At 39.6% G+C, this 144,179-nt stretch overlaps 2 protein-coding genes and 1 pseudogene across 5 annotated transcripts in view; 1 reads left to right on the forward strand and 2 right to left on the reverse strand.

The window, feature by feature from the left end:
- Positions 1–5,255: 5,255 nt before the first annotated feature.
- Positions 5,256–69,702, reverse strand: PPP1R21 (protein phosphatase 1 regulatory subunit 21). Of its 3 annotated transcripts, XM_039245927.1 has the most exons (23): positions 69,610–69,649; positions 57,840–58,002; positions 57,633–57,701; positions 54,251–54,397; positions 51,371–51,472; positions 50,064–50,228; positions 49,825–49,883; positions 48,728–48,822; positions 44,808–44,860; positions 44,186–44,335; positions 40,376–40,477; positions 40,198–40,286; positions 37,905–38,041; positions 34,539–34,631; positions 29,979–30,106; positions 27,067–27,219; positions 22,503–22,595; positions 18,550–18,792; positions 13,593–13,625; positions 12,328–12,444; positions 9,715–9,813; positions 8,605–8,733; positions 5,256–5,930 (listed from the first exon to the last, which is right to left on the reverse strand). In XM_039245927.1, exons 2-23 carry the CDS (start codon positions 57,864–57,866, stop codon positions 5,901–5,903), a joined length of 2,313 nt encoding a protein of 770 aa, XP_039101858.1. In that variant the 5' UTR covers positions 57,867–58,002; positions 69,610–69,649; the 3' UTR covers positions 5,256–5,900. The 3 variants fall into 3 exon arrangements, with proteins under 3 accessions (XP_039101858.1, XP_039101857.1, XP_039101859.1); XM_039245926.1 differs by lacking the exon at positions 57,840–58,002 and having other exon boundaries at positions 69,610–69,702; XM_039245928.1 differs by lacking the exons at positions 27,067–27,219; positions 57,840–58,002 and having other exon boundaries at positions 69,610–69,702.
- Positions 69,703–96,100: 26,398 nt separating this feature from the next.
- On the forward strand, positions 96,101–106,281 carry LOC120241009 (annotated as a pseudogene).
- A 20,630-nt stretch (positions 106,282–126,911) lies between these two features.
- Positions 126,912–144,179, reverse strand: part of FOXN2 (forkhead box N2) — a 60,058-nt gene continuing 42,790 nt past the window's right edge. For both annotated transcript variants that reach the window (XM_039245943.1, XM_039245944.1), the window contains exons 4-6: positions 142,229–142,293; positions 133,434–133,502; positions 126,912–130,929 (exon numbers count right to left, since the gene is read on the reverse strand). In XM_039245943.1, coding sequence (XP_039101874.1) covers positions 130,406–130,929; positions 133,434–133,502; positions 142,229–142,293 — 658 coding nt within the window. In that variant the 3' untranslated portion in view covers positions 126,912–130,405. The remainder of the gene's footprint in view (positions 130,930–133,433; positions 133,503–142,228; positions 142,294–144,179) is intronic.

The raw sequence follows: 144,179 nt of genomic DNA on the forward strand, positions 1-144,179 counted from the left end.
TCCCCCCAAGAGAGGCTAGGGGGTGACTTCTGGTCCCTACTCCATCACCTGCTAGGATTTGACTCCAGGCAAGTCATTCTGCTTCTCAGCCTCTTTTGCAAGTAGGGCTGACCGCTGGAAGCCAGTAAGAATTGAAAGATCTGCCTGTGCCTTTTATCCTACAGGGATACCCAACCCCAGGATGGGAGGTTTGGTAGGTGTTTGAACAGACTCAGAGCGGAGAAAAGTGGACATTCCAAGGCCCTGGGTCTAGTGTTTTGGAGACTGGCAAGACTGGAAGCTTAGAGGTGGAAAATGATGGATGGGAAGGTGAAACATAAAGCATGAAACAGGAAACACATGAGTGTTTTTAAGCAAAGGACTATTTCGCTCCAGGTGGTGTCCTATTCACTTTGGGATTACCACGGCCTAGCATAAGTAGGTACTAGTAAACCCCTGTGGACTCAAAAGGGCAACTGAAGAATTTTGACTTAGTCTGAAAGATGACCTACCTAGGAAGGGAGAGCTTGGGCCCAGGGAGAAAATTTAGGGGGCCCTATTGAACATGTCAACTTGAAGTGCTATGCCTGAATGGTAGAAAGGAAATAAGGGAATTCCCTTGATACATCCTTGCCTTTGCACAGCAATGTGATTCTCCTTTACTTTTTAATTATTTTTTATTTATTTCTGAGAGAGAGAAATGAGCACGGGAGGGTCAGAGAGAGAGGGAGATAAAGAATCTGAAACAGGCTCCAGGCTCTGAGCTGGCTGTCAGCACAGAGCCTGACGCGGGGCTTGAACCCACAAACCATGAGATCATGACCTGAGCCGAAGTCGGATGCTTAACCCCGACTGAGCCACCCAGGTGCCCAATGTGATTCTCTTTTAAATGCTCTTTCAAGTGTAGGCTTGTTTTTGACCTTGGACTTCTGGTTGAAATAAAAGATACTCAGGATCCTATTCAACCACCAGCCTGAAACTACATTCAGAGAGGACACAGACATGTCAGGATTTATTTAGGACACTTTTATTCTCAGATGAACTTTCTAGTGGTTGTTATGCTTAAAATACTCTCAACAAATAGAAAAAAGGGACCAGGTCCTCCTCTTCTCCCTATTTTCTCCAGCTACCATCCCAGTGATGATCAAGAGTTGAATAAGGTCAAGAGAGAGCGTAGGGAACAGGAAGTCAACTGATATGCAACTTTTCAGAGACTCTTCTCTGGAACCAGACAGGTAATGGCCCCAAGTCAGCCTTCTGGTAAGGAGATGAGAGAGGTGCAGAGCAAGAACAAAGGAAGAGGGAAGCAGAGGAAGGGAAGAAAAGGATGTCTTGACCTGGGCATTCTGGCTGAAGCTCCAAATTGAACCTCCTATGTCCCGTGAATAAGCCAATAGGCCTTGGGGGGGTGGGGGGCAGCCCATCTCAGAAAATACCACAGGTATCTTGAGAAATGGCTCATAAAAGAAACAACAATGCACTTGACAAATGGCAATCATGATTGCATTTAAATAGTTTTGAGTGCACTTTTTAAATTCTATCATCTTTGAATAAGTAGTATGGCCTTCAATAGTAGGTTGCCCACCTGTTGAAAGAAATCTCTTTGGAAACTTTAACACTATAGGCCCATAATTTTCTAAAGACCAAATATAGTTGGTTGAAAACCATTTATATTTTACAAGGGACTGTCCCTCCGCTTTCTGTGTGACTCAGCATTGCCCCAAAGGTTGCCACTTTCATGAATGCACATTTATTTCTTGTAATACCACCACATATTTCCAAAGAATCCTTTCTGGCAGTTCCCCTTTGTATCAAAATCTGATGTTAAACAGCTCAGCCTAGCCTCAATAGCTAACCTACCAGAGCCTTCTATCACCAGCTGTTACCCCATTTTACTCCACTTCCTGTTCTTTTCCTCGCTCTACAATAAGTAGACCCTCAGACTATCTCATTCTCCTTTTTATTAAGTTTTTTTTTTTTCCTAGCAGCCTTTTCACAGAAATCATTTAAAGCTTCCAAGAGCTGTTTAACAAAGGGTCCCCAAAGTGTCTGTACATATGACCTAGTAGATTAACTTGGAATTCCTCAAAACTCAAATCAGCTGAAGCGGTCAGAATCAATTAATATAAACTCAAACCACTTTGCAAAAATTTCCAAAGCGGACATGCCTGGGAAAAGTGAGGACTTCAGATTTAGGACAAACTTATCCCTAAATGCATGATAAAAACATTCTTCTCTAAAAACTTTACAAGTCTCTATTTATATTACAACATTCATTCAAGATGGAGAGCTTTTGAAATACTATATTCAAAAAATACATATTACCTAGTGGATGGTTTCATAAAAAAAACCACCATTTTACCTATGTGATTGCATTCAAGCCTGATGTTTGAAGAACACACTATTTTTAAATAACTTTCTCCATGAGGAAAACTGAATACTCTTTGGATAGAAATTTCCAGAGAGAAACACATTTTCACTGAAAATGTCAAAATCAATGATAGTTACGGGGATGATCACTTATTTCAGAATGGCCTGAGATTGGCTATGGGACACTCTTAGGTGTGGCTTGAACTACAGTTGGCCAGTCCCTTGGCCGCCTTCCTAAAACGTATCCAATTAGCATTTATTGACCACATGCTACAAAACACTGGGGGTAGGCATGAACGGTTCCTGCCTCACAGCATCTGTAGCTGCTCAGGCAGACAGCACACACGATGATGAATAGCTAGTTTCACCCAACAGAAGAGGTGTCCTGAAGAAATTACAGAAAGTTGAAGAGAGGGAGAATATTCCTCAGCATCTGAGCAAGATGTTAAGTGACATTTTGTGCTTTGTGGGTTAACTGAACTGTGGAGTTTCTAAGACCTATGGTATGTCACCACTCGGCTATTCCACTGGTGTTTAGGGAGCAGTGGGGTTGAGTTCTGATTAAAGCTCCTGGTAAAACAATCACAAAGGTTCGAAGTGGGGGAGGGGCCTTTTGAGACTCCTGCGCCCACCAATGAGACAATAGCCCCCAGCCTGTTTCCACCAGGAGTCAATTCTTCTAATCCTCTCCTTATGAAAGGTTACTCTGATGCTCCAGAGCCTTTTCTTTCAAAGATCTGGGAGAGTTATACTGGGTTTTCCTTTCTAATGCTTTGATTGCCAGTTAATTTCCTAATTTGGAGCTAATTACTAAACTGCTTAAAAATTTAAGGCACAGGCAACCATCTACTGACAAGCTTTCCATTTATCACCATGGTGTCTGAGGATATGGCTCTTAGCAGAGAAAAGCAGCTTCCTTTTCTATCACAGAACAGATACTTCCTTGTCAGTGTGGCTCTCCCAGATTAGATTGTTTAGTAGCCATCACTAATCAAGTTGCTCTCTTCATATGTTAAAGTTACAGAGGAGTTTGAAGCCTTTTAGGAGCTAGAAGCAACTCCCAGATTTAATGCATAAAACAAAACTAAACATTGCACTTTTTTTCTGTCTTAGGGATTATAAAGAAGGCTTTCATTCATAGACATTCATTAAGAATTTTTTTGCTCCCCGTTTTGGTGGCGCTCTCAGCTAACTGGTTCCTTATTTTATTTTTTTCCCACATTTCTGTTCAGAAATAGTGTGGCTGAGTTTTTGTTTTGTTTTGCTTTGTTTAAGCAGATAATGAGTTTTGAAAGTGGTCATGTTATTAAAAAGTTTCTGTTAGTTTAACTGATAGTTTCTTACCAAAAGCAGAATCCAGTGGAGTCTTATCAGTTTTATCCAATTTTATCAGCTTGAAAGGTGAACAGTGTTGCTTCCATCATGATGAGTGGTGGTGTTCAAAATGATACAACAAGGCACATGCCATTTATCAGTTTCTCCAGCTGTGCCTGGTGGGTCTTCCAGCTCAGGGCTGCTCACGCGGAGTGCCCCCTTGAGTTACGGGGCTAACCAATCACCAGTCCCTTCCTGTTGAAAAAACTTTTTCTCTTCATTTTGAAATTCTAAGGATCAATTTTGATTAAAAACATCCATTTTTACATATACATGGAACAAAAAGCAGGAACAAACAAAAATGTTAATAGCTGAATCTCTACCGATGCGCTCTTGATACTCTTCCTTGCTTCCAAATTTTCAACAGTGAGCATGTGGTGCATAATCGGGAGAAAGTAGGACACGTCATTTCAGCAAGTTCTGAGAACTCCATCTTACCCAGGAAGCGGTGCATGATTAAAGCCTTTTTTTTTTCCTTTTCTTTTTTCTTTTCAGTTTCACTCCTGCATGGACTTCGGGTAACCATCTAAGTCCCGATTCTGTGCCTAAACTAGAATTACCTCTCACTTTGCACTTCCCATGCCCTAAGAAGCCCAGGCAGAAGAGACAAGTCCTCTGAGAGCTGGGCCACAGTGGTGAGCAGAGGGATAAGGCAGTCCCTGCAAGGACTTCTCTATCCCAAACCGTCCACAGGATAAATAGATATAGACTAGAAAAGTCACAAGGACTGTCACAGAGCACTGAAGGCCTGGCAGGAGCTGGAAAGCCTAAGTTTATGAGGGAGCTAATCAGAATGGTTATTTGATTTCTTCCCCACAATGCTTGGGGGCCTAGGCGCAGGTGCAGTGAAAATAGCTGGCTTATCTGTTAGAGACCTGGAAATGAACAGGTCACAGAAAACAGACAGGGCTCCGGGGCCAGGGCCAGGCAGAATGAGATTAAGCTGATTCACTCAGAGGTTCCCACGACAGGATCCAAACACTGTCATTACTGTAAGAAATGGGTCTCTCTCTATAGCAGGAAGCAGAGGCTGTGGAGCAGAGGCCACGAGTTGGCCTTTGTGCTGAGTACAGAAGGAAGCTGGTGATGAACTCCTCAGCTCAACCAAAATAAGGCATTTTGGAAGGTGGCTAGAGAGGAGGCCCAAAGGAGATGCAGCTGGCAGGGAGGTGGGGAGGAGGGGAGGAGGGGCTTCAAGAACACCTGAGCTAACCTGAGAGACTTGGACATGGGGTGGAGTGGGTCTGAGCAAGCAGCTCAGGTGAAAGGAGAGTATATTTAGGGAGCACTGGAGACACATCAGAGGTTTACACTGCAATGATACAGTTGATGAAATAAACCAAAGAGAGCCTGAAGTATGGTTACAGGAACTGTTAAGGTAAAACTCAAAGCATTAATAAAGGATAAACCAGACAATTGTTCCAATTTGGGGAATTAGAAAGGTTATATCTAAGTCAGGATTTTGTAAATTTTGAAAAACATACTTTCATAGGTTTCCATTTCCTTTATCAAATTTTCATAGTCTGAAAGTCTGATGTAAGTACGAATTTATTGACATCAATTTCCTTAAGCTATTATTCCAACACAGAGAAGGTACTGAAGAGCTGTAGACAATGATTATAAACCCACAAGATCTGAAGTTTGCAAGACCCACTCCCTCTGAGAGAGAGGGAGAGAGAGAGAGAGAGAGAGAGAGAGAATATGAATAAGTCTTCAAAAAGAATCTGGAGACTGCTTTCAATTATAGCAAGAAGGAATGACGTTTGACAATTTAAGCATTTTATCCAGAAACACAGGTCTATTCCATAGATACCAAATCGATTACCATATAATTGAGTCTGAAAATATACAAAATATTTGTTGTTCTTACATACTGAAATTAAAACCTAATTGTAAAAAGTGCACAGTAAAAACAGCGTAAGGAAACCTACAATATCCATGGTACATGTATTGTTGTCCATTTTACTGTCAACATCAAATTCTGTATCTGCCTTACTAGTTACAAATATACTTTAAGTGTTTCAAGGCCATTTACAAACTGACTAGTTTACTAGGTCCAACAGCAGCCCGGCTCCTGCAGGCGGCCGGCACTGGGCCCTGGACGAGCGGTCTGGGTCCTGCAGCTCCGTGTAACAGCAGCAGCTTTGGAAAGAAGTCACCAGCCATCTATGTGTAAACTATCGGCTCTTGTTCTTCTTAGAATTTCCCTGCACAAAGAAAAATATCAAGAATAAGAATGCAGACTTCTAGAAAAATAATCCAGGGTTTATTGGCCAAGCTGTCTGAAAGGCCATAGTTCACTTTGGAAAACTTTAGCTTCCACGAGGGAGTACAGCTGGTAACCTTGCATTGCTAACTTTTATTCAGTAATCACAAAGCAGTTTGTCACCTTTACCTCCCCTACTCGCGATCTCTACGAACCATATCTGCCCAAGGGCTGAAGATTGGCGATAGAGAAAACAGAGCTATCTTGGATTTACCAAACTTCAAATATTCATTTTGATCCAAAGACAAGGGAGTTTATGATTTCAGACACTGAATAAAAACTTTTAGCCTAAAGACGTGTCTTTGTTGCCTAATAAATACCTTTTAAAGGTCTTAATAGATATTAATTTTGAGTATGTGTCAACTAACATCCCAGTGGAAATGATCATCTGAAAAAGGAAGCTCAGATATGGACTGAAAACTCAGGGGCAGACGTCTTACCTTATTCCCTATCTCCTCACATGTGGAGATTTAGATTTCCCAGTTTTATGTAACATCTTTCTGGAGAAAAACATTCTAACTAAATTCCTATACCTAACCATTAGTTACAAATACATTTTTGTCACGTATGTGGGAAATGCCTGCAGAACACAAACATTAATAATAAGATGATAGCAAACGAAATAGTTCCAAGATGTTTACTTGGTATCCAATGGAGACCCTGTCAACTCAGCAGTAAGATGATCCTATAGCAATCTTAACTACTGATAAACAGCAGGGGAGGGGGGCAACATACAGGGATCACAGAACGATCAAAAAAAGGTTAACAAAATAAACTACAAAGTGAGGAAGGATCATACACGTGGCATTTCATTAAGGACATATTTTAGGGACTAGATTAAATAGTTCAGAGAGAACTTGAAAATTCCCTAACTGCTAAAGTAGCTACAATGCAGTTACCTTTGCAACAATGAACTTGGCTGTAGTCAACATTCATCTCTTCCAATTCAGATAAAATGTCTTCTGCGGCTCTGGAGTCTGCCACTTCTTTCCAGATGTTGGGTGCTAAAACAGGCTTTCTCCTAATACTCATACTAATGTACGTGCTTTCTATCATTACCAGGAAAATAACCTGTGAGCTAGCCCTTGCCCTCCCAACACCAGGAAAGAGGCCAAAGGAGTTATGGGAAGCATTACTCAAGAGGACCAAGCCCAACCCATCACCTCTGAGCTTGTTTCCTGAAGTGAAAGTAACTGGATGGGGTGCCTGGGTGGCTCAGTCGGTTAAGTGGCCACCTTCGGCTCAGGTCATGATCTCACACAGTTTGTGGGTTTAAGCCCCACATCAGGCTCTGTGCTGACAGCTCAGAGCCTGGAGCCTGCTTCAGATTTCTGTGTTTCCCTCTCTGTCTGACCCTCCACCACTCATACTCTGTGTCTCTCTCAAAAATAAATAACCATTAAAAAAAAAAAGGAAAAAGAAAGTAACTGAAGAACCGTAATCAAACCCACACAGTCTGGTTACCATCATCACAAGATGTCCCAGAAAAGTTATCACAGATGCTCTCTTGCCAATCAATAACATGAGGCTACACTGAGAAACGGTATATAATGCAGATTCCAATGCACTAACATGATATATTTTCCAAGGAGATATCAACTGAGCAGAATGCTGCCCTCACCACCTCTAGCTGATGCTAAAATAAAGCTAGAGTTTGTTCATCTCTATTTCCTCCCCAGTGCTAGCAAGTAGAAGAAATTCAATAAATGGCTGCTAAGTCAGTAAGAGGCAACAGCAGATTTCAAAGAGCACAGGTCAGAGAGTGAATCCCAGGTGGCAGTGGTATAGTACTGTCTGAGTTACAAAACATGCCAAGTATCTGAGATGCTTCCGGAGGCCTACCTTTCATGGTAAAAGAATATATACATTATGTGACAACAACAGAGATATAATATGTAGATATATACTTCAATAAAAAGATAGTACCAGTATCTGTTGACCTCAGCCTGGACAAACAGTGGCTTTATGGAAATGAAAGCAAAAGAAAATTTTGGAAAAGGACAAGACATTCCTAACTTACATGGATGTGTATGAAAATAAATCTGCTAAAAAGGTCACTCTTCAACAGCACCATTTTAGATACATGGGTGGCTCAGTCAGTTAAACGTCTGACTTTGGCTCAGGTCATAATCTCACAGTTCATGGGTTCAAGCCCTGCATCAGGCTCTCTGGTGTCAGCTCAGAGCCCATATCAGATCCTCTGTCCTCGTCTCTCTGCCCTGTGCGCTCTCACTCTGCTCCGCCCCTGCACACTCGCCCTCCCTCTCTCTCAAAATAATAAACACTAAAAAAAAAAATTTTTTTAAAGTCTGTATCATAACGTCTCTAAAGAATCCCCTTAAATGATAAAACAGTAGAAGAAATGCCAAAAATGCCCCAAATCAAAGGACACAGTATTATTAAAGGCCTTAGAGGTCAGACCTCTTCTCAACTTATAATTCAGTCAAAGAAACTGAATCTTACTTTTGGATAAGAGGACAAATGATATGAAGAATAATTATTTAAAAACACTTCAAATCTCTTAACCTTTGCTCCTGAAGTGCACAGCAATGCAATACTTTATATTACACAGGAAGTATGGTATTTGAGAGAGACCTCCTCCTTCCCCTCCCTACCTTACTGGACATCTTCAGCGTGTCAATCTCTTCTCTCTGTTTAGACAAGGTCTCGTTCATGCTGCACAGGTGGTCACTCATCATACTTAACTGATCCTCGTAACTCCTCTTAGTAGTTGTCAGCTCATCCTAAATGGCAAAGGAACAGGGGAAAATCAAACTCCCCACAGCCACACCACGCCAAAGCCTTTTTAATTTATGAGAGAAATTTGAGAAAAGCTACCTGTCAAGATGACCTATGTAATCAATTAACATGAAGGACAAGCCACAGGCCTTAACAAAATTAAAACAAACGGGGGAACAAGTTTTTCTTCTTTTCAGCATTTTTTTTTTTTCTTTTCAGCCTTTAAATGGGTTTTTCATTTCTTTGCAAAAAGACTTTCCTTCTACATCAGGTATAAAATTGTCACAAAGAACAAGAGGGCTACATTATCTTTCCAGCTCCCCTCAGGTTTTCCAGAGCTTCAAGGCCCTCAGCCTTCAGGGCAGGACCCTCCCTGGAGGCAGCACCTTTGTCTGCCCAGCTCTCTGCTCTCTCCAGCCCCTTAAAATCTGATCCTGTGCTTCTAGCTAATCTGATTAGCTAATCTGAAACTCAGGAGGGGGCAGGTGTTGCTGAGCTAATGTGTTTTTACTCTGCCCGTATCATGTTTATACTTAAGAGAGGCTTTCTGGAAATAAGGCTTTTAAAACAAACCAGTGAGTAAGAAGGAATATTTTGCAGCCCCACCTTTCAGTTTAGGTCAGTTTTATGAAACGGTAAATAGAAAGATCAGAGTCACGTGAACAGAGCAAGTGTACAGCCCGCCATGACAGAGATTAGCATGGGGAAGGAGGAGGGAGGGCTGGGGGTACATAAGTATCATTTAAGGAAATGCTGACTATAAAGCTATTCAAAAAAAAATCAGGTCAGAGAAACAAGCAATACACAACTTTTTGCCTGATGTAAGTAAGATACTACTTTAAAATGAGTTAGAACTAAATTGGTTAGAAAAATGCATGTCTCTAGGCCGAACGCCACTACTTTCAAAAGGAAACACTGACTTTGCTGCCCAAGAACTTCCAGCGGAAACCATATTAACATCGTGCAGGTAACACTTCTGAACTCACCTGAAGTCTGCTGATGTTCTGACCAGATACTTTCATCTCTTCAGTCAGTGCCTCTTTAGACTTTTCGGCCAAGGCCAGTCTCTTAGAGAGTGCTCGACACTGTTAAATCAGAAAACATCCCATTATCTCAGGGGGCATTTCCCCAAACCAAGTTCACTTCAGGACTGTACCACTCCCTGGAATACACAGAAGATGAGGTCCCTTCTCACCACTCTAATAAGGAAAAACATCCACTAACCCAAGCTCATCAAGGTTTTCCTAGCTCTAGCATGACGACCAGTGGTGACAAAAAACTTTAGAAGTTGGGGGGGGGTGTTTGTTTAAGAATTTATTTATTTTTAAATGTTTATGTATTTATTTGAGGGGAGAGAGAGAGAGGGTGCAGGCATGCACATGAGCAGGGGAGGGGCAGAAAAAGACAGAGAGAGAAAATCCTAAGCAGGCTCTGTGCTGACAGCACAGAGCCAGACGGGGGACTGGATCTCATCACCCAGCTCATCATGACCTGAGCTGAAATCAACAGTCGGACACTTAACCGACTGAGTCACTCAGATGCCCCTAAGAATTTATTTTTAAGTAATCTCTACACCCAACATGGGGCTCGAACTCACAACCCCAAAATCAAGAGTCCCATACTCTAGTAAGTGAGCCAGCCAAGTGCCCCTTAAAAAGTTTTTTACATGTATCCAGGATTCATTTGTACTCAAACTGGATGAGAATGGAAGAGGTTATTTCAAAAGTTATCCATGGCATCTGACCTTGCAATATGAATCCTAAGCCATTTTCTAGTGTTTTAAGTCCTCTATTATAGAGACCACATTATAGAAACAATAAAAGCTTTACAGTCCCAGGCTACAGATTAGGCTCGATCTACAGGGAATATGAAGTGAGTGCAGGCATTTGAAGATCCCAGCTGCTTTCTCTGAGGTTCTGCCAGAGCTAGGCTATCCAGAGACAGAGCTGAACAAGAAGAATAAAGAAAAATTCTGTTTCTCACTATTGTTTAAAGACAGTGTGCCAGCAAAAGGATCACCAAACTTTCTGATAAGGCCACGGGACTGACAAGGAGGATCTGTTGAGACACATCTGAATCTGTGTCGACATCAGTCAGACTAACCATTCCAGTAAAGCCATGCGGAGGGCTCACCACTTCCTGTTTACAGACAAGGAAAAACTAGGACAATGTAAAAACTGTTGTATCACATTGTGCTGAAAACATTTACCAAGATAAGCAAATCTCTTGGAAGTGAAACAGCCTCCAACACTCCCTGGCTTCTCATTTCATTCCTCACAAGAGAATTTCACCAAATCAACCACCATTTATTAACCAAACATCTACTCTGTGCTCAGCACCAAACCTGAGAAAGAGGGAGAGATCTGCAAGGCATGGGCCCTCAAAGAGAGGACAATCAAGTCTGGGACACTAACTCCGAAGGCAGTCGGGGATCCAAACAAGGACACGACTGCAGGGCTCAGAAGCTCGGCGCCACAGCAGCTTCACTGCAGGTCAGCCAGTTCGCTATGCTCCCCAACAAGCTGTCACTCAACAACAGCTCAAAGAGATAGGGAATGGTGGCTTGTGAACAACGTGGCATCATTTCTTGCAGCAGGAGAAAAAGAACCAAAGCCCCTCTCCACATCTAGAAACTGGCTTCCTGTCATAGCCTCTATCTCCGTAATACAGGAGAAAATCACAAAGTCAGGTCCCAATAATGGGTGTTGTCTTTTCTTTCTCAATTTCTTTAACAATTTATTTATTTTTTTAAGTAGGCTTCACACCCAGAGTGGAGCCCAACGTGGGGCTTGAACTCATGACCCTGAGGTCAAGACCTGAGCTGAGAGCAATGGTCGGATGCTTACCTGACTGAGCCACCCAGGAGCCCCCTCAATTTCTTTAACAACTTAAAAGCATTATAATTCTGTCTGACGTCTATAACTGACCTTTTAATGTAAAGTTTTAAATGAGAGACCTTACAGGTATTCTTATATGTTGAGCAACAGGCATCGATGGATGTACTTTCTGTACTTTCTCACTTCATTTTCTCCCTTCTAATTAATGAACTGGTGTACAATGTTACGGAATATTTTGCATAGGGTTTTTCTAATTCTCCCAAGAAAATGAGTTATTTGGCTAGGAAGGAAGAAGATGTAACAAAAAGATTATATATCAAAGGTTACATTTTTCATTTTATCATTTATAGGAACTCATTCCTACAGCTTGTCACTTAGGAAAAAAAGAGCCAGTCATATTTCTTTTTTTAATTTCTTTGCATGAAAATTCCTTGACTTGTGAATGTCTACCTGCCTCTAAGTCTCTAAACCAAATAATCTCTGACAATAATGATCCAAATATATGTTATGCGACCATAGAAAAGGGGACCAATAAGCCTCTCAACTGTCTTTCAGTAACTTGGAAATGACAAATCCGTCCCTACTTACTGAAATGAAGATTTGGGGTTGAATGCAGCCCAATCAATAAGAACTCCAACCAACTTCATATGGATGCACAGACAGGGACTTCTCTCTTCGAGTGAATAGCAGGGGACCAGACTGTGACCTCATTTCCGACGGGGTCAGGAAAAAGCCCCCAAATCTAATTACCTCTCTACTCACCTCAGCGTAAAAATGCACTGACTTGCTGTCAGCCAGCTGTAGTTGAGATGTCAGCTCCACTATCCTTGCCATGTAGTGACTTTTAATTAAGTCTTCACGAGACTCCACATCTGGAACCTAAACAGAGCACACATAACTAAGTGCCAGTGAGATGAAGCAGCTCTAGAAAAGATTACCAGCCACTCCAGAAGACAAAAGAAAAAGACAACATTTTGTACATTTTCATTGGAAATCTGATAGGGAATCCTAATTTTCCTACCCCTCAAAGAAACTTCAGACAAAACGGGTAAATGTGTATTCCAAATACCTCTTATTCAGCATTCCTGCCTATCTCACAACAAGGGCATGGCTTCAAAAGAAGAGAGGAGAAATGAAGTGCCGGGAGGCCCACTACCTGTGGGGCCATGTCCTTCCATCCAGCTTTAAGAAGCCACAGACCTGACTGTCTGACACCCACATCCTTCTCTAACTGGAAGAAGGCAGGGGAAAGGGAGCATTATTGGAACCCCTAAAATCTGAACATTCTTTTTTCCCCTCAAATTATCTTAAGACAGTTTTCATGCTCTTAAACACACTAACCAATGAAACCATTTCTATTTGGAACAGTTTATGGGCCTTGTCCCAGACCAGTATTTCTAGTTACTCTAGCAATGGTACATTACTGAGTTTAGTTTAAAAATACACAGAAAAGTTCAAGATTACTAAAGTAAAAGACCAATGGGGAAATCGAATTTACCAACCTACTTGAACTATATTTACCAACTTGCCATACTGAGTAGAAAGCTGAATAACTTCAGTGTTCCTTGAATGGTTATTTATAAAGCTACATTTTACAGTATTTAAAAATTCAAAAGCCAATCTGACCTGGGTTCACTCCCTTGAGGGCTGGAAAGAACTGGCAAGGACACTGTTGGTCGAGACCCTGAAAGCCCTCTCCCCAGCCTGCCCACTGGGAGAGCTAATGCCTCCAGCCTCCCGCAGGACCCCAGCAAACCAATGGCCAAGCTCGCACCACACCTTGTCAAACTGCCAAGCCAAGTCATTCAATGAGGCAATTACAGAAACAGGCTGTAATTTGTTGGTGACAGTGAAAATAGAACCAGAAAGAAAAGCAACATGGATCCATGGATGGAGGGGAAAAACACTGGCTCCACAATTTCTAGAATGGTCAGAAAACAATTAGAGAAAGCTGACTTTTGCAGGACTTTGTGAACAAACATACAGTCAAATATTTACTAACAAACACGATGCCAAGCACACATTACCTCATTGTCAGATGTCCTGGTTAAAATCCCAATCTAGAATATAAGGGGAAAAAATCTTTAGAAAAGACTGTTTTTACTTCAAATGCAATGGTTGAAACAGTTGTAATATTTTCTCTTCTCAGTTCACACTGTTTGTAAGAGCACTGGGAGTGCAGTCCTAGATCACCCTGTGTGGTAGTTTACTCCACGGAAGCTGTACCTACAGAGAGTTAACTGCACTCACTATTTCCGTCAGGAAGCAGTAATGGATAATGATCATCACTATTTCCTCTATCATTTTCACTGAAACCCACCAAACTGCTTGGGAAGAGAGAAAGAAGAAGAGCTTTGACTCAACATTTCTGTGCCTATTTCCAAAACAGTAGCCAAGGAGAGGTAAAGACAGTTTTATGGTGACCATAATAACTAAACATTCCAAACAGAAAATACAAATAACAAACATTCTGCTAGAAGTTCAAAAGGAGAAAGAAGAAATATACTTCTGATACAATGTTATGACCTTAATAAATATTAATTTCAGGTTTAAATTAATGAAAAAGAAAATGTAATTTCAGACACATTAAAGCACTGCCAGGTTTTTTAAAGGTTACTTTTGTGGATTAAGATTTCAAAAAAAGATAGTCATGAATACTGATTTCAGGTTATTATTCAAAGCGGAAAGGCATGTGCTTGGGCACAGTAACTTAAGGAAATGTGGAAATTCAGTTTCAGTGGATTCTGATACTCACATATCACACCCAATAAACAGTTTTCACAGATTCTAAATAATTTCCTCCAGAATATTACTGCGAACAGTGAACAGCATATCAACTGAGTGTATGCTAATGAATGTCATGCCCACCTAAGTGTAAAAGAATCTTTTATACTCCCTTTTTTTAATAGAACCATAATTTTCTACTCACTGAAGCAGGAGTAGCAATTAGCCTTTCTTTTTTAGTTAAAAACTGTTTATGTTAACACGTCAATCATTTAATTTTATATATTCAAATATGACTACATTTGGCAAAAGAAACTATGAGTTTGCATCTATACTCTGCCTCCCCACCCCTATCCCATGACTCCCTGGTTACCGTCTTAGAATGTGTTACAAAACACAGGCCCACAAAGAAATGGCAGGAGATAAATGGAAGGAAAAATTAACATACATAATTTAAACATGTTCTCATATGATACTAATGACTGTAAACGGATATGGCTCTTTTAGAAAATAATTTGGCAATAAAGGTCAAGAAACTTGAAAACATTCATGCCTTTTGACCTAATAGTTCTAACCCTGAGACTGTATCCCGAAGACATGATCTGAGATGCAGAAAGAACTTTATGCATAAAAGGAAATGCTATTTAAAATAGTACAAACTGTAACTAGAGCCCAATCATAGGTTAACTAAGATGTATTCTACATAGAATACTATGCAATCAACAGCTAAGTTTATACAGATTTCTAATAATAGAATAAATGTTTATGTAAAAACATTACCCTAAAAGATTTGAAATTTTATATAGCACAGTATCAACCAGGCATAAAATTTTGCAGGAAAATGTTAAAGGTAGTTGCTTGAGTATTCAAGAGAATGTCAACTTTTTTCTTCTTAACATTTCTGTAGTTTTTAATTATCTACAATGTACATGTATTCTCTTTATACATAAAACATATACATTTAAAATTCTATTAATGATCTTTAACTCCAGCAAGCAGCAGAAATTTGTATTCTTCTGTGCTCTTTCTTTCTTGAGGTTACTGCCATCTTTGATTACAATGAATTGATAAGTGGCTGAATGCTCGAATCACACTATTAGGTATTTTAATAACAAATAATATTCCTTCAACTACTGAGGTGTCATAGGGTTAGAAATAATGTTTCTTTCTGATGTAACTTTTTCAGCCCCAAGGTGCTTAAACCAAAATAATCTTCTGGAGACTTGTAAGATGAGCTTCCTTAGTCAATCAATTAACTTTAAAATGGGCACAGACTTGCTCCTGACACCCAGAAGGAACATGACAGAAAGGACACACAGAGCTGCATGCTTAGTCAGTGAAGTTCATTAGGCACGGAAAGAAAGGGGAACAAAAAGAAAGGCTGAAAAGGAGAAATGTCAAGGGAAGCAAAAACACCATCACTCTTCCATCTCTGTGCTCTCCAGGCTGGTTCTGGCAGGACTTCGCCAAAGGAGAGTTACGAGGGGAGACCCTGCCCCTGGCGTGAAATGCCTCCTCCTGCCTTGGACTCCTATTCACCTCTGAAACCCATCCATGTTACCTCTTCTGTGACATTCTCCCCGAGCCCTCCAGCAGCTTTCTCTGTGACCCCACAGCGCTCCACAGATGCCTATCCACTCTCGTATTCCATTAGAGTGAAAGCCACAAAGACTGACTGTGAAAAACGAAAGGAGGCCAGTCACATCTTGGTTCTCTAATCCTGACCATCAGAGACAACACCCACAACTGGAGTGCGCGGACGAAGTGGCACCTCAACCGTACCTGAAATCATGGGCAGGACTGTGAATTCAAGAAAGTCAAGGAGAAGGAAAGACGAGTTGAAAGGCAAAGAGTATGTGAGTATAGAGGTGGTGGGTGTTACGGACACACAGATATCAAAAGAAACAGCTTGAACAAAGACAAGGAAGCAAAAATGCCAAGAATGTTATCAGGGAAGAGCTGAGTTTGGCTTTGTACAAGGAAATGTAGACGACAGGGCTAGAAAGGTAGTCTGGAAAAGGTATCCACATACCTTGAATGGCAAACAAATGAGTGGGTTATATTCCATAGATAACAGAGCTACCAGAAGTCTAAAGCAAGAGAGTACATAATCAGTAATATACTCTAGGAAAACTACTCTGATAGCACCTTATAAGGTGGGTGGGAGGAAAGAGACCCTTTTAAGAGATGCAGACAGAAATCTGAGAACAAAAGAAATCAAGGCCACAGATGCTAACGGGACAGACTACTTAAAAAAACTGACTTCCAATCTCAAGCACAAATAAAGTCATCATCACTCATGCCCCAAGAGTACTAAAGGTTTCCCATGTCCCTGGCAAGTCCTTCTCACATATGGAAGAATCAAATAAAAAGACAGTCCTCAACTTTCAGCAACTGACATTAATAACTCAAATATACCAGCGTTGTCAACTCCCAGCACTTTAGAAAGGCAAGCAGTAAACAAATGAATTGATGTCAGCTGATCTGTTTTCTGACACCGATCAGACCACAAGGCTATGGCCCCAGATAGTTTGGGTTCGTTCCATCCAAGTTCCATCATGTACCAAATGTGTGACTTCAGCTGACTTATTTCACCTCTCTGCCCCCGTCTCATCTACAAAACAGAGATACGGTAGTACCTACAATCTCATAGTATCTGTATGAGGACTGACAGAGTCAACATACTCAAAGTCCTCAGCACGGTGGCCAGCCCATGATCACTGCAATCACTACTGCTGTATCAGCACCCTTTCTGGTCTACTCCGGTCCAGCAGTTACTCACTCCACCACCAACTCTACTGTTAGTTCAAGTGAGAAATGAGCAAAGGAACAAGTATAGGAAGCAGAAAGAGACAGGGGAGAAAGAAGAAATCAGACCAAGAGAGAGAACAGTGTGACCAGATCAATGAGACAAACTCTGAAGGGAAATCCGAAGATGGGGGGGGGGGTCCCCAAGTGGTCCCTGAACAGATGTCAACGTTCTGCTATGTGTGTTAAATGTCCCCTCCAAGCAGGCAGCTTCTCCTAGCCAGAGGCAATGTGCAGGACTCGTGTCTGGGACTCAGACCGGTGATCAAGAGGGTCACTACAGGCACATCCTGTGAGCATGGTGTCCACACAAGTCAAAATTCTGAGAAGTGTGGTTTTATGTGTTTTTGCTTTTCTAAAAATTTTAATCCTTTTTTGCTCCTCATATTTTATTATGAAAATTTTCAAACACAGGAAGTTGGTGGTAAAAAGTTTAAGAAATGTCTGTATATCCACCATCCACATTTAATAATTAACATTTTGCTACATTTGCTTTATTTACCTATATATTTACCTATATAGGTATATATATATATATATATATTTTTTTTTTCCTGAACAATCTGAGAGTAAATTGCATATACTAGGATACCTCACCTAAGTACTTTGGCATTTATCTCCAAAAATTAAGATAGTCTCCTAAATAATCATAATACCAGTATCCCATCTAGGAAAATTTAAACTGAGTTTCTAACACTGTTAAAATGAAATGGGGAGAGGTCTATATACATCTTGAAAATAAAAGTAACTCCAATATAGATATTTCTTCACCTTCTAAATCACTGCAGTTAAATATAAGGCAAGAAATAATGAGGTTGTAAGATAACCTGGCAGTATATACTGCCTTATGGAATGTAACTAACCTGATGAGTTTCTGTATTATATGTACATTGTAAAGCTTTATACCGTCTAGGAACCATAAATTGGTTTAAAATGGTATTTGTGGGGACCTAGGTAGCTCAGTCAGGTAAGTGTCTGACTTCAGCTCAGGTCACCATCTCACAGCTTGTGAGTTTGAGCCCCTCATCAGGCTCTGAGTGCCTGGAGTCTATTTCCCTCTCTCTCTGTCCCTCACTCACTTGTGCTCTCTCTCTAGTAAATAAATAAACACTAAAAAAATTTTTTAACAGTATTTACAGTCATTTCTATGGAAAATTAGATATTCAAGCCCTTGGTCAGAAATATAACCTATAGAAAAAAAGAATCACCTTAAATTTGACTTACTTGATTTTTTCCAGGAATATAGCCCTCATCATGGGGAAGTCTCATGCAAAATCAAAAGAAACTTAATGGAAGAGCTTTTTCAAGGAGGCATCCTGACTACCACTTGCTTTTTCTAGAACACATGGGTTATACCTATTTTACACGGACATGTAATTAGATGGTTAACACCAAAGACTAGGTTAAGGCCTTACCAATTATCATTAAAAAAAAGAAGACGACGACACTTACCAGACTGGTGCTGTGAACAGGCTCCATCACAGCCTTGGCTGAGGCTTCTTCCTGGCCCCCTGCATTCACCCCAGTGGGATTTTCCTGGGCCGGCCCGACCCCTTGCCCGCTGCTTGTACTCTTCAGCTTATCTGCAATTCGCTGGTTTTCTTTCTCCAGCTTGATTTTGGCTAACTGTGCTTCCAACATCCAATGCTCTTTTTCCTGTTCCAGTTTAGAAATCTTTTCCAGACTCTGCTGAACCTTGAAAAGCAATAGAGTTCTGCACCTTAGAGGATGATGCAGATAAAACTTAGTGGCTAAAGAAAGGCTTCATAGGACATCAACCCAAACTGCCTCCCAGAAGTAAAATCAAAAAAGCCTGAATGTTAAATAGGGAAAAGGAAATATTATTAAACAAGATTCACAAAGCACAACCAGAAACTGAGAAACTGGACAACAGTAAAATTAAAAATCTCTATTCATCAAAAGATATCATTAAGAGAATGAAAAGGAAAGTCACAAAATAAAAGACATCTGCAAAGTGTGTATCCAACAGAAGGCTAACATCTAGAATATACAAAGAACTTCTACAAATTAGTAAGAAAATGATAGTCAACCCATAAGAAAAACAGGGGGAAAAAAGACTTGAATAGGCATTGAACAAAACAAAAAACAAAAAAAAGAAGGTATTCAGTGTCACTATTTATCAAAGAAAAGCAATGTAAAACCACCCAAATGACAAAAATTAAGACAGAAATTACAGGGGTGCCTATTAAGCATCTGACTTCAGCTCAGGTCATGATCTCATGGTCCATGAGTTGAAGCCCCACATCAGGCTCTGTGCTGAAAGCTCAGAGCCTGGAGCCTGCTTCAGATTCTGTCTTTCTCTCTCTCTGCCCTTCCTCCGCCTGTACTCTGTCTCTCTCTCAAATATAAATAAAACATTTTTAAAAGTTAAAAAAAAAAGAAAATACAAATGTGGGCATGTTTGTGGAGCAAATGAAACTGCCAGATAGTGCTAGCAGGACTGGAATATGGGACAAACACTTTGAAAAACTGTTTGGCTGGATCTTTAAAGCTGAAGACATCATATCCTATAGGACCCAGCAATTCTACTTGTACATAGGTACGCAAAAGAAAAGCGTACATGTTTACCAGAAGACGTGTGTAAGGATGTTCACAATAGCACTATGAGAGCCAAACATCTGAAACTACCCAAATATTCATAGGCAATAAAAAAGAATAATCCATGTTCACACAGAATACTAAACAACAATGAAAATGGACAGGTTACAATTACATATAACACAGATGAATATTACAAATATAATGTTGAATGAAAGAAGGCAGACCTGAAAAAATATATATTATATAATCTCACTGAATGGAAAGCTCATTTACTGAACTTTTCACTAATCTGTGTGTTAGAACACAGGATGATTGATGGTTTTCTTTAGGGGCAAGGAGACTAATAACTGGAAAGCAGCTAAGGAAGGCTACTGCTGTCCTAGCATGTTTTTTTTTAAGGTATACCTCGCACAAAGAAGTGTTCTTTTGGGGCGCCTGGGTGGCTCAGTCAATTGCATGTCCGACTTGGGCTCAGGTTATGACCTCACGGTTCGTGGGTTTGAGCCCTGCGTCAGGCTCTGTGCTGACAGCTAGCTCAGAGCCTGGAGCCTGTTTCACATTCTGTATCTCCCTCTCTCTCTGCCGTCCTCTGCTCTCTCTCACTTAGAAATAAATAAAACATTTATAAAAAAAAAAAAAAAGTGTTCTTTTGAAAAACTGTTACCAAGGTGCTAGTTACATCAGTATGTTTCCTTATGAAAATTCACTGGGATATACAGTTGACCCTTGAACAGCAGTTTGAATTATGTGGATCAACTTATACATGGATTTTTTCAATAAATATGTACAATATTGTAAATGTATTTTCTCTTTCTTATGATTTTAATAACATCTTTTCTCTAGCTTAATTGTAAGAATACAGTATATAATACATATAATATGGAAAATATGTGTTAATGGGCTGTTTATGTTATCAGTAAGGCTTCCAGTCAACAGTAGGTTATTAGTAGTTAAGTTTTGGGGGAGTCAAAAGTTACAAATGGATTTTCAACAGTGTGAGGGGGTCAATGCCACTAACCCCTTTGTTGTTCAAAGGTCAACTATATGTTAATAATTTGTATAATTTTTTTAAGTATATTATACTCCATTCAATAAGAAGTTTAAATACACTAATTCTCAGGGCAAATGAAAGCTTGAGAGGTACATGAAAATAAAAGCAATCTTACAGTGAATTCCAAATGCTTTACTGGCTATCATGGTTGAGCAATTACCATGCAGCCGACACTGTTCACGGTACTTCCCTGCCAGGATCCCACTGACACCTCACAGTCCTTCGATTCTCTCTTCCCAAAGAGGAGAACTAAGGCTCCCAGCAGCTGAACCACCTGCAAAGCTAGCGAATGGCAGAGCCGAGATTTGGATCCCCTGTGTCTGGCTCACAAGTCTGATTCTTTTCACTATATCACACTGCCTCTCATTGGCTCAATTAATCCTTACAAGGCCCTGGAAGGCAGATCTTAGACTTACTTCAGAGAGGCAGGAAGGGACACCCAGAGTGCTTATCAGAATAGCCTACAGCTGATCAATGGCAGAGTGGGGGAGGGGGGTGGAAAGCAATAGCTCTGAAGCCAGTTCTCCTACTTACTAGCCACTTTGAGCAAAAGCTGTTTAATTTCTTTAAGCCTTACTTTCCTTACATAAAGTAAGAAGAAAGTTGAAAATCAATTTTTAAAAAAATTTTTTTAATGTTTTTATTTATTTCTAGGAGAGAGAGAGAGACAGAGTGAGCAGGGAAGGTCAGAGAGAGAGGGAGTCACAGACTCTGAAACAGGCTCCAGGCTCTGGGCTGGCAGTCAGCACAGAGCCCGACACAGGGCTCGAACCCATGAACCGTGAGATCATGACCTAAGCGAAAGTTGGACGCTTCACCGACTAAGCCACCCAGGCGCCCCGAAAATCAATTTTTAAAGTATTCCACATTTTATTTTTTGTCTCAAGAATTTTTTTTTTTTTTTTTTTTAGGAATTGCTCTCTGGATTAAATATTTAGTTCCAACATCCTAGCACATGTAATGTCAAAAAGATAAGTGATATGTGCCAGCAGACAAAAAGAAGTCTCAAGTGAATCTATCTGCTCTCTCTTTAAAATAAGTATTTCCAGAGGTGCCTGCGTGGCTCAGTTGGTTAAGCATCCAACTTGAGCTCAGGTCATGATCTCATGGTTCGTGAGTTTGAGCCCCTCATGAGGCTCTGAGCTGACAGTTCAGGGCCTGGCCCGCTTCAGATTCTATGTCTCCCTCTCTCTCTGCCCCTCCCCACTCATGTTCTGTCTCTCTCTCTCTCTCTCAAAAGTAAATAAACATTTAAAAAATAGTAAAACATATATAAATAAAAAAAATAAAAATTTCCAAAACTTAAAGCGAGCCTGCTGTTGAAGTTAAGTCTCCGACAAAAGCTAAGCCAGTGTCAATGTGCACCAACTTCCCTCCCACCTCCATCTAGCCCCCAAAGTCAATTGACCAACTAACTGAATATTGGACATTTTTTGTTCCTGATCGTTTATGAAATAAAAATAACTCAGTCTCTAGCTCCTCTCCCTTTTCTGCCTTTTTATTTCAGATTTTTAAATCTAGTGCCTAAAGAAAGAAAGACCCACCATGGCCAAAGTGTGTTGGTATTACCTGAGTGGCAATTGTAACACCAACTGAATCAAGATGACTTATTTAGAGTACCAACAAACGGTCTTCAATGAATTATGCTCATGGTGTGTTTTTACAAATGTTAAACAATTAATTTTAGACATTCACTTATATAGCCTTTTAAATTGTTCTGTTAAAAGCCTTCTCCAGGGGATTTAACACTTATGCTCCTTTAACAAGTAGCATGATTTACAAGGTGTCATACCTGTTGTGCAAGGCCTTCTCGACTTTCAGTAGAGCTGAGAAGGACCCGGCGGTTTGCCAGAGCTTCTTCGTAAGGCACAGACTCCAAGAGGGGCTGTGGAAAAGGCAGAAGGAGAAATAAAAGATCATATCATTCCCATATCTTACGTACACAAAAAGAATATGGGGTTCAACAAGAAATTCAGACATGTCAACATTCACTATTTCCTTTTAATAATGTGACAGAGACCATTTTTAAAGAAAAATAATGAAGAGGGACCTGTCATTCCAATTATAATCTATACTAACTAAAACCATATGGACTTGTACCAAATACCACATGATTTCACTTCTGTGTGATATCTAAAACACAAAACAAATTAAAGTAAAACAAAACAAAACAGAATCAGACTCAGATACAGAGAACAATGAGACAATCAGGAGTGGGGTGAGAGGATGGGCAAAATAGAGAAACGGGATCAAAAGATACAATCTTTTAGTTATAAAATAAATAAGACACAGGACAGGATCCACAGCATAGGAATATAAATAGTAACAACTTTGTATGGTGACAGATGGTAGCTACACTTATCTTGGTGATCACTCTGTGGAATCATTATGTTGTACACCTGCAACTAATATAATATGATATGACAATGACATTTCAATTTTTTTTTTAAAGCAGACTATTAGAGATGTGGCAGAGAGGCAGGAATAAAGATCACTAAGGGGCACTGTCTTGACTGATTTTAAGGGTGTAAACACATGTCAAAACCTATCAAGTTGTATGTTTCAAATATATGCAGTTTTTTATGTCAATTAAACCTCCAATAAAACTTTCCAAAACAAACAAAAAAAAAATAAAGGGAGAGGACAATCTAGAAAGAGACAAAAGCATACACAAAAACATATTATGTAACAAATGGTGCTTTTTTCTTTTTTTTAAGTCAGTGGAGAAAGGACAGACTGGATAAATGCCACAGGGATAACCAGGTAATAATCTAGAAAAATAACTATTTAGATCCCTTTTTCACACCTCTATCAGAATGAATGAATCCAAGATGAATTAAAGAATTCAATCTAAAATTTTAGACTATGAAAATAATGGAAGAAAACGTAGGTGAACATTTCTGTAATCCTGAAAAGTACCCCTGGCCGAGAATCACCAAAATAAAGAAAAAGATTGGTTTAATGACATAAACATTCAAACTTCTATTTTGAAAAAAATACTACAGCAAATTGGAGGAAAAATACTTCCAACACAGGCACAGGATTACAATTCTTACCGTATAGGGAACTCTTTCAGCCCTAATCAGTAACAGTTATCTAAAAATAGGTCAACGATGAACAGAGAATTGACAGAATAAATACAAACAATAACTTTATGAAAAGACATGCCACTCCAATAAGCAAATAAATGCAAATTAAAATAATAAGAAACTTCTTGTCTCTCTGATTGACAAATTATTAAATTCATGGGTTAAATTTATACTTCTACTGCAGGTAAACTATAAATAGGTAACCTTCCTAAAGTGCAGTCTGGAAAAATGTGTCAATATTTAAAAGATTCACAGACTTTGAACCAGCAATTCCATTTTGGGAAATTAAAGACATAATTAAAATAATTAGACAAACATAGAGATTGGTAGCCTTATACAATGCTAGAAACATAAAACAGTACAGCTATTCTTAAGGGTAATTTGCAATAAATATTCCACTACTCAATATTCCACACATGTGCCCAAGGAGCCATTTACAAAGCTATCAGTTGCAGTATTATCATAACAATAAAAAACTGGAATGAACCTACATGCCCACAAATAAGGAATACCTAAATGAGCAACAAAACATCCATATTATAGAATTCTGTGCTATATTTGAAAGAAACATAGTAGTCACCATATGTAATGGTACAGACAGATCTCTAAAATTTTTTTTAATTTTTTTTTTTTTTTTAATTTTTTTAAAGTATAGTTGACACGGGTGCCTGAGTGGCTCAGTCTGTTAAGTGTCCAACTTTGGCTCAGGTCATGACCTCACGGGTCTGTGAGTGAGAGCCCCACATCCAGCTCTGTGCTGACAGCTCAGAGCCTGGAGCCTGCTTCGGATTCTGTGTCTCCCTCTCTTTCCACCTCCTTCTCTCATGATCTGTCTCTCTCTCTCTCAAAAACAAATAACATTTAAAAAAATTGTTAAACAGACAGTTGAAGAACAATGTTAGTTTCAGGTGTACAACATAGTGATTCGCCAATAAAACATTTTTTAACTTTTTAAAATAATCTCTACATACAACATGGGGCTCAAACTCATGACCCTGAGACTAAGAGCCTCACTCTCTTCCAAGTGAGCCAGCCAGGCACATCTAAGACACTTTAAAAAAATCAAGGTACCTGGGTGGTTCAGTTGGTTAAGTGTCCAATTCTTGATTTTGGCTCAAGTCACGATCTCATGGTTCAGTTTGTGAGATTGAGCCCCACAATGGGCTCTGCTCTGACAGTGCAGAGCCTGATTGGGATTTTCTCTCTTTCTCTCTGTCTCTCCCTCCCTCACCCACTCATGCTCTTTCTCAAAATAAATATATAAGTCATTTAAAATAAATAAATAAACTTAAAAAGTTAAAAAAAAGAAAAATCAAGTTGCACAATGAAACATGCATTTAGGTTGAAAAAAGAATGAAAATTCTATATATTGTATAGTTTTGTAAGTTTATGTAGATGCATATCCAAGATTCTGGAAGATTATACACCAACTGATAACTATAGTGACCTCTGGAGAGAGAGTGGAATTAGGGGCTATACCTGTAATGTTCTAATGTAATATAAGAATATGTTTAGCCATTATTTGTAACTAAAAGTTAAAAAAAATAAGGAGGAGAAAGGTAAAAAATGCACACAGTTGCATGTGCAAGAATACCTACTGTATCTCTGCATGTAACAATGAAAAATAGGTAACAACCTAAATATCCACAAGCAATGGATTGGTTAATTAAATTATTACACACAGAATGAAAATACTATAGATTTAATACTATAGAAGCATTAAAATAACAATTTATATTTATAGACATGTATTATTTGATGTATTAAAATCACAATTTTTATATCCATAATTCACTAAGAGGAAAAACCATATTCTAAAACAGAGTATGTAGGGGCGCTTGGGTCACTGAGTCGGTTAAGCGTCCTACTTCAGCTCAGGTCATAATCTCATGTTTTGTGAGTTCGAGCCCCAAGTCGGGCTTTTCGCTGACAGCTCAAAGCCTAGAGCCTGCTTTGGATTCTGTGTCTCCCTCTCTCCTGCCTCTCTGCTGCTCATGCTCTCTCTCAAAAATAAACATTAAAAAATTTAAAAATTAAAAGTAAATAAAAAAATAAAACAGTGTATGTATGTCAATGGACTCAGCCAACAAAAAGAATGAAATCTTGCCATTTGCAACATTGTGGATGGAGCAAGAATATATTATGCTAAGCAAAATAAACCAGTGAAAGACAAATACCATATGATTTCACTCATATGTGAAATTTAAGAAACAAAACAGATGAACATAGGAGAAGGGGGGAAAAAGAGAGAAGGAGGGAGGCAAACTATAAGAGACTCTTTAACTACAGGGAACAAACTAAGAAGTAATGAAGGGGAGGTGGGCAGGGGATGGGCTAAATGGGTGATGGAAATTAAGGAGAGCACTTGTGATGAGCACTGGTATTAAATATAAATGAAGAATCACTACATTCTATACCTGAAACCAATTTTACCATATATATAAAATTTAGAAATACAAAATAAAATAAAAGTGTATGTATCCAGATACACTTTGCTTTTTATAGCACATACATGTGTGTGTCTTCCTGTGTGCACACATACACTAAAATTTTTTGGATATAGATATAGTCTAACAAAATTAAGGGTAGCTACATTGGGAGGGGATGGGAATTGGTGCATAATTTTCTTCTTCTTCATGCACTGTTATATCTTCTGATTTCTTTTTACACTGACCTTGTATTCTTATATTCAGGAAAAAATTTTAAGTGTATTTTAATTTTTTTCTATTTCTACAAGTTTGAGATTTCTTTTTAATTTTTTTAATGTTTTATTTATTTCTGAGAGAGAAAGAGAGAGAGACAGAGACAGCTGAGCAGGGAGGGGGTCAGAGAAAGAGGGAGATACAGAATTTGAAGCAGGCTCCAGGCACTGAGCTAGCTGTCAGCACAGAGCCCGACACAGGGCTCAAACCCACGAACTGTGAGATTGTGACCTGAGCCGAAGTCGGACGCTTAACCAACTGAGCCACCCAGGTACCCCACAAGTTTGAGATTTCTAAAGTTTGGTATTTATTGGCTTCCTGGCTGCTTCATTCTAGACACTTAGGGACATGAGTCCAACATGGCCTATGCATTGATCATATATTAACTGAGGTCTGGGTCTCTGTCACCTTCTCCTCCCCAAAGATCTCTCCCAATACTCACCAACCACCTGTACCCCCAAATTGTATAAAATCTAAATAATACGAAATGTGGAAAAACTCTTGCCATTCTCTGGAATGATTCCTGATTTTTCCTCCGATGAAAATTTAACAACAGCTCACAAACCTTTCTCAGGGCCTTCATGTAGGCAGCAGCTTTTTTCTTGTACTGCAGCATGCACTCAGCTGAAAGAGGACTAATGAAGCCACTCGCTGCCTTAGGCCCATAGCTCAGAGAAGCAATGAAGTAGTCCACGTTGTTGCTGAAGAAAGACGCAATCTAAATCAAGTGTGACAAGAAGATAGATTTTGTTTTCCAATAATGTGTCTAAAATATATATCTAATAGTTTTCGAAGCAGTTAAAGGTGCTAGATGGAAATGAAATGTCACACCTGCCCAAAAGCCCATATTTATGTATTTGAGGAGAATTCCTAGGGCAATAATTTGTAAGAGAAAGACAATACCAGTACATAAAGATTGAGACCAGATTTCTGACGTTGTCTTTACCTAGACAATTTCTATTCTTTCTGAAAACTAAGATTGATTAGGGTTTATTCTGGGGATGATGATCATGAACTATTTACCTCATTAATTTCTAACCACGAGTCTCGAAATATGTATGTTTGGATTTACATATTCTATGTGTGTTTTAACTTTGAATGTTTCACATTCCAACATGAGACATGACACAGCATCTTGAATATGATAACTCTATTTAAATTTAATTCTGTAAACCTCAATTTGTGATTTACAAATATATTAAAGACTAGAAATTTAGTAGACCCTGTCACAGATTTAACAAATGTTAAATCTGTGTTAAGTAGCCACAAAGATCCATGGATGAGCCATGACTTTGAAAATTAAAGTGCTGGATATATTAAAGAATATCCTATTTTGATAAAAAAGAAGTGACTTATGGAACAAAGTATCCTACACCTTGGCAAAAATTGCTCAAAAAGTAAGCAAGCAATCATTAACGGTCTGAAAGTTTTCATTTTTCATTTATATTTTACTATGTCAAATGAAATTCTATACTAGGTAGTATTCAAGAAAACAAAGGATTCTAAAAGTCTTGGGTTTTATATTCCTTGTAAACAACATGGATAATTATACACCCAGGGTTTGCATTTTAGGTCATGGCAGTATATGGTGAGGTTTATACTCTTTCCTCATTCTAGTACTTCTACATTTTCTAACTGTTCTTCAATATGCATATGTTACATTTTCCTACTGGGCTTTTAAAAATTATATGCCATAAAATTTAGTTTAATCAAATCACATTAGCTAAATATTAAGCTGCCACAACTAACATTAGTTCAGATACTTACTTCAGTTAAAAACCCTTTTAGGGGCACCTGGGTGGCTCAGTTGGCTAAGCATCTGACTCTTGATTTTGGCTCAGGTTATCTCCTCATGGTTTTTGAGTTCGAGCCCTGCATTGGGCTCTACACTGACAGTGCGGGACCTGCTTGGGATCCTCTCTCTCTCCCTGTGTATCTCTCTTTCCCTCTCTCTCCCAAAATAAATAAACTTTAAAAAAATTCATAAAATTTCACAATGAAGATTGGATATCTTTCCTTGAGACAACATTTTTAGGTTTCAGGTAAAGCATATCTAAAATGAGCTAAAGGTATTTAATATTTCAGAATTTTCATAAAAGTTGGAAAATGCAGAGATGCCTCTAAAGTGCTAACAATCTCTTTTCCAGAATGTTCCTTAATTAAATCAAGGTTAGAATCATCTTCAGAAAGCTTCGGCATGCCCGTAGATGCAAGCGATCGAGCGCAGGCAGTGAGGATAGTCCCTGGGTGAGGAACCCTGTAGGCACGGATCTGTGTGCTGATAGAACCTAAAGATAACAACTCCTAATTATGGCCCCAAGCACTGCAAAGTGTCACTAAGACCAGTCTGAGTCGGGAAAGAAGAGAAAGATAACACTTAATGTAATATGATCAGAGATTACTTCTGGTTAACTTAATTACCTAAAAAAAAAAAGGTATTCCTGTTATGGGCATCCTGTCAAAAAATGATATATAAGCACAGAAAGAGATGACCATTTCCTTGAGAAATTAGGTTGCATCCGCTGAAATAAATGGGCTAAGATAGTTCTGAATACAGTCCTTTTGTTACACACATATGGGTAGTTCCCAGAGAAATCTGAATCAGTAAGGTGCTGATGACCGTCACATGAACACATACTGACAATGTGACAGGTGCTGAAACCAGAATATCCAAGACAGAATTTTTAGAGAAAATGTATTTTGGCCAGTTTATCATAATAATTAAAGCTTAATGATCCAAATAATCATTATCTAAATTAATGGTTCAATGAAAAGACATATGTTGAAAGTCACCTTAAAAGTTCTATTTAAGAAACAAAACACAAAGGTGGTAGCATTATGACAAGTGGTATCAAAAAACAAAAAACCAGGAGGGAAAAAAACCAAATTATTAATGAAGATTTTATTGGTTCTTTTTTCTTTTAATGTATTTTCCTAATTTCTATAAAGCGGACATTCGGTATACACAATGATGTATACTGATCATCAAATATCTCACTAAAAAATAAACTGTGAGTGATCTACTTACTCATTACAAATGCTAAAGAGTCACTCTCCTATTGCTTTAAATATTGGGTAGGGAGAAGGAAAAGGGAGACAACTTTATTTTACGAAAAAGCCTGATATTCCAAACTCCTTTTACAGATTAATTTTCCTATATCTTTCATGGGGAAAAAAAAAGAAGCTTACTTAAGAATTAAATTTAATGGGGCGCCTGGGTGGCTTAGTCGGTTAGGCGTCCGACTTTCGCTTAGGTCATGATCTCGCGGTTCGTGGGTTAGGGCCCCGCATCGGGCTCTGTGCCGACTGCCAGCTCGGAGCCTGGAGCCTGTTTCAGTCTGTGACTCCCTCTCTCTCTGACCCTCCCCTGCTCACGCTGTCTCTCTCTCTCTCTCTCATAGAAATAAATAAAAAAATAAAAAAATATATATATATTAAGAATTAAATTTAATGTAATATAAAGCAGAGAAAACTCACCTTTCCTGCTCCATTTGTTAATGCTACTACTGATGCCAGGATACAGTCATTAGTTGTAATGAGCTTCTGTGTTGCTGTTGGAAGTTCATGCTCTATTGTAGCTTTCTGATTGTAATGTTTAGAAATATCTATAAAAGCAATGAAATGAAAACTATTACTATCCACATACAAGTTGCATACAGATAACCAGCTGTTACTCTCATATTTGCTTAGAGATTTACACAGTAAATTTGATCAGAAAATGGTCCCAAATATATCAGGATTGTCCTGAATATCAATTACGTCACAAATCCATGTGGAAAGAAGAGAGACAGGTGAGGGTCTCTCAACACCATCCTGGTGTCTCTAGTACAGCCACCAGCTTGTGGGTCTAATTCTCCCTCTTTTGAATGTTTACCCTTATTCTAGTGTTGAGTAAATGATCCTGACCAGTATTTACCAGTTAAAAACACAGTTTTAATGGTCTGGCAGGCACAAATGAAAATTTATCCTGTACTTATATAAGTGAACCATGAGGCTGGAAGAGAATGAGCAGCACAGGCACAATGTCCACAATCCTTACTGGACCTCAGTCAGTCTTCCCCTGCACACCCTCACCAACACTGACAAGGGTCTGCACAGCCAAACTGGGACTGAACCCTCCAGCATCTGGCTTCACATGCTACTGCCTCCAGTCCCAGAATATTACAACAAAGGCCTGGGGTTAGAAAACTGCGGGAGAGACTTGAATATAAAAAGCATTAAGAGAAACTGCAGTAGGTGAAACCAGTCAAACAACTTAAGGTTGGGGTTTTCTAGATCTGAGAAAGAGTGATTTTGTCTTGGAAATAAGAGATAATGGCAGAATCTTAAGACAACACTGATTTATAAGGAAAGGTAATTATATTTGTAAATAATAAAGTGTTTACAATTCATTCTCCTCTGAATTTTTCAGAATACTTCAAGTACAAGCGGGGCACCTGGGTGGCTCAGTCGGTTAAGCGTCTGACTTCGGCTCAGGTCATGATCCCACAGTTCGTGGGTTCAAGCCCCGTGTCGGGCTCTGTGCTGACAACTAGCTCAGGGCCTGGAGCCTGTTTCAGATTCTGTACCTCCCTCTCTCTCTGACCCTCCCCTGCTCACGCTGTCTCTCTCTCTCAGAAATAAATAAAACACTAAAAAATTTAAAAAAAAAAAAGAATACTTCAGGTACAAGAGCACTAATTATCCCTACCAACAAAGCTAAAAATAAATCACAAAATATGAAAATTATTTTTATAACAGGTGTGTATGCAGAGGATTGCATTTATTCAGAATCAAGAAGTCTACTTGATTCTAGACTATGGATAATTTTTAAAAAATGACTAGGTAGAAAGAAATGGTTTTTGAGACTTAACCTGGTATGTTCATGGTATTTTAACACAAAATCACTGTTTTATGAATAGAATTATTTCTACTAAAGTTTTTAAGCTGGGGAATTATTTTATATATTTAATATACATATATACACATACATGTAACCTTTAAGATAGTTTTAGATTCACAGAAAAGTTACAGAGACTTTTCCATATACCCTTTAGCCAGTTTTCCCTGTTGTTAACACCTTATGTTAGTATGGTACAGTTGTCACAGCAAAAGAACCAACTAATTAGTACACTACTATTATGTTTACATTGTCAAAAATAAATGATTGTCCTCTATATATTCATAAGACACCAAGTGGATAAAAATTCGATTGGGGGCACCTGGGTGGCTTAAGTCAATTGGGCATCCAACTTCAGTTCAGGTCATGATCTCACAGTTCATGAGTTGGGGCCACGTGTCAGGCTCTGTAATGACAGCTTGGGGCCTGAAGCCTGTTTCGGATTCTGTGTCTCCCTCTCTCTCTGCTCCTCTCCCCACTCATGCGCGCTCTCTCTCAAAAATAAATACGTAAACATTAAAAAAATTTTGGCTGGAACACTGAACACTTTTATATACTGAACTTGCTAGCCCCTAACACAGACATTTTCTTTCTATACACCACAGTAAGTTTTAGTCACAATTTTACTGGAAGCACACAAAGCTATAATACAACTTGGTTGGCAGTAATCTTGGGTGATCGGTTGGTGATTGAGATACTTATGAAAGTCATATAATACCATGAATACTTACATGGCTTCTACTGGACCTGTGTGCCACTGCAGTTCGACAACAGTAATTTTCCTAATCACGTTGTGTACTCTTTATTAAATCCAAATATTTCAATTATGTAGGGTGTTCCTTAACATTAAATTTTAAATCCAAAAAGAATGAAGAAATCATGCGACCTAGGCCCAGAGATTTCTTTTTCTCTTATGTTTCCTATGAGTCTACCTGCTTGAGACCTGAGACTAAAAATCAACACTTCTCAGGGAGTGTATGTTGCTTAGTCAGTTAAGCATCCATGTCTTGATTTCAGCTCAGGTCATGATCTCAAAGTTCATGAGTTCAAGCCCCACATCAGGCTCTGCGCTAACAGTGCAGAGCCTGCTTGAGATACTCTCTCACCCCTCTCTCTCTCTGCCCATCTTGTGCTTGCACTCTGTCTCAAAAAATAAACAAACAAGCTTTAAAAAAAATCAATGATTCTCACTTAGAATCCCCTTGTTAAAAGAATTCACTCCTATTTTAAATCCACATAGGATAGACATTTTAATAAATCTCTAGCTCTGTTTTTACAATGACACCTGCCTGTCTGCCTTCAAGCAATTATTCAAGGCAAAGCAGGAAGGGAAGAGGTTTGAAATGAGAGTTCTCTGAAACATAAAGCTTCTTCTGTTAATGCCAGCTCTGATGTTCACTCTGAATTTCCATGAGAGATACCCACCAGTCTTGCAAGCTAAGTAAAAAGACAGATTTGAACTTTAAACCTAGCAACAGGACCCCATAATCTTGCCAAACCATCCTTATGTTTCCCAATATTCTCTCTTTACATTATATTTTCAAGGACAGAAATAAGTGGAGGCACTAAGGGGGTTCAGGGCAGAGGTGGGGGAGACCTCTGATCCTCCCAAAAGTTCTATTACCTCATGTTCCAAATAACAACAGTAACATTCTTAGACCACTGGTGTCATCTTAATCTTATGTTAATGTTTGAATAAAAGCATCTGAACAGGGGTGTCTGGCTGGCTCAGTTGATGGAGCGCATGTGACTCCTGATCTTGGGGTTGTAGGTTCGAGCCCCATGTTGGGTCTAGAGATTACTTTTAAACATCCTAAAAATAAGAAAGCATCTGTAAAAAACTCTGTATACTATAGATTAATTAAAATAGAAATATAAATAAAATCAAGATTTTTTTTAATGTAAAGGAAGCTTTAAGACCCCTCTTATTGGAGGGGCGCCTGGGTGGCTTAGTCGGTTAACTGTCTGACTTTCACTTAGGTCATGATCTCACAGTTCGTGGGTTCGAGCCCCGCATCGGGCTCTGTGCTGACTGCCAGCTCAGGGCCTGGAGCCTGTTTCAGAGTCTGTGTCTCCCTCTCTCTCTGACCNGACTGCTACTGGTTGAAAAGGTTTTTTGTTTGTCTTGTCGTAATTCAGATTTCAACTGGTGGCTGTAAAAAGTTTTAATTACAAAGAAACACACAGTTTTCCTTTCTTTGTCAACAATTTCTTTTCTGTAAAACACTACCAAAAGAGGGGCGCCTGGGTGGCTTAGTCGGTTAAGCGTCCGACTTTCGCTTAGGTCATGATCTCGCGGTTCGTGGGTTCGAGCCCCGCGTCGGGCTCTGTGCTGACTGCCAGCTCAGGGCCTGGAGCCTGTTTCAGAGTCTGTGTCTCCCTCTCTCTCTGACCCTTCCCTGCTCACACTGTCTCTCTCTCTCGCCTAGAAATAAAATAAAACATTAAAAAAAAAAAAAAGACCCCCCTTATTGGATAGCTACCCTCCACTGCTCTCGCCTTCTTTATAGGAATGCTGGAGAAACCACTAGCAAGAACAGATCATAATATCAGCATCACAAAATTTAGAAACTAAAACCAAAAACTGTAGCAACAGTAACCTATGGTTTCAATGGCCTAGCTCTGGGTTAACTCAAGTCCTGGAAGAGAGGACTTCCATAACTAGGTTTGAACTCCCCAAACCAAAAGCTACACAGGAGGGGGGAGAGAGAGAGAGGAGGGAATTAAAATGGGTAATTTAAACTTAAAAACGCACAGGATGGTGGAAAGTGAATACATTCTTTCTTGGAACTTTAAACCCCGGTTTCCTCAATTCCTTCATGCCTGGGCTCTAACAAGTGCAAAGTATTTTGCTAAATGCCTCCGAATAGCATGTCTGGCTAGATAAAACTCACACACCTGCCTTAAATCAGTGCATCGTATTTTTGGCCAAAGTACTGTGCACAAGGGTTTCTCTTCAGCACTGTGTTTACCTTCCAAAAGGAAGCAGATGGAAAAAACAGAAGGCAGTGTGCTGCACACTTCAACATAAGCCAAATGCTACTAAGCCTTTTCTGGGGTCTATTAGCCATGGCAGTATTGGTTCAAATCTCATTTGGGCAGATCTGAGAAAATGAGATGAATGTTTTCAGCTTATTTATATTCTTTCCAAGCCTCACCTTTCATGACATCATGAAATCCATGCAGAGCAGCACCAACATTTGTTAAGACAGAACTGTAGTTCGTCCGAAGGAGTCCATCCGGCTCTGTACCTAGGAAGTCAAAATCACAAGCCTAAGCATTTTCCCAGAAGACTGCCTAAAAACCTGACAGCCACCCTCTTCCTCTACTCTTGGGAAGAGAGAAAATAAAGATTGCTTGTGATATGTTGAAAATAATGGCTCTTGAAGTCTTTGCAAACACATTCAGATATAAAAATGATAAATACACATCCAACTCATCTGCATTATCCACATCCACAAATATTTTTAATGGTTAACAATCAAATTACATTGTTAAGTAGGATTATATATTTTATGATTCTCCTTGAAATCAAAGTTTGTAAATTTTCACCTCGTTACTTCGAGAGACATTTCTCAATTTCTTCTTTCCCTATATATTATTATTGGTTTAACATCACTAAAAACACCACTATTCAAATATCAGAGCTCCATCTCAGGCATGACAGCATGGGTAGTTCCATAGTCCCTCCGAGCTCCCAGTGTGGAGCCTGCTTGGGGTTCTCCCTACCTCTTTCTCTGCCCCTCCCGTGTGCACAGATGCGGGTGCACACGCGCGCTCTCTCTTCTCTCATACAAAATAAACTTAAAAGGAAAAAAAAAGCCCAAATTTAACTGGATCATCTGTGGAGCAATTTATGCCCCATTGTTGAAAACAAGACAGAGCAGTCAGTCAGCAACCAGTGGAGTTGATACTCTGTGTGATTAAGAAACAAAACAAGAGGGGCTCCTGGGTGGCTCAGTGGGTTAAGCATCAGACTCTTGATTTGGGCTCAAGTCATGATATCATGGTTCCTGCGTTGGAGCCCCACTACGGGGAGGCCCGCTTAGGATTTTCTCCTCCTCTCTTGGCTCCTCCCCAACTTGTGCTCTCTCTTTCAAAATAAATTAAAAGAAAAAAAAAACTTATAAAGAAACAAAATAGGAAAAGGGCCCTGACAAAACCACTGTTACTCCCAGGTGGCTGAGTGCCCTGAGAAACAACATTAGGGTGCTTACCCTAAACACCTACTAAGTAAAATTAAAGAGGGTCTATCTAGATGCAAAAATATAGCAAGTTCATGGACCAGAAAAGTTAACATCGTTAAGATGGCAATACTCCCTGTGTTAGTTTCCTAAGCCTGCCGTAACAAAGTGCTACAAAGGGGGTGGTTTAAAACAACAGAAAACACAGCTCTCTTACAATTCTGGAAGCCAGAAGTCTGAAATCAAAGCTGAGCTAACAGGGCCACACTTCCTCCGAAGGCTCCAGTGAATACTTCTTTACCTCTCCCATCTTCTGTCAGCCACACATGTTCCTTAGCTTATGGCAGGATTAACTCCAATCCCTGTCTTGGTCTTCATATGGCCGCCCTGAGTCTCTCCTGTGTCTCTATCTGTCTCTAAATCTCTCTTATAAGGATGGCAGTCACTGGAGTGACAGGGCTCTCCCTAAACTAGTAGGAACTCATCTTATCTTGATTACATCTGTAGAGATCCTATTTCCAAATAAAGTCACATACACAGGTACCAGGGTAGAATTTCACGTATCTTTTGAGGAGACAATTCAACCCACAAAACTTCCCAAACCGATCTACAGATTCAGTGCAATCTCTATCAGAATCTCAGCTGACAGTTTTTTGTAGAAACTGACAAGCTGATTCTAAAATTCACATGGAATTGCAAGGGAACAAGAATAGTCAAACAGGGGCACCTGGGTGGCTCAGTTAAGCATCGACTTCAGCCTGGGTCATTATCTTGCAGTTTCTGAGTTTAAGCTCCATTTAGGGCTCTGTGCTGATAGTTCAGAGCCTGGAGCCTGCTTGGGATTCTGTGCCTTCCTCTCTGTCCCTCCCCAGCTCTCTCTCTCTCTCAACCTCTCTCAAAAATAAACATTTAAAAAGATTTTTTAAATTAAAAAAATAAAAATAAAATAATACTTACAACTCAATAATAAAAAGACAACCCAATTGAAAAATGGAGAAAGGGTCTGAACAAATCTATTTCCAAAGTAGATACACAAATGGCCAATAAGGACATGAAACAATGCTTGGCATCATTAGACATCAGGGAAGTACAAATCAAAAGTGCAATGAGACACCACTTCAGAAAGTCAGATAGTAACACTACGGTGGCTAAATCAAAAGCCACATAATAGCAAGTACTGATGAGGATGTGGAGAAATCAGAACCCTGCTGGTGGGAAGCCACCTTGCAAAACAGTCTGACAGCTCTTCCAGCAGTTAAACATAGTTACTATATGACCCAGCAATTACACTCCTAGGTATATACCCAACAGAAATGAAAGATATGCCCACTCAAACACTGTTCACAAATATCTACAGCATCATTATTCATAACAGCCAAAAGGAGGAAACAATACAAACTGTCCATCAACTGGTAGGTGATAAAGTGTGGTATATCTCTACAATGGGATGTTAATCTGTAATAAAAAGGAATGGATTATTGATATATGCTTCCAGTAGGGTGACTCTTGAGAACATTATGCTAAGTGGGAAAAAAAAGTCACAAAAGACCATATGTTATATATGATTCCATTATACAAAATGTTCAGAATAGGCAAGTGTATAGGCAGAAAATACATTAGTAGTTGCTTAAAAAGCTAGGGAGGGGTGGAAGCGGGGAAAAGGAAGGTGGAAGGCTAAAGTATACTGGGTTTCTTCTTGAAGTGATGAAAATATTTTAAAATTAACTTTGATATATGATGATGCATACATCTGTGAATATACTAAAAACCACTGAATGTTAAACTTTAAATGGGTAAACTGTATGGTATGTAAATTATATCATATTAAAGCTGTTACAAAAAGCAAATCACAGTACCAGAAAAATCATGGCATTCTTAAGACATCATTTAAACTGAGATCCATTCAATTATCTGAAAATACTCTCTTCAAGTTAGACAAAAGGGAAACAAATGATATTTTTACTTCTAAATCTCCCTCCCCTGTTCCACTTGTTGGAAAGTTGCTACAAATACTTATGCTTTGCCCTTCTCCATTTAAAAAAGAGGATGGTGAGAAAGGAAATAAATATTAAATGCATGTCTCCAATGTGATTCTGCACATTCATAATTTTACTTAAAAATCATTTTACCTCCATTTTATAAATGGGAAGACAGGTACAGAGAGGTAAAGTGAGTTGCCCAAGATCATAATGTATAAGGGGCTGGAAGACTTGAGTTCAAGTTTTTCTGACTCTAGATCCTACATTCTTCCTGCTCAAACAAACTAAACATCTCTTTTCCCAGCTTCTTATACACTGAGTTCTTCAGGTTGAAGCATGAGCAACAAACAAACAAACATACTTGGCAGGGCGAGAAGACTGATGTAAGTCTGCAGCTTCTCAAACACAGCTGTCAACTTTCTCATGTCCTGAGACAGCTCTAGATTCCTGGCCCTCAGCGCAGATGTGCAAAGAGAAGATTCACATTCTTCTTCTAAACTAGGAATGAACAGATTTTCAAATGTGAGCATCCTAATGATTTTCAGATAGCTAAAATAAATCCTCTGAATTCTCAAACAACCAGATCTAAAGAGAAAACTTTGCAAAAAAGAAATAAAAATTGATCTCATTTATAAGGTTCCATTTTTTAAACCATGATACACATACTTGTATCATACCTACAAATGTCAAAGGAGTAACAGAGGACTAAATGGGAAAAAAAAAAAAAAAAGAAAGGCAGGTGCCCATTGTTTTTCCACTCTGAGACCAGCACAAAATTATTTCTCTTAAAAATATTTTGAGGAAAAAAAATATTTTGAAGAGGGGGTGCCTGGCTGGCTCAGGCGGTAGAGCATGTGATTTTTTATCTTGGGGTCATGAGTTCAAGCTGCACACCAGGCACAGAGCTGAAAGGAAAAGGAAAAGGAAGGGAAAGGAAGGGAGAAGAGAAGAGTGAAAAGAAAAGAAAAGAGAAAAGAAAAGAAGAGAAAAGAAAAATACAAAAATATTTTGAAGAGAAAAATATCTCAGACTTCCTAAAGAGAAGTGAACATGAACCAGCAGACAGAATCATTAAGAAACCTTTACAGTATATGTATTTGTAAGGTTTAAAGAAAAAAAACTGGACTCTTAACAGTGTTTATTAAAAATGTCCAGGTAATCAAGCAAAATGCTTTTTATATAAAGCTAGGAAAGTTATTAACACAAGAATGATAATCATTTCCCTCTCCTCGACCTTGCCACTTCTCTTTTTCGACTTTATAGCAGACAGCCTCATTCAATACTAAGCCCATCTTGTCAATTAAAGTGGTTTTGAAACCAATGATGAGAAATTGCCTAAAAACATGAATACATGATGGGGTAGGGAACAAAACATTCCAAGAATAGGAATCTAAGATCAAGAAAGGTCTTATCCAGTGTTTCTAAAAATGTACTAATGAAAAAATAAATTACGGTAAAATAAAAATGTTTAAGTGTTTCATGTAGTAAATACCACTTTTGCAATGGTTCTCAGATTCCTCTTAAACATAAGCCAAGTCAATAAGGTATATTCAATTTAGTGTTATTTAAACTTCTAGAGTCAATTTTCAAAAAATCTTTATACTGAACCATAGATGTAAGAATCTGAACAAAACTGTAAATCATAATTATTAACGTCTTAATTCCCTGATTCCTAAAATTCTATCATACCCACAAATCATAAAATCTGGTTACAGAAATAACTTTTAATTAGTAATTAAATAACATTTAATTAGGAAATAAAATGGCTTTTAATACATATTAAATGTTTCAAATAATGAAAGTGTACGTTTTAGAAAAGGTAAAACCTACTACTTTAGTTTTATAAGGATTCATGAACCATAATTACATGTACATTTTCAATATCTCTGAGTAACTCATCTACATATTTTCTAAACCTTATTGTGCAATATGTTATAACACATCTATGTTTTTATTTCTCTTGTGTTCCAGTTGTATTATTCTTTTTTTTAAGGCTAAATCTTAGGATGGAAAGATTTAGATGCAGTAGGGAGTCTTGGAGTTTTAGACCAAAAGTATCAAAATGTACAAGCAGTATCAAATTTCCAGTTAGGAGATTATTTACACTTTCCCTCCCAGAAATACTTAACAAAGAAGAACACTTAAGGTTACAAAAGGACTTCTTCTACGAGGGATGGCTGGAGCACATAAACAAAGTTTTTAGTTTACAACTTAAATAAATCACCAATAATAAAAACAAGAAAATCCCATGTCAAAGAAATCTAATGATTACAGATCCAATCATAGAGCTAACTACTATAACCTCCATCTAAATGTTTACAGCAAAAAGATAAAACTGAAATATTTCTTTCAATGAATATGTGATTCACAATCACTGAAAACACGGATTCATAGTGTTATATGGTTATAGCAGTAACCACAGTACAGAACTACTCAAAAAACCCTAACTGATGCACTACAACTGAATTTTCTTAAATATAAGTTTATGCTGCTCAAGCCATATTTTTTTCCTTTTCCACAAAAGTCCAAATTGGTCATGGTGCAGAAAGATCAGGCAGATCACAAGAGGCATGTGTCACTATTTTATTAACTCCAGCACAGGTCAGGTGACACCCCACAATTCCCCAAGCTCCTTGGCTTCAAGGGTTAAGTACCTCTTTAACTGATAAGGAAGAATCTTCCTAAGAAAACATATGTAAGAGGTTAAGTGCTCTGAAAAAGTTTTCAATTTCACAGTAGTCTCCTGGAAAAGAAAAATAATTTCATGGTTAATAGTGTTATTTGACAAAGAGAAGCCTCCAGTTCCAGAAGTAAAACACAGAAGAAAATTACCAGGACAGTCACAGTATCCTCAGTAATACTTTCAAATAAATGAAGCATTCCTTCCTCAAGAGGGCGGACGTAGGACGCGTTTTCATGAAGGTACTGTGAGAACTAAATACAGAAGGCAAAGAATTAGGAGTTAACATCACTGGAAAATAACAAATACCAACAGACTGGTAATGGACTCAACTGAGTTACAAACCTAAACTCTTTAGGAAACTTTTTCTGGGAAATTTGGCTTTTACAAAACAGATATGCTTCCCTCTAATAGTCCCAAATACAATCCCCAAGTCCCCATCTCATTCCAAAAGGAGGAACTTGAAGGGCGAGTAGTGGGAGTGGGAACATAATTAGCAACCAGGCATGGGTGGAAATGGGGAGGGGACACTTCGCATACACCTGCCTCTCTACAGGGGTCTCTATTAAAAAAGAAAAGAAAAGAAAATCAAAACTGTATGAAAGATTTTTAGGTTATATACCTCATTTAAAAAAAGTTTTTTAATGTTTATTTATTTTTGAGAGAGAGAGAGCGAGCAGGGGAGGGGAAGAGACAGAGGGAGACACAGAATTTGAAGCAGACTCCAGGCTCTGAGCTGTCAGCACAGAGCCCAACATGGGGCTCAAACTCACAAGCAGTAAATTCATGACCTAAGCCAAAGTCAGATGTTTAACCAAGTGAGCCACTCAGGCGCCACTTGTTTTTAAAAAACAAGTCTACTGAGGACAGATTCTTATTTGTACTGTGGACAATGTTCAGGATTAACAAAGTCCAGGAATATAATTATCACCAATATGAGGGTATAAAAACTTTCACAACTGTCACTGATACTTAGTATTTATGAAGAATTAATTCAGTATGAAGAATCAATTCAGAAAAACATCCTATAGGCATTTAGACAACTTTAAAGCAAAAAGTTAATTTCACTTCCAAAATATCTCACATTAAAGTATTATATAATGTATAATTGTATAATGGCTCAAATGTTGACTTCTAAGTATAGAAATGTAAGATCTCACTATGCAGAAATGTGATTCAACAGCCATACCTCAAGCTATAGATATATGGCTCTGGGCTTCTCAATCTCTCTGGACTTCAATCTTTAGATCTGTGAAGTTGAACATTAGGCTTACACATCTAAATGTCTACTTTATGATTCTATGAACAAGTCTAAACACTCTGGTCATCTTTTAACAAGCGGTTTCTGAATTCTCTTCAATAATACAGACTTATTAGGGAAACCACATAGAAATTTTCACAGGCCAAAACACCAAAGGTAAGATATTGAGAAATACATGAATTCTTCAAAGTAATAAAGTGTTTTAGGAAGTTAAGATTAACATATGTGACTCTCCCTGTGTGGGCATAATATGACAACAATCTAAAATAAAATTCCAATAACACACAAAGAACTAGTAATAAGTAAAATACATTTTTTTGATATTATAGGTAGTGTAAAAGAAAATATAACATTAAAATGCTGTAGTACTGTTTTCCCTACCCAAGCCATCTGAAAGCTTTTTCCCACAGTGAAACTGAAGAGCATTTCAAAGGCCCAAAGTTTAATTCTTTATGAACTTCAGTAGATGTATGGGGTCAGATAAAAAATGATGAAAACCAAGCATCTCTTGAAGGCTTCCTATGTGTAAGACACGATAATAAGAACTAACCTTTATTGAGTGCATACTATGTGCCAGGCACTATTCTGTACGAGGTATGTACTCTATCCTCAACTTTAAAGATCAGGAAAATGAAGCACAGAGAGATTAAAGAAATTGCCCAAGGGGACATAGAAAGTGGCAGAACAGAGCTGAGGGACCCCAGTAGTCTGGCTCCTGAGATCAGGCTTTTGCTACACTAATAGATTATTTGTAGGATCCATGGACATAAACACTATTCAAACCCTGGAAACACTGCATTATACACAAAAACAAGCTAGGAAGAAGAATCAGCCAAACAGGAAGAGTGGCAGATTCATTTCATAATGCCACATTATGGGGCACTTAGAGCACACATCTACAGCAAAATTCCTCAATTTCCTCCCTGTGGAAGCCAGCCTTCAAGCTGGCCCCAATGATCTCGGCGTAGGCCATTCTTGACTTTGTGTCGTACCCTAGCACACTGTTTCAGGGTTGGTCTGTGTGACCACTACAATATGGTAGAAGTGATGATACTCCATACCCAGGCTAAGTCACAATAGGCATTGTGGCTTCCACTTTGCTCTCTCTTGGATCCCTCAATCTAGGAGATGTTAACTATGTCCTGAGGACACTCAAGCAGCCCTATGGAGAGGTGTTCTCACTGAGAAAACGGCTTCCAGCCAACAGCCAGCACTAACTCACCAGCCATGTGAGTGAGCCACCTGGGAAGCAAATCCCCCACCCTAGGAAGTCTCTAGATGAATACAGCCTCAGCTGACTCCTGATTGAAACCTCATGAAAGATCTTGAGTCAGAAGCCCGCCCAGCTAATTTTCTCCTGAAATCCTGACCCACAGAAAGTGTGTGAGATAATAAACATTTGTCATTTTAAACTAAATTTTGGTATAATTTATTACATAGCAATAACTAACTAATACACTTCCTATTTTTCCTTTTCAGTTAAATGTGATCCTGCAAGCTATCTTAAATCCTTTTCTTAGAACTAGCTGGGTGGGAAACCGGGGAGGGGTAGGGCGGCTTGGGTGGCTCAGTTGGTTAAGCAGTTATGTGTCCCTCTTAATTTTGGCTCAGGCCATGATCTGATGGTTTGTGGGTTTGAGCCCTGAAGCAGGCTCTGTGCTGACTGTGTGGAGACTGTTTGGGATTCTCTCTCTCTCTCTCTCTCTCCCCCCCCAAACAAACACTAAAAAAAAAAAAAAGAAAAGAAAGAAAGAAAAGAAAAAAAAGAACTAGCTGGGGAGAAAAAAGGAAAGGAAAGAACAAAATTTGCCAGGCCCGAAAAAAGCACATGGACTGAAGGGAACAACACTTAGCTCTCTTCTGATTCCTTATTTAAACTTCACACACTCTGAAAATACCCCAAAGATCAAGCAGAGACGCACTCTCACCCCAACTCCATTCCCCAGCAAGAAGGGTCAACTACACCACACATCATTTTTTGCTTTTAAATATATCCAATGATGAAAGTTACACAGTGAGTATAAACAAGAAGAGAGAAAAATGCCAGTAAATTAACTTTTCCAAGAATAAAATGCCAACAAATTCCACTTTTCCTTCTGTCACATCCTGGTCAAAAAACTATAAAAGTCCTCCATCCTACATATGAAGCGAAAAGTCTAGGCCTTGGCCTGCCCAGGGGCCTTCTAGAGTCTGGAGCCACGTTTTTTCTTTGCAACCTGGCCTCTCATTCCTCCACTTGGAAGACTTGACACTCTTGCCAAAACAGTTTGCTCACTTCTCCCTCCCCTCGCCCCCACACATTTCCTTATGCTTTCTAACTCCGTGACTTTGCTCATTCTTACCTTCTTCTAGAGCAAAAAAGACCCATCCTATTTCTCTCTTCCTGTTCAATTCTTGCTCATTTTTCAAAGCCCATTCAAATCGCCAAAGAATCTTTCCCAGACACTACCACCAACACCAATCTTCCCTCCTTGATGACCTCACTTCACTTAATGGTCTTATTGCCCACTCTTCCCCTAGTATTTAATTTCTTAAGAATCTCCATGTTTGCCATATTTTATCTTGAGGGTAAAGACTGTGACTTATATTTTTCCTCCATGTGTTCCACGGTACTTGGCTGATGCACAGTAGGGGTCTGAAAAGAAATAACACATCTTCCTACTTGTTCAGGGCAAAGAAGGGTATCCCGAGTTAACTTTACCTTCTGATTCAATGGAGATATAGTGTCAATGGCAGAATCAATAGGAAAAATCTGAATCCTCTGTTCTGTATAGGTGTGAAAGTTCAGTAGAGCCGTCACAAGATCTTGAACAAAAGCCAGGGCCTGCCCGGCAATGTCCCGCATCTTCAGCTTTTAAGTGGAAAGTATATAGAGTCAACTATCCAATTATTATTCTCAAGCAACTTTAGTAAGTCTCCTTTTACAGAAAACACTTAAATTCTAGTATAATTATTCCTTAAATTCATTTGCTCCCACTTGGATTTAATATTCCCATCTAAGTATATTAGAAAGCCACCAGTTTTGGCGGTCACTTAACCTAGACTGTATAAGCACAAGGTACACCAACCTCAAAGAAAGGTAAGACTCATAAAGTTAGTGCATCCCATAATTCAGTTCTAATGTTATCAGATGAGAGAGAGCAAAAATCTGTATTGCTTATAAATTCAATGAACAGCAGGTTATATAATTTTTTAAAAATGTATGACAAAGTGAAGCAGAAGTTAAACACAATGGTTTAGTGCACTAAACAGAGGCCTAAACCAATAAATTCTTGCTTCTGAAAAGTCTGACATCAACATCGCTAAAATAAAAACATCATTACCTGATGTCTCCTATTGTGGAGTGGAACGTTCAGAGCGTTATACTGACTATATTCTACAAAACAAAAATGGATGCATATTAATTCATTTTACATTTACAGAAAAACAGCATAACTGAAAAATAATAAACACTCTGCAGCAAAATCAGCTTTACATTAAGAATTGTAAATGATGAAAGCCACAATCATAGTATAAGAGAATAATGTAATTTATATGGAATCAGCTATTTCTCAGATAAAGTAATACTTTCACATTTTTTGAAGTAGGCTCCATGCCTAATGCGGGGTTTGAACTCACGACTCTGAGATCAAAAGACCTATGCTCTATCTAGCCAAGTGCCCCCCCTCAATTTTTTAACTTTAAGATAAACCCTGAGTTTCTGTTTCTAAGAAACCATTTCAGACAGACACTTGAGGCCTATCAAGATTACTTAGGCCCATGATGATCTTGCTATCTTCAGTCATGCTCCCTTCTAAAATAACCCTGCACACAGCTGCCACACCAATCATCCAAAAATACCACTATTTTCATGACAGTACAATATTTGACAGTCTACCACGGTCTGCTACTGCTGATCCCAACAACTCAATGCTAACTTTTCTGGGTTGGTCTCCTCACACAGTCTCACAGTCCTTCTCTCTACCCCAGACTCCATCATCAACCTCTTGTTAGTTTCACCTGGCCTCACACTTCAATCCCCGCCTCCATCTCTGTGAATCTCTGCACACCACTTCAGCCACTCAAACCTTCCCTCCTCTGCCTGGTCCTCAGTCAGAAAGACCTGATGCCTATCCCGCTCAAATCCAGTTCTCTCTTATGGCCCCATAAGAAAGGCAAGCCAAGCTACTGGTAGAAATGGGGCCATAAGAGAGAACTGGATTTTCCTATCAGTTCTCTCAGGGCCTTGCCTGTTTTCCTTCCCAGCCTGGCCCATCGTTTCCAACACTGCTCTTACTAACACAAAAGGAGATCAGGGTCCATGACAACCTAATTTACCAAACTTAAGGGGGCTTCAATGCTACTCCTTAATCCATGACCTCACTGCTATGTTGCTTCCCAAGGCATCTGCTCCAAACCTTTTCCATTTTAATTTTTTTTATGTCTTTATTTTATTTTGAGAGAGAGACAGAGACAGAGACAGTGCAGGGGAAGGGCAGAGAGAGAGGGACACACAGAATCTGAAGCAGGCTCCAGGCTCCGAGCTGTCAGCACAGAGCCCAACGCGGGGCTTGAACCCATGGACTGAGATCATGACCTGAGCTGAAGTTGGACCCTCAACCGACTGAGCCACCCAAGCGCCCCACCTTTTCCATTTTAAGCCCCAAACACTAGTCCTCCTCTCATCCTCTGCTCCACTGATGGGGTGCCTCCCCCTACAATGCTATGGAAGACCAGGGCCAAAGCCCAAGGGGTTCTTATGTTCCCTATCCTCCACCTCAGAGTCCATGGCGTCACATAACCTGACCTCAGCCAACTTTCCCCCTGGGTCCCCAGCAATAGCTCCTTCTGACCCCTCATGGCCTAGTTTATCAACCACCCCCTCCTCCCTACATCAAAAAAGCATTTGTTGTAACTTTTTAAACTCTATCCTCATAGTGACTTCTTCCCCTTTACTTCTATCATACTGAGTCCTCTGCCCTCACCCACCCCTGCACACAACGCCTTCTCTCTTACTGAGCTCCCATCCTTTCCCATCCCCTTCATTCTCCCTGCTCAAAGGACAGCATGTCTCTGCCTGTTTCCTCACCCATTCACCTCTAACCCTCTGCCAGCCATCTGGTGTCCACCTCTACCCTGTGCAAAAACACTCTTCTCCAAGTCACCAAAGAAGCTGCCTTTACTGTCCATCCCCCTCTCTGAGCTCCCCGCAGCAATGCTAGAACTCAGAACTGCTGCCAAGCACCACCAGGCTACACAATCCCTTCCCCAGCTCCCACGGCACCCCATTTCCACAGCTCACCAGCATCTCCACCCCAGCCTCTCTTGTTCCTAATCACAACTCTTCAAGGGCACTGCACAGGCCTCTCTGCACTTTGTTCCCCTCATTCCCACCATTCTCTAGGCCCATCCAGCCCCACAGAGTCAACTTCAGTTTCTCTCCAAGGTCTGGGCTTTTACTAGAAATGCATACACCAACAGATAACTAGATGTACACCAATCCATATGTCAGAATATTAAAGTTTACCTCACCACCCTCCCCATGAACCTGCCTCTCACCTGCCTCTTCGGTTTCTGTCAACAGTGCCACATTTTTCCCCCACGCTGCCTCCTCATACTCCCCTGCCTGCCTGTATCTATCCCCCTGACGACTCAGGCTCCAGCCTCCATAACAGGACACTAAGACTAGCATCACAGTAGTCTTGGCCCCTTGCCCATTCAAGAGCAGTCTACACCCTTGCCAGACCAATTCCGTGACAGCACAGATCTCATGGTGACGTTCCCTGGATCAAAAGCTTCAACAATCCCACCATGTTGTGAATTACATCCCAACTCCTTGGGTCCAGCTCCTCCCAGCCTTTCAGAACTCACTCTCACTGCCCCCACCTCCCACCCACACTTAACTAATTACTGCTCATCAGACCGTGACGGCACCTTTGGGCCATGTACCACATTCCACTCAATTCCCTGGCCGGCTCTCTTGCCTCTCTGCTCAATAAATGCTACTCAGGCCCAGCTCAAAGCACACTTCCTCCAAAAGACTTCCCCAAACAACCCCTCCAGCAGTAATCTGTCCTTTCTCAGAAACCCCAGAGTCTCTTTATTGAACAGGTTAGCTTGTATTTTAGACATTTCTATACATTATCTTTCCCCTTTCGGACTATACGTTCCTTTAGGGTACCCTGAGATTTCTGGCTTAGAAACTTTTGTATCCCTTGTGCTCCCTACCCATCTAGGCACTCAGTAAATCATCTCTAAATATTTCAGAACTCAAAGAAGTAACCCACACTGACATGGTAAGGATCTAAAGCAGGGTGCCAACTAGTACTGGAAAGAGAAAAATTTTTTACAAGAATCCAGAAGGAAGTTATTAGAACCTGATGACTAATTGATACAAAGATTAAAGGGGAAACAAAATGCCAAGATTTCAAGTCTAAGGGATCAAAGTATACTGGCGCTATTAACATTAATGTAGAAACTAGAAACAGGTGTTGTTTTCAGAGGAACTTAGGTTTTTGATATAGTAATGACACAGGCGATTTTGTGTTACATCAAACTGCTGTTTTTTCTTTGGTATCTTTTCTTTCCTCTTTTCTTAGGTCTTCCAATAGAAAACTTTAGGGGAAGTAAAAAATTTCAATCATGTGATTATAAGAAGGGAAATCTGTACTTCTCTGAATATAGGCTTCAAAATTCCAAGTAATTAAATAAAATATATTATTTGTTTTCAATGTTTGATTTAATTATTATCTAAATGTTACAAAATTGATACCTATTATACATGTAAGTTGATATTTTTTTTTAAGTTAGTTTTCCTGCTCCTGGCTACATAAATTACCAGACCATTCTCAGGATGCAGATGAAGCAAGACTTACTCCACTCAGCTCTGTATCACTGGGTAGGAGATACCAGGCTTGGAAGATCCATTGCCCACCACCCTTCCCCGACTCTCCCCACCATGAGCAACTCTTCTTATACACATTTTCAAGTATTTTATGTGCAGGTTGGCTTTTATCTTGGGATATGCTAAATATGTGCAATTTTTAAAAAATGTGGATTTAAGCTTTTTCCAAGAAGGCTGACTTTGGAGTCAGTCTCCCTAAGAAATATGAGGGCCAAAGCTGATCAAAAAAACAAAATGGAAGCCATCTTGTGTTGAGGCAATGAAGTTTTTTGCCACATAGATTAAAAATTATTTTAATTAGTTCATTACCATAGAGAGGTTCAAAGTTGGAAACAATGGAAAACTGTACATAATACCTACTTGTATCGTTAAAAGGTACTTTTTCACTGATGATTGATAAGGACTCCTCTAATCTACCTGACAAATCTTCATGAAGGTTCTTTAACTGTAATTGACTGAAAGAAAAAAAATACAAAGCCACATTATGACCAATCAGACAGTGGATCCTCACTTCCTTGTTACCACAACAGCCTGGTACCACAACGGGCTTTCAGAGAATGGAGCCTGACACCGGGAAACGCCTGGTGGTAGACACTTATTAAAAGATGAAGATAAGAAAAAAACTAAGCCTCAATTCTGAAGCTCCTGAGACTTCTGTTGAATGACATTGAAGACCGTCAGAATTTATCACAGTCCCACTATCTAATACAATCTCACAAGTTTATTTCCCCATGTGCAAAGTAATCTTAGAGCCATTTCAAAATCACAAGTTTTCTCTTCATGGCACATAAATGTTTGTTCAAGTATTACAGTAAAGCTTTTTTTTAAGTATTATGTCCGATTTGTCTTCTGCTTGGGCTCAAAATCTGATGATTTCTGTTTTTGATTCCATTATGAGTATAGGTATACATCTATACCATGCATGTGACTCCACCAATGCAACTAAATTGAAGAAATTCACGTGACTGATTCTGTTAAAACCTAAAATATTATGTCATTTATCAAATAAATACTGGAGTATGCTTTTACCACCCATCACTTCATCATATTTTAAGATTTAGGTATTTCCGAATTAGATCACATAACCTCTATTTTATTCAAAATGTACCATTAAAAGGCTGGCACAGTGGTGATGAGTCAGTTTTCCTGCCTGGGACTATCAGAAGGCTCCCTCCTCAGTGTAGTCTGAAACAGAAAGGATCCAGTCCTCAGTACAGGAGCCCCAGAGCGCGACCTGTCATGGCAGCAAACATCTGCAGGCTGAGGACCAACACACAAGCCACTCCACCGAGAGTGTGTGAGGCCCCGGAGAGAGCAGAACTGAGGAGCACCCTGGGGATGGCCTACTCCCGACTCACTTCAAATGTGAGAAAATTGAGAGAGAAGAGTTGCTAAACTAAAACTCAGATCTTCTGATTCTTACTTCAGGGCCCCTTGAAATTCACGTTTCCACATACCATTCTTCTGTTCGAAGCCGACATTCCTTGGCCTCCTTTTCTAGAGTCTGAGATTTTACCTGAATTTTAGAAGAAAAAGAAAAGCAGAAGGCTCAGCCTATAGATGAGGGCACACTTAGGCGACACCGCAGGCCAGCGCCTCCCCTTGAATGACTAACTCTGGGTTCCGTCAGGTGCACAGAAGATTTACAAAAGCCTTGACTATCTCCTAATGTGCTCTCACCGACACTGGGGCTTACTTCTAGTTTGGCCTTGTCGTTCTGCAGTTTCTCGATAGTTTCCATGTACTTCCGCGTCAGGCCGTCGACCACGGCTTGGTGCTGGGCCGCCTCCATCTCCAGGGTAGCCAGTCGACTCCTCAGCTCTGCCTCTACATGCTTGTGCTGTTCATCAGCTTCAAAAAACTGAAAAGAAAAGATCACTTTTCTCTTTTTCAGTCTCCTAACACGTACAAATGAAGAGGAAAACAACAGCAGTGACAATTCATTGAGCAATTTCCACCCACTGTGTATGCTCACTACGCAAAACCTGCACAGGCATGATGTCACTGGATCCTAACAGCAGGTCAGGGGCAGTGCTACTGTTATTCCTCCTTTATACTTGGGGAAACCAAAGCTTCGAGGGTCTACACAGCTTGTCAAATGTAGAAATGAGCTGTGAACACAGGAGATCCACGCCAAAGCCTATATACCTCCTTCCTCTCAGTATCGCAGATTTCTTTCAAACAACTTCTGGCACACAGAGGGAATTCAACTGACCAGGGTATAACTTTTCTGCTATGCTAACTGCCACAATTAAATAATCAAAATTCAAATAAATCCTATTCCTAAAACAGGGAAAACTCTTTTCCTTAATAATAATCCAGTGGTAATTAAGTATTATGAATGCTTACACAAAATGCACTGAGGTCAAAAGCTCATTCTGTTAACATTTGTAAAAAAACTGAAATTAATGTATATTTGTTTTCCACCATTTGAGTATGCGCTCCATTTCACAAAAAATTCGGCAGGCATAGCCAGATACATTACACTATGACTCTTAAAATATGCTGAATGTTTGGAAGCAAACACTGATTTTTCAACATTCCATAAATATTTGAGCACCTGCCATGACACAGTGACCCTGTCCTGAGGAAAGGCATATAAACCAACATGGTGGGTACCCTAACAGACCTTATAGACTAACAGGTGAACAGATACAAGCCAACTAAACAGTAAGTAATAACTTAAAAAACAAACACTGCTTACTGATAAGCCCCATCTAAATGATCCATCTAATCATTTGCTAGCTAAAATGAACAGTGTCTAGTATATTTCTGTACTGTTATGTTATAAAGTTATTCTGCCATCCTCTAAACAAATGCATACTTCAAAGCACACATCCAGATTAAGATATGAAAGCGATTTATATATGGACACATATACCTAACAACCACAGGAGACATTAAAATACATACACAAAACACTCTGTCCCTGCATTGGTCTTTCCACATTCCAGATCATATGGCCCATCTTTAATTCATTGGAAAACAGAAAGATTTTCTTACTTGTATATGTAACCGTTCATTCTCTTCTATCTTCTTTTGCAGATCTTCATCAAAGACGCTCTTCTGCTCTTGGCTCAACTGAGAAGAAGATTCTCCACTTTTCTGATGGAAAGAATAAGTTATGTCCACATGACTTTCATCCTTTAGAGAAATATCCTAAGGTACACAGATTCTCTATCACCTTAGTAGCTTGTCTCTTCTACGTGTGCACCATTCTCAAACAATCCTGCAAAAAGTACACAATCCATCACTTAACTTTTCCTATTTGCCGCAAGTAGGAACTACAAATATTGGAAAGAGCAGAAGAGCTTTAAAAAGGAGAGAGAGGAAATGAAGAACAGATAAGGCTCACTGTTCTTTGCAGATCAATCTGGGAGCGGTTCTACTGGAAGACATAGGAGGCCCAGAAAGCTAGCAATAAAAATATGCTACAAAACCTCATTTCGAGTTGATCTTTTGGTTTAGGAAAATAACAGTTTTAGAAATTCCATGAGTCTGAATTATTAAACTCCTTTAAGAAACTAAAATAAATTGGGGCGCCTGGGTGGCTCAGTTGGTTAAGCATCTGACTTCAGTTCAGGTCATAATCTCACAGTTCATGGGTTTAAGCCCCAGGACGGGCTCTGTACTGATAGCTCAGAGCCTAGGGCCTGCATCGGATTCTGTGTCTCCCTCTCTCTCTCTCTACCCCTCCCCGACTCATGCTCTGTCAAAATTAAACAAAAAAAAATTGTAATAAATTAGCATTCACAAGAATCCATACAAAAGTTCACATAAATATCTAATTTTTTAAAAACTACACAACCACAGGGGCGCCTGGGTGGCTTAGTCAGTTAAGCGTCCGACTTTCGCTTAGGTCATGATCTCGCGGTTCGTGGGTTAGAGCCCCGCGTCGGGCTCTGTGCTGACTGCCAGCTCAGGGCCTGGAGCCTATTTCAGAGTCTGTATCTCCCTCTCTCTCTGACCCTCCCCAGCTCATGCTGCCTCTCTCTCTCTCTCTCCTAGAAATAAATAAAAATATTTAAAAAAAAAAAAAAACTACACAACCACATAAAAGCTAGCTATTATACATAAACAGAAGGAAAAGCTCAAAAATCATGAAAAACACCTTCCTTTTCCTTTTTTACCAATATTAATTTTTTCTACATAGAAGAATAGCACTATTTAAGAAAGCAAATAATGAACATTTGTTTTCATGGAATACAAGAGCTGAGACTATTCCAGGGACAGCCTAACAATGAAACTGTGTTCAGACGTCAGTCAGCACCCTCCTCTGCCTTTCCTGTGCCCTCACTCCTCACTTAAAATGAAGTTACTGGGGCGCCTGGGTGGCTTAGTCGGTTGAGCGTCAGACTTTCGCTTAGGTCATGATCTCGCGGTTCGTGGGTTAGAGCCCCGAGTCAGGCTCTGTGCTGACTGCCAGCTCGGAGCCTGGAGCCTGTTTCAGTCTGTGACTCCCTCTCTCTCTGACCCTCCCCTGCTCACGCTGTCTCTCTCTCTCTCTCTCTCTCTCCTAGAATAAATAAAACATTAAAAAAAAAATGAAGTTACTTACTGATGCAACGTGAACCAGTGATTGGAAAGCCCTTTGAGAATGGAGTAGCCATATTAAAAACAAAACATTAAATATCCATTATGTCTGGGACACGAGAGCTGCACAAAGGAAGACTGCCGAATGACATATTCTGGGTCACAGTGCTTCCAAAGTTGGAAAGCTTTAATTAACGTTAATTCAGAAGCATTACACCCAAACCTCTGCGAAAACAGCCCTCGGAGAGGATCTTGCCAACCTGGGGGGCCTGTCTGAAGTACATATGGTTATTCCTTCCCCACGGGTCTTTCAGAATCTCCAGAGCATGTGTATTTTGACAAAATTTCCCAAGTAATTCTAACATATACCTGTTTTCACCCTCTCTGCTCCCCACGTATTTGAAAATTACCACTCTAGAGAATTCTTTCATGTAGAGGAAATGTGGATGGAAAAGTACTAACATAATTCCGTTGATTGCCTAGAAACAGTTCTAGCCACGTTTACAGGATCCCATGTAATACTCACCAAACCTGAGTGTTCTCCCCATTTTGCTGATGTGGAAACTGGGGTTGCAAGACCAAAATGACAAAGAACTCAAGCCTGGGCTTAACTCCAAAGCCTGGGCTCTTCCCTCCATACCACGCTGCTTCAGAGTTGCCATGTGCCTTCTTCTTCTCTCCTACCCTTCTACTCTTGCGGCCTCAGGCCACATATTTTCCAGGAGCTGCTCTACACACACACAAGACTTAAAGATTCAATCACCAGACCCTCCCCTTCAAAAAAATGCAACTTCTTAGTCACAAAATGCTCAAAAGTACCAGACCTCCCGTCTCATGGCAGTGAGAATCTTGTCTCACTATATAAATGGTAATGGAAAAAGTTTATTTTAACATGACCACACAAGAATCCTAAATTGGCCTCATAAAAATAAACACTAAGAGATATCTGCAGCAAATTTACAAGCATAAGGAATGAGTATTTTGACTGCTACTTTCACATGAGCTGTTACACTTTAACATGGTCTCTCTTTTTATGTGCCCTACCTTGAATTAATAGCAACTCAGTGTAACTGAAAAATATCAGTAATTTTGACCAGTATGAGATATTCCTTTCACTTTTCTCAGACACTAAATCCAATATGTGCATGTTTACTCCTAATAAGGTATTTAAAACCCACTTTCATATTAAAAAATGCCTCTAATATTAATATATATATTCATAGTAAATGTCTGTTTCCTTGACCTGACATCCAGCCACAATAACGAGAAATTAGGGAATCTGGAGGTGAGGTGTTCTGTTAAAATCAGATGGCCTGTAGATGTCTGTACCTAGCAGACAATTTGACCTACCTTGTTTTTCTTGCCTCGGGGTTCACTTAGAGACAATTCATCTTGAAGAAGTTCTACCCTCTTGGCAAGCTGCAGATTTCGAAATGTCAAACTGTCCATTTCCTGCTGCAGTTTTCTCAATGACTGATCCTTCATTTTCAGTTGTTCCTACATCAGAGTGAAAACAGACCATTCCTTACAATTTCACCTTAAGGTTTAGAGATAATGAAATTATTTTTGTTTCACTAAAATATCATTAAAACCTCTTGCTGTAGGAAATTCACATTGTATGTTTATCATGCCAGGTCTATGTTTCTACCTGTTTTGTGACAAAACCATTTTTTTTGACAAACTGAGTAAATTTAAAAAGAAAAGAAAAACAGCATATATATTGAAGTAACAGACAGTCATCAACTTAAAAAAAACCTACAACTATATGTTGTTGCATAGTGTTGTTGTGTATGTGTCTAGTGGTGAGGAAGCACAATGCCTGAGGCTACAATTTTATAAACTTGAAATGTGAGAGAGAACGTCATACTCAATGATGACGCCCTTCAGTAAGAATGGGAAGCAATTTATTTGCACTCATTTTTTTCCCCCATAAATCCTCCCTGAATTTAACTCAGCCAAAGTGAAGTCTTTCCAAGACAAATTTTAAACTATTCTGATTTGTCAAAGTCAAAAATCAGTATTACCCTAACATGAGAGTATTTTTAGATGCTGTTTGTCCTACATCAATTACTTTAAAGTTTTAAGTGAAAATAGAAACAAAATCTGAAATCTAAACAATATACATTCTGCTGCCCACTCTGAACTGTTTGTACCACAATGGGGTAGGAAAATGGAAAGCTAGAGAAATACTTAGTCTCACTCTATTTTTAAAAAATATTATTCTCACTAATTTTACTTATGACATCCTGACAACTTTGTGTTCACTGGTTATCAAACACAGATGACCCAATACTACTATATATTTAAAGAAGTGTAGTTTTATTACTTCCACTGAAAAACCACTGCAATGCTAAGACGAGCTCAAGCTTAATGATAAGGTGATGTGAGTATATTGAAACAGCAACCTAGAAACCAAAGACTGGTATCTGCAATCTACTGACATTATTTGCATGGTGAGAGTAGCAGAGCCATAGAATAATGTTTCCATGAAGTAGAGAAACAATGTTTCTTTTCCATTGTTTTTAGTGAGCCCTTAATTTTTTTTTTAAGTTAACTATGTTCCAGGTGGGGCTCGAACTCATGACCATATGCTCTACTGACTGATCCAGCCAGGCTCCCCTTACTCAGTAAACACTTAATTGTTGTAAACATAGACTTGCCCATATCCAGATTATCATACATTTCAAATTAAAGAAATCCAAATCAATGAATGCTTACACTATCTAACAACTCACTGAAGAGGCAAACCCAATATACCAAAAGTCTGCTATAACAGAAGACATCCTAATATTCCCATTGAGCAAACCAGCAAATTGCCATTCTTACTATAACTCTAATGACCACTACAACGAATAGTAAAATGGAGTTATTTCTTTACATCCTTACAATTAATCACCAGCTGACTAATTCTTCAACTCCATTAATTTCAGATGACAGCTATTTCAACCTCTCTGTAAACCCTAGTTTCTGCAGTGGGAGATGATGATAACATTATCTGCCTTCACAGAGCTGTGTGAAGATTAACTGACAGAGCAGATGCAATGTGCTTAGCACGATGCCTGATACACAGTGAGAGCCCAATAAACAGTCACCATCACCAATGTCGCCACCACTGCCACCATCACAGTTAATCAAACAACCAGCAATGGGACGCTGTCACATGCCTGGGGGGGGAGGGGGGACTACTAAGACACTCCAGGAAATATTTTCCCCCATTTTAAATATCTAAGAGAGAGGGAAGCTGGGTGGCTCAGTCGGTTAAGCATCCTACTTCGGCTCAGGTCATGATCTCATGGTTCTTGAGTCTAAGCCCCGCAACAGGCACCTCACTGATGGTGCAGAACCTGCTTGGAATTCTCTCTCCCTCTCCCTCTCTCTTTACTGCTCTCTCTCTCTCAAAATAAATTTAAAAACTTAAAATAAGTAAATAAACAGACATCATTAAGAGAGATAATAATCACTTCTTCACCGATTTAGGCAAAATAAGAACTTGACTAACAAATCCTGCCTATAAAGCTCATGTTTGACTATAAAGCTTGGGCACAGAGAGCTTTGGAAGTATGGGTATGGTGTTCTGAGCTGCCTCAGCGCTGAGTCTGCACAACAGCACCTGGGGGGTGGGGGGCACTCTCAAGACAGAGTTCTCTAGGGTAGGGTCCAACACTGTAATTAAAAGGATATATATTTCTGGGTTACTTGAGAGGAACCACCCAGGATAGGTCACTAGTCGAGGACTACTCCAGGAAGAGATAAGGGAATCCTAATCCCTTTTGTCTAAAAATCGGGCAAGGGAGAGAGTGAAAAATGACAAAGACAATATACTTAACTAAAACAGGCCAAGAAAAAAAATCTATATCCTAGAATTAATTTATCCAATTAGAAATATCACTAAGCAGGGGCACCTGGGTGGTTCAGGTGGTTAAGTGTCTGACTTCAGCTCAGGTCATGATCTCACAGTTTGTGGGTTCGGGCCTGATGTCAGGCTCTGTGCTGACAGCTTAGAGCCTGGAGCTTGCTTCAGATTCTGTGTCTCCCTCTCTATCTGCTCCTCCCCTGCTCTCACTCTGTCTCTCTATGTCTCTCAAAAATAAACAAACATTAAAAAAATAAAAAATATATATCACTAAGCAATTTTTATGACATGCCTACTAGAATGAGGTAGAAACAAATTCCTTCATCTCCTATCATATTTCTCCCCTCAGTGAACAAAGATGCTGATGATAAAATGTATCACTCAGAGTAACCTGATTTACACAGGTTATTACTATTAAATAGCTCAACTCAAAAGCAAGATTAATGGACTAAATGATTCACACTTTCAAATCCATTTATTAAGGGGACAACCATCTGCTGAATGCCAGGCATATAAATATGAATAGGACACAGACCCCCTCAGAGTGCTATCTAGTGATGAAGACATATAAGAAACCCCATTAATCCAGATAAATTTAGCTAAAGAGAGGCCGTGAAGTAGAGGACAAAGCATGAAAGTCAAATGATACTTTTTTTTAGCAAGGAAATCAAAGTGCATCACATTCATACCCAAGCACATAGGAAAGTTCAAAAAACTGTATTTTTTATTTAAAAAAAAAAACCATATTACCTTCTCCTATCCCTAGTGAATCAGTGTCATTGTTGGGACCTTAGCAGAAAACCAGCCAAATTCCTTGCTTTGAGTGTCACCTGACACTGACTTAACCCTCACAATACAAATATGAAACAGTTTTCATACCTTTAAGGCAGCAGAATTAGCTTGTTCATCCACAACACCTTTTTTCAGGACCTGATTCTGAGCCCGAAGCTGAAAACAGAAGAAGCAATAATTAATTTTTAATATAAAGCAATTACTTATAGCAAGGAAATCATTTACCATTACTTCACAGGATCATTACATTGAGTAACCATCTTCCCACATATATATGAAAATAGAAATATTTGCCTGGAAGAGGATAGTAGATATCATCATTCTGTCATTTTTTCAGATAAGGCACAGAGGATGAGCTGCCCAATGATGTTATACTAATCAGTGGAAAAACTGAGACTAAAATCCAGTTCTCTTGACTTCCATCCAGTACTGGTTCTTTCTATAAAACCAGTCACCTCTTTAAAAAGAAAAAAAAAAACATAATACAATAAACTAATATTAAAACCAATAAAAACTAATACAATAAATAATAGGGTACCGTGAATGCCATTTTCCTTGAGACTCTAGCACACATTCATTTGTAAAATACATTCAGACCACTTATGAAATAAGAACTCTACAGAAAATCAAAGTGTAGAGCATTAAACATGCCCAGCAGGATACTGTGCCTAATATTAATCAGGCAAATATCATCACCCACAAGAGCCTCGGGAATGGTACCCTTGCAATAAGGCATCAGCTAAGGCAGTATATGAAAGCAACTAAGTAGACTCCATCCAGAAGTCTAACAGCAGAAAGCTCATTATATACCAGGCACTGTCCTAAGTGCTTTACACGTATTACCTCATTAATTCTCACAACACTGTGAAGTACTATAATTATGCCCATTTTACAGATGAGCAAACTGAAGTATAGAGAAGTAACAATGCTGAGAGTCAGACCCCAGCGATTTTCTCTCCAGAGTCATAACACCATTAGACAATATTATTTACTATTTTCTAAAGCTACATATAAATGAGAAAAGAAGTAGTCTGGAGCGGTTGGGGAAGTCTCTAAAGAGGTAGGGCTTGGGCTTTTTTCTTTTTTAATTGAAGTGTAACTGTATTTTTTAAATTTTGTTTGTTTATTTTTGAGAGAGACAGAGAGCAACCAGGGGAAATGACAGAGAGGGAAACACAGATTCTGAAGCAGGCTCCAGGCTCTGAGCTGTCAGCACAGAGCCCGATGTGGGCTTGAACTCAGGGATTGTGAGATCATGACTTGAGCTGAAGTTGGACGCTCAAATGACTAAGCCACCCAGATGCCCCGCTAACTGTATTTTAAATAAAGCAAACCAATCAAGAATTATACAGCTAAATGAATTCTCCTTATGTGTACATCTATATAACCACCACTTGCAGGGTTTTAAAAGACAAAATCCCCTTCTATAGTAAAAGGAGAGTTCTCAGCAAGGATAACCCTGAACATGTAAGTATAAATATACAAGTCCAGTGTTGCCAAACCAAAAGGTTTACAGACTAATATTCTAAGAGTGCAATAGGGAGACCATGAAAGACTTTCTCTGAGAAAAAGAACGAATGGGATGATTTTATCTGTGAGCTTAAAAGAAATCTACTTCTACTTCTGCATAAATAACTCAGATCTGTCTCCTGAGAACAGAAATGACCCTCTTCTGTGCCAAAATAATAGGAATATCTGAACACTAAACCTTAAACTGAGTATGTGAAACTCAGTAGAAAATTCAGCTAAGAAATCAAGAAGAAAAGCAGGAATACTACAGGATATTCAGCAGCTTGAGCAAAAGGCAGATTTTAAAAATGAGCTTTTCTATTTTTAGAAATTTAAAGATACAGTGCACTACCACAATAGAAAGAAGACCCAAGTCTTCTCTGCCAACTAGTAGACACTGTAAACTTGAAAAATTCACTTAACCATTCTGAGCCTCAGTTAAATGGTATATAACATGGGTGAATACAGCTACCCAATCTTCTTTCTTCTAATGTTGTTGTGAGAACCAGAAAAAGAAACTTACGTCAAAACACTTTCTAAATCTTAAAAGGCCCCACGAATGGTAACAGAACTCTTTTTTTTTCTTTAATGTTTACTTATTTTTGAGAGAGAGACAGAGCACAAGCAGGGAAGGGGCACCGACAGAACCTGAAGCAGGCTCCAGGCTCTGAGCTGTCAGCACAAAGCCGGACGCGGAGCCCGAACCCAGGAACCATGAGATCATGACCTGAGCTACCCGGGAGCCCCAAAACAGAACTCTTATTACTAGAATGAATCAGAAGGATAACAGATAACATTCATGATAGCTTGTCTGGTAGAAGACATTGCACTAAACGATATGGGGGGAAGAAGTAATTTGCAAAGAGCTTACAACTTAAAAGGGAAAATGAAGGATTAACTAGCAGGACTTACTAGAACTTCACTTCCTTACAAGCAAGATTGGCAAACTGAGGCCTGTGGGCCATACTGGCCTGCTACCTAATTTAAAGTTTTACTGGAACAGAAAGACAATCATTTCTGTATTTTCTATGGGTTACTGTTGAGCTACAATGTCAGGGACGAGTTGTTGCAACAGAAAATGTATGGCCATAAGCCTTAAATATTTACTGTTAGTCTCTTTATAAAAAAAAGTTGGGGCATCCCTGTTCTAAGAGTTCAGAGAACAAGTATAACTTTAATATTGACTTCCATCATGTAATATTTTTCTTGTGCAACATTATCAACACGTTCTTGGATATGTGCTACCTAGATAACAGAATTCAAAAAATACTTTCAAACCAAACATAGCCAAAAGACAGCAGTACTACTTTGGTCTCCAGGTTTCATTTCATAAACCTGTCCTAACTTTGACCTGTGATCTCTTACATGTCTTCTTTCTGGGGTATCCTAATGCCTGCCTCAAGAAATAGGGATCTGAAGCTTGAAATCTGCTAAACTGATCATTTTCTGTGGGACCAGAAGCATGGCAATTTAAAAGAAAAGGAAGAACCTAACTTTTACTTCTAAGGCACACCTAAAAGCTTCTTAAAGCAAAATGAATGGCCTACTTTGTTAAAAAGCAAAATAAAAATTTTTCTTAAAGATTTTATTTTTAGGTAATCTCTACACCCAATATGGTGGTCAAACTGGCAACCCCAAGATCATGAGTCACATGCTTGACTGACCAAGCCAACAAGGCACCACACAAAACAAAACTTTTAAATTACTATGATACTGGGGTGCCTGGGTGGCTTAGTTGGTTAAACATCCGACTTCAGCTCAGGTCATGATCACACGATTCGTGGGTTCAAGCCCCGCATCAGGCTCTGTGCTGATGGCTAGTTCAGAGCCTGGAGCCTGCTTCCGATTCTGTATCTCCCCCTCTCTCTGACCCTCCCCTGCTTACACTGTCTTTCTTTCTCTCTCTCTGAGAAATAAATAAAAAACATTAAAAAAATTTTTAATAAAAAATAAAAATAAATAAATTGCTGTGATGTAGAATTCAACTTGATTACAACAAAAATAATTTAGATATTCCTTTGGAAAATATCGTTTGCTAGACTGATTAACAAATAAAACATGGCTTCAAAAAGACTGCTTGGCAGAAAATGCAACTCCTTTAGAAATATTTACCTAAATATCTTTCTATTATCTATTAGGTAGAAAAGGATGACAGTCATAAGCCCAGCCCATACCATTTCCATATTAATTACACTTAATGACATTTGGTGTTTTCCTGAATTTCAGCATCACTACAGCCACACTTAGGCATTACTGAAACAGCAGCTTGTCAAATGCTGATGCTACTGTGATCAGTCTGTTCTTTTAACATCCATCTACCTCCTCACTAGCATTCACCACAGTGCAGAAGCAAATGCACATTGTTTTACTGTTTTAGAAATAGGTACAAGATCATCAGATTGTCACTAATGCCTCTAAGGAGATATGTGTGGAGGCTCTAATGCACATGCATATAATTGAGAAACAACTGTTCTGAGGTCTCCATCAGACCAGAAAATGACAGAGCCTACTTCCAAGCAGCCATGAGCCAAGCTTTTCTGTTCCACCCAGTCAAGCAATAGTACCTCTGCATCCCAACTCTGGAACCCTCCATAGTTTTTTTTAAGCCTCACTTTTCATGGTCTTCTAATCTTCTGATTATCTTTACCTTTACTTTGAAAGCACAGCCCTTCCTCATTTTGACCAACAAATCCCAGCTGTTCTTCTTGGACCCTACTGCCTACCTCTGGTCCTACTCCCTCCATAAAATTTTCCTAACCACTCCCTATGGCCCACAGTGGGCCTGCCCCTCTGTTCCTTTGGCACTGAACTAGTAAGAAGACTTTTCTTTTTTTAAGTAGGCTCCACCACCCAACAAGGAGCCCAATGCGAGGCTTGAACTCATGACCCTGAGATCAAGACCTGAGCTGAGATCAAGAGTCAGATAGTTAACCAACTGAGTCACCCAGGTGCCCCAAGACATCTCTTATTAAACTGCTCAGTTTTCATTTTACTTTTTAAAGTAGTTAATTTTACATTTACTAATTTATGTTTGACTTCTGTACTCATCTCCCAACTGCCAACAAAACTTACTGTTTGTGGTAGAGACTACAGCACACTTCCCTGTATTTCCAGCCTACCATGAAAGTTCAATACCATGGATAGAGAAGGCACTCCATCAATTTTTAGTTAATTAATCAAATTAAATGCTGTATATAACAGGTGTTTGAATGTAATACACTATACATCTATAATGCTGCAATTATTTTAACAGTCCCTCTCTAACAATCCTCCAAATGATTTGAACCATGTGGACACCAAGAATCCTTAAAAGCCCTGAGCCCAAATCCCTAACCACCACTATGCAGTCTACTCTATGTAACTCTGGTTCTGGAACAGCCCAGCCTCAGTCAGGCTGATCACAAAGTGATTTCTCTAGAGACAGAGAAAGTGGTGGTAAGTCAACTATGATCTCTCTCCTGCCACTTTAACAATCTGGGATACAATACTTGGCCCAAGGTTAGGGATCTATACCTTCAAACACAAATTGTTGAAAGAGTTTGTGGGGAAAGAGAGATGAATCACATATACACATTTTCTCATCTAATCCTCAACAATCTTCTGTGTTAGAATCACTTACATAATTATTTCACACAATGAACATTTTGACATTTTTCATGTTTTACAACCTATAAAACAAACTATTAAACATATAGCTTTCCTTCATTACAAAGTAATGTTGCAACATACAACCCAAAGCCCATCCCTAAGCTTCACCAAAACCCAGATTCAAAGCTTCAAAATACTGAAGTCATCTGCAGACCCCAGCTTCAGAATCTTTGGTCTGGATGATCCCTAAAGTTCCTTCCAGTCCCAACATTTTTAAGTATTCCAAAGTGCTGGGAATATCATTTGGTCTTTCCCTCTATCTACTTACTTGTTCCTCCCCCTTGGAAGGGGATAAAATTCCTGTAGGCTATACAGTACCAGGTACTAGTGGCTGGAGTTATTCTGTCACCGAGGCAGGAAAAAAAAACTTCTTCTCTCAGACCTGCCTCAAATAGAGCCCTTCTGCTCCTGCTCCTATGCAAGGAAACTCATTAGAACAAATCCCACCTCCAAACCCTGCAATCTAGCTGCCTCACCAGTGACTGGACAAGTAAATCAGTGGGATTAAAGAAGAAGAGTAAGACACCCCTGACTTTTCTAAGGCCTTACTATTCAAGATGTGGTCTGCAGACAGCTACAACAGCATCATCAGGGAGCAGATTCTGAGGTCCTGCTCCAGACCTGAACCAGAATCTGCAGTTCAACAAGATCTTCAGGCGAGTCACAGAGACATTCTGTGTTTGTGAGGCACTGATCTAGGGGTTAAACTAGCACTTTCTAACAGGGTGGCCAAAAGCCACATGTGTCTAATTAGGTTTAAATAAAATCTAACAGGGGCACCTCAGTGGCTCAGTTGGTTAAGCATCTAACTCAAATTCGGTTCAGGTCATGATTCCAGGGTCTCAGGATCGAATACCACGTTGGGCTCTGTACTGAGTGTGGAGTCTGCTTACGATTCTCTCTCAGGGTACCTGGGTGGCTCAGGTATCCAACTCTTGATATCAGCTCAGGTCACAATCTCATGGTTCATGACATCAAGCCCCACATTGGGCTCTGAGCTGACAGCGTGGAGTCTGCTTGGGATTCTCTCTCCCTCTCTCTCTCTGCCCTTCCCCTGTGCTCTCTTTCTCTTTCTCTCAAAATAAATAAACTTTTAATAAATAAATAAATAAAACTTAACATTCTGTGCCTCAGTTGCACCAGCCACATTGAAAATGCTTAACAGGGGTGCCTGGGAGGCTCAGTTGGTTGAGCATCTGACTTCAGCTCAGGTCATGATCTCACAGTTCATGGGTTCAAGCCCCACATTGGGCTCTGTGCTGACAGCTAGCTCAAAGCCTGGAGCCTGTTTCAGATTCTGAGTCTCCCTCTCTCTCTGACCCTCCCCTGCTCACACTGTCTCTCTCTTTCTCTCTCTCTCAGAAATAAAACATTTAAAAAAATTTTAAGTAAAAAAGTAAAAAAGAAAATGCTTAATAGCCCCACATGGCTAGTGGTTACCCTACCAAACAGCATAAATATAGAACATTTGATTCTCATGGAAAGTTCCATAGATAACACTGAACACAATGCAATTTTCCAATCAAACTTCAGTAGTGAACCCTACACACTAGGGCAAAACACACACACACACACACAACTGATACTAGATTTTAATCCAAATAATACTCATTTTTAATCCAGCTCCTGAGTTGATTTCTCTTACAGCAAGAGGCAATTAATCAGGTTCCACCAAGCTCCACTATCTGGAAAGCAAATACACCAAATCAAAACTGACCTTTTACCAATATAAATAGCTCTTTCCTAAGAGTGTAAACCTAAAAAGCCCCCAAAGGCAATCTGCCTCATAACTAAAAGCAGCATCAATTGCAAAGTAAACTGTTAAGAGAAATAATGGATGTCTGACTTTCCCACTGGTTTTTACTGCCTCAACAAGAGCTTTAAAGGGGCGCCTGGGTGGCTTAGTCGGTTAAGCGTCCGACTTTCGCTTAGGTCATGATCTTGCGGTTCGTGGGTTCGAGCCCCGCGTCGGGCTCTGTGCTGACTGCCGGCTCAGAGCCTGGAGCCTGTTTCAATCTGTGACTCCCTCTCTCTCTGACCCTCCCCTGCTCACGCTGCCTCTCCCTCTCTCACCCAGAAATAAATAAAAAACATTAAAAAAAATTTTAAATAAATAAAAAAGAGCTTTAAAAAGACTATGTGAGGAAGAGCCAATATACTGATACCATCCCTTGAGCAATGGTTCTCAAATTTTGGTATGCATCAAAATCACTGCACAGATTTTTTTTTTTTTTTTTTTTTTTTTACTGCACAGATTTTTACATACAGATTGCTGAGCTTGTCTTAGATTCAGTAAGTTCCGGGTAGACCTGAGAATTTATAATTCTAACTCATTCCCAGATGCTGATGATGCTGATCCAGGGGCCACACTTGAGAAACACTGCCCCAGAGTAAAACAAATATTGAGAAAACAGAACCTGAAATGTGCTTATACACATAACATGATGCCAGGCAGGGGTGCAGGAGTTCCTACAAAGAAAGCAGGCTGAAACCATACAGAGCCACGACTCAGTGCTCTAAGCCTCTCTTCTCTATGTATACCTGAGCATCAGAAGCAGATCAGGCCAGGGCACCTGGGTGGCTCAGTTAGTTAAGCTTCCAACTCCTGATTTCAATTCAGGTCATGATCTCACAGCTCGTGAGTTCAAGTCTCAAGTTGGGCTCTGAGCTGACAGTGTGGAGCCTGCTTGGGATTCTCTCTCTCCCTCTCTCTCTCTGCCCCTCCCGTGCACAAGCTCTAAACTTCTCTCTCAAAATAAATAAATAAACATTAAAGAAAAAGAAGCATGGGGCACCTGGGTGACTCAGTTAAGCATCCAACTCCAGTTCAGGTCATGATCTCATAATTGATGAGTTCGAGTCCCACATCAGGCTCTGTGCTGACAGCTCAGAGCCTGAAGCCTGTTTTGCATTCTGTGTCTCCCTCTCTCTCTGCCCCTCCCCCGCTTGCACTCTGTCTTTCAAAAATAAATAATAAAACATTAAAAAAAAAAAACAGCAGCAGACCAGGCTGTGGGAGAGACACCATATAAGAAATGATCTTTGATTCTTTTTTTTTTAATTTTTTTTTAATGTTTTATTTATTTCTAGGAGAGAGAGAGACAGCGTGAGCAGGGGAGGGTCAGAGAGAGAGGGAGTCACAGACTGAAACAGGCTCCAGGCTCTGAGCTGGCAGTCAGCACAGAGCCCGACGTGGGGCTCGAACCCACGAACCGCGAGATCATGACCTAAGCGAAAGCCGGACGCTTAACCGACTAAGCCACCCAGGCGCCCCAAATGATCTTTGATTCTTAATCTACAATGTAGTAACTGAGGCCTTGATTAACTTTTCCTCACATCTTTTTAAAAAAAAATTTTTTTTAATGTTTACTTATTTTTGAGAGACAGAGCACAAGCAGGGGAGGGGCAAAGAGAGAGTGAGACACAGAATCTGAAGCAGACTCCAGGCTTTGAGCTGTCAGCACAGAGCCCAACGCGGGGCTCGAACCAACAAACCGTGAGCTCATGACTGGAGCCAAAGTCGACAGAAGTCAGATGCTTAACCGACTGAGCCACCCAAGGCGCCCCAGCTTTCCCTCACATTTTAAAGGAGCTTGTATCTCTTACCAATTAACTTCATAAACCTCTAAAAATCAGCTGCACATACCTTTTCCCTCCTCTAAACTTTATTAAACCTGAAATTTCAAAAGCCTCCAATGACCTCCTAATTGCCCAAACTACTAGGGTCTTAATCTCTACATTCAATGCCTTTTCCATTAACACTCTATATTTTAGCAATCTGTCTGCTCAGAAATTCTCATCTGCTTTGGCCTCCATGGTTCATCCTTTATCTAACTAAACTTTCAGTCTCCTTAATGAGAGCTCCACAGACCATTTTTTTCCTTCTTGGGAGGAAAAAAATATATGACCACAGTTCCCAGCAAGAAATGGGCCCCTTCCTGGAAAACAGGCTGAGATCTGCATTAAATCAGAACAAAGAGATTCTGCAAACGTCCTTGGTTTAGGGATCACGCTTGCTGCTCTCTTGCTATGCAGCCTCTTTCTACTGTTTATGAGGAAATCTTTTGTCTTCATATCCTAAATAAGGAAAAAGATATAACTGGATCTCAACATTAGCCCACAATTTCTGCACCAGATAAGGTAATGAAAAGGCAGACTGCCCCGTCCACAGGCTCAGGGCTGAAGGTAGCATAGATCTTATCTAGGAATTGCTTGGCACTAGAATTGACAGAGAATAAAAAGCACATGAAATCTTTTGACCAACCTCTGTTCTCTTACGTTCTGAAATTTCCATCACATTGCAATTAAAAGGATGAAAAATGGTCTAGCCTAATGGGGGAGATAAAAAGCCTCAAGTCTGGCAGACCTCCGTAGAGCCTCCTTAACATCCCTTCCTTCTTTCACATGCTTCCCACCCGTGTTCCTCAGAGTCTACCTAAAGTGTTCCACCCTGATTAACGCTTGCAGTTCAATGATTGTCTTCATAGGGATTATCCCAGAAGCTCTGGCCATTGTCCTGCTTTTAGCCAGTTCATTTCTACTAGAAATTTTCAGCAGTTACTCCAACAACACCTCAAGCTCCTATGTGAACAAGAGGACTTTAATGTGCCTGCCAACCTTCAAATTCTATAATTGCATCTAACCTTTAATACACCCCTTTGCTCCAAACTGCCTCATCTTCCTGCCAGTGGCATCTGTCAGGGGCAGACACATCCTCTCATCTCAGAACAGCAAGGTCAACTCTCAGTCTCCCCTAACTCACCACATCCCACAGAATGAATGAGACACCACGATGAGTGCCTCCTACACTCTCCATTTTAGGGCTATGTACCAAGGAAGCACTCAAAAAAGATGTGAAAAGGTACTTTAATCATAATTCCTAAATCTAGGCTCTCCTCTCCATCTCAATAGTCACTAATTTGATTTAAGCCTTTATTACACTCCCCAAAACTATTCCAACAGCCTACAGTCCAGTCTTCTTTTCACCAGTCTTTCCCTATTTCAATCCATCCTCTACATCATTGCCAGTTCCCCTCCTAAAAGTAATGTCCTTATCCTGATTAAAAATCTGTGGCATCTATTACTCAAAAGATAAAGTTCAAACATATTTGACATCCACAGCCCTTTATGATCAGGTCCAAATTAACTCTCCAACTATATTTCACCAGTCTTGCCATGTATCTTACTTAATGTGCTCTCATGTCTGCAAACATAGCCCTCTCCCTTTGCCTGGGACACTACCAACCCTCCCTCTTCCCTATTTCCCAGTCTGAGTTAACTTCTTCAACCCTTACCCTCCATCTTTTCTGTGCTCTCACTGAACCAACCCTTGTTGTACTGTATCCTAATTATGTACAAAGGGTGAACATTCTATTAAAGGGTTCTCCTTAAACTGGAACTCTGCCTCACTCAGTAGACCCTGGCAGACCGTTCACAGAAGGCACATAATAAATGCCTGTTGAACGCAACAGCATCTATATCCAAAAAAATAAAATCTCCCAAGTTTGTGAGACTTTGGGGAGGCTATACAATTATTTCAGCAATGCAATCACTGCTTAAAACATTTTTAGAACTCTCTTTTGCCATTTGGAATTGCCTTCTATGATTGTTTACTCCTGGAGAAGAAAATCAGTCCCCTTACTTTATATTCATAAAACATTTTCACCCACAAATAGTAGAGCCAAGTTTGAGTACTGCCATCCTGCACACACTTCTTCATCCTATGGATGTTTCAAACAACTTCTGACACTTCCAAAGCAGAAAATATTCCCTCAAAGGTTGAAAACTTGCCATCACTGACATTGTGCTACAGGCTCTTACGACCAATTCAAATGGAAATACAGTAAGTTTTGCCAGTGGTAGCACCAACGGAATAAGTACAGTATCTCAAAAGACTCCCATTTGATGGTGAAAAGAGGTTAAGTGTGTATGTTTAGGGACAGCTTTTATTTTTCAAGCAATATTTCATTTCACCTTGCTGAGTATTTGCTAAATGAAATGCTAAGAAAAAACATGTGTCCGTTTCTCCAAACTGTGGACTAAGTCTTCCCATTGCCCCCCTGATAAAACGTCACAGAAAACTAAGCTTAATGACCGTTGACACAATTTCTGAGGATGTGAGACTCTTTTATAGCTTCATTAAAAAATTCTCAAGGCAGCGACACCTTAGAAACAGCACCGCCCTTTTTCAAGGAAAGGGTTCCATCATTTAAAGACGGGTGCCATAAATACGACAAAGGGGCAGGTCCCTAGTTTGCTTAATTCAGCATGTATTGAGCACCTCGGTGCTCTGCCTCACTCCGGGTGACCGAGGGAAAAGAAAGAAAAAAGGACACAGCCCTAGCACTCGAGCTTGGAAAATCATCTCCAGACAACATCTTGCCAACGCACTGAACACATTCGTAACCACCCATCCCCAGTGAAACGGTTTATACGAATGGCTCTCTTCACCCTCCCGAATTGACTGGGGACACATCAATCTCTTTATCTTCATCTCATCTCTGTGAGAAGGAAGAGAGCTTGATCCTTCCCATCACTGGGCTGGGAAGACTGAGGAAGCAGCAGTGGAGGGGTTGGTCCTCACCCTTCCCTTCCCCTCCCGGCCAGCACCAGAGGCAGAAGCCAGGATTCTGACACCCCAGGCCCAAGCCCGCTAGTTTAGTGAGAAGCAAGAATCAAAACTCCTGCTCCTTTCCGCAGAAACGCACACGGACCCAGACGCGGCCCGGCCCCATCTCCTGGGCGCTGCAGGTGGAGGCATGGTAATGGTGGACAGAGAGGGCAGAGGAGAGGAGGGGCAAGCGAGCGTGTCCCCTGCGCCGTTCCCCCTCCGTCCCCAGGAGTAGCTGCTACGGCAAGCCGAGGCCGCAGGGCCGGGGACCCCCTACTCCCCGCCCACGATGGATACCTTCGAGTACTCCTGAGCCAGCTTCTGGTACTTCCCCTGCAACTCTGCCGAGGCCATGGCCTCCCCCGCCCCGTCCGGGCCTGGCTGCCCAGGCCGCTCAGCCCCGCCCCCCGCCCCCAACCCCAGACACGCTCCCCAGTTGGGCTCCGCCAGCGCCTGCCCGTTCGGCCACCGCCGCCGCGCCTCCTCCTCCACTTCCGGGTTCTCCCGGTGGGAGGAAGGCGGACGGGGACCAGGGGCGGGGCGACTACCGGGGGCGGGACAGCGTCTGGGCGTCACCGCCCCACCCTCCCGCGTCTGAGCACGTGCGTGCGCAGGCTTGCTGGCGCGCCAGGGCTCTGCCTCTAGGATCAGAGGGCGCCATCTTGACGCATGGCCCAAGATGGCGACTTAGAATGGAGAAGGAAAGAGTCAGAAAAAGAAGAGAATGACGAGAGCCCCCAGAGTGGGCGGGGGACCGAGGAGAGGGGCGGTGGTTGCCAAGAGCAAAGGACCGGAAGAAGAAACATTCTAAGTGCATCAAGAATTCTGGCGGATCATCTCACCCCCTCCCCTGCTGGTTCTCATGGCAACTGTCTGGCGTTTGATGGTTACAGCCTTCAGAACGCACTTGGAGAGAAACACTTTTACATTTCTTTAGCTCGTTATCCGGATATGGTAGCACTAGACATGCCTTGCATTGTAAACTGTCAGACCTCCCCCAGATTTATAACGCTTGCTCCGACCACCAACCCCTGCTCCAGACCAGACAAACCACTGGCTTATATTTTGACATTGAAGTTTCTTTGTATTCATTCTCTACCCATGTATCCGCACACCCCGGTCCCCGTGCGCACACCACATCAGAGCCTTTTTCAGTGAATTGGGTAAAAAGGCATTAAAAATTTTTAGAGAATGACTCCTGCCACGCCCGCATATAGGGTGGATGATAAAGACAAATAACTGAGAATTGAGGCAAAAAATAGTCTGCGTGAGATATTTTATGCTGCTTTTCTTTAATTAAAAGCTTACCTCCATTCATCTAATGGAAGATCTAGTATATATTCGATATTGTCCTAGGCATGACATTGATTGCAACATTAAAATGTTCATTGATAGAAGAATAAATAAAATTAGAATGTGTTTGTCATGAGTTACTACACAGCAGTTAAAACTAATGACCTAGATCTGTTTGTTTGTATAAAACTGTATGTATCAATATGAACAAATGCTATGTTAGCAAATTGCAGTATACTATAGCATGAAAAGATACGTAGTAAACAACATTTGTATTGTTCATGAACTCGTGAAATGTAGCAAAATAGGAGAACAAGAACTGTGCTGATACACATCAAATCCTGGATAGTGGTCACCTCCAGTGGGAAAAAGAGAAAGAAATGAAACAGGATAACAAAAGAGCATAACCTTTGTTAATTTTTTTAAATATTTTTTTATTTATTTCTGAGAGACAGAGACACAGCATGAGCAGGGGAGGGTCAGAGAGAGAGGGAGATACAGAATCTGAAACAGGCTCCAGGCTCTGAGGCGGCTGTCAGCACAGAGCCCGACGCGGGGCTCGAACCCACGAACCGTGAGATCATGCCCTGAGCCGAAATCAGACGCTTAACCGACTAAGCCACTCAGGCGCCCCAATTTTTTTTAAGTAAATATGACAGGATGCTAACATTATCTATGTAGTAGATACAGAGATCTTAGTTATATTGGCATTTTAGCATACTTGAAAATTTCCATGATTAAAAACACTATTTGTGCCATCCTGGTTTCTTGTTTGGCTATCAGTAAGCCTAGGATTTTATAGTGAAAGACTGAGTGTATATGCATTTTTTTTAGCCATTGTAATGTATACAAGGATTACAAACTTTAAAAAAAGTTTATATTTTTTTAATTTGCTAATAGCCAAGTCCTGTCCAACAAACTTTTAGAACAATCCTTTTAAATCATTATTATTGGTTTTCCATGACACCACCAAGCGGCAGAATTAAAAATTGTAAGTGTATTTTTCTGGTTTGTAATGCAATGGAATTTTCAATCATTTAAACATAAAATGCCATCTCAGAAACAACATTCCAAAGAAAGAATGTGCAACTTTGTCGAGAGAGCCTGCGTGAGTTCATTTTATTGAATTGAGAAATTTACTTTCTGCTGCTTGGTCAAGTTATTCTGTCAGATGCAGATGCAGTGTTTTCAAATCCCAATTGCTAAATCTGAATTCAAGTTAAGATTCTCTTCCTCAACTGATGGATGTGGGAGGGAGGGGAGATGGGCATGGAGGAGGGCACTTTGGGGATGAGCACTGAGTGTTATGTGGAAACTAATTTGACAATAAACTACTTGTAAAAAAAAAAAAAAAAAAGATTCTCTTCCTCAAAAAACACCATTAAGCGAGGGCAGAAGCAAGCCACAGAGTGGAAGAAGATGCTTGCAACATATGTATCCAACAGAGGGCTCTTGGTCTCTTATTCAAATATATAAAGAGCCCTCACAAATGAGATAGGCAATCAAAAAAACAGGGGAGAGACTTCAACAGGCATTTCACAAAAGATATACAAATGTCCATTAAACATGCAAAATGGTGTTCAGTTTCATTAGCAATCAGGAGGAAGTGAAATTGAAACCACAGTGAGATGCCATGCACCCACACAAATAGCTAAAGTTAAAAGGATTGAGAAGTGTTAAGATATAGAACAGGAGAAACTCTCATAAAATACTGATAGAAGTATAAACTGGAAAAATCACTTAGGAAAAGGTTTTGGTATTATTTACTCACCTGAGAACGTGATCTAGCAATTCAACTCTTAGGTATACACTCAAAAAAAAAAAAAAAAAAAAAAGGAAGTGTGCATGTATTCAGCAAGAATATTCATGCCAATATTATTCATAACAGCCAAAAAATATCTATCAACAGAATAGATAAATTATTGTACATTCATAGTATGGAATACTAAACAGCAATTTTTTTTAAAAAAGCTGAACTATAGGGACACCTGGGTGGCTCAGTCGGTTGAGCTTCAGCTCAGGTCATGATCTCACGGTTCATCTTCTGTCTCCTTCTATCTCCGCCCCTCCCCTGCTCACGCTCTCTCTCTCAAAAATAGAGTTAAAAAACATTTTAAAAATAATAATAAAGTGAAAAACTCAACTCTAGCTACCTATATACAATCCAGAACAAAAGAAGCCAGATCCCCCCAAAATTACTTCATATGTTTGAAAAAATGACAGAATTCAATTTTAAGGTTCAGGGATGTGTGCTTGGGTAATAAAACTAGAAAAAAAAATAAGGAAGTGAAAACCATAAAGTGAGAAACCTGATTGGAAGGGAGCATAAGATTGGACTTTGGGGGTGTTAGCAGTGTTGTGTCTGTGGAAAAATTACACAGGTGTTAACTTTGTGATAACTCTTCATCAGGTATATTTTTAATTTGTGTACCTTTTTGTATGAGTGTTACATTTCATAATAGCAATTGTTTTAAAATCTCAATTATCTCGTATGCTTGCCAACAATAGTTCCCAGCCTGTAAACATTGTATACTTACGGGGAATAGTGTAAATGAAGGTTGTTTGGAGTTATTGTAAATATGCAAGTGCTATGATAATCATTAAATCATTTAAAAATCATAATTGTTTGAGGATTTTTTTTTCAGTTGCAGGTATGAGAAACTCAAACTAGCTTGGACCCAAAGAGGGAATTTACTAGAAAGGTGTGTGAACAGCTCACAGAAAAAGAGGGGGAGGAAAAAAGCACAGGATCTCAACTCCGACTTAGATCAGGGATCTGACTGTTTTTGCAACTCTCACACTCTCAATATGTGTTCCTTCCCGCAGGTCTTCATTTACTTCCTGGCAGTAGCAAAACAAAGTGGCCCACTGGCCCTGAGCCTCCCATCTCACAACACTGCCTCCTGAAAGAGACTAGGCTGCTTAGTTCAGTTTGAAAAGTCCTAGGGAAGGTCTCTGACTGGTCCAGAGATGCCCATCCTTGGCTCCATCAGCTCTGGCATGAATTCTCAGTCACAGAAGGACAGGCAGGTCAAATGGGAAAATCCCTAGGCCCTGATGAAGCTGAGAGAGACTAGATCATTCTTTCCCCAAATGAAGACTCTATGGCAGATGCCCCCAGGGTAAGCAAGGGACACACCACCCCAGAGGCCAGTAGGGGTCCAGAAAGCAACACCAGGACCCCTTGATACAGACCCATAGTCACCTGCCCCAACCTCAAGAGTACAGTGAGCTCTCCACACACCTGGAAGCCATCTTCGGAGGTGAGAGAGAAGGGTCAAAACTCAGAAAACATGAGCTTTTCCTGAAAGGAAGGACTACTGTGAACCAAAAACAAACAAACAAACAAACAAACAGTTTTGACTGAAGAGACTGGGAAATTATTAACTGATGAATTAGGCTATCCTCTTTCAATGGAGAAGAGATTGTAAGAAGACTAGACCTAGTAAATGGAGGAAAGAAAAGAAAGGCTCCATTTTCTCTGCACATCTAAGCATACTCTGAGCCAATTATGGTCACACGGCATGAGTAAGAACAAGTTTTGGTTTATTCTATTCATACTCCATCCTGAGCCATAAAGATCTGATATAAAACAAGTCTTGAGGACTTCCTTATGCATCACAGAGGGATAATGATGGAGAATAGAGCTGTTGATCATTATTCAATGTTGATGAGTAAACAGTATATATTAAATAAGATGTCTTTTAAAAAACCACCTAAAATAAAGTTATTGATTCATTGATGAAAATGTTGTGACCAGAGGCTTGCAGAAACCTAACCCTGTATTCTTTTAACCTTGTTAATTGGTAATTCAGTGTTTATGGCAATTTGAGAACATAACTATTTTGAAGTAATAGGAATCAAATGTAACCTACATACATTGAGAACAATGTGGAACTTCCTGTGGTCATACACTAACCAATTATGGTGTGGGGTTACTTAGAAGATATTGTCAATCTCTGGGCGCACATTACTTCCTGGTGCAAAAAGTCATGTTTTCCATCTTAGCATACGTCTGAAAATCAAGAACTTCTTTCAAGCTTCAAAGCTCTACCTTTTGAAATCCTACCTTCTATTCATAATAACCTACTGTATGTAGCAGCTCCTACAACACTGAAAGACCAGCTAACTCCACCCGCATCTCCCCACACAGACGTTAAGATAACTAAGTAATGATTTTCTCTGGTCTAGTTTCACAATTCCCATGGCTGGTCAGCCACCACACCTACTACTTAGATAATGAACAACAAAGAGAGTTTGCATGGGGAAATATAAGGAAAGGACTAAAGAGGTGACCTTTGGGCCTTTTGTTGCAGCATATTGCCCTTGTGTTTTCTATGTTTTTAATCCAGTGGGAAAATGCATATCACTGTACAGTGAAATTAAAGAAGGGAGGGCAGAGAAAGAAAAGAACTTGCTTCCACTTAATTTTCTCTAGAGCAGCTAGTTCCAAAGTTCAGGATTCGTTGTAAGCACTCAGTGAGGCAAAAAAAATCTGATGATTTGTAACTTTGAGGAGCTCTGCTAAAAATAGGAATTCTGGACTTTGAAGTTTTGCAACTCCTTCCGTTGGCTGTGCCCTAATGCTTTGGCCTCCCTCAGTTTCTTCTGTCTTGAAGCAAGCAGAAGAACGACAGAATGAACACAGAGCCCTGACATAGCTTGTGCAAAGTCACATGGCAGACTCTGGTAGAATCATGACTAGAACCCAGGTCCTTTGCCTCTATTACAGGCTGTATTTTCTGTAAGGTTAAGTGAAAAATCTTTTACTACTTATCTTAGACAATCAGAAGGTGAATGAGTCCTAAATTGAGGTGAAGATGCCAAAGGGTACATTATACTACTTCCTTGGTATTTGTTTGGACTTGTACCTTCATGAAATAGATATCATTGAAGCTCCTTAAAGAGAAGGGGCAGAGGTTGGTCTAAGAAGGCAGGGGTTTGCACAATAAGGTACCACCTCACATCTGTCAGAATGGCTAAAATTAACAACTTAGGCAACAACAGATGTTGGCATGGATGTAGAGAAAGAGGAACCCTTTTGCACTGCTGGTGGGAATGCAAACTGGTGCAGCCACCCTGGAAAACAGTCTGGAGGTTCCTCAAAAAATTAAAAATAGAACTACCTAGTATACAGCAATTACACTACCAGGTATTTATCCAAAGGATACAAAAAGGCTGATACAAAAGGGCACATGCTCCCCAATGTTTATAGCAATGCTATCAACAATAGCCAAAGTATACGAAGAGCCCAATATCCACTAACCAATAAATGGGTAAAAAAAGATATGTGGCATATATACACAATGGAATATTACTAGGTGATGAAAAAGAATGAAATCCTGCCATTTGCAACAACATGGATGGAACTAGAGAGTATTATGCTAAGCGAAATAAGTCAGTCAGAGAAAGACAAATATAGTATTTAACTCATTTGGAATTTAAGAAACAAAACAGATGAACATAGTTGAGGGGAAGCAAAAATAAGACAAAAACAGAGAGGGAGACAAACCATAAGCAACTCTTAAATATAAAAAGCAAACTGAGGGGGCGCCTGGGTGGCTTAGTCGGTTAAGCGTCCGACTTTCGCTTAGGTCATGATCTCGCAGTTCGTGGGTTCGAGCCCCGCATCGGGCTCTGTGCTGACTGCCAGCTCAGAGCCTGGAGACTGCTTCAGATTCTGTGTCTCCCTCTCTCTCTGACCCTCCCCTGCTCACGCTGTCTCTCTCTCTCTCCTAGAAATAAATAAAACATTAAAAAGAAAAAAAGCAAACTGAGGGTTGCTGGAGGGGTGTTGGCAAGGGGGATGGGCTAAATGGGTGATGGGCAATAAGGAGGGCACTTGTTGCGATGAGCACTGGGTGTTACATGTAAGTGATGAATCACTAAATTCTACTCTTGAAAACATTATTACCCTATATGTTAACTAAGTTGGATTTAAATTAAGAAATAATAAAGAAGACTAAAGAGATAGCCTCTACTCTTAGAATTTAATTCTTAATTATTAAAAAAAATGATAATGCAGGGGTTTGTTTCATAATCCCAGGACGAAGTCTAGGGGTAGGACTGCACACACCTTACATCACTCCTGCTCCCCTGTATCTTGGCTTCATTATTGTTTTTTCCCTTCTCTCAAGACTGGTTTTCTCTGTGTCCCAGTCTGATGGGAGCAAATGGTCACAAACAACACCCAGATTTCTATAAATTAACCTACTATGTCTTCTTTAGGTCTGTAACTTTTTATCATGAACAGTTTTACAAACACATACAAAAGAAGAGAAAATAATATAATGAGCTCCCATGTACCCATAACCTAGCTTTACCAATGGTCCCCTCTGGTCTCCAACCCCATCCACGTTCTCCCACGTGGTCAACTTGAAACAAATCCCACTCATCATATTATTTTATGCTTAATGTTTCATTATGCGCTTCTTTTTTTTTAAATTTTTTAATGTTTTATTTATTTCTAGGACAGAGAGAGAGAGACAGCGTGAGCAGGGGAGGGTCAGAGAGAAAGGGAGTCACAGACCGAAACAGGCTCCAGGCTCTGAGCTGGCAGTCAGCACAGAGCCCGACGCGGGGCTCGAACCCACGAACCGCGAGATCATGACCCAGACCCAAGCGAAAGTCGGACACTTAACAGACTAAGCCACCCAGGCACCCCTCATTATGCGCTTCTAAAAGACTCTTTCGTTCCCATTATTATTAACGAAAGTGCATACTTTATTTGTATTCTCTTAGTTTTTACCTAATGTTCTGTTTTTGTTCGTTCGTTTGTTTCTTTGGGGTTCCTATTGTAACTTTTTATTTACTCTTCTAGAAGGAGAGTTTCCTGTACTTCTGTTGAAGTACAGGTGATACAATGTTACATTACTTTCAGGGGTACAACATCCTGATTCAGCAAGTCTATGTTTCCTGCTGTGCTTCCACCAAGTATAGCCTCCATCTCCTGACATCCATTTTCTGGTCCTCCTGGCTGTGACAGTTTCTTGGACTTTCCTTGTTTTTGATGACCTGGACAGTCTTGAGTTGTACTCCTCAGGTATTTTGTAGAGTGTGCCTCAACTGGGGTTTACCTAATGTTTTCTCATAATTAGACCAGGGTTAGGTGTTTGGAAAGAAGACCAAAGAGGTAAAGTGCCATTCTTAACATAGCACATATCACATCAAGAGCAATACAAGCAACATGTTAATCTTGATCGTCATGATAACCTACTAGATGTTAATCTTCATCATCTGTTAGACTTTCGCATTAAGGAGTTGCATTTTCTTAAGCAAGGAGCTTTTTCTTTTTCGATTCTTCTGCCTTTAAATTCTGATTTTGCTCTTTCTCTGGAATGTTGGCCCATACACTGACTATAAAACAAACGGTGTATGGTGAGGAACGATAGGTGATAAAACTAGATATGGGAAGACAGGATGTACTGGCTTTTTTTTTTTTTTGAGTAACCTGTATGGTCAGCTTAGGGCTCGAACTCATGACCCTAAGATCAAGAATTGCATGCTCTACTGTCTAAGACAGCCAAGTACCCCACATATTAACTTAAAAAAGTTTGGCCTTTTGGCAAGGGATGGAAGGGAAGTAGAAGAGATGAAGAGTTAAGATTTAGCTTTTACATTTTGAAAGTCCACTCCTGAATTCTGTAGTATGGGCATCCTCAATGTGTGTGTGTGTGGTGGTGGTGGTGGTGGTGGTGGTGGTGGTGGTGGTGGTGGTAGTAGTAGTAGTAGTAGTAAAACATGCATAAAACTTATCCATTTTTAGGTGCACATTCGGTGGCATTAAATACTCTCATACTTTTCTGCCACCATCATCACTATCTATCTCCAGAACTTTTTCATCTTTCCAAACTAAAACTCCATACTGTTAAACCTCCACATTCCCCTCTCCCCCCAAGCCCTGGCAACCACCAGGCTATTTTCTTTTTCTACGAATTTGATTACCCTACTGTCTCATGTAAGTGCAATTCTACAACCTTTGTCCTTTTGTGTCTGGCATATTTTACTTAGCATATGATCATGTTTCGTCCATGTTGGAGCATGTGTCAAAGTTTCATTCCATTTTAAGCCTGACTAATACACTACATCTTGTCTATCCATTCATGCATAAACATTTTTTAATTAATAGCCATCCTAATGGGCATGAAGTAGTATTTCACTGGTGGTTTTGATTTGCATTTTCCTAATGATTGTGATGTTGAACATCCTTCCATATGCTTATTGGCATTCTTAATTTTTAAAGATGCTTTACCCTTGCCTGTTGTTTATTTGCATACTATACTGCACATTTCACCATCTTGCTCCTTGCCAGTGTCACACAGAGGGGCAGAGTAAGCGCTCAAGCCTCTCTGACTCTGTAAGTGGCCCTTTGGGGATTTGTACTGCCTTTCTCTCCAGCTCTACAAATAGTACCAGTCAGCAGGCCTCAGCTGAGGCAACTGGATCTACCTAAAATCACCTCCAAACTGTCTTTTCTGACTGGTGGCCACCTTCCTTGTCGCCACAGATTGCTAGCTTCATAGATTAGGAACAGTTTCCCATTCCCATAGGGGGACATCTGAACCTTTGAGCATGGCTCACCTTTCCCACTGTGCTTATGATTTAAAAAAAAAAAACATTTTAGTGTTTATTTTATTTTTGAGAGTGAGAGACAGAGTGAGACCAGGGAGGGGCAGAGAGAGAGACACACACAGAATCTGAAACAGACTCTAGGCTCCAAGCTGTCAGCACAGAGCCCAGCGCGGGGCTCAAACCCACAAACCGTGAGATCATGACCTGAGCCGAAGTCAGATATTCAACCCACTGAGCCACCCAGGCGACACACTGCTTGTAATTTTCAATCAGCCTCCTCAACACCCTCCCATCTATGTGTGCACCCCTTCTCTTGCTCCACATGGCTTCCCTGCTCCCCGCCATCTAGATGGACAAATGCTTCACCACAGTGACTCCTTCTCCTCCTTCTCAGTTATCCCTTCTCTGAAGTCCTTTAGCACTTTAAAAATCTGGACCATCACTGGCATTTCTTTTCTTTATATTGTTATTATACCACGTTTTAAGACACGTGCCCTCAACTAAACAGCAACACTTTAGGGCAGGAACTCAGCCTTTCATACTCAGAGATGCCTGGAAACAAACACAAGTCCAGGTTAGCCCCCAGATGTGCCACAGCACCTGGAGGGGTGTGGAGGGCAGTCCATCATCAGAAGGAAAGCAGTCTCATCTGGCTCCGCAAACACAAAGCCCTTCTTTACCATCCCCATTGCATTTCTCCCAGTTAGACTCGGTCTTGGATGGGCTTCCAGTTTTGTCCTCTGCTCTGAACCGTCTTCTCCTCCTCTCCTTCCTCCACCCTCCTCCTCCACGTTTCCACTTTCCCCTCTGCACAGCCCTTGGATCCATTACAGAGGTCCATCCTCCATTCCATGAGCTCAGTGGAGTCTTTTGGCCTGTCAGAGTCTTCAGAGCAGAGCACATGCAAGGCGATCTGGTTTTTTTCTTTATTTAAGGAAAAATTGCTAATGTTGACTGCATCCCAAAACATAACTTGAGTGCTTGTCAGGCTACCAAGTCTCTGTCTTTTTACTTTTGCTTGCCAAGTATTCTCCCTCTCCACCAAAGGCACAGAAAAAAAAATCCTGACTTGCCATATACATAGTACATATATTTATATAGCCTTGCATTTCAAGAAAAAAACATTGTTATACACTACTTCCTTTCCAAGCCAATCCGTTAGCAGGACCCGAATCTCTCCACTATTTCCCATCTCCATTGCTGTCATCTCTTGTCTGGATGCCTGAAAAAGCCTCCCAGCTGCCTGCTTCCATTCCTGCTCAACTACAATCTTTTCTCCACACAGCATCCAGAGTGATCTTTTAAAACATACCACTCCTGGGGCGCCTGGGTGGCTTAGTCGGTTAAGCGTCCGACTTTCCGACTTCCGCTTAGGTCATGATCTCGCGGTTCGTGGGTTCGAGCCCCGCGTCGGGCTCTGTGCTGACTGCCAGCTCAGAGCCTGGAGCCTGTTTCGGTCTGTGACTACCTATCTCTCTGACCCTCCCCTGCTCACGCTGTCTCTCTCTCCTAGAAATAAATAAAACATTTAAAAAATAAATAAATAAATAAAACATACCACTCCTCTTAAAACCTTCACGATTCCCTGGAGCACTTAGAACAAAATTCAAATTCCTTACCATGCTAATAAGCCTTTATGTGATCTTGTTCCTGTGACCTCCCCACTTCATGTAACAGCTATCCATTGCTGCATAACAAAACACCCCCAAACGTGGTGACTTAAAACTGTAATGCTTTATTATTTCCCGTGATTCTGTAGGTTTTACTGCTTGTCTCTAAGACCACAGTTGCAGTCATGTTGATAGTGCAGCTGTGGCCAGAGGGTCCAAATGCCTCATTTACCTGTCAGGAAGTTGGTGTTGACTGTTGCCTGGGCTCCTCAGTTCCTCCCCTTGTGGTCTCTTAGTAAGCTACTAAGCTTCGTGAGCTTCTTCACAGCACCGAGAGGTTCCAAGAGGGGTGATGGCAAAGCCTCAAGACTCCTTAACGCCCAGGCTCTAGAATTTGTACATCCCTTTTGCCATACTCTGTTGATCAAAGTGAGTTACACAACCAGAGCAAACTCATGGGGTGGAGAAAGACACACTACTTCTTGATGAAAGAAGCAGGAACATTCATCGCAAAGGAATATGGACAAAGGGAAGCCTGATCCACAGGGGGCCAATAGTAGAGCAATCTACTACCCCTCCTACACAGCTCTTCTTTCTGTTTCTTAAAACATGCCAATCATCAGAAACTTTAACTTGTTTTTCTCCAGTGGCATGCCATAATGTCTCTGTAGGAAGCATGTAGGAAGATAGATGTGGTGAAAAGACAGAGCTGGATAGGAGACTTATTTAAAGTTGAGTTTGAACAGTGAACACATTGTATTTCTTTGGGATGGTTTGAGTGTGCTAACTCCCCCCCCCCCCCCCCCCCCCCCCCCCCCCCCTCTTGCTTGGTTCACTGTTCACTGTACATGGCCAACCTTTCCCAGATCTGGGCATGGTGGCCTCCTTCTCATCATTCAGGTCTTAGCCCCACACATTACCACTTCAGAGAGATCTTCTATTACCACCTACTAAAATACTTCCCTTCATCTCTCTCTGCTTTATTGTTATATTCCCTTTATAACACTCACTGCCACCTGAAATTCCTGGAAGCAAATCGGTAGCTTTCATGAAATCCACCTTGCATCTCACCTTTTAGAGCTCCAAGCACCTTCTCCAGCAGGCTTCTAGGGCTGCAATCTGTGCAGAGCTAGCTGCCAACATCTCCGAACATCCCTGCGCTAGACAGAATAATGCCCTCCCAGATGTCCACATTCTAGTTTCTGGCACTTACGTATATTCAGGTTACACAGCAAAGGAGAATTGAGACTGCTAATCAGCTAGCTGAAGAGAGAACCAGAAAGATGGCAATGTGACAAGGCATTGGCCCAACACTGCTGGCTTTGCAGATGGAGGAAGGTGGTCACAAACCAGGGAATACAGGTGGCCTCTAGAAGCTGGAGAAAGGAGAAAAGGGATAAAGGGATTCTCCTTGAGGTTTCCAAAAGGAACACAGCTCAGGGTGCCTAGGTGGCTCAGTCTGCTGAGTATCTGACTTCAGCTCTGGTCCTGATCAGGTTCATGGGTTCGAGGCCTGCATCGGGCTCTGGTGCCGACAGCTTGGGGCCTGAGGCCTGCTTCAGATTCTGTGTCTCCTCTCTCTCTCTGCCCCTCCCTTGCTCACGCTCTGTCTCTCTCTTTCTCAGAAACAAATAAAGACAAAAAAAATCAAAAGGAACATAGCATTGCCAAACCATTGATTTTAGTTCAGTGAGACCCCTTTCTGACTTCTGACCTCCAGAAAAGTGAGATAATAAGTTTAAGTTATTTTAAACCACTTAGTTTGGAGTAATTTGTTATACCAGTAACAGGAAATGAAACAACCCCCATTGCTGAGATAAGGAAAGAACTCATAATGCTACACCTAGCTCCTTTCTTCTGCTGTGTCCTGAGGCCACTGACCATCCTGGACTCAGAGCGTCATCAAAGCCGCATTATTCCAAGTCCCCAGGCACATACTGTATATTACAATGTCTACATTGCAGTATTACAAAGAGTGAAACAGTGGTGTGCCAGAGCAGGCTCCTACTAACTTGTCAGAGCCAGCTGTTAAATGTTCAGAAATTGTGCAAGCCAGTTAATAAACATGGCCATTATTAAAAATTAAATTATATAAGCATATAATTAAATAAGTTCTATTATGAAGATAAATACTTAAAACTCGTCAATTCTTTAGTTCACTATATTTATCTGGTGTCTGTGCTCTTAAAGTTATTTACTTTCATTGTATCTGTATGATGAAGGTACTATATAATGGTGTAACAAGGCATTGGTTTGTAATTCTGCCTTCAGTGACCTCATGTAGGTAGCGTGAAACTGGCCATGATGGGAGTATTTACAGTTTATGATGGGAAACAGGCAAATACTACTCATCTGGGCTTCCCCCAACACCAGAGCCAGTTATACATTTGCTACCTGTGCGTGGGGGCAGGAGGTGTCTGACGCTGGGGTGTCTCCTACAACTTCAGTGTGTTCTTTGTATGTCTCATCACGAAAGCCATTAACATCTGTGCAAGGCAAGGCTGGGGAACTATGGAGGCAAAATTCATCTGGAAGGCCCCTTGAGGCCTCCTGGCATCAGGGTCTGATTTATCTTTGTTTTCCTAAAGCAATCGGGGCTCAGTAAATGCCAACTGAATAAAGAAATGAATCCACAGTTTCTTCAGGGTTAAATAGTGAAACCCAGAGGGACCCAGGGGGCTCAGTCGAGCATCCTGCTCTTGATTTTGGCTCAGGTCATGATCCCCGGGTTGTGGGATGGAGCCCCGTGCTGGGCTCGGCGTTGAGCAAGGAGCCTGCTTAGGATTCTGTCTCTCTTTCCCTCTGCCCTCTCCCTTACTCATGTGCTCTCTCTCTCTCTCTCTCTCTCTCTCTCTCTCTCAAGAAAAGTGAAACTTAACTAGAATAAGACCCCTCGGGTTGCACAATGACTGGCACTATTATTTTCGGTGTAACTATTTGGTTATTATGAAAATAAGTTAAATTTCATTATTAGTTCATGGACTTAAATCAATAGGAAGGGTTTCTTAAATGTCAGTAACTGTTATCACTACAATTATTACCCTTTAGCCCACAATCTGTCCAGGTCCATTGACACGTCAGTGTTCCTGTCTATGAGGTTTCTGTTTTTCTAAGCCAGGTGAGGGGATTCTTATATGTATGCTTTGAGTAGTACTTGATTGGGAGAACTTTTCTTGTCTTGGCCTTTTAAAAGTTTCTAGCAATCAATAAGCCAAACTAAAAATTTTCACGAGAAAATTAAAGGCAAATAGTTAAGTATTTTTCCTGCCTGTTCTATACAACAGTGAGAGAAAGTTGTTAGAGAAAGTCTCTTTTTACAGAAGAATTCCATGTAACAAATGTGGAGGTTGATAGAAGTTTTAAAAGAGCAACATTCTGCAATTCCTAACAAAAATTCAAGGCAAAGATCTTTTGAAACCATTAGATAAAGGGCTGATGGGGAGGATCAAGCCACTACCCCTTGGACCTACTGATCGGTCTTTTTGTTGTTGTTGTTGTTATGTTTATTCATATTTGAGAGAGAGGGGGGAGAGAAAGGACATGCATGTACAAGTTTGGGAGGAATGGAGAGATGGAGACAGAATCTGAAGAAGGCTCCAGGCTACAAGCTGCAAGCTGTCATCACAGACCCCAATGTGGGGCCCAAACCCACAAGCAGTGAGATCATGACCTGAGCCGAAGTCTGATGCTCAACTGATTGAGCCACCCAGGTGCCCCTCTACTGATCAGTCTTAATGTCTTAATTAAGAGTAAGGTGATGTGACACTTCTGTGCCTTCCAATGAGATGTAGGATGGAACACAGAGTACCAGTTCTGAAGCACTCTTACCAAGGTATTTAAACTGAATCTCATCCAGGTTTTAGATCAAACTTCTAATTTATAGGCAACCTAGGGATGAGAGAGACAAGTTAGGTGACACTTCAGGAAAGCTGCTGGGCATACACAGAATGCAGAACTACTGGCCTCCTAGAAAGTTGTGAAAAAGGGAGTGCTCAGGGGAAGAGATTGGGTTTTCTTAGAAAATTAAACATACATATTCATTGTGACAAGTTATTCTACTCCAGGGTATTTACCCAAGAGAAATGAAACCATATGTCCACAGAAAGATGATACAAAAGTATACATAGTAGCTTTGTTCACAGTAGGCCAGGTTGGAAACTACTCCAAGGTCCAGCAACAGGAGAGTGCATAAGCTTAAGTGGTGTATGTGTACAAGGGATTATGAAATTTTAGATATGATGATTGTATGTGGTTATCAAAGAAAATGCCCAGTTTTTAGAATTGCATACAGAAATATTTAGGGTAAAGTAACATGATGTCTGGGGGAAAAAGCAACTCAAAAAATTAATGGGATCTATAAAGTGAGCATGACAAAATCTTGATAGCTCCAGAACCTGCATAATGAGTATATGGGGATTTACTGCTCTCTTCTCTCTATTTTTGTAATAAAAAAAATTGAGTTGTTCTAAGTAAATAGAGAATAGAGTGCCCACAATGTGAAAGCAGAAAGTAAACAACAACAACAAAAAAAGGCAGAAAATATATGGAAGCCCTCAAAGTTATGTTCTCTTTTCTTATCAGACCAGAGATCAATTTTTCCCTCTTTTCTGCCTTGGCAGATTTTTTGCTTTGATTAAAATTTACACCTTCGAAGATCACAATTACGAATGAATTATTTGTAAATGGGTCAATACCCTGGAATAGAATAATGAATTTGTAAATTACTAATCCCATTTATTTCACATTTCAATCAATAAATAGTTATTGAGAAATAACATTACTATGTCCTGCTGAGAACATCCCAAAAGGAACACCTATGCCCAGCTCTCCTCCTACCCAGGGGAGGGGAAGGAGTCACTCGCTACCCAGAATGATTCTTTCTGCCTGGCATAAATCGCATGTTACCACCAGGGGGCGCGCCCTCCCCGAATTTGCTTTAGGAAAGATAAAATCAGACCGACAGTCTGAGTAGCTGGTTAGCAGTCTTTTGGCTCGCCCATGACCAGTGCTTGCAATTGTTTAGGCATGTCTCTAGTGACCTCATCCCACTACACTTGAGTCTTTTTGAGGAAATAATTAGCCTGTTTGAACAGAACAGGTAAGGCAAATTAGTAACTGGAAAATTACTAAGTCGTTCTACAGGACGTGTTGGGACATCCTGTACTCCCTTGAGGCTTAGAGTTAGGGTGTGGACCCTTCTTCCCCACTGGATGGCTGGGAAAGGAAGCAAATCACTCCTCTCCACACAGCAGCCCCTTCGTTGTCCTGCAGATGCTGGGCCAGCAGAGCAGAAATGGAGCCGGACTTTGTGGACAGGGACTTCAGAGTGTCAGAGACTTCCTCCCCACCCCTCCTTGGCTCCCAGCTCTTGAAGCCCTGACATGCAGCTTTCAGAAGGCTCTGCGTGGGGAAGACCCCAGGCTGGGAACTGCTGTACACTGCCATGTGCTCTACAAATCCTGGGAGCTGATTCTCCTGGGCCGTTGGTTCTGTCTGGCCATTTGCAGAGAAACCAGTGGGTTCTAGGCCACTTCACTTAAATTTGGAATCTAAAAATCAAAACCCTAAACTCATAGAAAAAGAGATCAGAGTTGTGGTTAACTGGAGGTGGGGTAGTAGGGTGGTTGGAGAAGGTGGTCGAAAGGTACAAACTTGTTTGTATCTTTAATAAGATAAATTAACACTGGGGGTATAAGGTATGACATGACGACTATGGCTAACACTGTTGTATATGTTAAAAGTTGTTAAGAGAATAAATCCTGAGGGTTCTCATCACAAGAAAAAACATTTTTTTCTTTCATTGTTATTTATTTTTTATTTTTTGGTATCTGTAAGAGGTAATGGATTTTAACTAATTGTGGTGATCATTTCATAATATACGTAAGTCAATTCATTATGCTGTACATCTTAAACCTCATCAGCACTGTATATCAAGTATATCTCAATAAAATGGAAATTTTAAAAAAAGATCAAGGAAAGTGGCACAAGAATGAAGCAAGTTTTTGGGAACAAGCCACTGCAGCAGCCCACCATTGCTTTGGACAGTTTTTTGGTTTTTTTTGTTTTGTTTTGGTTTTGGTTTTGGTTTTGGGTTTTTTGGGGTGGTTTTTTTTTGTTGTTGTTGTTGTTGTTTTTGCTTTGGACAGTTTTCAACAGAGGTATGACAGGATCTGACTTTTGTTTTAAGAAGTTCATTCTAGGGGTGTCTGGGTGACTCAGTCAGTTTAGCATCCAGACTCTTGATTTTGGCTCAGGTCATGATCTCATGGTCGTGAGATCAAGCCTAGGATTGGACTCTGTGCTGACAGCACAGAGCCTGCTTGGTATCCTCTCTCTCCCTCTCTCTCTGCCCCTTTCCCCTGCTCTCTCTCTCTTGCTCTCAAAAATAAACATAAAAGAAGAAGAAGGAGAAGGAGAAGGAGAAGGAGGAGAAGAAGAAGAAGAAGAAGAAGACGACGACGACGAAGAAGAAGAAGAAGAAGAAGAAGAAGAAGAAGAAGGAAGAGGAGGAGGAGGAGGAGACTCATGCTGTGTTGAGAGCAGGCTGTGGGTGGGTGGGAAGGCAAGGACAGAAGCCAGGAAGCCATTTAGGAAGTTAGTATCATGATCAAGGTGAAGGGCAGTCTCAGAGATTAGCAGTAGTGGAGACAGTAAGTCCTAGACAGATTCAGGGAATATTCTGAAATAGATATATTGAAATCCACCTGGATTTCTTGGCAGAGTGGATGTGGGATGTGAGAGAAAGAAAGCAATACAGAATGGCTCTGAGGTTTAGTGGAAGATTTGCAGGGGAATGTGAGGAAAGGCATTCCAGGCATAGAGAACAGCATGTGAAAACCATGTATGTAAGCACATACTGTATTTGGGACAAAAAAACAAGGTCATGTGGCTAGTGAGCCAGCTATGTGGGTGGAGGCAGCAAACAGGGCTGGAAAAGAGGCTCTTGGCCAGGTGAACCATGGAAAGGGGCCAGGACCCAGGACCCAATGACTGTTGGCCATTGGAGAGCCATTAATGGGGTTTTAGCAGAGAAGTATGTGATTAGCTTCCTAATATTAAAAAAATAACTGGAGAAGCTAGAGGCAATGAGGCCAGTCAGGAGGCTGTATCACTGGTCCAGGAGAGACAGCAAGAGTCTCATTGGGACAGTGGTGGTGAGGCTAGAGAGAAGAGGAAGAGGTGAGTCTGAGGGTCATGGCACAAGTTCCCAAGGCCAACCTTGTACATGGATCATGGAACACAGCGGGCACACCGTACATGTTTTTTTCAGTAATGAATTAGCCAGTTGATGGGAATCTTGTCCTTACAAACCTCTCCCTATCCCCCTACTTATCTCCCAACATGAAATGCCTTTTCCAGAGGACAAATAAATTTATTATATAAAAATATGGTTCAAATCCTCATGCCCCCTGTGAAGGATCTGGAAGCATTCTTACTCTCAGTCTAGGGGGTGTTTGCATGGGTGTACCCATGGAAAGGTTCTTCAAGCTGCACAACGTGCATTTGTGCACCTCACTGGATGTATGTTTATACCTATCGACTGGCCGTATTGACTCACTTTACCACGTAAATGACAGAGCACAGAGCCCTTCCTTAGTCCAAGCCCTCATTTCCAGGCAGAAGAGGCCTGAAGATGGAGGAAAGGGGAATGGATAGAAAATAACAACCTGTACATTTTACCTACGGGTTTGTTTTTGAATATCCATGTGGCTAGGGTGACCTGTACCATCCAAACTTTCAACTTAAGTAACACCTTAAGGTATACATGATGGGAGTGGAGGAACCCCGTGTTGGTGGCTGGCCAACACAAGACACCATGTTTTATAACACCATAAACCTCTGTCATCAGCCACCTGGTCCTTCTTTCCCAGAGGAAGCTGACTTTTTTGTCCTTTAAACTGCTTCTGATCTCACGATTGGCTTTGCTTCTCCCCCAAGGCCAGAGCACATGTGTACCTCTTCCACAGACCTTTTCTACACTTGTAGCCCAGACCCATAGACTGTTCCAAATGAATCATGACGTACAAACATCACCTACTTTGCAAAATCCAGTTGTCATTGAAGTGCAGTCTTGGGTTGTTGTTTATACTGTTGTTTCCCCAGTTAGCCTGGAAGTGTGAGTTCAGCAGCTGGCGTAGCCAGGGCTGGACTCTCAGGGGCACTAAGGGATATTCACTCATCTCAGATAACGGCCCACACCCCAAAAACCAAAAATAGAAGACTACCTGTTGTGCTCACTCTCTGAAGAGAGTATCCATCCATCTCTACCAGTTGGATTGTCTATAAAAGAATCAGAAGAGAAAATGTGTGTGTGTGCCTGATTATAGCTGTATTCTGTTTTTGAGGGTATAAACATGTTAATAACTATCATTTATTAGATGCCTGTTAGGCACCAATAACTTGATATTCTCATTGAACCATCACAACAGCCTGGTGAGGAAAATGTTATTATGGATTCTCTGATGAATATATCTATTACAGGTTAGTCATGGGAGTGACATGAGACTTTCTGATTCATTTTCTCTTTGTAGCTATTTGATGATTTTTACAGTGAGGCCATATGATTTTTTACACTTTACCAATTGTGTGAGATTATACTGTGTATAATCCATACTAAATTATGTGTCATGACCAAGCTTAATAAGAAAAATACTAATGCATTTCTGAATTTAAACATTTGTAATGAATGGTAATAATATTCATGAATAGCTCTAGGTCAAATGATTTCACTGAAAGAAAATGCTCAATTGTATAACTGTTAAATCATGAAAAATAAATTTGAATAAAAAGCAGAATACTAAAAATAATAATGTCTGTTACAAATGGGTACTCAAGGTGCTTTGGTAACTTGTCCGCAACTTTCCTTTAAGAATACGAATTATTAAATGCCTCATTTGCTCCACTCATACTCAGGGAACTGAAGAGACTCACCCAGGGTCACACAAGCTCGGTATCTTGACTGCCTTTGTCTACCACTTGTGGGAGAGAAAAAGTCAGGCAAGAAATACAGCTGTGTCTGCCTTCAATGTGGGAGTGAGCTGGGGCCTGGGCTCCTTGCTATTCAGGTTGGAAATCCCCAGGAAATAGTCATCGCAACCCAGCACTAAGCCAGGAGAAAAATGAGGATGAATCTTGTGAAGGCAATGGTGTGCTAGAGTTCAGTGTTGCTGACTGACCCACCCTCCTTTTGTGGACCTAAGCACATTTCGCAACAAAGGGTTTTCTAAGAATGAAGATTCCAAAAAGTAGCTAGAAAAGAGGCCTGACAGTCACGGGATGGTCATCAGGTGAGTACCTCACTCACCACAACCTCAGAAAGAATGACACCTTCCCCAGTGTTTGCTCTCTGTTGCCCTGGCAACAGCCCGCCCTAACCAGTCCCTATGCTGGGCACTTCTTTTTTCTTTTTTAAAAATGTTTTATTTATTTCTGAGAGAGAGAGAACAGGGGAGGGTCAGAGAGAGGGGGAGATACAGATCCCGACACGGGGCTCGAACCCACAAACCGTGAGATCATGACCTGAGCCAAAGTCGGACACTTAACCGACTGAGCCATCCAGGCACCCCCTGAAAGATGACTGGCCAAGGCCTGGGTCAGGAGGTTTGACCAAGAGATTTCCCAGCCTGAAGTAAAATTAGGTTGAGATTTATCTGGGGAGAAGGTAAAGATATGACCCCCCCCCCCCACATAAGGATTGTTCATATTTGTGTCACACCCCTCCTGCTCCCGCGGGTAGACCAGTGGAGGGTGTCGAGGAAGCAGGCACAGCCCTGGGAACAATCTACCTACCACAGGAGGCATTCGAACTGCATCTGTGGATCGGACAGAATGGAGTGACAGGATTTTACCAGGGATTTTTATCTCTTCAGTTGTTTCACGGATGAGGAAACAGACACAGAGAGGTTAAATTCCTTGCCCAAAGTCACAAAGCAGCCTAATCACTGAGTCCAGTCCTACAGCTCCTGATTGTCATCTGCTCGAGCGATCTTCCCAGGAAGATCCCATTCACCCGCCGGTTTGCACAGTGCTCTCTGTCCCCCGGCTTTGCCTGGGCCAAGCTCCACAGGAGACACTGCCGCTTTGTGTCGCCCTCCTTGGCACAAGATGAAATCAGGTGGTCCCTTTTCTTCCTGTTCCACTCTGCCAAATCTAACCACACACACTTCCTGTGCACAAAGCCAGCTCACCAATTATCTGCTCCAATTAAAGAGTGTGAGATGTGGTTAATTCAGTCACTCCAGAGCGGTGGCCACGGTGAACAGTGGGCTGGCCATGCTGGCCGCAGGTCCCCGCAGTGGTCCTGGCCGTGCTGTTTGCCCTGGCCTCTTCCCCTACCCCCAGATGGCCACTGTGCTTTCTTTACCTCTGCTCTCTCTCCTCTCTGAGTCCCCGGAGTTCCAGAACTGTATCTTGCTCTCCCTCCCTCTCTGTCAACAGGGAGTTCGGTCCTAAATCTGTGTCCTCTGATAAACTAATGTGTACAGAGTTGTTGGTGGTAGATCCTGGATAGACACTCAACTCACTCACAGATAATTAGCTCTCAAATGGCGTTGCTGCATGATACAACTTCTGCACGTATGCCTAAAGCCAGGCTTGCCACAGACAAATGTGAAACACGTGCCTATTTCGCTTGACGTGCAGACCCCGAACACTCAGCTCCCTACTGCCGGTCGTTTCTGCTCCTTCACACTAAAGCAAAGAAGGCAGATGGAGGCTGAGTGTGCAGGAGTGTCATCAGTTAGGACGACAAGCACTGTCAAGACCAGTCCCCTCCTCCCCGCCTACTGGAGCACACTTTATGATCCTGATGTGAAACGAATAGATACTATGACCTTCTCAAAAGTAAAATCGGCATAATGCCTTGACTGGAAGACTCAAAGAGAAATAAAAAGGAGATGATTTGTAACAAAGTAATATCTATTCCAACATGGAAATGCTTGGGCCCAACTACTTTAGAAGATAAAGCAGAGGAGTCAGTGTTGTAATTATCCATACACTCACCATGAATGGGACAACTGTAAACTTAGATCAATATCATGTGTTACACTGCATGCGTCACCACGTTGCCATTGGTGATGTCATTTTGCAAATAGTGAACAAATATTTGTAAAGTTCCCCAAAGTGGTACAAAACTCTTATTTTACATGGCAGTTGCATTCCTGGAAAGTTGGGCATGTCGGAAACCATGCAAAAAATACATTTTATTTATATGTAGAATATAATTATGTTTAAGGTGCAGGTAATTATAAACATTTTGTTGTTGTTTTAAATCTACATGAATATCTGGGACAAGATATCTCAGGCTCTTGTCTACTAAATTCAAGTAGTGCCATTTATGGTGACAATAAAAAATATACCCCCAAATTTCCAAAATGTTCCTAAGGGGTACTACTGTCCTCTTAACCCCATAAAAGTCATTCCATTGACAATTACCTTTGGCCTGTTGTGAAGAGTCCTCAAGTGACAGTATAGCAGTTTGCTTCTCTCGCAAGTAAAATAAATCTGGAAGCAGGCAGTCTTGGGCTGGTCTGTTCAAGTCTCCGTTCCTTTCTGCTTTAACATCCCTAGTATCGATTTTCTTTTTTTTTTTAATGTTTTATTTATTTCTAGGAGAGAGAGAGAGAGAGAGACAGCGTGAGCAGGGGAGGGTCAGAGAGAGAGGGAGTCACAGACTGAAACAGGCTCAGGCTCTGAGCTGGCAGTCAGCACAGAGCCCGACGCGGGGCTCGAACCCACGAACTGTGAGATCATGACCTAAGCAAAAGTCAGACGCTTAACCGACTAAGCCACCCAGGCGCCCCATCGATTTTCATCTTCAAGCAAAATGGCTGCTGCAGCTCCAGCTATTGTGTCTGTGATCTGCGTATGAAGAAGAAAGAAGGGAGGAAGTCAGGAAGATGGATAAGCCTCCTTTAGGAAAGTTGCTGGAAGTTCCACCCATATCTCACTGGCCACCCCTGCCCTCAAAGCAGGCCTGAAAATGTAGTTTTTTAGTTAGGTGCTTTGCCATCTCTAATCATATTGGGTTCTATAGTAGAGAAGCAGGAGTGAGTGAACATTGGGTAGGCAGCCAGCCATTTCTACCATGTTGCTTTATCCACTGACAATACCCAGGGAACCTGCCGAAGCCCAAAATGCACATTCAACACACAGGTCCTAGGAGAGGTATTCAACCTTCTGATTTGTTGGCTCAAGGTCTCAAGCTTTTAATGGCTTCACTTTTTGTCTGCTATTTCACACAAGGGAGCAGAGTGAAGCCTCATTACGATGATCAGTTCTGACTAGACCCCAGTATGAAACAAATCTAGGGACAGCGGGGGACAGCGGGCCAATCTGAGAAAGGACTCAGAACCCAAAATCTGCCTGAGCTTCTAGTATGAGAGCTCAAGATGACAGTGGTTTAGCGTCTCACATTTGATGTTAGTCATTCAAGTGTATGTATGTGTGTTTGTTTTCCAGAGTTTGTGCCAGTCCCTCTAGAATTTTCCCAGAAGAATTTTGTTCAGTCTCACAAACATGTACTGCATCTACTGACTTTCTCCTGCTGTGTGCCAGGGATGCAAGAAGAAGCCAACAAACGCTCTTCCCAGGAGAGCTCACAGTCCGGGCATTGGGGACGGGATGGAGGGAGGGGACAGAGGGGCCACTGCACTCCAAAGTGTTCGGTGCAGAGCCATACTTAGTAGGTGCGCAATAAATAGTTGTATTTTGACTTGTAATTCTTCACTGTGATGCTTGGAGACGAATCTGTTCTCTTCGAAGCTGAGGCTTCCTGGGCTGAGGAGTTACTCACCACGCTTCCATTGCCAAATGCTCTGTTTTTCCTTCCATTTCACTCAGTCAACTATGCCCTAGAATAAGTTCCTGAAATATGTTTTTATTTTCAACCTTGCAGAAACTCCTCATGTGTTGAAGCCATGCCAAAACTCTTGGAACTGGGAAATATCCAGAGATACGCAAAGACTAAAAAAAACACAACTCTGTACTTGGAAATTCCTAGTTCTTCCTCGGAAATTCCTAGTTCTTCCTTAGCCTCAAAATCCCTCCAGAGGGCAATTTGGCAACAATTTTCAAAGTTTAAATGAAACATTTCTGCCCTTTGACCCCATAATTCCTCTTCTAAGAACTTATACCAAGAAAATAATACAAAACTAAGGATATTTGTTAGAGGCTGGTTTATAACCATGAAAGACTGGAAAACACCTAGATGTGGTCGCTTCCAGTGTTTTCTAACCAATAATTAAAGATCAGTAACTATAGTACATTCCATACAACACTGTATCCACTTGAAATAATTCATTTAACAATTATGTATTGATTCCTTGCCATGTGCCAGGCACTGTTGTAAATAGAAGGATACGTTAGTGAATAAACAGACAATGCGTATCTCACATTCTGGCTACATACTGTAATTGTATTTATTGAAATGAAAATATAGTTAGGATATATCATTAAATGAAAAAAGGCAGGTTACAAAATCATTATTATTAATAATAATAGATAACACATTGATGTATTTATTATGTACCACCATCATGCTAGGAGCTTTACATGTATTAGTCATTTTATTTATATAAGAACTCAATATGATCCAATGCTTATTTAAAAATAATTTTTAGGGGCACCTGGGTGGCTCAGTCGGTTAAGAGTCTGACTCTTGATTTTAGCTCAGGTCATGATCTCATAAGTTTGTGGATTTGAGCCTGTGCTGACAGTGTGGAACCTGCTTAGGATTCTCTCTCTCACCCTCTCTCTCTGCTCCTCACCCACTTGCACTCGTGTGCTCTGTCTCTCAAAATAAATAAATAAACTTTTAAAAAATAATAATTTTCATATTCGTTACTGTTTCGTTGAACAAGACGGGCACAAGTGCAATAATTAAGCAATGTGTTCTTTCTCCCATGTTTACTTCAAACGCACTCTCTGGATTTGTCCTTTTGTGGCCCATGGATGAAATTTCAGGCAGGTCTCAAAGCTTTTCTGATCCCTTTCAGTCAGGTGGGCAGTCTTACTTCAATAATTAAAATGTCCAAGGCAATATGAACTTCTCTCTACTTGAAGGGAAACTTCTCCAGGCCGAGCTGCTGTGAGCTCGGGATCCTGGAAGGATTAGTTGCTGCGTCTCCCTTCTCATGGCCGCTCCTCTTCCCTTTGCCTTTGACCCCTCCAAGGCTGAGCCCCTGGGATGGGACTGGGGGAGGGGCCGTCTTGAACGGCAGGCACAGTCCTGGGTCATCACTGGCTCCTGTGGGTGTGCCCCGTGCACCTTTATAGCCTCTTTCTCTGGCAGGTGATTTTGCAGGCTGCTCCCAAAATTCTTTGTGGAGCACCCCATCTCTCTCACAGCTGGAAGCTTCCAATTCTTCCCGCAGCCCAGCCATCTCCCGCAGTCTCGCTTACGCTAATTTTCTCCTTTGGGCTCTTGGCCCTCCCACTCAGGAGTCCTGTGATGCGGTTCCCTTGTAAAACAACCCAGGCCACCTCCCTCCTCAGATTCCCAAGGCCCCTGGTGATGCTCACACATCTTTGCCTGCTACTGAGGAAGGGCAACCTTTTCTCCTTGCTGTTGGGCAGATTTAGGCTTACCTACAAGCTATCATCTCTTACCTGTGGGCATCTTTTGGCAAAAGGCAGATACCAGTCCCTAAACTCTAGGAGGCACACGTCTAGCTCTCTGAGTGGCTCCCCAGAAGTGTCTCTCACTTGGCTTGGAATAAGGGGATGCACTCTTCTCCCCCTGGGAGGTGGCATGGGACCCAGCCCACTGACAAGGCTCCTCATGGAATTTTCTCTCACTGCTCTTCAGCCCTCACTGTAATAGGCTAGTGGGGTGATTGCTCAAGGCTGGCAGAGCCTGTTTCATAATCTCTCTGTCTACCCTGTGTCGGTTGAATAGGTCATAGCACCTCAGTTGGATATTTGGGATATGCAGTCCTTGGGCACCGACTGTATTGTTATCAGCATTTAGGGCTTCAGACAAAAGTAAGCACAAAGAGCCCCATTTTAGCATCCTGTTACATTCATACATACGTGCACATGTCTGAAGCTTTCACCTCAAAATGGTATCAGTTATCTTCAGTCGTTTTCCTCTTTTGCTTGTCTATACTTCATAGATGCATTGAACACATATTAAAAGAATAACTTTCTTAAAAAGAAAATATTTTCCACATGCAAAAAAAAAAAAAAACCCCACCAAAAAACCGTAGACATAGTTATCACACTCTTCACAAATATTAACTCAAAATGGATCACAGGCTCAAATGTAAAACACAAAACTGTAAAACTCCTGGAAGAAAACACAGGAGAAAACCTGCATGGCCTCGGGTATAGTGATGACTTTTAGATAAAATCCCATGAAAGAAATCATTAACAAGCTGGACTTCATTAAAATGAACACCTTCTGCTCTGTGATAGACAACATCAAGAGAATGAGAAAACAAGCTACAGACAGGGAGAAATGAGGCAAAATACATGTCTGATAAAGGAATGTTATCCAAAATACACAGAAAACTCCAGCCAAGATGGTGGGACAGCAAGGAAGGTTGTTTTTTTTTTTTTTGCATCTCTGGTCCCTGAAATGCAGCCAGATCACCACTATACCGCCTTGCACACCTAGAAAACGGAGTTGAGGATTACCACAACAATCTGCACAACCTGAACCACAGAACTCGGCAGGTATGCAGTGTGAACTGGGGAAGAGGGAAGCCGTGAAGGGCAGGGAGGTGTTCTTGCTTGTGGAGAGAGAACAGAGGTGGGGGGAGGATGGTGTAGGGGGAGAGGATGGGAAAAGCACCCCCCCTCTAAAAAAGCAGCTGGGGGGGCGCCTGGGTGGCTTAGTCGGTTAAGCGTTCGACCTTCGCTTGGGTCATGATCTCGCGGTTTGTGGGTTCGAGCCCCGCGTCGGGCTCTGTGCTGACTGCCAGCTCAGAGCCTGGAGCCTGTTTCAGTCTGTGACTCCCTGTCTCTCTGACCCTCCCCTGCTCACGCTGTCTCTCTCTCTCCTAGAAATAAATAAAACATTAAAAAAAAAATTAAAAAAAAAATAAATAAAAAAGCAGCTGGAGAGGAAGTGGAAAAATGGAAACAATGGCAGGAAATGAACAAAAAAAAGGATGAAAGGAGAAAGGACAGGGTTTAAATTCCATTAAGACTCTATAAACAGGGAGAGCGCAGAGTTGGAAACTCTGCACTTGATACCTGGTGGTGCTCTGGTGGGAAGAGTAGATCCCCAGGAGCAGAGAGCGAGGTCCAAGTGGCTCGAGGGCCACATGGGGAGAAGCGGTTCCACAAGGCTGTGCGGCCACTCCACAGGCAAAGGTCCCAGCGGACCCCAGGGAACAACCACATTCGCTGGTGCTGGAACTAGGTCATGAAGGGGAAGCCTGGAGGCAGATGTGCATGTGTCTTGTGATTCTCCATAAGGCCCGAAGCACTGCGGCTGCAAGATCACGCACACTTTTCTGGGGCGAGCTGGCATCCAGGCGCAGTCTCTGGGCATCAGCAGCAGCACAGTCTCACAAACTGTTCCTGGGGGGGGGGGGGCGGCTGGCACTCAGACATTGCCCAGCGAGACCCTCCCCCAGAGGATCACAACGGGTCAAAGCTGCAGTCCCTTAGAAGTGAGGGGTTGGGAAACACAGCTGCGTCTGAGATAAAACTCAGGAGGGAGGTGATGCCTGGCAGCCTGACGGCTTGGTCACGTACAGTGTAGAAGCAGGGAGTGGAAGGAAGTCGGAATCAAAGGAGGAGTGCTTGGTTGCCATTCGTGGAGAACACAGAGTTCCCATACTGGAGACTGGGTAGCTGGATGACGCCATTTTCAGCCATCGCACATGTGCATACACCCCTATATATGCCACACCAATCCACCCCAGTAAGCTAAGCAGCGCCATCTAGTGGAAAACGGAATCGTTACACTAAACCCCGCCCAACTGGGCCAACAGCGCTCTTGACAAATACAAGTCTCTCCGCCTGCTTAGATATGGACTATAAATTGCTTCATAGCTTGACTTCTATGGAAAACCAGATGTAATTTCAATCATATTTCATTTCGTTTGCTGTTTTTTTATTCCATTTTTTTCTTTTTCTTTTTTCTTATTCTTGAAAACAGAAAGAGAAAAAAATCTATTTTTATTTTCCATTTTTAGTAAAAAGATTTTTTGTGAGTTTTTTCTACTATATATTTTTTTGTAAAGTTCTAAAATTTTATTTTACTTTGATCATTTAATTTTAGTCTATTTTACTGTATTCACTTTTCAAATTTTCAAACTTTTTCCTCTCCCCCTTTTTTTCTTTTCTTATCTTTCCCTTTTTTCTCTAATCTATCAAGCTTCTTTCAACAACCAGACCAAAACACACCTAGGATGCTAATCCTTTATTTGATTTCTTTGTGTTGTTTTTAATTTTTAAATTATAATTTTTAAATTTTATTATTTCCTTTTCTTCCTCCAAAATGATGAAACAAAATAATTCACCCCAAAAGAAAGAACAGGAAGAAATGACAGCCAGGGATTTAATCAACACAGATACAAGCAAGATGTCTGAACCAGAATTTAGAATCACGATAATAAGAATACTACCTGGGATTGGGGTGCCTGGGTGGCTTAGTCAGTTAAGCGTCCAACTTTCGCTTAGGTCACGATCTCGCAGTTCGTGGGTTCAAGCCCCGCGTTGGGCTCTGTGCTGACTGCCAGCTCAGAGCCTGGGGCTGTTTCAGAGTCTGTGACTCCCTCTCTCTCTGACCCTCCCCTGCTCACGCTGTCTCTCTCTCTCTCCCTGAAATAAATACAAAAACATTAAAAAAAAAAAAAAAAAAAGAAGACTAGCTGGGGTTGAAAATAGATTAGAATCCATTTCTGGGGAGATAAAAGAAGTAAAAGCTAGGCTGGATGAAATAAAAAATACTATAACTGAGCTGCAATCTCGAATGGATGGATAAGGCAGAGCAGTGAATCAGCAATATCGAAAACAAACTTATGAAGAATAATGAAGCAGAAAAAAAGAGGGAGACTAAGGCAAAAGAGTACAAAATAAAAATTAGAGAACTCAGTGACTCATTAAAAAAGAATAACATCAGAATCATAGAGGTCCCAGAAGACCTTGAAGAGAGAGAAAAAGGGATAGAAAATTTATGTGAGAAAGTTATAGTAGAAAACTTCCCTAACCTGGGGAAAGACAGAGGCATCAAAATCCAGGAAGCAGAAAGGACTCCCATTAGATTCAACAAAAACTGACCATCAGCAAATCATATCAGTCAAATTCACAAAATACTCAGACAAGGAAAGAATCATGAAAGCAGCAAGGGAAAAAAGTCCTTAACCTGTAAGGGAAAACAGATCAGGTTTTCAGCAGACCTGTCCACAGAAACTTGGCAGACCAGAAAGGAGAGTCAGGATATATTCAATGTGCTGAATCGAAAAATATTCAGCCAAGAATTCTTTATCCAGAAAGGCTGTCATTCAAAATAGAAGGAAAGATAAGTTTCCCAGACAAACAAAAACTAAAGGAGTTTGTGACCACCAAAGCAGCCCTGTAAGAAAATTTAAGGGGGACTCTCTGAGGAGAGAAAAGACAGAAAAAACAAACAAACAAACCCAAAAGACCGAATGCAACAAAGACTAGAAAGGACCAGAGAACACTGTCAGGAACTCCAACTGTACAGGCGACATAATGGCAATAAATTCATATCTTTCAGTACTCACTGTAAACATCACTGGACTAAGTTCTCCAATCAAAAGACACAGGGTAACAGAATGGATAAGAAAACAAGATCCAGCTATATGCTGTTTATAAGAGAACCATTTTAGACCTAAAGGCACCTTCAGATTGAAAATAAGGGGATGGAGAACCAACTATCATGCTTATGGTCAACAAAAGAAAGCTGGAATAGCCATACTTATATCAGACAATCTAGATTTCAAAATAAAGACTCTAACAAGAGATGAAGAAGGGCATTATGTCATAATTTAGGGATCTATCCAGCAAGAAGACCTAACAATTTTAAACAGTTATGCTCCAAATGTGGAAGCACCCAAATATATAAGTCAATTAATCACAAACATAAAGAAACTCATTGAGAACAATACCATGATAGTAGGGGACTACAACACCCGACTTACAGAAATGGGCAGATCATCTAAACAGAAAATCAACAAGAAAACAATGGCTTTAAATGACACACTGGACCAGATGGACTTAACAGATAAATTCAGAGCATTTCATCCTAAAGCAGTAGAATACACATTCTTCTCCAGTGCACATGGAACAATTTCCTGAATAGATCACATACTGGGACACAAAATCAGCCCTTAACAAGTATAAAAAAAATAGAGATCATACCGTGCATATTTTCAGACCACAATGCTATGAAATGCAAAATCAACCACAAGAAAAAATTTGGAAAGATAACAAATACTTGGAGACTAAAGAACATCCTACTAAAGAATAAATGGGCTAACTGAGAAATTAAAGAGGAAATTTCAAAAGTACATGGAAGCCAGTGAAAATGGTACCATCACAGCCCAAAACCTCTCGGATGCAGCAAAGGCAGTCATAAGAGGGAAGTATATAGCAATCCAGGCCTTCCTAAAGAAGGAGAAAGGTCTCAGATACACAACCTAACCTTACACCTCAAACAGCTGGAAGAAGAATAGCAAATAAAACCCCAAATCAGCAGAAGACAGGAAACAATAAAGATTAGAGCAAAAATCAAAGCTATTGAAACCAAACAAACAGTAGAACAGATCAATAAAACCAGAAGTTGGTTTTTTGAAAGAATTAACAAAATTGGTAAACTCCTAGCCAGTTTGATCAAAAAGAAAAAGGAAAGGACCCAAATAAATAAAATCAGGAATGAAAGAGGAGAGGTCACAACCAACACTGCAGAAATACAAACAATAATAAGAGGATATTAGGAGCAATTATACACCAATAAAATAGGCAATCTGGAAGAAATGGACAAATTCCTAGAAAGGTATGAACTACCACAACTGAAATAAGAAGAAATAGAAAATTTGAACAGATACATAACCAGTAAAGAAATCAAATTAGTAATCAAAGCCTCCCAAAAAACAAGAGCCCAGCACCAGATGACTATAGAGGGGAATTCTACCAAACATTTAAAGATGAGTTAACACCTACTCTCTTGAAGCTGTTCCAAAAAATAGAAATGGAAGGAAAACTTCCAAACTCTTTCTATGAAGCCAGCATTACCTTGATTCCAAAACCAGACAAACACCCCACTAAAAAGGAGAACTATAGATCAATTTCCCTGATGAACATGAATGCAAAATACCTCAACAAGATATTAGCCAACCATATCCAACAATACATTAAGAAACTATTCACCACGACCAAGTGAGATTTATAACTGGGATGCACAGCTTGTGCGATATCCACACAACAATCAATGTGATTCATCACATCAGTAAAAGAAAGGATAAGAACCACATGATCTTCTCAATAGATGCAGACAAAGCATTTGACAAAATACAGCATCCTTTCTTGATAAAAACCCTCAAGATAGTAAGAATAGAAGGATCATACCTGTGATCATAAAAGCCATATATGAAAGACCCACTGCTAATATCATCCTCAATGGGGGAAAACTGAGAGCTTTCCCCCTAAGGTCAGGAACAAGACAGGGATGTCCACTTTCGCCATTGTTCTTCAACATGGTATTGGAAGTCTTAGCCTTAGCAATCAGACAACACAAAGAAATAAAAGGCATCCAAATCGGCAAGGAGGAAGTCAAACTTTCACTCTTCACAGATGACATGATACTCTATACGGAAAACCCAAAAGATTCCACCAAAAAAACCCTGCTAGAACTGATTCATGAATTCAACAAAGTCTCAGGATATAAAATTAATGCACAGAAATTGGTTGCATTCCTATACACCAATAGTGAAACAACAGAGAAAGAAATCAAGGAATCGATCCCATTTACAATTGCACCAAAACCCATAAAATACCTAGGAATAAACATAATCAAAGAGGTGAAAATTCTATACACTGAAAACTATAGAAAGCTTATGAAAGAAATTGAAGAAGTCACCAAAAAATGGAAAAATATTCTATGCTCCTGGATTGGAAGGACAAATACCGTTAAAATGTTGATACTATCCAAAGCGATATACATATTCAACGACATACTTATCAAAATAACACCAGCATTCTTCACAGAGCTAGAACAAACAATTCTAAAATTTCAATGGAACCAGGAAAGACCCCAAACATCCAAAGCAATCTTGAAGAAGAAAATCGATGCTGGAGGAATCACACTCCCTGTTTCAAGACATATTATAAGCTATAATCTTCAAGATAGTATCATACTGGCACTACAGACACTCAGATCAATGGAACAGAATAGAGAACCCAGAAATGGACCAACAAACGTATGGCCAACTCATCTTTGACAAAGCAGTACTCATTCCATATTCAATGGAATAAAGACAGTCTCTTCAGCAAATGGTGCTGGGAAAACTGGACAGACATACAGAAAAAGGAACCTGGACCATTTTCTTACACTGTACAAAAAAATAAACTCAAAATGGATGAAAGACCTAAATGTAAGACTGGCAGCCATCAAAATTCTTGAGGAGAAAGCAGGCAAGAACCTCTTTGACCTTGGTCGCAGCAACTTACTCAATATGTCTCTGGAGGCAAGGGAAACAAAAGCAAAAATGAACTATTGGGACCTCATCAAAATAAAAAGCTTCTGCACAGGGAAGGACACAATCAGCAAAACTAAAAGGCAACCAATGGAATGGGAGAAGATATTTGCAAATGACTTATCAGATAAAGGGTTAGTATCCAAAATCCATAAAGAACTTATCAAACTCAACACCCAAAAAACAAATAATCCAGTGAAGAATGGGCTAAAGACATGAACAGACACTTCTCCAAAGAAGACATCCACATGGCCAACAAACGCATTAAACGATGCTCAACATCACCCATAATAAAGGAAATACAAATCAAAACCACAATGAGATACCACCTCACACCTGTCAGAATGGCTAACATTAACAAGACAGGCAACAACAGATGTTGGAGAGGATGTGGAGAAAGAGGATCTCTTTTGCACCGCTGGCCTAAACATGCTGCTCCTGGTGCCAACTTTTAAGGATGTTTCCATTTTCCTGAAAAGCCCATGCTTAGATTTGTTGAAAGGGCATCACTGTGCCAAAAATGAGTAGAGAACCTAAATATTCAAGTGACATACAAGGACCTTCTATTGAAGCTACTGATTTCACAGAAGGCAGCTTTTCAGTCTTGGTACTCGGTGGTGATTACCTCCACTCGGGGCATTTTCAAATGATGCACCTGACAATCAACCACTCTATGGACCCCAAGAACACTTTTGCCTAATAGAGAGCACTAGCCCCTTTCAAGCCCACCGCCCACAAAGGTATGGGACGGCACATGGGTGGATGCGAAGGTGCCATGGATCACTACATGATTCTGTCAAGGTTGGCTGTCTCACAATAAAAATGGGTGGGTGTTGTGAATTCAAAGAGGTACAAGCTTTCCTTAACCAGGTTGGCCACAAGCTGCCCTTTCCAGCAAAGGCCATGAGCTGTGAGACTCTAGAGGAGATGCAGAAAGATCAAGAGGGACCAGAACAGGGACGCCCAGGTGGCTTAGTCGGTTAAGCGTCCGACTTTCGCTTAGGTCATGATCTCGCGGTTCGTGGGTTCGAGCCCCACGTCGGGCTCTGTGCTGACTGTCAGCTCAGAGCCTGGAGCCTGTTTCAGAGTCTGTCACTCCCTCTCTCTCTCTCTCTGACCCTCCCCTGCTCATGCTGTCTCTCTCTCTCTCTCTCCTAGAAATAAATAAAAATATTTTAAAAATAAAAAAAAAAAAAAAAAAAAAAGAGGAACCAGAACAGAATAATCAAAACCCCGGGACCTTTGAGCACATAGCCACTGCCAGCATTCAGGGGAGACGGGAAGTTCTGAGCCCTAATGACTTGACCCAGAAGAGGCAGTACTGGGGCAAGCCTTATAAGCCTGAATGGGTAGGGAGAATGTGAGAAATAAATGTAAAAAGGCTACTGAGAGAGAAACAATCTACCTTTTTTCCCCCCTTCAGTCTACCCTTAAAGTTTTTGGGTAGCTCTGAAATCTAACCAAGGAGCAGCATATGAGTAACTGATTTCTGAAAAGGTGTACAGTATCTTGATTCTTTAAAGTACATTATATTTAGATTAAAGTTTGAGTATCACCTGTAAAATAAAACAAAACCAAACAAAACCAAAAAACAATGAGATATCACTACCTATTAGAATGACCAAAAAATCTGGAATACTGACAACAGCAAATGCTGGTGAGGATGTGGAGTAACAGGAACTCTCATACATTGCTGGTGGAAATACAAAATATGACTTCAGAAGACAGGGGGTTCCTTACAAAACTAAACATACTTGTACCATATGATCTTGCACTTGAGCTCCTTAGTATTTACCCATAGGAGACAGAAACTTATATCCACACACAAAAAACCCTGCATATGGATGTTTATAGCAGCTTTATTCATAATTGCCAAAACTTGGAAGCAACCAAGATGTCCTTCAGTAAGTGAATGGGTGAGTAAACCTGGTATATCCAGGCAATGGAATATTATTCAGCACCAAAAAAAATGATCTGTCAATGCTTGAAAAGACATGGAAGAAGTGTAAATGTGTATTACCAAGGGAAAGAAGCACAGGAAAAGCTATAAACTGTATGATTTCAACAACAGTACATTCTGGAAAAGGTAAAACTATAGACACAGTGAAAAGATCAGTGGTTGCTGGAAATTAGTTGGGAGAACGGGATTAATAAGCAGAGCACAGAGGATGTGGGGAAGCAGTGAAGATACTCTGCATGATACTAAAATGATGGATACATGTCATCCTGAATTTATCCAAACTTATAGAGTGTAACCAAGAGGGAGCCCTAATGTAAACTATGGAGTTTGGGTATTTGTGACGTATTAATGTAGGTTTATCAGTTGTCACAAATGTCTGCTGCTGGGGGTTGGTGATAATGGGGGAGGCTGTGCATGTGTGGGGACAGAGAGCATATGGGAAATCTCTGGTGCTTCCTCTCAATTCTGCTGTGAACCTAAAATATATTCTAAAAAAATTCTTCCAGAAAAAAATGTTTATGTACACACACATATTTTCTGTTTTCTTCTTGAGTCAGTTTCAGTAATTTGTGTCTTTCTAGGGAAGTTTCCATCTCATCAAAGTTACCTGATTTATTGGCATACGTTGTTCAAATATTTCCTAATAATTCTTTTAATTTCTCTAAGGTTGGTAGCAACATTCCTATTTCATTCCTCATAGCAGTCATTTCTGTCCTCTCTCTTTTTTTTCTTGGTCAAGGTAAAAGTTTGCTATTTTCTTGTTTTCAAAGAAACAACTTTTCACTTTGTTACATTTTTCTATTGTTTTTCTATATTATTTCCACTCTTGTCTTTATTATTCCATTTCTCCCACTTTGTTTGGGTTTAGTTCACTTTTCCTTTTCTAGTTTCTTTTTTTTTTTTTTTTTCAATGTTCCATCTATTTCTAGGAGAGAGAGAGAGACAGCGCGAGCAGGAGAGGGCCAGAGAGAGAGGGAGCCACAGACCGAAACAGGCTCCAGGCTCCGAGCCGGCAGCCAGCACAGAGCCCGACGCGGGGCCCAAACCCACGAACCGCGAGACCACGACCCAAGCGAAAGTCGGACGCCCAACCGACCAAGCCACCCAGGCGCCCCTCCTTTTCTAGTTTCTTAAAGCAGAAGTTAAGTGATCGATTTGAGATCTTTCTCCTTTTCTAACATAGGCATTTAGCTCTAAGTGTCCCCTTCGGCTGTGATATTTTGGCTGTCCAGGCTCCCTTGCGATTGGTTTGAACAGTAGTTGCTGTTTTACAACACACAAATTAGACAACTGGTCAGTTACTTTCCACATAGTATCCAAAGGTGAAAAGTTTCATTTAGACATTTTCATAAGTAATCTCAACATTATACAGCTATTCGAAGGATATCACATTCAGACTCGTTGGGTACACCTATTTACAATAGTTAAATGCAAACAGTGGGGTCTATGCAGCAGAAAACAGGCCACTGTGTCACAGTGTGATAGTGCCAGGCCAGGGTGCTAAGAGAGCACACAAGAGGGCCACCCAGTAGAGCCCTGGGGTCAGAGAGGAAATGACAGCTATTGAGATATGCATGTTGCTCAGAAGTCAGCTCCTGAAAGAGGCCAAGGGGTGCAGGATCCTCCCACATACCACAAAAAGTGTCACCCAGAGTTCAGTTCAGCAACCGGACTTATCTAAGAAATATACATGCTATTTGAGAAGCTCACATAATTGAACACATTGAAGTCCCTGACCTTACAGTACTGCTACCCTTACCCCATAATCACTGGAACTCCTGCCCGCCGGTTCATCTCCACCATGTACTCCAGAGCCACCATCCAAGGCCAAGACAAGATGACCAGGAGTCCTGGGTCTGACTGATTGCATGTAAAGTATGCTGGGAAGCTTTCTTTTCTTTAATTTTGTACTCCATGTTTCCTTGTGACCTAGTTCTTGTCTGATAAATGCTGTCCATGCAGCTCTTCCACCCCAGCTCCGCAATAATCCCTTGTAAATCAAGTTTCTGATTCATGCTAGTGGGTTGCTCCTGATGTTTTTCTACTCAGATCTTGGCTAATTGCTTGCCCATTGGTCCTCTAACAAACAACCACTGACCCTGACACTGCTAGCACGGATTGTCAGCCCTTATCTGGACCTGCACCTTTGTGTGGAGATGAGCACAGGAGGAGCCATGGCCTTCAACAGAAGGATAGTCCTTAGAGAACAGTTTGGATGATCCTTGTATCTTGTTAATTCTTCCTGTAAGTCAACTAATTACTAATCTCCTTTGGGTGAATTGAGAGACACATTGCCATATGTCTGTCCATTTCTCAGCTAACTATCCCTGTGTGTCTGTCTAGATTCCCCATCTTCCTCTTTCCCAGTCTGACCCACCCTCCCAACCCCCTGCCCTTGTTTTGACAGGTCCTGCATCATCTGACAGGAGCCCATTTTACCACAGGTTAAAATACTTAACTCAAGTACCAACAATGTGGGTTTGTGTTCTAGGATCCTGACCACAGATCTGGCTGGAGTGTTAGCCAAAGCAGGGTACATTTTAAAAATAGGCAAACTTTGTCACTGTATCTTTTTTTAAAATTATTTTTTAGTGTTTAGTTTTGAAAGAGAAAGAGAGAGAGAGAGAGAGCAAGACAGAACTCAAGTGGGGGAAGGGCAGAGAGAGAGGGAGACACAGAATCCAAAGCAGGCTCCAGGCTGTGAGCTGTCAGCACAGAACCCGATGTGCGGCTCGAACTCACAAGCTCTGAGATCATGACCTGAGCTGAAGTCAGACACTTAACTGACTTAGCCACACAGGTGCCCCTGTCCCTGCATCTTTTTGATCATCCTCTTAGCATCTATATCTCCCTCTAACTGCCTTGCTCCAAATAGCTGGAGCCACAAGGCACCTCAGTGCCATCTCCCCAGGCCTGCCCAATTCAGGTCGCCTACCATCGCTGCCATCTCCCACACCTCCTCCCCCGGAAGGCCCCCAGGTCCTCCAGTGCTCAGGATCCCTGCCCAGTTTCAGGAGGACACCAGTCTGTGCTTGGAGCCTCCCAACCTTCGTGAGGGTCTGCTATGTGCTACTGTGGTGCTTGTCACTGGAGATACAGCAGCTAACATGACAATATCTGCCCCGCAGGAGCTTAGGGCTGACTAGACAGCGGTTGTGTTCCATCTGGTGGAAGTGCTTGAATTACCAATATCGGGGCGCCTGGGTGGCTTAGTCCGTTAAGCGTCCGACTTTCGCTTGGGTCATGATCTCGCGGTTCGTGGGTTCGAGCCCTGAGTCGGGCTCTGTGCTGACTGCCAGCTCGGAGCCTGGAGCCTGTTTCAGTCTGTGACTCCCTCTCTCTCTGACCCTCCCCTGCTCATGCTATCTCTCTCTCCCTCTCTCTCCTAGAAATAAATAAAACACTAAAAAAAAAAATCTTAAAAAAAAAAGAAGACGAATTACCAAAGAACTTCATCTGGCCAGTTTTGCAGGAGATGTGGCCAGGTGGCCAAGGAGGGTGGCCAGCCCTCTCTGGAGACAGTTGGTTCAGTTGGCCTTCTTTGCACAACTCTCTTCTTGGCCCCTCAAAGGCACAGATTTTCTAAAAGCTCAAAGTTCTTCCCCTGATGACGAGCGATGGAGGGCCCAGGTGTGAAGAAGACCTGGTGTAGGATCAAGTTGTTCATTGGTTAGTTGTAAGAACAAGCCTGCCCATGGAGCAAATTAAAATGCCATTCAACTAGCCTGGAGGATAGGCCGCTATTCTGGAAATGTCTTACTCCAGAAAAAATTTAAAAAACCCAAAGCTGGACTAGTCTTGACACAATACCTCCTTTTCCTCACCAAGTGGCAACCACTCTCATGCAAGTATCTGATAAATGTACCAGATGTCACAGGAACAAGGTCTAAAACAACACTTCTCAAGAACTGGAATAAGACTTTTGTGAGGCAACTGGGGATATTTGAACACTGTCTAGATATTTCTCCTTATCTTTAGATACACACAATGCAGTATTTATGGATGGGATATGATGTCTGCAATTCACTGTGAAATAATCCTGTGTGGGAGGGGGTGGCATGTCTGAGAATGAAGGTGGTAAATCTGAGACAAGATAGCTATAAGTTGATAATTGGTCAAGTCACTTTACAAATATACGAAAATTCATTATCCTATGTTTTTGTGCCTTACCTTTACGTTTGCTTGAAAACTTTCATTATGAAAAAGCCAAACAGAAAAAGACCAGTGCTGGGCCGTCTGGGTGGCTCAGTTGGTTCAGCATCCAACTCTCGATTTCAGCTCAGGTCGTGATCTCACAGTTGGTGAGTTAGAGGCCCATGCTGACCGCATAGAACCTGCTTAGGATTCTCTCTCTCTCTCTCTCTCTCTCTGTCCCTCTTTCACTTGCTCTCTCTCTCTCTCTCCCACTCTCAAAATAAAAATAAATAAATATGTTAAAAAAAAAAAAAGAAAGAGAGGCATCTGGATGGCTCAGTTAGTTAAGTGTCCGTCTTTGGCTTAGGTCATGATCTCCATCCATGGGTTCAAGCTCCACATCAGGCTCTGTGCTGACAGCTCAGAGCCTGGAGCCTGCTTCAGATTCTGTGTCTCCCTTTCTCTCTGCCCGTCCCCTGCTCGTGCTATGTCTCTTTCTCTCAAAAATAAATCAACATTAAAATATTAAAAAGAAAGAAAGACCAGTGCTTCTGAAGCTCCCATTTGTGTACCTCTGGATGCAAAGGAAAGTGAAAGTACTCATGCCCCAGGAGAATTTGGGCATAGCATGAAGTATCTCCCATTCAATAATGATCTTACTTTGAGTTTCTTATTTTACTTTGAAAATGGGGATAGATCTTATATTCTGCTAAATTCACATTTATTTAAATGCAAAAGTTTTGAATTACTTGGGTAGAGGCAGAAAAAATTTTTAACGTTTGCCTTCATATTATTTTGTTGTTCTACCTTTTTGAGTTTATTTCAACATTTCATGTTTATTAATAAAAACATTTAATTTATGAATTTCTGTGAATACATCTTTTACTGTGTATTTTCATGTATTAATGTCTAAATTATCAATAATTTCCACTTTTATTTCCTCTTTGTTTTAAATTTGTATGAATATTTTGGGGTGCCTGGTGGCTCAGTCAGCTGAGTGGCCGACTTTGGCTCAGGTCATCATCTTGCAGTCCATGAGTTCAATCCCCATGTCAGGCTCCGCGCCAACATCTCAGAGCCTGGAGCCTCCTTCAGATTCTGTGTCTCCCTCTCTTTCTGCACCTCCCCTGCTCACTCTCTCTCTCTCCCAAAAGAAATAAACATTAAAAAATTTTTTAAATTTGTATATTTCTAAGTCATTTAATTTGATGGGATGAAAGTTTTTTTCTTCTTAATTTCTTGTTTTATTTCACTGTGGTCAGAAACTGACAGTGTAATTTTTACCTTTCAAATCTCTATTTGACAAGATAGAGGTTTTTATTGCATACAAAGTCCTACATGTATCTATTACTTCAAGTTTTATAACTATATGTAATCCAAACTTCATCTCATTTTGTTCTTTGTATTGTATAAATACAGAGGAATATTTATTTTATTTTATTTTATTTTTTAATATTTTTATTTTATTTCTAGGATAGAGAGAGACAGCGTGAACAGGGGAGGGTCAGAGAGAGAGGGAGACACAGACTCCGAAACAGGCTCTAGGCTGTGAGCTGGCAGTCAGCACAGAGCCCGATGCGGGGCTCGAACCCACGAACCGCGAGATCATGACCCAAGCGAAAGTCGGACGCTTAACGGACTAAGCCACCCAGGCGCCCCAAGGAATATTTATTTTAAAAAATTCTGTTATAATTGTAATTTTGTCAAATCTTTATGTATTTCTAACAATTTTTTGTTTTATTAATTTTGTCCACAAATATTTACAACCTATTATAACATATTGGTGGGCTATACACTTGTGAAAATAAAATATCCCTCTTTAGCCTACCTTTTTGCCTCAAATTCCACCTTCTCTGATATTAATTTTGTCACCTTACTTTTTTTTTTTTTTGCTTGTTTGATATGTTTGTCCAGCTCTTTATTTTTAGTATTTTTATTTTTGTTTAAGAATGTCTTATCGGGTACCTTGCTGGCTCAATCAGTAGAGCATGCAATTCACAATCTTAGAGCCATAAGTTCAAGCCCCACATTAGGCATGAAGCCTAATAAAAATTAATTAATTAATTAATTAATTAAGGATGTCTTGTTAACATCTTATGTAATTTTGCTCTTTTCAAAAAATCATTTGAGAAGCTTACAAAGGGAATTGAATGTGTTCACAGTTACTGTGGTCACTGTTTGTACTACATTATAGGGATCTCTCTGCACACAGGGGTCTTCTGCCTCACTGGAGAGATGAATAAAGAATGCAGATGATTTTAGCTCATAGGATATTCACCTTCAGAGTTCATCTAATCCAACCTGTTCTAGGACGGATGAGGAAACACAGCCAGGCAAGTTACACTGTTTAGTAACAAAGATCAGACCAGTAGCTAAATTTGACACAAAACTGTAATCTAATATAATTTCATGAGGGGGGGAGCGTTGTTATTAGAATCACATGATTCAGCTGCAATCAGCAGTGACTTTTCCTCTTTTAGACAATCCATAGCATGGTTTAGAGCTTCATTATATTCAATATCTTTGCTCGTCTAAAATATATTAAACACGTAATATTCTCCAAAGAGTGGTACAAGTATCACTGAAGTCCTGATATAATTTTAGGTGGCACACAGATAAACATTTTTTTCTATTTAAATAGTTACATATTTATTTTAATGTGAATTAGAAAAAATATATATCTAATATACCCTTTAATCTCATGGATAGATAGAATAATACTAAAATAAAAAAGTGGGGTGGGGCTGGGCTGGCTCAGTCGGAAGAGTATACTGATCTTGATCTCAGGGGGCGTGAGTTCAAGCACTGGGTTTAGAGATTACTAAAAAATATAAATAAATGAACTTAAAAAAAACCCTGAGGCCTACTTGAAGAAAAATGTCAAATAAATCATAGTTCAGGTGACACTCAGATATGAAAAATATGAATGACTAGTGTTTGGGAAATAATTTTAGGATAAGAAAAGTTTTGATAGATAACAGTGGGTTCATATCCTGGATCTGCCCCTTGTGAAGATTAAACAAGATAAGATTTGTAAAACACTTGGCTTAGTAAACCTTTGGCCATGTTATTTCTCTAATTTATCATGTTTAGTCCTGTCTCCTTAATTAGATTGTAAAAACCTTCAATGACAAAAAAAAAAAAAATACACTTGGCAAAGAAAAAAGCTGATACTAGATAAAGCATACAGTAAGGTAATGAAAATAATATGTTTTCTCTACATATTTATAATCTAAATTAGTCTCCAGCAAACCATAAGAGACTTTTAAATATATAGAACAAACCGAGGGTTGATGGGGGGGAGGTGGATGGGGAATGGGCTAAATAAGTGATGGGCGTCAGGGAGGGCACTAGTTGGGATGAGCACTGGGTGTTATATATAAGCGATGAATCACAAGCTTCTTCTCCTGAAATCATTACTATTAGTTAACATATGTTAATTAGTCTTTACATTGACCTAATTATAGAGAAACCTGGCTATGCTTTTAGCTAGATATGTTAATTGATTAGTTGGTTATTTGGATCTCAGTTTCCTCAACTGCAAAATAAGTGTTGTACTAGATAATGCGTAAGGTGTCTGACAATTTTAACATATATAACTCTCCTGTTGGATTCCCCCAAGTGAATACCATTAACTAATTAATCAATTAAACCATTCATTCCTGCAAAGGTATATGTGCACTTACTATATTAGAGAAAACATGGTACCCACTGTCCTCTAGAAGCTCACTTACAAAGTGTCTACTGTACCTTTTATTCCCATGACTTCTTCATTCCATAAGGGGACACCTATATATATATATCCCACTCCCTTCACCCATTTGGGCCATGTCCCCATCCCCTCCCCTCTGGCACAGGAATAAAAGGCACAGCATAGGGAATATAGTGAATGGTATCATAATAGCGTTGTGTGGTGACAAATGGTAGCTGTGTCAACAACTCTATAACCTATACTTGCGGTGAGTATAGCATGGTGTATCTGGTTGTTGAATCACTATGTTGTACACCTGAAACAAATGTAACATTGTGTGTCAACTATACTCAAAAAACAAAAACAAAAACAAAAACAAAACACAAAAAGTGCAATAGTAAACTATAGCCAAAAAACCAACCAAGCAAACAAACCAAACATCGTCTAATTGACTTATTATCTGGCTAAATCTTTCAAATCAATACAAAATTAGCTTTATGAGAATTCTAAGTTTTTCTTGAAGCAAACCAAAACAATCATCTGAAGGAGATGATGCTGGAAATCCAGTTTGGAAACAATACCACCAGGCCACACCTGGGTCTGTCCAGCCCTGTGCTAAATTGTCTATCAGGGTCAAGTGTAAGAGGGACAATCCTACAGAACTTTCTGACTGATTGAAACAATACGATGTAGGCAATCCCCAAGAACTCATACAGCGACTTGGTGCAAATTGGCAAAAGCAGCCCCTCTGGGCAGACAAATTACAGCACGGGTTCCCCCCTCAAGGCAACAGATCTGAAAAAGAACCTTTCCAGAGACGGCCTAGACAAGAGTGCACCTTGGCAAGAGGAGCACAGGCTGATTTGAGATCCACTCCACACTCCCACCCCCACCCCCTCGCAGTTTGACTGTGTAGGGCACAGACTACACATGTGTGTGTCAGCCCAGCTTATGGGGAGCAATCCAATAACAGGTCTAAACACCGAGGAGATCATCATGTGGCTTTAACTGTAACCATGTGAAAAAGAGGTTTTAAAAATGTCTAACTCTACCAGTCTTTTCAAACTGAATAACGCCCATAGCCTAAACAGGAAGTATCCCTGCATTGCCTCTAGAAACACAGCTTTAGAGAAAATAAAAAATCTGTATTATTCATATTAGGCCTTTTGTCCAGAGATGACTGCCACGTCAGCAACAAAAAGCCCTGACAGCGTGAGGGTTAAATGTTTTAAAATTCTCTGCCACTGAAGGCTGGATCTTGTTGCCTAGTGACTGCTGCGTTGCTCGCTGCTGTCACTCACCTTGCCTCCGGAGAGTTATCCCCCACTCTCATAAGGAAGGTTATGATTGGACAAAGGTGACATCATAGCACACAGAGGAACGGAGTCTCTTTGTCAAGACAGCACCAATAAGATGACTCAAGAGTTGGTAGCAAAGTGTTGTGGTTCCTTTGCTTTGTTTCTTTAACATAGAGCTAATGCATTTGATGAAACATTGTCTTCATTCTTCATTTCTTGCAGAGCCAATTTTGCAAGGGTTAGTAGTGGATTTTTGCCCATAAAAATATTCCTTGATAATACGAATTATCTGCAAGTCCATTTAATCAATGCCAGCCCAGCCAAAGCCTTTTCCCTCCTAGCACTTGGTCAGCACTTAAGAAGCTGAATGGATTACAGGCAGAAAATGACTATCCTGCGGCTCGTTATCACACCATTGGTTGCAGAGTGGAATTTCACACGAGGCAGATTCTTTTTGGTGCTTAATTGAGAAGTACCTAAAGTGGTTCCAAAGCACTCTTTTCCGGCGCAGCCCTATAATAAGGCTTCTGGACACATACATAAGGCATCAAAAGAGTTAAAAAAAATTGAAGTTGAAAGCATATCTACTTTTAAAGTCAAGCAGTTGGAGAAATCTGACACGTTGTGCATAACACACAGACGTAAGTTCTTTGATTACTTTTCAAATTCACATCACACATGCTTGCCCTGTTTTGAAAATCAAACCTGATAGTCTTTATTTTTCACGCTGACTTGACCTACTTGTGTACACTCTTGACTATTTCAGTCACGGAAGACATAAGTGTGTGATTGAAGTGTCGGTTGCAGATTCATTATGCCAGGCTGCTGTATTAAATCATCTGTTAAATGCGTTCTTTTCTTGGTAAATATTCAGTATACAGCATAGTCACAGCTGGTATAATTGGATAATTGCTTTCAATTAATGCTCTATTTTGAAAGCTACAACTCCTATAAAGCTTATAGTCGAGTTGTAACAAAGGCAATCCCCCTTGGGAGAGAGTGAATTCCTTCCTGCAATTCTATTGGAAAGCAATTAGAGAGACAGAGAGTACTCATAAATTATATATGGCCCTGCTTTTACCTCCACTGATAAAGAACCTGTAGTATGTCAGCTGAGATGTGTAAGTACACCACTGCCTCTTCCAAGAGCTGGTTGTAAGTATTTGCGTATTGTAATTTCTCATTTGAATAATCAATACTGTGAATTAAAGTGACCATACATTTCTTGGGGAAAATTCATCTCAAGGAAGGGAAAGATAGTAATTACACAGAATTAAGTTACAAGGAAACACTTATTTTCAGAATAATTATCAAATACATTCAGGGAAACCAATTTCATAAATAATTTCCTTTACAAACTGAGATCAGTGTGCCAGTGAAAGCAGACAGTGGGTGTGAGTTCTTTTAAATGAACTCTTGATACATGTGCGGGGAAAGTTCTGTTGCTGACGTGGTTCTTGCTCATTTGACAAGAAAAATACGAAACATCTGGGTTCTTAAAGGGTTTGCTTGGTAGCAGTAAATCATGGTGATGTAGAATTGTTAGTACTATAATTTGATCAAGATTCAGTTTTATGTTTTCTTTAACTCTATCTATTAAGAGATTTAATGCTATAAACAAGATCTTAAGGGAATGCTCCAATTACTTAATGAAATCTGTCAGCGGTTAATTATAAAATTATTCTTCTCTGTTCCCTTCATGCCCTAACAAACTTGGATGGCTTAGATCCAATTATATGTAGAAGTAATAAGTATGTATTTTAACAGACTTTTCAACAGTGTAGGCTGACCTTTACACTAATAAGAGGTAAGATTTTCACCCTGTGAAACAACTTGTACCAGTTTAGAGAAACAAACCCTTTTTTTCTAACTTCCTGGATTATTACATTTATTGGGTTTGGAGAGTTTGGGCTTGAAGGGTAACTGTATCAGGCCACAGTGTGCATAATGTAGTATTTTGTCAGAAGGTATTTGATTACGAACCCGTATTTAGGATTTCCAGTGAACAATCCCTAAGTGTCAAGGTAGAATGGAGATCCTCTGAAAGTGTACATTTGATTCCATTACCCCCCAGTCTTAGATACTCAGTTCTTACCATGGCACTCGCAGAGCCTGCCCGACATCTGGACACATCTCTTCCAGCCTTCCCTTTGCACATGATGCTACGGGCACAATAGCTATTCCTCTTGCTAATGCTGTAAAAACCTGGCAGGGCTACAGCCTCTCTCTTCCCCCGCAGCCTTCCCTGTTCCCTGCCTGGAAGACCCTTCCTCTGGGTATTTGTATGTCTCGCTCCTGCACGTCACTCCAATCCCTGCTCAAGGCCACCTGTATGAGCGTTCCTCCCTGTCCACCCTTTCTAAAGTAGTGGCTGTCACCCCTCTCCTTCCCCCTCCTCACTTTAGTTTTCTTCATAGCACTTAGACTCCTAAATTTAATTTCAAGTTTTTATTTTGTCAGTTTTCTCCCACAAGAACGTACGGTCCTCGAGGGCAGGGACTTCTGTCTGTTTCATCCACTGCCAAACCACCAAGGGCCTAACCCAGTGATGGGCCTTTCACAAGTGCTCAATGAAGATTTGTGGAATAAATGAATAAAAGGTTAAGCTTTCTTCTTGTGCCTGGAAATTCCTGTAACCTGGAGGCAGTAGAGCCTGGAAGTGCAGGCACATGTTTAGGACTCAGACTTGTTTTTTGACCATTTTACCAGCTGGTGAAAATACAGGCAATTTAAGCTCGTTGAGTGTGGATTTCTTCATCTATAAATGATAACATTTACCTCATTAACCTCAGAGAGCTGATGTGAAGATTAAGATAACAAATACTATCTAAATGCTTGGCTTAGTGCTTACCATGCTGTTGGGTAGAAAACAATCAGTAAGCAGTAGTTAGACTATTCCAGAGCAGACCCATCATAGGTGACTAAATCAGCTGCAGGTAGTTCTCACTGTAATTTTTTTAAGAAGCCACTGAACTTCTAATAACTGGTCCTTCGCACCCACACAACCCTCCCCAGAAACTGTTTTAACATTTCTTTCTCCCTAGTCCATCTCAGAGTCTAAGCGGGAACCATCTGACTGACTTTAAGGTTTTTTATTCAACTCTCAGCTCTGAAAGTAACAGAAGTTGTTGAATGTATTTTAACTTCTCATCTGTTGCTTACTAACACATTTTTATTATCTCCCTTTTTCTGCAGTTCAAACAGGACAAATTATTTTTGTTTTGAAAAAAAGAAATTAGAATACCAAGGAGCTTTTCTCTCCTCTATATGTGTATGGTTCTGAACTCTCGCCCACCTTCACACATACACACACACACACACACACACACATGCACACCACGGACCTGGGCAGTCATCTATCCACCTTCTGTCCCTATAGATTCCGTATGTCTTTTCCAAAATTTCATGTAAATGGATTCACGTGATGTGTATTATTTTAAGACTGGTTTCATTTCAGGGAGCCTGGGTGGCTCGGTTGGTTAAGCATCAGACTTCAGCTCAGGTCATGATCTTGCGATTTGGGTGTTCGAGCCCTGCATCAGGCTCTGTGCTGACAGCTCAGAGCCTGGAGCCTGCTTTAGATTCCATCTCCCTCTCTCTCTGACCCTCCCCTGCTTTCTCGCTCCCTCTCTTTCTCTCTCTCTCTAAAATGTAAATAAACATTAAAGAAACATTTTTAAAGACTGGTTTCATATACATTGTTACTAGTATTACCAGTATGTTTCATTTTACTTCTGAGTAGTGCTCAATTCTAGGAATTTACCATAATGCATTTATTCACCTGTTGATGGGCATTTAAATTGTTTCAATTTTGAAGCCATCTTGAATATTACTGCTATGAACATTCCGAAACAAATCTTTCATTTCTCCTGGTAAATACCTAAGAGGGAAATTGTTGGGTGCTATGGGCTCATCTATATACCCCTTCCCCCAAATTTCTATCTTGAAGGTACAACCCTCAATATCTCAGAATGTGACTGTATTTGGAGATAAAAACTTTTAAGAGGAAATTAAGTTATAATGAAGGCATTTGGAGTGGGTCCTAATCCAATCTGACCAGTGTCCTTGTTAGAAGAGAGAACTTGTACGAAAAGAGGCACATGAGAGAGGTCAGGGATGCACATACACAAAGGAAAGACCATGTGAGGGCACAGCAAGACAGCCTTTTCTAAGCCAAAGAGAGAAGTTTCAAGAGAAACGGAAACCTGCTGACACCTTGATCTTGAGCTTCTAGCCTCTAGAACTGTGAGAAAAGTCACCATGTGCAGCCTCTACTTAGGACAAGGAAAGCCTAGCTCCCCCTTCTTTAGAGTGGAGTGTCTGCACAGTCTATTTGGAATTCTTCTGTATGGGACATCGGACTCTTCTCCCTCATTTATTAATGTATTCAATCATTATGTATAACAGTGTGTACTCATGGATATTTGTTTTATACTTTGGGTTGTAAGACAATCCTATTTTGTTTACTTTGTTGCTTAAATTGTTCTAGCTTCGACCACCGGGAACTCTTGCAGTTGACAGTTTTCTTTTGCTTTGTTTTTAATTCATAGACTTTACTTTTTAGAGCAGTTTTAGGTTACAGAGAAGTTAAGCAGAAAGTACAGAGAGTTCTGATATACCTGCCTCCAGCCCTATTTTCCCCTACCCCAAGTTTCTTCTATTATGGACATCGTACATTAGGGTGGTACATTTATTCCAATAGCCAACATTAATGTGTCATTATTAACTAAAATCTACAATTCGCATTAAGGGGTCACTCTTTATCTTATACATTCTGTGGGTTTAGGCACATGTATAATGACATGTATCCGTCATTACAGTAACATGCAGAGCAGTTTCGCTGCCCTAAAAATTCCCTACCTATTCATCCCTCCCTCCCTCTGAAACCCGGGCAACCACTGGTCTCTTCACTGTTTCCATAATTTTACTTTTTCCAGGAATCACAGTATGTCGCTTTTTCAGATTGGCTTCTTTTTACTTAGCAGTATGCATTTAATATTCATCCATGTCTGTGTGTGGCTTGATAGCTCATCTCTTTTTCTTTTTTGTTCCTAGTTGTGATAAATACATTCACATTGTTGTGTAACCAATCTCTAGAACTCTTCTTTCAAAACTCAAACCCCATGCTCCTTAAACAACTCCTTGTTTCCTTCTTCCCACAGCCCCTGGCAATGGCCCTTTCACTTTCTATCATTAGATGGCTGGAGGTACCTCACTGGAGTGGAATCATATAGTATACGTCTTCTTATGACTTGTTTATTTCACTTAGCATAATATCCTCAAGGTTCATCTGTGTATTAACGTGTCAAAATTTCCTTCCTTTTTAAGACCGAATAGTATCTCATTGCATGTGTAATACCACAATTTATTTAGCCATTCATCTGCTAGTGGACACGTGAGTTGTTTCCCTTTTTGCTAGCAAAATTGTTGGATCATGTGGTAATTATATTTTAATTTCTTTAGGGACTTCGATATACTTTACATAGCAGCTGCACCATTTTACATTTCCACCAACAGTGTACAAGGTTTCCAATTTTTCCACAAACTTGCCAACACTTGTTACTTTTTAAAAAAAATTTTTTAATTTTAGAAAGACAATATGAGCAGGAGAGGGGAAGAGGGAAAAAGAGACAGAGAGACAGAGAGAATCCTAAGCAGGCTCCACAGTCAGTGTCAGATGTGGGGCTCAACCCCATGACTGTGAGATCACAACCTGAGCCGAAATCAACCAACTGAACCACCCAGGTACCCCTGTTTTGTTTTTTTTGAATAGTAACCATCCTAATGAGTGTGAGGTGGTATCTCATTGTGGTTTTGATTCGTATTTACCTAGTAATTACTGATGTTTAGCACCTTTTCATGTGCTTGTTGTCCATTTGTATATCTTTCTTGGAGAAATGTTAATAGCTTATTTCTTTTTATGGCTGAATAATATTTCATTGTATGGATATTGCTATCATTTAATAGATATATGGAGATATACTACAGTTTATCCATTCACATATTGAAGGACTTCTGGGTTGCTTCTAACTTTTGATAATTTTGAATACGTTTTGCATAAGAATTGTGCACAGGTTTTTGTGTGGACGTGTTTTCAGCTGACTTGGAGCATGATTGATCATACTTTAAGAATATGTTTAGTTTGTAAGAAATCACCAACCTTTCTTTCAAAGTGGCAGTACTCGACATTTCCAGCAGCAATGAATGAGAGTTGCTCCACATTCTTGTCAGCATTTGGTGTCGTCAGTGTTTTGGATTTTAGCCATTTTAATAGGGGTGTAGTGTTATCTTACCGTCTGAATTTTCATTTCTCTAATGACATGATGTTGAGAGTCTTTGCATATGTTTATATGCCATCTGTTTATCTACTTTGATAAAGTGTCTGGATATTTTGCTCATTTTTAAATTGTGTTGTTTTCTTATTATTGATTTTTAAGAGCTTTTTGTGTATTTTTGATACCAGTTCTTTATTTTATATGTTTTGCAAATATTTTCTCCCAGGCTGTGGCTTGTCTTTCCATTCTCTTAACAGTAACTTTCACAGAGCATACATTTTAACTTCAGCCAAGTCCAAGTTACAAGTTTTTTCTTTCATGGGTTATGATTTTGGAATTGCATCTTGTTTTAAGGTTTTAATTACTAGTAATTATTAATTCAATTACAAATAGGCACAAGATTATTCAGATTTCCATTTCTTTTTGATTTAAGTTTGTTAATTTCATCTCAATTGGTGAATTTATTGGCATAAAGTTCTTAAATATTCTTTTGTTTTCATTTTGTTAATATCTATAGGATCTGTCCTTATATCTCATTTCATTTCTGATTTTGCTAATTTGGGTCCTCCTTTTTTCCCATTAGTTAATCTGGCTAGATGCGTATCACTCTTACTGGTCTTATCAAAACATATTTCATGTATTTTGTCCAGTTTTCTAGTTGTTTACAGAGGAGCTTAAGTCTGGACCTCTCAATTATGGCTGCAAGTCAAAGTATCAGGGTAATTTCTTAAAGTGTTTACATCCTCAATGGCTTCCCTAAGGTCTTTTTGTTTTTTTTAAATGTTTACTCATTTTTGAGACAGCATGAGCAGGGGAGGGGCAGAGAGAGAGGGAAGCAGAGGATCTGAAGCAGGCTCTGCACTGACAGCAGTATGATGTTGGACTCACTCACAAACTAAGCTGACTGAGCCATGCAGGCACTCCTTCCCGATGGTTCTTTTTTTTTTTTTTTTTTTTTTTTTACAAATAGTTTATCGTCAAATTAGTTTCCACATAACACCCAGTGCTCATCCCCACAAGTGTCCTCCTCCATGCCCATCCCCCCTCCCCCCCACATCCATCAGTCCTGTTTTTGTCAGCATTCAAAAGTCTCTCATGGTTTGCCTCTCTCCCTTTCCCCCACCATTTCCCCCCTTCTTCTCCCCCTTGTTCCTCCGTCAAGTTCCTCCTAATCCTCCTATACGTGCAAACATATGATATTTGTCCTTCTCTGCCTGACTTATTTTGCTCAGCATAACACCCTCAAGGTCCATCCATGTTGCCGATGGTTCTTAAAAGCCCAAATCTTTGACTTACATGACTTTGCAAGACCTTTTGCTTCATAGTCACAGAAACCTTTTGGTTCACCCAGGATTTCATGTTTTCTATCACAGGGATCTGTGATTGCTGTTGCTCCTGCTGAGAACAATATGCTATGCCTTCAGTCCCAATACCTGTTTCTTTCAGATCTCAGCTTAAATCACATTCTTCAGGGTAGTCTCCCCTACAACCTCAGATTAAGCATTATGTTTTTATAGCCCCCTAACCTTTTCTTTCATAGCGGTCATCACAATTCACAATTGCATTGACATATTTTTTGGAGAGGTTTTGTCTATTTTTGTTTCTTAGTGCATATTGTATATCCAACACTTAAAGCTCAGTGATCAGGATTAATGCACTGATAGAACTGAGTGGGGACTTTTGTCTCAATTCCTTTCCTAATATACAAGATTATCATATAAATTTAGTTAAACTGCAGAGTAGAATACTTTATGCTGACTGTGATCTCCATTTAAGAATTCTCAACCATTAGATAGCAATTTTGCTTCGAGTTCTAACCTCTTCCTTACATTAATATTCTCTAAAATGTCTCTTTTCTGTCCAATTCTTAGTTTCCATTTTTATTAAATTTTCTCCACAGGATTGATTTATAAGTATTTACTTGAACCCAAATCTCAAGGTTGTGGAATATGTATAATGGAAGTAAATCCACTTACACAAAAATTTTGTGTAAGAATCACTGTTTTTTTTTTTTTTAAATATTTTTATTTATTTCTAGGAGAGAGAGAGAGAGAGACAGCGTGAGCAGGGGAGGGTCAGAGAGAGAGGGAGACACAGACTCCGAAACAGGCTCCAGGCCCTGAGCTGGCAGTCAGCACAGAGCCCGACGCGGGGCTCGAACCCACGAACCGCGAGATCATGACCTAAGTGAAAGTCGGACGCCCAACCAACTAAGCCACCCAGGCGCCCCAAGAATCACTTTGTTAAGAAGGGACTGTTGTTTATCCATTACATTATGAGGTAAATAAAGCATCATAACTTGCCTGAAGTTCACTGAAAAATACCTCTACTTTTCCAAGAACATATTTGTAAACAAACTTTTGGAGCACAAACTATCCTTAAACACAAGTGTTTACATTCTCTGTGTAGCACATGGCTATTTTAATTTTCAGATGACAGCTTCTAAACAGTTATTTATTTAAAATTTAATGAAGCAGGGGAGCCTGGGTGGCTCAGTCGGTTAAGTGTCTGAATTTGGCTCAGGTCATGATCTCACAGTCTGTGGGTTCGAGCCCCACGTCAGGCTCTGTGCTGACAGCTCAGAGCCTGGAGCCTGCCTCCAATTCTGGGTCTCCCTCTCTCTGCTCCTCCCATGCTCGCTCTCTGTCTCTCAAAATAAAGACATAAAAATTAAAAAAAAAAATTTAATGAAGCAGGAGCACCCAGGTAGCTCAGTTGGTTAAGGGTCCAACTTTTGATTTTGGCTCAGGTCATGATCTCTTGGTTTGTGTGATCAAGCCCCACATCAGTCTCTGGGCTTACAGGGAGGAGCCTGCTTGGGATTCTCTCTCTCCATCGCTCTCTGCCCTCCCCCACTCACCAGTGCATACAGGTGCAGTCTCTCTCAAAATAAATACATGTAAAAAAACCCTCATGAACCATAATAACACTGTTATTAAGATTAATAATTGTTTTCATTCTTATTTTCAATAGTTTCACATCTAAGTTTTTGCACGTTTGTGACCTCTCTTTCCAACTAAAAAATTAGAATGTCCTGAAGTTTTTGACGAAAAGACTAAATGTGTTTTAACCCGTATTTTAGTAAGTTGTTTTTCTAAAATTGGTGTTAAATGTTTCTTTCTCCTTCACAACTACTATGAGCTAGAAGATGAATGCAACAGTGAGAACAAAGCTCTTAGGGAACAAATACTCAACTCCCAAATGGCTATGCTTTGTAAATGATTTTGTGTATCAGAGATGCTTTGAAAGGAGCAAGGGCTTAGAGGTCGTGGTAGTTTAAAATCAATGTGGCTGTCTTATTTGACTTATTTTAAATAAACAATTCTACATAGATAATACCATTTAAATTATGAGCACAAGATGACATGATACTTTATATAGAAAATCCAAAAGATTTCACCAAAAAACTGCTAGAACTGATCCATGAATTCAGCAAAGCGGCAGGATATAAAATCATCGCACAGAAATTGGTTGCATTCCTATAATTCCTGTACACCAACAATGAAGCAACAGAAAAAGAAATCAAGGAATGGATCCCATTTACAACTGCACAAAAGCCCATAAAATACCTAGGAATAAACATGACCAAAGAGGTGAAAAATCTATACACTGAAAACTACAGAAAGCTTATAAAAGAAATTGAAGAAGACACCAAAAAATAGAAAAATATTCCATGGTCCTGGAAGGGCAAACATTGTTAAAATGTTGATACTACCCAAAGCAATGTACATATTCAATGCAATCCCTATCAAAATAACAGCAGCATTCTTCACAGAGCTAGAACAAACCACCCTAAAATTTGTATGGAACCAGAAAAGACCCCAAACAGCCAAAGCAATTTTGAAAAAGAAAACCAAAGCAGGAGGCATCACAATCCTGGACTTCAAGCTGTATTACAAAGCTGTAATCATCAAGACAGTATAATACTGAAACAAAAACAGAAACTAAGATAAATGGAAAAGAATAGAGAACCCAGAAATGGACCCACAAACATATGGCCAACTCATCTTTGATAAAGCAGTACTCATTCCATATTCAATGGAATAAAGACAGTCTCTTCAGCAAGTGGTGCTGGGAAAACTGGACAATGACAGGCAGAAAAAGGAACCTGGACCACTTTCTTACACCATACAAAAAATAAACTCAAAATGGATGAAAGACCTAAATGTAAGACTGGCAGCCATCAAAATTCTTGAGGAGAAAGCAGGCAAGAACCTCTTTGACCTTGGTTGCAGCAACTTACTCAACATGTCTCTGGAGGCAAGGGAAACAAAAGCAAAAATGAACGATTGGGACCTCATCAAAATAAAGCTTCTGCACAGCAAAGGACACAATCAACAAAACTAAAAGGGGCAACCAACGGAATGGGAGAAGATATTTGCAAATGACATATCAGGTAAAGGGTTAGTATCCAAAATCTATAAAGAACTTATCAAAATCAACATCCAAAAAAATAATATGAAGAAATGGCCTAAAGACATGAACAGACACTTCTCCAAGGAAGAGATGGCCAAGAGACACATTAAATGATGCTCAACGTCACTCATAATAAGGGAAATACAAATCAAAACCACACCTGTTAGAATGGCTAACATTAACAACACAGGAAACAACAGATGTTGGCAAGGATGCGGAGAAAAAGGATCTCTTTTGCACTGCTTGTGGGAATGTAAACTGGTGCAGTCACTCTGGAAAACAGTATGGAGGCTCCTCAAAAAGTTAAAAATAGAACTACCCTATGACCTACCAATTACACTACTAGGTATTTATCCAAGGGCTACAGGTATGTTGTTTTGAAGGTAAACAAGCACTCCAAAGTTTATAGCAGCACTATCAACAATAGCCAAAGTATGGAAAGAGCCCAAACGTCCATTGATGGATGAATGGATAAAGAAGTGGTATAAACAATGGAGTATCATTTCAGCAATCAAAAAGAATGAAATCTTGCCATTTGCAACTACCTGGATGGAACTAGAGAGTATTATGCTAAGCGAAATTAGTCAGAGAAAGACAAATATCATATGACTTCACTCATATGAGGACCTTAAGATAGAAAACAGATGAACATAAGGGAAGGGAAGCAACAATAATATAAAAACAGGGAGGGGGACAAAACATAAGAGACTCTTAAATATGGAGGAACAGAGGGTTACTGGAGGAGTTGTGGGAGGGGGGATGGATTAAATGGGTGGGTAAAGGGCATTAAGGAATCTCCTCCTGAAATCATTGATGCACTATATGCTAACTAACTTGGATGTAAATTAAAAATATAAATCAAATAAAAATTAAAAAAAAAAGAGTTGTTGCAAGGACAAAACTAAACAAACAAATAAATAAAAATTACCAGCACAGAACTTCAAAGGGAAGTGGGAGGCAGGGAGATTAAAATTAAGATGTTGGTTGTAATGTGTAGCAACGTGGATGGACCTTGAGGGTGTTATGCTGAGCGAAATAAGTCAGGCAGAGAAGGACAAATATCATATGTTTGCACGTATAGGAGGATTAGGAGGAACTTGACGGAGGAACAAGGGGGAGAAGAAGGGCGGAAATGGTGGGGGAAAGGGAGAGAGACAAACCATGAGAGACTTTTGAATGCTGACAAAAACTGAGGACTGATGGATGTGGGGGGGAAGAGGGATGGGCATCGAGGAGGGCACTTGTGGGGATGAGCACTGGGTGTTATGTGGAAACTGACAAACTATTTGTAAAAAAAAAAAAAAAAAAAAAGAGGGCAGGCAGAGGGGTAGTGTGGCATGGAAGTTGATACCTGCTCCAGGAGCCTGACTGCCTGCTCGCCACTTTGAAATCATGTAACTTTGGGTAAATTAAAAAAAATCGTGCCTGTTACTTAAAAAAAAAAAAAAAAAAGATGTTGGTTGTAGATTGCTTCATAATGGATGCCCCAATTTTTAAACCCATAGTATTGCTGGGTATTGTTGAAGTAACATTACTGTATTTATTTTTTAATGTTTTATTTAGTTTTCAGAGAGAGAGAGAGAGAGAGAGAGAGAGAGAGAGAGAGAGATTGGGGAATTGGCAGAGTAAGGGAGAGACAGCAGAGAGCCTGCTACAGGACTTGATCTCACCAACTTTGAGATGATGATCTGAGCCGATGTCAGATGCTTGACTGAGCCACCCAGGCATCCCATAACACTATTACTGTATTTAGCAATAATCTTAGTAATTTCATATTCTGAATCTTTCCTATTATTTCAAAATAACATATATATATACATATGTATAGGAAAATAAGTGAATCTTTTTCAAGAAGTGAATAATTTTGTTTTTAAGTTTATTTATTTATTTTTGAGAGAGTTCGTGTATGTGGATCAGGGGCAGAGAAGAGAATCCCAAGTAGGCTCTACACTAAGGGCTGTCTCACAAACCATGAGATCATGACCCAAGCTGAAATCAAATGTTGGGTGCTTAACCTTAACCGACTGAGCAACCCAGGCACCCTAGCGAGGGAATAATTTAATTAACACTATTTTAGCTTTCAAAATGATTAAGATGGCCTGTAACACTAGGAAAAACAATATTACGAAAAAACTTTTTGAAAATTCTTAAATTCAAATTTTTTCATCTGTATGACTTCAACTTTGTAACACCAAAATGGAAAGGGTGTGTGTATGCAGAAGTATGAGCCACTTACTTACATCTACACTACACACCCCGAAAGAACAGAGAAAGCACAAAAATGTTATAAAACAAGGTTTATTCTGCAATACTTTATCATAATGAATTGCATCTCTTTGGTAAAAATAAACTTTATAAACATTGTAATAATCAGAGATTAGATACAAAAACTAAATATCTGTTAAGTTGCTTTTTATATGAGCAAAGACTGGCAACTGAGAAGTGGTTCATTTGTGACTGGTCATCTACTGGCAGTTATAACTCAAACTCAGGGCAATTTTTATGCTACATTAGAAAAGAGGATAAGGAAATCAGTTCAATAACTCAAATTTCTTGAATCAGAAAGCATTCTTACACTTACATTTAAAAATAAATAATAGTTACAGTGAATTGGCAATTATACATTTTTATACACTATATGATGGCAACATAATACTTTAAAATTAAGCACTTCGTTTAATAAGAAATGTACAATTTTAAAAACAAATTTTGACAATGGCACTGGCAGTTAGATGAAAAAAAATGTGCTTTAAGAAAAAATGGCAGGTATAACATTAAAATACTCTACTTTGTCTTTCAATAAATATTTTGAGTACATCATTAACACAGTGAAGTAAACTTTGTTTAAATCAAAGCTTACACATTTTGAAATAACAACAACAACAACAACAAAAACTATAAAGTATATGTAAACCAGAAAGCCTCAAGATTTCTTAATTAAATGCTATGGTCTTCACAAAAGGTTGTTAACTTACTGTAGTATTTAAGACAAAAGTCTTTACAGCTTTGTGAAGTATTCACATCTGTTGCTTAAATTGCTGGGAAAGGCTCCTGGTCTACCAAGACACACACATGCCCTCCTTAACACTTTGTCTACCTTTGAATTCATGCTAACATGTATTTAATTGACCACCTACTATGAACCCTTTACATAATGCCTCAGAAAGTAGCAAAAGAAAATATTTATATTCTAAACCTTATTATATACAAGGGACTCTAAGTTCAGAGAAGTCATGCTGGCTACAGGGAGGAAAGGAAAGACTCAAAGGTGGGAAAAAGGAGGCGATCCACCAATAATTCTTTCCATGAATACAGGTCATGTTTTCTTTCTCTGAATCTGAAAGGTAAAATAAAATATTAATGAATTTAGTAATATATTGCACAAATAAATTTCAAAAATCTAGATTCAAGAAACACTGATTCTATTTGGGATGTGAAAGGTGAAAATTAATTGTGCTGAGCCAAAACTTTTGCTAGAAATCTATTGTAAGTGGGAATTGGTTGTAACAATTTATATCAATATAAGGCAAATTATGTTAGCTTAAATCAGTCTTAAAATATGCTGGAACATATATAACCTCTCTGAGATTGCCAAATTTTTGCTACAGTAAAATTTCTTATGAATATATTATTAGAAATATATATTTAATTGGGTGGTTATTAGCCATGTTTTTATCTCAATACACCTGAGGAATGAGATCATAATACCGATGAAATAATGGGAGAACCATAATTAAAAAGGTACTTCCCCTTTAAAATAACTGTCTTGGTAAATCAGCAAACGTAGAGTGATGCACTGAATTGTTTAGGAGGTAAGTGTAAAATACTGTGTGATTTCTTCCTGTTCATTTCTAGTAAGAAAGTGTTTATTGTCCTTGCTAGTGATGCATAATAACTTTTAAATTTGCAGGAAGAGTAGATGAAGAGGGAGAGAAAGAAGTTTAAAGAATTATTTATATTAAGCCAAAAATAACTCTGAAGATCCCTCTCAGAGTGGGAACAACTCTCCCCCTCTTTAGATAATTTTCCTCTGTTTATGAAGAGTAAGAACGAACGGACAGGAACCAGAGGAGGATCTGTGGTACTGAATTTCAGTAGAATACAATAAACTGGAACCAGATCACTGAAACACTGTTCCTAAGGTCTATGCAGAGGGCCTTGGTAAATAGCTTCAAGATATTGTTTGAATGATTTTGAAAATCTGTGTACTATTTATACTGTGGTAAAAGCATTTTTTTGTGTGTTATATCATTGTCTACAGTAAAAGGTGGTAACTTGAATTAGCCATTTTCTGTAGTAGATGTGACATATATGAAGAACAAAAACTGCAAATACCGCATCCTGCCTAAAGACTATTTTTTGTTAGCAACAAATTAAAAAATTACCATATTTCAACAGCATCAATTCTATTAATGTGCTACCCAGGTTCAATTACAATTAACATGGAAACAAGACAGATAATACTAATGTTGTTATCCCTGGCTTAAAGCTTTGCCAACTGAAAAAGATGTTTTCTTTAGGCTTCTCATTTGACAGTTTTACCCAAATAAAATTTATAAGTTAGAATAAAAATATTTGTCTCTTAAACACACACACACACACACACACACACTCTCCAAGAAAATGCTTTAGTCATAGAAATAGCTGAAAGTAACTAAGCCAAATCATGAGCCTATTTGTGAATGTATGTGTGTGTGTGTGTGTGTGCGTGTGTGTACGTGTATATGAAATTATCAGGAAAATGAAAACAAGGTCATTGTTATAAGACAGAATGTATGTACCATGAGATAAATTGGACTTTTGGAAAGTTGCTTCCACCACTGTAAAAAAATATATGTAATAAAGTTTAGTTTTATTAGTATCTTGTGTTCTTTCTAAATAATATATAGTCAAACTATAAAAATGATATGAAAAAAATGTCTCATAGAAGCAGATTGGATCAAATACTTAAAATGCCTTAGTCAATGCACATTTGGAACAGCAATATAAAATCTTTCAGCATGGAATAAATGGCACATAATATGAATTATACAGTCTCCTCCAAAAGATGAAGTGTGTAAGATTAATTTTGTATGAATTTTAAAACCCCTGAAGGTATGTTGTCTCTACAGTTTTGTTAAATACTTTCAATTTCAATTAGGAATACATACAAATTTAATTCCTACAAATCTTGGAGAGAAGTTTTTTCCCTAAAGGATCTACTTTTATTTATGATGATATAACTATTCAAAATGATCATATTAGATTACACCCCATTCCTAATGCAAAATTCTCAGAATGCAGTCCATTTAACAAGCAAATGAAAGATTCTCTTATTGCAAAAAGTGTGTCAAATGGGCATTAACTCCACAACACACTTTATGGCTATGTCCTCTCATTGGATTGTTTCTACTCAACAAATATAGCTAGTGGCTAAAATTCAAACAATGGTTACAAAGCACTTTGGGAACAAACAAAAGGCCCCAATAAATGTTATGCAATATTTGAGAAGTAAAAAAAAGAAATCAAAGACAACATTGTAGTAGGAACTGGAGTGTTCTTAGATGAGATTATACCACAAAATTGCCTTTTCTAAATCTCAGAACTCTTTGCTGTACTTTCTGCTTACATAACCAAAAGGAACTTTCTAGACATCCAGGACCTTTTCCAATTTATACTCCACTTTGTCCAAGCTTCAACAAAAAGTAATTAAAACAAAAATTAAGACAAAATAAAAAATCCAAATCTCATTCTACTGGATTGCATGTGTCCAGAGAGGAGTACATGAGAAAGACCTCAGCAAAAATTTTAGCTGGATCAGCAACTACAGTTAATACAGACTGGAAAAGAAAATGAAAAAAGGTTACAGAGTTGCCAATTCTTACACTTTACATATTAACAGAATAAAAGATTTTTCCTACAAGTTTTAAGACAGAGGCTGTGGATTTTCTTACATAAAAAATTTCCAAATCTTGGAGACACTTATCACAAAAGTTGGCATCATATCTATGATTGGGCATGTTCCTAACAGCAATTATTTAATAGATATTAAAACAAACATTTTGAAATAAACAATTAGCACCCCTCCCCCACCCTCAAACAAAAAAAGTCCATTATGGCTTTGATATCCCTTATAAAGAATTAAGTAGAAGAGTATTGCCACACTTTAAAATAATTTCACACTAGTAAATATTTCTATTTTCTCCACTGCTTTTGATTTTGTGTCTTTGCAGTACTTATTAGGGAACCCAGACAGGTACGAATTCCAGCAAGGTGGAGCAGAGATCCAGCTGCCTCTTTGAGCTCCTCATCAATTTCTTGACATAACTGTTTACGCATCTTTTTGCCTGGCTGCCCTTTTTCAGAGGTATTGGCACAAGCCTGTGACGCATAGCCGCTGTCTCCAAGAGGATCATCTTCATAATCAACATCTGTATCTTCTTCACTGTGAAATCCTTCACTGCCATCACTTCCCACATGGCTACTCTTTGGGATAAATTCATACGCCTCATCCACAGAGGACAAAGAAGACACACTAGACCTGGATGCACAGCGTTGTGCTGCCATGCTACTCGCACTGTAATTGTGGTCTTCTTTTGGATCAATGCTTGTGGCTAAAGAATCACTCTCTTGCAGGCGCATAGTACTGGGATGACTGAATGCATTGCTGTAACTCCTCTTTTTTTGCACTGCTGTTTTAAGAGGAAGAGGCTTCTCACCTGTTGTAAAGAAGACATCCATCGATAGGTCAAATGCATTTGACTGCAAGAATAGGCCATTTAAACTACTGTATCATTCCTGAGTAGTATGCTTTAAGTCAGTAATGTTTTATAGATTTTTGTTTGCTTGTTTCTTTTTTTATGCAGATCATATCATCCTGTAGGTATTAATTTTGAAACATTTTACTTTTTTAGACTTAAAAATTTTTTTAATGTTTATTTATTTTTAAGAGAGAGAGAGACAGAGCGTAAGTGGGGTAGGGAGCACAGAGAGAGGGAAACATAGATTCTGAAACAGGCTCCAGGCACAGAGCCTGATGAGAGGCCGAAGTCATGAACCACAAGATCATGACCTGAGCTGAAGTCAGACGCTTAACCAATTGAGCCACCCAGGTGCCCCTAATTGAAACATTTTAAAACCACTTAATGAAATGTCTTGACCTTTCCATCAAAAATATAATTATTTTGAGCTGCTTGTACAGAACGCCTCGATAAGAATGTATCACTACTTAGATAACCACTTCCTTGCTGATATTTAGGTTTTCCCAATTTTTCACTACTATGAAGAACTTCAATGAAAATCCTTCTGATGTTTTCTCTTACACATATGCAAATATTTTTCTAGGATACCAAGAAACAGAAGTGTTAAGTAAGAATACACGCATTTCAAATTATTATTGGTATATTTTCTAACTGAAGTATTATAGTTGACACACAATATTATATTAGTTTTAGGAGTACAATACAGTAATTTGACAATTCGATACATAATGCTCACTATAAGTGTAGTCAACATAGAAAGTTATTACAATATTATTGACTATATTCCCTATGCTGCACTTTTCATTCCCCTATAATTTATTTATTTTGTGACTGGAAATTTGAAACTTCTTAATTCCCTCCACTTATTTCATCCATTCCCCCCCACCTTCCTTCCCTCTGGTAACCACCAGTTTGTTCTCTGTATTTATAAATTTGTTTCTGTTTTTTGTTTGTTCATTTATTTTTTAGATTTCACATATAAATAAAATCATATGGAATTTGTCTGTTTGGCTTATTTCACTTAGTATATAGCCTTCTAGGTCCCTTTAGGTTGTCAAGAATGGTAAGATTTCATTCTTTTTTATGGGTGAGTAACATTCCATTGTGTATATCTACCACATCTTTATCCATTCTATATCGATGGACACAAGTTGCTTCCTTATTTTGGGTTATGTAAATAATGCTGCAATAAACACAGGGATGCATGTATCTGTTCAAATTAGCATTTTTGTTTTCTTTGGGTAAATACCCAGAAGTAGAATTACTGGATAGCATGGTACTTCTATTTTTAGTTTTTTTTTTTTTAATTTTTAAAATGTTTATTTATTTATATTGAGACAGAGACGGAGAGAGAGAGAATCCAAAGCAGGTTCTGTACTGTCAGACAGAGTCTGATGCGGGGCTCAATCTCAGGAACTGCGTGATCATGGCCTGAGCTAAAATCGAGTGGGACACTCAGCTGCGTAAGCCACACAGGTGCCTCTATTTTTAGGTTTTTGAGGAACCTCCATATTGTTTTCCATAGTGGCTGCACCAATTTGCATTCCCACCAACAGCTGGTTCCCTTCTCTCTACATTCTCATCAATACTTGTTACTTCTTATCTTTTTGATACTAGACATTCTGGTATGAGATCTCACTGTGGTTTTGATTGGCATCTGTAACTGGTATTTTCAAAATGCCCTCCAAAATGGGTGTACTAATTTACATCCTAGTGTGTGTGACAATATCCAGTTCCCACAATTAACACCTGATATTATCAATTATTTTAATTTTTCATAATCTCACAGACAAGAAGGTATTATATCAATATTGTTGCATTTTGCATTTCCCTGACTTCTAGACAAGTTGCTTATCTTTTCAAATGTGTATTGTCTACTTTATTTCCTTCTCTGAGACCTACCTAATTCATATTATTTTCTTGGCTTTCCTGTTGAGCTTTTTTATTTCTTTCTTCTAGAATCCTTTTCAATACATATATTCAATATTAATCCTTTGTTATATACATAGTAAAAAATGTTCTCTCAGTATTTTGCTTGAGAGGTCTCTTTTTTGTCAGGGCTCCAAAATTCTGATGTTTAATTAAACTTACCCATGTTTTCTTTTATGGATTTTGCACCTGTATCTCAAGGGTTTTCCTATTTTTAGGTTATAAATATACTTTCCTATATTTTCTTATTTATGGCTTTCATTTTTACTTTTAAAACCTCAAGCTTAATTCTTATATATGCTATTTATTTGTTTCTTGGTCCATGTAAAAAGATAACAGTATTAAACTTAATATCATAATTGCTCACATATTGCTCACAATGTCTCACCATTGCTGAAAAAAATTCAGATGAAAACACAAGTTAGCTGGAAAAAAACGACTTTGCCTATAACATTTAAATATTTTGCATTCTACATTACATTTGAAAAAGCACTCACAAAATGTATTTTAAGAAGAAAAACAGGATTGCTTACATTCTAAAATTCCTTGTTCTATAGAAGTATTTAAAAGCATCATTGCGGTGGCAGCATCAATATCAGATTCTGAAAAAGGAAAACAGGATCGATATTAATGTTCTTTATAAAAGAGAGGGCATTTTAAGGATTTGCAAAGGTAACCGAAATTCAGATATGGTGTGGCTTAAATACACACACACACACACACACACACCAAAATGAGACACATATTATACTGTAATCTGTTTCTGTTCACTTAAAATTATGAACAGTTTTGTGAACAGAACTGAATAAAGGAAAACTGCAAGGTACTAGAGATCATAAAATTCATTATAATTTTCTTAATAACATTTTCTTTTCTCTAGCTTACTTTAAGAATACAGTATATAATTCAGATAACATACAAAATAGATGTTCATCGACTATGTTATCAGTAAGGCTTCCAGTCAATAGTACACTATTAGTAGTTAAGTTTTTAGGGAATCAAGTTATACACGGATTTTTAACTGCATGGGGAAAGGAGGCAGAGGTCAGCACCTCTAACCCCCACATTGTTCAAACGTCAACTGTAATTAAAAACGTACACAAAGGCATTACTTTTTAGCATTAAAAAAAATAACCTTACCTGGGCATACATGTAGTCATGAAGTGTTGCATTAATTACATGCTAGTTACAGGAGTTAAAAGTATATGTACTTGGTCAGTCTAGATCATGTGAATCTACAAATGCTAAATGAATAATTATTGCTGGCACAAAAGCATTAGCAATGTTTTTAATCATAATTATATATGGGTCTACAAGTACTATATAGATTTATATAATACATAAAAGGGCAAACATAATTATGGATATTCTATAAAAAAAGGACTTTAAAAGGCTGAGAAAATCAGCAGGTCTACTCCAGATAGTCATTATGCTCTCATATCTACTTTTCTACTGAAAGTTCCTCTCCATCTTGGTGATCTATTATTCTAAATAACTGTAATTAAATAAAAGTGAAATGGTACAATTTAAACCTGAAGGAAAAGTTAGAAAAATATCTAGAAATTTTAGATTATAAAGGATGTTGAAAATAAGATTTAGATTTGAAACTTCCCATTTCTGTCTCAAAGCCAGAAAATTTTTGTTATCCCAAAGTTTTCCATTTTATTTGTAATATCTAATTATAAAGTTATTCTACATAATAAGGCCATAAGGGTATTAACTTGTCTTCTCCCCAACCTGACTATAAACTCTGTGAAGGCAGAAAAGGTTACTGTTATGGACTTTACCAAACAGACTTAAGTAAATCGGAAGATGGTTGTTACAAAGGAGCACACAATACTCTAGCTCTTTCCCCTTAAATAATCTGTGACCTTGTGAAACACTAGTCTCTATATGAATTCCTCCCCAGTTAGACTGCCAGCTTAAGGTAGGAACCGTGTCTTATCCTCTATGTTCCACAACATAGTAGTAGGTCCTTGATAAATGTGTAAATAATAAAGTAGATCTCTTTGCCCTCCTTTCCTTAGATTAAGTTATTATCACCAACTAACTAACATTATCAATGGGCTTAACACGTTGCAAGTATTAGTAACTCATCTCATCCTCACAACTTGTAATGTGCGTACTATTAGTGTATTTCCATCTTAAAAATGAAAAAGCAAAACAAAACAAAACAAAACACAGAGGGGTCTCTAGGAATGACAGAGATGGAACTTGAACCTCAATAGTCTACTTTTAGAACCCAGGCCTTCAATTTGTATTCTATCATCAATCCTTAATACTTACTAAGTATCCATGGCTAGAGTAGGAAGTTCTGCAGAAATTTACAGAATATACTGGAAATTCTCTATTCTGTTACTCAATAAACTGACTGTCCTGTCATGAGCCAGACATCGTTCCAGGTTGTGGGAATACAGCAAAAAAACAAAACAGGAAAACCCTTAACCTCTCAGAACACAAAGGAATAATTAAAACACAATATGTTACAAGGTGATAAACACTAGGGAGAAAAATTAAGACGAAAGGGAGATAGAGAGTGTTGAGAAAGGTGGTTGTAATTTTATTTTATTTATTAAAAACATTTTTTTAAATTGCTGGCTCCAGGCTCTAAGCTAGCTGTTAGCACAGAGCCTGACACGGGGCTTGAACCCACGAACCGTGAGATCATGACCCAAGCTGAAGTCGGATGCTTAACCGACTGAGTCACTCAGGCACCGAATTTTATTTTATTTAAAAAAAACTTTTTTCTTTTAATGTCTTTATTTTATTTTGAGAGACAGAGATAGAGAGCGAGCGGCGGAGGGGCAGAGAGAGATGGAGACACAGAATCTGAAGCAGGCTCCAGGCTCTGAGCTGTGAGCACAGAGGCTAACATGGGGCTCGAACCCATGAACTGTGAGATCATGACCTGAGCCAAAGTCAGACGCTTAACCTACTGAGCCACCCAGGCGCCCTGGTGCTTGCAATTTTAAATACAGAGGTTAGAGAAGGCCTCAACAAGAGGCAACAGTTGAACAAAGATCTCTGGGAGATGAGAAAAAGAAGCCATATAGATATCTGAAGGAAAAGTATTTCAAGACAGAAAAGTAAAAAAAATTTTTCTTTTTTTTTTTTTAAATTTATTTCTAGGAGAGAGAGAGAGAGAGACAGAGAGAGAGAGAGAGAGAGACAGCGTGAGCAGGGGAGGGTCAGAGAGACAGGGAGTCACAGACTGAAACAGGCTCCAGGCTCTGAGCTGGCAGTCAGCACAGAGCCCGACGCAGGGCTTGAACCCACGAACCGCGAGATCATGACCTAAGCGAAAGTCGGACGCTTAACTGAATAAGCCACCCAGGCACCCCAGAAAAGTAAAAAAAAATTTTAATCAGTAATTCCCATATCATAGCCAAGACATTAGCAAAACAAAGATCTCTCCAATTCTGGTCTTTTAGAATGAGACATGACTACAATTCGATAGAGCTCAGTATTCTAACATGTCTCTGAAGAAAAAAAAAAGTGCAGACTCTAGCCCATATTGTATCTCTGTGTGAACTGGAAAAAAGCAACTCTGCCTCCCGGTGACTGCTTCCCTGTATGAAGGCACACAGCTTGAAGACTGGAGTGTGGGCTGAATTTCAGACTCCACTCACTGTCTCAGCCACGTGTCCTTGTGCAGGGCACATGTTGAATGGCACTATGCAAAAACCCTACAGAGAGATTCCTGCTCTATGAAATAATTTTTCTTTTAATAAAAAAAGTTCTACCTCATTTCCAATTTTAGTAAAAAGGGGGGCAGGGGGCTGGTGGTGAGGGAGAATCTAACACTGAAATACATTGTGATGAGGAAACAATTTCAGGACATTTATAATCTTATAAATGAAGTACCTGTAAAACCTTATCAAAAAACAGTGTACCTCTAGCTTAACCTCCCATAGTAAACTTCCACTAGAACTCAAGGAGTCATATTTCTGAAATATAATACCTAAAATAAAGAAAATTGATGAGGCTTATCCTGACAACATAAGAAAACTGCATGAACACCATTTCTTTTTTTAGTTTCCAAATATTTAAAAACGATAACAAAATTAGGTACTATTTCTTTACAGCAGAAGGACAGGAAAAGCATTTCTTAAATACATTTATTTCTTGTATAGATTATAGCCAAATTAATTTGAACTCTCCCACATGAAATTCACTTCATGAAACCAAAATCTTCCTTGCAAAAGGATTTTATCTGTATCTGATTTGTTTGGTTTAGAATTTTCTAAGTGTGCTTTCCATATTGCCTTGCCAATTAACTCCGGAAAAAAGTCTAACTGCAAGAGAAATGACCCAAAACACTTAGTAACCAAGAATACCTGATTACCAATGATTTGTCCAAGGTATAGTCTTGGAACAAAAACAACAAAAACTCGCTCTGTGTGTAGAGTTTACAAACAATTTTAATTTAGAGTACCCAATCTGTTTTGCTATTAAAATCAAACTGAAGACTTACTTATTGCCACAATTAAAAATACTTCACAATGTTGTATTTTCACTGACAATACTTTCTACTATTTAAAAGGTAGCTCTGTGTTTTTAAAAAACATACTATAAGCCTAGGTTATCTAACATGTCCAGTTCATAAAGAATAAAAATTTGGTGCTCTTATAAAGTCTTCTGTATATATTTTCTGGCACTATTTAGATTAAACAAATAATTCATTTCTAGTTGAAAGTCATTTGTCATTAGAGTCATGAGAGCCATCCAAATAGTAATTTAAAAAAATTAGTTCAAAGTCATATTATTTCTCTTTTTTCCTTCATAGTTCTGACTGCAGTTCAAAACCTGCTACTGATTTAATACCGATTCAAATAAATTTCCATCATAAGTGTTCATTTGTATGTCCTGGCTTGTATTTCAGTGGGTTTGATGCTGGGAAATTATGAACGGTCATTTAGAAAAAAATTAAAAGACACTAGGTTCAGCTATGTGAAAGTGAGAATTTTTGAGAGAGAAGAAGAGACAGAATCCCAAGGAGGCTCCATGCCATAAGCACAGAGCCTGATGCGGGGCTCGAACTCATGAACCAGATCATGACGTGAGCTAAAACCAAAAGCAGGATACTTAACTGACTCAGCCACCCACACGCCCCAAAGTGAGGGCTATAACACAAACTACCACATTTCTGTTATCTGATTCTCAATCCATTTGCTTAAGGAATGCTATGAGAACCATAGAGGTAGAATTTAAATATTTACAAGCTCAGTAATAACTATAAGGACTTATTGCCTCTATCAAAGCTAATATACACATTTACAGAATACCCGGAGAACCTGTCTCTTGTGATTCTTTAATAGAGGAGAGCAATTTTGATACTAATGATATTTTAAGCTGCTTGGACCACTGGTTTACTTTCATTTCTATGAAGATACAAATTATGCTAATTTGCAACCTTAAATTTGCACTTAGCTCCTAACATCATTAACTGCCTAAAATTTGTATTTGCTTAAAGTATACTAGTGCTTAAGTAGAAATACTAAAATTTACTAACTAGAATGTAAGTTCCATTTTTGTTGCCTTTGTTCACTAATGTATCCTTGCTACCTAGCACTTAATTTTTAAGTTCAATATTTAAGTAGATGAATTTATTCCAAACAATACCAATCGAAAATATTGACAAAAAAAGGTTTTGTTTTGCGGTCTCAATGAGATTCCTATACCTCCTGCCCTGTTATACAATCCCGTCAACATAAATATTGGCACATAAAATTAGTCATTGAAAGGTGAGCAAGAGATAGTTTAAACGAACTGCTGCACCTACTCTGGATGGCAGTGACTGTTTCTCTAATTCCTATGGCTCTTATGTATTTTAAAGGTAGCTATAACATAATGATTAGTAAAGATGATTCCATGAGGTGATAAGTGAATATAATATTGGTTTCTCATACTGAAACTCAATGACACCAAAGTAACCTTTCCAAAACACAAGACTGACAATGTTGCCTCATTCTTTAGAGACCTTCACCAGCAACCCATGTGTGTCATACACGGTGGGAGTGCAGGTTTCTGAATTCCTTGTATGCCATTTACTAGTTGTGTAGCCTTGAGAAAGTTATTTAATCTCTCCAAACTTCAGTCTCTGTATTTGTAAAAGGAGGTAACAATACCTCAAAGAGTTGTAAGGATTAAATGAAATGATGCATTCAAAGCATCATAGTAAGAAACTCAGTGCTAATTAATGTTATATTTATAGGAAAAAGTTCAAACTCCTTACACTAAATAAGTTCTCCTTGATTTGGCCAATGCTTGCTTAAACTTCTTCATTTGCTTTGCACATGCTAAATGATCACCTCTACAGCTACTGGACCAAGGCTACCCAATCTTCTTTTATACTCCTAGGCTTCAGCCATACTCATTTGCCTGTGGTTCCCAGCAAATACCCTCCAACAAGGTCAAGCATTCCCCCAACTTTTCAGGTCTGGCTCAAGCACCACACTTTGTTCTCTAAGAGGCCTTTCCTAACCTACCTCGAAGCTTAATTTGCCACTCACTTCCTTTTTTCCCAGTGTACTCTGCATAATTCTCATCCACCCTCTTCAATTAAACTGTATGGTTTTTGAGAGCAGGGCCTGGGTCTCTTTAATATCTGTATATCTCAAAGTACCCATATATTGCTTGGCACTATGTGGAAATTCAACAATAACTTATAGAATAAACAGGTGAATGTTTAGTCCATTTAGTGGTGTGTTTTTTTCAAACTTTTCCCTAGAAAAATATCAAGAGAGAGAAAAAAAGCAAATTTCCTCATCAGTCTATTAATCTACCCTAAAGCAACCTGATTTAAATATAAATTTTCAGAAGTTTTTATTTGGTCTTATGTTTTCCTCTTAAAACTCATAAGAATTGTAATATTCTATTCCAGGATAGGCCTGCATTTGTTTCAACCTAGAACACCAAGCATTCTCCCCAAGTTAATTATTACCAGGCCTAAGACTCACCAGTATAGAAATGGAGGGAAGTAAGCTGTTAGCAGCACTGGAGAGATGATGAACCATGTGTACAAGTTGTTAGATGAAGGAGAAGTGCCTATGATCCAGTTATGAAAACCTGTGGCTAAAACTAGCAAAAGAAAAGTTGTGGAACCGTCTGTTCCCCAAAGGAAGCAGAATTAGGATGGAATGGCATAAGAGCAAGAAGAGATTCTAAATAAACCCAGAATTCACAAAGAAAGCTGTCTCAAAATTTGCATATGAATTGACCTTGAAAGACTAAAGGTCAGAACTTAGCCAGATTAAAAAAAAAAATGGGAGTTTTGGTAATACCTACCTGAAAGAGAAAGCACATTTGCCCATGCAGGGAATAAGAAAATGGATACTTGTCTTATGTTAAGCCAGAACATTATCTGAAACAAATGCTTAACTTCCTTCCAGAGTTCTCTTGAGCTTTTTCATACTCTTTCCCTTCCTTATTTTACAGCCCATCATCACAGTGCTTCCTAGGCTTGCTTTAGTGCAGTTTCAAAGAGCCAAAATATATCTGATACACAGAAAGGCTTTTGGTCTGAGGATTTCTGGTTTTAAGTGCCCTAGAAATGTTTCCAGGCCCTAAAGCAACAACGCTAGAAAACCTTATGTTAATACATCACTAATTTATAATATTAACTATGAGTAGGGGAAAATACTAATTCAGAATTTTGATATACTTTTAAAAAGTCATCTACAAAATTCTGAAAGTTAACTTGTTACCTTCTTTTTTTTTTTTTTTTAATATTTTTATTTATTTCTAGGAAAGAGAGAGACAGCGTGAGCAGGGGAGGGTCAGAGAGAGAGGGAGTCACAGACTGAAACAGGCTCCAGGCTCTCAGCTGGCAGTCAGCACAGAGCCCACGAACCGCGAGATCATGACCTAAGTGAAAGTCGGTCGCTCAACCGACTAAGCCACCCAGGCGCCCCTAACTTGTTACCTTCTTAAAGTTCTTTCCACTTAACATATAAAAGAAATATTTTGGGGGCGCCTGGGTGGCTTAGTCGGTTAAGCGTCCGACTTTCGCTTAGGTCATGATCTCGCGGTGCGCGGCCGCGAGCCCCGCGTCGGGCTCTGTGCTGACTGCCAGCTCAGAGCCTGGAGCCTGTTTCAGTCTGTGACTCCCTCTCTCTCTGACCCTCCCCTGCTCACACTGTCTCTCTCTCTCCTAGAAATAAATAAAACATTTAAACAAAAAAAAAAAAAAAATATTTTGAACTATATTCTCATACAGGGTTTGGCCAACTTTTTCTGTAAAGGGTCAGTAAGTAAGTAATTTAGGTTTTGCCAGGAAAGAGGAAAAGCCAAGGATACAATACAGAGATCTCTGCTGCAACTACTTAACTCTGCTCTTGGAGCATATTTTTGTATGCCTTGAAATATTATTATTTTTTTTCAGCTATTTACAAATATAAACTCACAAGTTATACAAAAAATAGGTGGTGGGCCAGGTAAGGCCCAAAGGCCATAGTTTGCCAACCTGTTTTGTAGTCTAAGAGAGCCTTGAAAAGAGAACTTTCTACTGATAGTATGACTATGAAATACTTTCCTATTTTCTGTTAATGTTTATATTTTGAGAGAGAGAGAGAGAGAGAGAGAGAGAGAGAGAGCAGGGGAGAAGCAGAGAGAGGGAGACACAGAATCTGAAGCAGGCTCTAGGCTCTGAGCTGTCAGCACAGAGCCCAACGCAGGATTCAAACCCATGGACCTAGAGATCATGAGCCAAAGTCAGACACTTAATTGATGGAGACACCCAGGCACCCAGTGAAATATTTTCTTATTTTCAAGAAAAAAATACACATAAAAGGAAATGAAAAAAAGAGATATACAACAGTATACAAAGTATAAGCCAAGCATTTGGAGAAAAAGTGTGTATGTGTGTGCATGCATATATACTCAAGTATAAGGGCTTATAAAGAACCAAAGAAATTAAAACAAAATGTTGACAACAAAATAAAGGGTAAGTTTTAGTTTCTTTTTTATATGTGTTTTTATTTTCCAAATCTTTCACAAGCATATAATACTTTTATGATTAGAAAAAAATTAAATAAACAAAAAAATCCTAATTTTTGACCTGAGCTTTTATGATTTAAAATAATGTTCTTGGGGCGCCTGGGTAGCTCAGTTGGTTAAGTGTCCGACTTTGGCTCAGGTCATGATCTCACAGTTTGTGGGCTCGAGCCCCACATCAGGCTCTGTGCTGAACACTTGCTCAGAGTCTGGAGCCTGCTTCAGATTCTGTGTCTCCTTCTCTCTCTGCCCCTCCCTCGCTCATGCTCTGTCTCACTATGTCTCTCAAAAATAAATAAATATATAAAAAAAAATTAAAATGTTTTACACATACCTTTGAGGGTTCGCACCTGGTTCTGCTTGAGTACAGAGCTTAAGAAGTGAGGTGATAAAGAGCCACTAAAAAAATAAAGACAAATATGCTTATAAAAATCTTTATTTCACTTTTTATAGAATTTAGTCACAAATACAACCAATTTATACAATAGAAAACACAAACTATTTTTACCTTGTTTTCTTTGCTAATACTATTTCAGTTTAGGAAGAGTCTGCCAAAGCAGAAAGAGCATTAGATCCAAGATAAAATCTCAACTATTTGGATGTTCTTAGGCAAAATAATTAATTTCTTAGTTTCTTCATCTGTAAAATAGGAATAATTAAACCTCCCACATAGGGTTGCTGTGATGATTAAATAATAATAATAATGCATTAAAATGCCTGTAACCATAGACAATACATAATAGTTACTATTTGGTTTTGTATTGGATACTTAAGTTTGATGATATTAATATAGATGTTACCACAGAAATGAAAGCATAACAAATGTGTAAAGAGAACTGTATGGTAATGCTGCAAAACAGCTAAGTTCCTGATTTTATTAATAAATATCAATATCAAATTAAACTTGCTATATTCATAAAAACACCAGCAGTTTTGGCTTTTTTAATTCCAAAAATTAAAACATTTTGGGGACACACTATTTCTGTTCTTTGGAATTTGTGATAGCATAAAAAATCTGTTTTCCTGGGGTACCTGAGTGGCTCAGTTGGTTAAGTGCCTGACTCTTGATTTCAGCTCAGGTCAAGATCTCACTGTTGTGACACTGAGCCCCGTACCAGGCCCTGCATGGAGCCTGCTTCTCTCTCCCTCTGCCCCTCTCCTCTGCTCTCTTTCCCTCTCTCAAAAACAAAACAAAACAAAACAAAAAACTATTTTGCTAACTAAACTATAAGTCTATTTTCTACTCACAGTTTTACATATACTATATTTCATTCTCTTCCTTGATGTACCAATTTAAAGAGCTACACAAAGGCATATCAGATGGAACCATCATTTTGCCAACAATGAAAAAGAGAAAAGGTTTCTAAAAATATTAAGGTAATGTTTTAAAGTAAAAAATTATAATCTTTATGCTTTCATTTATCTACTTGTTTATAAGCCACAGAATAATTTTTATATAACATCTAAACATATGATAAAGCTAAAAAATATAAAAATGAAAATGCAACATATCAAAGGCACAATAAAGTGCCTATCTGCTGGTGTAGAGTGTCAATATTCTCATTTAATCCTTAAAAAAAAAAAAAAAAAAAAGCATCATAAATGACCAAAAGCAGAACTTACCATTAGTTTCTAAATTAATTTTTTTAACTAGTATACCTCATAAGCACCAACATTAACTCATAAAAATAAAAGACTCTAAGTTCCAAACAAGTATCAACATTAACTAATAAAGAAGATATCAAGTCCCAAACAAGGCAATAAACTCTGATGACTTCTTTTCTAGGTTACATTTCATACAGACAAACCACTCAATAGTTTTTGTGACAATAATCTTTCTAATCTACTAGTATAGTAAATAAGCTTAAACTCTCAATAAGTATATAAATATATTACTGGTTTCAACTTTAGCCTTACTAATTTTTTACTGTATTTCAAGTACAATATCTTCTCTTAAAGTTAATAAAAGTTTAAGAAATTAAACATTGCATTAAATAGTGTCTAATTGCTGCAGCTGAGAGTTTATTATAGCTTTTTCCCCTCCTTTTGTGTATGTTGGAAATTTTCCATTTAGTAATTTATTAAAAAGCTTTTAAAATTTTCCAAAAAACAAATTAACCATTGTAAGACTACCCTCAAAAGTATCTCAACAAAATCTGGCATTTTCAGTTCAAATGAAAGTACATAATAGAATTCAAAAAAATAGATTCTTTAGGAAAAGGAAACAAAATCAGATTTGAGGTATCATTTTCAGCTTTCACTTAAATGGAAAAGCTGTAAGATCA

Source organism: Hyaena hyaena, unplaced genomic scaffold (genome assembly GCF_003009895.1).
Source record: "Hyaena hyaena isolate Hyena2069 unplaced genomic scaffold, ASM300989v1 scaffold_274, whole genome shotgun sequence".
NCBI classification, from domain to species: Eukaryota; Metazoa; Chordata; class Mammalia; order Carnivora; family Hyaenidae; genus Hyaena; species Hyaena hyaena.

What these genes read in the sequence shown, in the direction of transcription:
- PPP1R21 (XM_039245926.1), bottom strand. Translation starts at nt 69,666, where the DNA reads ATGGCCTCGGCAGAGTTGCAGGGGAAGTACCAGAAGCTGGCTCAGGAG. An exon ending in ATTTCATGATGTCATGAAAG is followed by an intron (nt 30,107 to 34,538) that starts GTGAGGCTTGGA and finishes TTGCTTTTATAG; the next exon opens with ATATTTCTAAACATTACAAT. An exon ending in CGCTGAAGATGTCCAGTAAG is followed by an intron (nt 5,931 to 8,604) that starts GTAGGGAGGGGA and finishes TTCTTTGTGCAG; the next exon opens with GGAAATTCTAAGAAGAACAA.